Here is a 144179-nt window from a genome sequence, read left to right as displayed (position 1 = left end):
CCTTTTAAGCATTCCAGGCTTTCCTATAAGTATGTGAACAGTGCTTGTGTGTCAAGACAGATGTAGGAAACTAATGTCAACTAATGTTAAGCACTCAGTCTGGTTTGTTAGAGAATACAGTGATTGTCATACGTAAGTAATCCAATTCTGACCTCATACTTGTTTTTGATTTGTCAAATCAGTAATCCAGACAATCAGACAAAATCTCACAAAATATGTATTTTATTTTTGAAATGGCAATACCTTTGCAATAAATTCTCCCTTTTACATATTTTGTTTTAGATGTATTAGTTTTTGACAACATGACTACTGAGTTATTCATCTGTATGTGTGTTATCAACCCTTCATTTGCAAGTATATTTTTCCAAAGAGATACACACACTTAACTTTGTTATTCACACTAGCTTTCATTCATTAAAAGTTATATTAGGGTTCAATCAGTAAAATCACCTGGCCAAATGTAATTTCTATTTTATCAAATGCTACTGGAACAATACAATTGGTACTGGACTAGCCCATCTGTGGCAGCAGGAAATAGAATAGAATAGAAAACCCAGCATAACTCCAGGGTCAGGTAGAGACGAGTGGGCTAATATGAGCCAGTGGGTAAGTTGACCCACCACCTGTATCTTGGCAAACATACTGTGCACAATTTTTGTCATATGACCCTAACTTTGATCCATGTCTATTTCTTTATTGTAGAGATTTGGCAAACCATCCAGATTTCAGAATTGCAGACAAACTAGACCTACCGCATAGCGGTATGTAATATGAACACCACATGAAGGGAGAGAATGAGTAAAACTAGGAAATACAAATAATGTATGTTTAAACATTTAAAATGTAGTACTGTAAAGACTGAAACATCCAATGTGAGCCAGAAAATTCTAGGTTTATTGAACCTATATGACTTTTTTTGTATCATATCTGATACATCAGGTATTTATTGAGCTTTATGATTACAAAAGAAGTATTTTAGAAACAAAAACTAATAATTTAATTTTGCATTTTGAATATTGGAAAATGTATGTGGGATAGATCTTTTTTCCCCAAAAAGGAACCTTTCCACAGCCTTTTCATTTTTCCTTGTCGTAGGCACACACACAAAAAAACACAGGTCGCACTCTCTACATCCCTTTAGGGATCCTTTTCATGTCAGTCACTTATAATGACATTATGAGCCTGTCATAAACAAGAGGTTTACTTTGAGGTGGCTGCTTTCCCCATAGGATTGCCATGTCTTACATTGTTTACTCACACCCACAAGTGCTCTGAAAAAGTTGTCAACATTAAGGATGTGGAGATGCACCATCTGGATTTGTTTCTGTTTTTGACTGTCCAATTCACCCCAAATCAAATAAGATGCACTTTAAGACTAACTTGGCTTGAATAGCCTAGATCGCACAGCCCTTCTCTACAATTGAGTTGACAAAGTATGTTAATAAATAAGTCACATTACCAGAAGGCACTTGATCCGTACCTTAACACTCTAAGGTCCAAGGCCTTTTAGACTTTTCTAAGTTGTCTGACATGCCTTGATGTTTTTGTACATTTTGCTTAACTAAAAACATTGATGCACAAATGGAATATATGATTCTATTCTAGAAGACCTCAGCAATAATATTAGAAAAGGGTTCAATGTTTCCGTGGTTGGTCTTTTTATGTCTCTAAGACGAAAACTCAAAAATAAAAATATCCCGGACGAGGGATATAGACCTTTTAGTGTTAACAGTGTTATATCTCTCCTAAGTTGGCAAACAGGTAGTAGTGTTGGTATGCCAGCACAGAGTTGGGCAACAAAATAAGCCAATAAGTGATAGTGACAGCAGTTAGTGATAGAGCTACTTGTTTTGCAGCATCCAGGTCCAGTAGCTTCTGCCTTTATTCTTTTGCCCCGGGGGGTAGATTTTGGCATGCGGGGCTGACATTCGCACATTTAAAGTACGTAATATGTAGCTCATCTGTAGGTGTTTGATCTCCCCCACGCTGCTTTTCTCTATTTTAGCAGGGAGGTCACTCTCTATTATTTAGCTCGCCATGACATGTTCGCTTATCACCTCCTGTCAGAAGAGCTCCTGAGGTGTCATGTCGCCTGGACAAGTCCGGTGTGCAGCCGCACCATCACCTCGCCCCCCCCCCCAACCCCCACTCAGCACCGCCTGCTGCTCTTGCTCTCACATCTGCCTCCAGGGGGTGGAGGGGTTGGGGACAAGACAGAGCACAGAGATACCATCCTCTCTGTCTCTCCCCTCTCCACCCCCTAGCCCCTTCAGAAGAAACTACCTCACAAAAACGATAGAACAAGCAAGCTGTGATGATGTGAGTGGCGTCCAGCACGCTGAAGCTTTTTTCCTGCCATGGTAACAGCAGTGAGTCAGGGTCCCTCGGGACGGCCATGGATCTAAGTGCGGGTGTGCGTCATGAATAACTGACGAGTCCCACCACCCCCTCCCTCCCTCCATCACCCTCAGCACCACCCCCCCCCCCGACCTCTTTTCACTCCTCCGCTCCGCTCCTCTCTGCCTCAACGCTGATAGCCATCGCGCTCGTGCTGCCTCAGCCCAGGGAGCCCGCCTCTCCTCCCTCTCCTCCCTCTCCTCTCTCTCTCCTCTCTGGCATCTTTTCATCTTTCATATCCTGTTGCTGCGAGGGGGAGAGAGAGAGGAGCCCATAGACGGAGAATCAGAGGCAGGGCAGAGAGCAAACAGAAGGGGGGTGGGGCGGGGGTAGACGGCATGCTGCGTGCTCAGACATCATGATGTGATGATGTGGATCTTTTTTGTATGGAGAAGGAGGTTGTGTGGCTGGGTGTGTGTGTATGAGGGGAGGCTGTGGATCTCTGTTACATGGAGAAGGAGGTTGTGTGGCTGTGTGTGTGTGTGTGTGTGGCTGTGTGTGTGTGTGTGTGTGGCTGGGTGTGTGTGTATGAGGGGAGGCGAGGGGGATACATGTCCCCTTACATGTTGTGAGAGGCTCCACAGAGGTAGTCTGAAAGACTGAAGGTGGACTACATGCTCTTCCTGGCCCTTTAAGTATACTTGGGGCGCTATCACAGTATTACAGTATGCGAGGGTATTTAGAAATACCGAAAGTATGATTTTCATACAGACGCCGGCTTTCTATGAAAACTGAAACAGAGCCAACTTTGCCAACAGAAGAGTTATTTTTACGTAGAAGCGAAATAATTGGATCAGATCTCAGCAAGGTATGCTGAATCTACAGAAGAAGGGCGCTTATTTCCTATCTATGCATTCTTTTATGGGCCATAAGTATTGAAACCCAGCAAGACTTGGCTAAGTGCATATTATACATGCAGTACTGTAGGCTAGAGTGTTATAGGCCTACGTGCTACAATGACTTCTATCAGCAGCAGCTCAGCTTGATGATATGACGAATGAAAAAGTAGATCGAAATTAAGCCCAATGTTGGCAATGGCACAGTTGGGCAGTCTCAGAGTGTTTTATGCCAGGTCCATTCTTGTGGAAAATTAATCCTAACATTATTGAGTTTTACTTCAAGGGCAACAAAAATCAAGACTCGCTTGGGAGGACATGGGGAGGAATAAAAGGATTTTCCCCAGGTGGTCAAGCCTTTGAGCCGTGTATTTGTGAGTGTAAAAATAAACACTTTTCTGTCAAGAGGTTTGTTCTTTCCCCAAATTCAAGCATTTATATTACACTCACACTGTTTAACAGATCATTGCATCAGACACTAATTAGGGCTAATGTGTGTCTGTCCACTAATTGCTCTCTCCCCATGCGCAGTGTACGGTTTGTTATTAAATATATGCTGCATGACTTTCAGTGGACTGTTTGAGAAAATAAGCCCCATTACATGATTTTGAGAAGCAGTTTGAGTTGTTGTTCACCTCATTAGAAAGAAAGCTCTGTGAATTCTAATTAATACCAAAGACGCCATCAGTGGTATGGCTATGGCTGGATGAGCCCCAGGTCTTCTCTCTGTTTGTTGGGGGCAGTGGTGTAGAACGAGGGTCTGTTTATGTGTGTATGTTTGATTCAGTGTAACGTACAACATTTCCACTCGTGGGATCATTCTGAAATGCTAATGCAGTTGCAGAAAAGATGTACGAGAAGAGCACAAGTTCCCTTCACTAGGAGATTTGAGCACGTCACAGGTCAGGTCTTGGTAAATGCCAGTTAATGCAATCAAGGCGTATTTATGATCGGAATAGCACACACTGTGTCACCTGGCTTTTAAGGTGACTCACAAGTTGGGCAAATTAGCCTTTTTGGCAGGGTTGCAGTTCAGTAACTTTTATTTTGTTATGTTTTTGGACAAATGATGAAAATGAATTTTCAGTGCACTATGCATTAAACACATTCCCGCATAGATACAGTATATTTCAGACATATTGTATATTGCAGTAGCAATGTCTGGTGTTAATATTACGACATGAAAACTAATTTCATCTCTGGTCTCCAGTAATAAGTCCGTGTGAATGGTGCTAAAACCTACGGAAAAAAACTCAATATCAGCCACACATTGTCTTTTGTTAGACCATATACATCATAGTTATATTTTTATAATTTTATAAATTATAAATTAAGATGCTGTGGATGACCTAATTACTATAGTAACATTAGGTCATCCACAGCATCTTAATTTATAATTCATAAAAATATAACTATGATATACTGTATATGGCGCTTGGACTATAGTCAAGCGCCCATATAATGACCATCTCCTATTAGCTAGTTTATCTGCATATCGCCGAGCATTGAACTTAACATTAGCGTTATGTCACTGATATATACTTCAAAGCTCAAATTAAACCCATTCACAATAAACTGTTAGCAAATGGGAAAGACACAATCATTTCTAGTTTTTCAGGGGCCAAATAGCTCAATTTCCAGACTATTAACCACAGTTTTATTATTGATTTTGTAGAATTTCTGAAGCCCTGCAGTTAATACTCGGGTGCGCCCTATACATGGGAATGTTTTGTTTTTTTCGCCTGGAAGTGAGTAACGTGCACAGTAACTCTGCCAGGTAAAGCATGAATGGATCTCTCTAGCTTCCTCTTTCACATAAATGTATCAGTGGAAATATTTCTATTATGTAAAAATTATAAACCAGCTCGTATTGATTTTTTATTCTCTGTCAGTGTCAGCTAGATGCATGGCTGGCTATGTACGTTAGTTGTAGTTGGTAGTTCCTTCTTTCTTACCCCCGATAAAGATAACACATTGCTCATTTGAACAGATAATGCATACAACCTTTCACATCTATTTGGGAGTAGTAGCCTACGAAATCTTCCTTGTTGCAGCCTGCTGCAGATCTCCGTTATGAAGTGGCCTCAGCAGTGTCACGTGAAGCCAGTAAGGGCTGGTCAGAGGCAGAGGGCGGAGAGAATGAGCCAGAGAGAGGAGGAGGAAGAGAAGGGAGGACAAGTCCTAGTGGTACAAGAGGCACAGGATCTAGAGGAAGAGAAAGTTAAGATGACAGATTTCAATTACTGATCTCACAGTGAAAGTTCGTGAGCCATCCCCACCCCCCACACATACACACAAAAGACAACGTGTGCATATATATACTGTTACACTTGCGAGACATTTTGTTAACAAGTCTGGTTCACCTCGAGATAAGAATATTCAGTGATGCATAACAGACATAGTGAGCCACACAGTGCAAACATGGCAGTCTCTCACTGCACAGCAGGCTAGTGGACTAGTCATTATTATTCTATTCTATGCTATTGGGAGTGAAAATGTATGAGATTCACTGTCACGTACGACGTAGAAGTCTCACGGATAAAACGAGACATGGCAGGTATCCTGGTCCAAGTACAGAGAAGAAGGTCGAGAGGAGGAATGAGTGGGAGGGGGGAGAGAGTGTCACCACATCCGCAAAATGAAATATACTCTAAACTAAATTAAATAGCTAGTAGGTAGGGATGGGCATTAGCAATGTTGGATCTCAGTGTCATTCAATATTAATCCCATGTTAGCAGCACATAGCAAGACAGCGTTAGAATCAGAATCAGAAAGGTTTTTACTGCCAAGTAGGTTTTCACCTACCAGGATTGTTTTGTGGTACGTTGGTGCAAACAATAAACACACACAATAAACAATACACATATTAAGTTATTTCTCAAACAGCAGGAGTGTGCAAATAAGACTTCGGGATGTTGGGATGGCGGGGGTCCCGGGCCTTGTTGATGAGGCCAACCGCAGACGGGAAGAAGCTGCTCTGGTGGTGTGAGGTTTTTCCCAGCCGCACGTGCCGCCTCCGGTCAGGACAGGAAGTCTGTGATGCACCTGCCGATGGAGTCAGGCACACTCAGCCGGCTCGACTTGGGAGCATTTCACCTGTTGTGTTTCCCGGATACTCGATGCCTTGATAACCTAACAGCACAGTGAAAATGCTGTTCAGGAGAAAATTAGCCAACTTGGCATCTGTCTTAAAATCTTACCTGTCTCCATCTTACAAATTCATCTCCAATATTTACCCACATTGTACGACATCTCTGTTCATGGAGCTTTAAAGAAGGAGACAAAGGCTTTATTTGATCAGGTAAAATCACACTTTATTTCTGTTGGTCCGGTTGGTTTGCTTACTTCCATGGCGGTCACTTGCTGTGTTGCCGTTGTTATCTGGCCACAAGGAGTGGTGAAATGGGCAGTGGGTGGAATCACACAGGCCAAAACACAAATGAGACATCCTACTCCCAGATATTCCTGGCAGCAGTATCACAACTACCAATGACAACTATCGTTGTCGGAGAGGCCAGTATTCCAGTTTAGCATGTTTCCTTAAAAATGACCATACCATGTTTTCCATTCAAAATACAAACCTATGACGCACTTCAACCATTTGAGTGGATGATACCAAACCAACTGTGCCACATAGAGACTAATATTAGTCATGTGCCACAAGACTTGTTTTTGAAATATACCTTATGTACAATAGCAAAGATATATACATATTTTTTGTGAATCAATTATCCTCCTTAACCAATTGACCTCAGGAAGCCAAATCATATAAATTATAATATTCATTGACCCCACGCACCGTGAGGAGGCTGCTTCGACTGGCAAAAGAATCTCCAAGGATCACAGCTGGAGAATTGCAGAGGTTTGATGAGTCTTGGGGTCAGGAAGTCTCCAGATGCTTTTCAGGGGTGCCAGAAAAAAGCCTCTGCTGCCAATCAACAACAAACTAAAGCGCCAACAGTTTGCCAAATGTTACTGGGACTTTCAATGGAAATGGGTTATATGGTCAGATGAGACTACATCAAAAGGCGGTTTGGCGTAGACAGCAAGATAGCCATACAGAAAAGCGCCTCATACCCACTGTAAAGTATGGTGGCAGAGCTTTGATTTTTTGTAGGGCTGTTTTTTTCCCATAGGATACATGGTACCATGGACTCCATCAAATACCAGCAGATATTAAATGAAAACCTAACCACGACCTTAAAATGGGTCGTGGTTGGACCTTCCAGCAGGACAATGATCCAAAGCCCACCTCAGAATCTACACAAAATTGGTTCACCAAAGCGGAATAAAGATTTTGTCATGCCCATCACAGTTCCCCGACCTAAACCTCATTGAAAATCAGTGGGATGAGCTGAAGAGTCCACAAGCATCAACCTCAGAATCTGAAGGATCTGGAGAGATACTGTATGGAGGAATTGTCTCAGATCCCATGCCATGAGTTCACCAACCTCATCACTTATTAAAGGAGAAGACTCAGAGCTTATCTTGGCAAAGGGAGGCTGCACAAAATATTGAGGTGCCAATAATTGTGGCACACATATTTTTGAGAAAAAAATGTGTTTCATAATAATAACTTATTGTTTCTTTCAATTGTGTTACTTCAATTAAAGTTTAGATTTTTGTGAATATTTTGACTGAAAGAACATGGGGATAAACAATAGAGAATTTTTTTCGCATCTCGTTTTGCTCAATTTTACTAAAGGGTGCCAATAATTCTGAAGGGCACTGTACGTATTTCATGTCGGACAAATGCAAACCACTACCTGTTGCCCTCACCTCTATTCAGTCACCTTGCTTCACATTGCACCAGCATTTTACATTGACCACAATCTCTCTTCGGGGGCATTCAGGAGGACAGTAGCTCTGTCACAGTGGTGCTGACAGTAGCTCCAGGGGACAGGCTCCGTTTGGGTGAACAATGTCTTTTTTTTTTTTTTTTTTCGTGCGATAAAGTAACAAAAACACTTGGAATTACATGATCTTTTATGAAATATATTTATTTGAAGGCAAGTAATGCCACTTTTATAGAATCTATAAGAACTGTATCAGATTGCTTCATCACATCCCCATCCACAGCCCCTGAATTATGTCGTAGGCCATATATATTTACGTATATACATATCAGATCAGCTTATGGGGTACAGATGCACACCCCTAATACTTGGTCAATAAAGTGATACAAAATTTTTTGTTTCTTTAAAAGCATAATTCCATTTTTTCCCCTACACTTGTTCCCTGCAGACGTTTCTGTTACTAATACAAGGACTAGAGGTGACAGAGGATAGATGAGCTGACATTCCTCCGATAACATCGCGGTTTTGGAGGGATCAGCAGGTCTGGGCACTCAGAACCCGCTCAGAGGCACTGTGAAATGACAAACATTGACCTTCTCCACAACTTCGATCAGCCTCACTTCATTGTGTTACAACACAAGCTGTGATCCTATGTGAAGGTCAGACACAAAGCACCTTTCTTTTGTGTGTTGTGGAGCTGAGGGGGGGCCTTCTGCCTTCTGTCCCGTCTGTGAGTGTTAATGTAGACTTCTCAGATCTCTGCTGACATAGCACAGATGAATCCTATGGCTGCGTCTCAGTATACCACACAAGAACCTAAAGAAAGTAATCTGCTATGCCAGATTTCTCCGGGATAAGGACAACTCGGCAATTGCCAGCTGCTTTTGGAAATCACACCATAAAACCTGTAACTTATCCTCTGGCATTATTAAAAAGCCATAAATCACGTCAGCTCCTAATAATTATTACTGAGGACATTTTAAAAACCACAAAAGGCAACCATTAAAACAGTGATATACATGAGGAGACTACGGGCTTTATGAAGACCAGATGTATCATTTCAGCAGCAAACAGCAATCCCGCCACTCACAGTCTAAAATTGACAGCCATAGCTGTGAACAGTATTACTGAATAACCTGAAACTCTTTTGAGATGGTAAATGACATGCTGCATTAATCAAGCTGTCAAGGCGAACACAGCAAGAGCGTGTCTGGCACCCTTCCTCATTCGTGAAGCACTGGGGTTCAGCAAAGACCCCCTGCCCATCTCAAAACAGGACATTCTCTCTCATTTGTGTCTACATCCACCTGCTTAAGTAGGACAGGAGGTGACAATGGGGTGACTGAAGCCAACCATCACTAGTGTTGGATATCTGGCAACTGTCCTAGAAAAGAGCCTCCACACAGGGGTTGGGTTTCAGCTCAGCTGTGACGTTCACCGTGTTTGGGGTGAGAGGGAGTGAGTTACGGGCAGTGGACATACTTACCATCAACATGGCTATATTTCTTCATTTGGCATTGGATCCATCTCTGTTGAGTAGAGAGGTAATAGCTCCAGTTGATGAAACCAGTGGGCGCTCTCTCGTGTTCATTTAGTATGTGTGGTCTTCATCACAGGCTTGGTTCTGAGACCCAAACATTTGGTAAGGTTTTTTAAGGTTTGTGATTAGTACAGACATAAGACCACAGAGGAAGATTATATGTCCCTTCTCCCTTGCCATAAAGTAACAAAAATACTTCTGTTTCTTTTCTTTTCTTTCACTTTCTTTTATAAAAAAAAAAAACATTTTAAGGTAAGCAATGGCACTTTTATAGAATTAGCTTCTTTTAATTTGCAATGGAAAAATGAACGTCTTCATCAAACAAATGTTAAGAATTGCATGAGATTGCATAATCGCATCAAATTGCACTGAATCGAATAGCACCAAATCGTTCGAATTAAAACTTATCATCCCTGAATCGTACTGTGCCAAAGCCCATGTATCTACATACATATCAGATTGTCTTATTGACTGAGAAATTCCGTCACCTTGCTTCACATTTCATCAGCATTTTACGATCTCTTCTGGAGCATTCAGGAGGACAGTAGCTCTGCCACAGTGGTGCTGACGGTAGCTCCAGGGGACTGGCTCCGTTTGGACAGCCATGATAGGCACTGAAACATGAGGGATGGCCGGCCCCGTCCACCGCCGCGGTCTGGGTCGAGGAAGAGGCGCATCGCTGTCTCTGTCTGAGGTCATGGCAGCCGCAGGCCAGTCCTTGTGTGCGGGGTGGGGTAGGGTGAAGAGAGAGGGGTTACTGCCCTGTCCTCGGTCCTGCACTGTTACTTTCTTTTTCTTTGTTTGTGTCTGTGTGTGTGTGTGTGTGTGTGTGTGTGTGTGTGTGTGTGTGTGTGTGTGTGTGTGTGTGTGTGTGTGTGTGTGTGTGTGTGTGTGTGTGTGTGTGTGTGTGTGTGTGTGTGTATGTGTGTAAGTGTCACGGGAAAGGGACGGCCTGACAGCAGATGTCACCACAGTGCTGGAGTAATGCCGGGTGTCTTGTGAAGTGATTCTTAAGGGTGCCCTTGGTGTGCGGCTGTAGAGACGCTTTTCAGATTTATTAAGCACTAAGAGGAGAGTGGACACTCCAGGAAGACAAAGGCCTTTCTCACGGTGAATTGGTTAGCATTAGATATTCTGGGGTGAGAAGACAAACTGAGTAAAGCTTGCAGATAGGAGGTGCTTTATCGCCTTTAACTCAGGGAAGTGAAGGCCACAGTGTCCTAGGCTACATGGGACATAAACAGTAATAAGTTTGTGTTGAGGCAGTACATGCCTGCCTGAATATGAAGATGAAGGTTCCGTGGTTTGGAAAATTGTTAAAGCTTTATATTGGGCTAGCCTTTCTAAGGTGAAATGCTCTCTGAAAATGATAACCCAGATTTCCAAAGTCTGACCAAAGGGACAAATGGCAATGTGAAAGAGGACTTCTCTCTGATCTTTTCTGAACAAAAGACTTGTTTCAATCAGTGCAACCCCCATGCATTGGGTGCTATCAGGCACACCTTGGCCTGGTTTATTCAATTCTTATTCATTTGGGTTTGACCTAACATTCAGTTGTAACTGATACTTGTAACATTCAAGCTTACCGTTTATTGTATAAATTGCATATATGATTGGTTAATGAATGTAGTTAATTAACCAATCATAGCACTCCTTGTGCGATGTTACATTCTACCATTATCTTATATACTGCTTGGTAATATTGGTAATAATTTAATGGAGTCAGATTAATTGTATTTCTCCACTCTGCTCTTTACCGCTCTAATGCATTCTACCCTCCCTAAATCATGGTATGCTTTTGTCATTAAAACTTGATTAAGTGTGTCCTTTAAACAAGTACCTCAGATGTTCATCCTAAACATCAGGGCTATTCTGTGGTCTCTTCTATACAGTGAATAACAACAAGATTTTCTAAACCAAGCACACATCAAGAGTTTTGTGGAAAGATAAATAAATGGTAGTCAAAGAAGTATACTACAAGGTAGGTCGACAAACAGGAGAGGGGGCATTTCTAAAGGTGCAGAGACAACGAAATGGTTTAAATGTTTAATTATTCTGAGCGGAGTAATATTAAAGATGTCAAGTACATTAAAGGTTAATGCATTTCTGCCAAAAGGTTTAAGTTTGCATAGGCACCCGAAGAGCGTTTCGCTTTTTAAAGAGCCTTCTGATTGCCCCTGATAATAGTAAATTGCTCCCTTTTGCGCAGAAAATATGTTTGATAAAACTAATGATGCTGAATGCACTTGAAGAAGACTGATTCTCTGTTTGACTGTCTTCTATGATGAGGTGTATTTTGCTAGTGGAATAAAGTGTTACTAAAAGCCCAAAATTGATTCACAAATGTAAATAAATAGTCACTCTTACGTTCTAAAAGCAAAGTTTTTGGTTCACCTGTCTTTTTCTTTAGTCTCCCTGGCGAGGCACGCTGCCTCGTCTCCCTCACACTCTTTCAAGGTTGCACATCTGTGTCATTCAGGAGATCTCAGATGCCATCAATGAAATCTCTGTCAATGAACCTCAGCAGCACGATCAAAGGCACTCCTCAGCGTTTCTAATTCAAGGTTGTTTTGGAGAGAGAGACAGCGAGAGATGTCCTTGTGTAGAAGTGGAGGGTATGTCAGGGAATGCTCACTGTTTGCTGTCAGATCTTTGAAATAATAATGCAACCTAAGCCTTAGGGCTTTATATCATTCAGTGAGGCTAAACATGCTTAATAATGTTTTAATGTACTTTGTGCCCTTGTCTGTCTCTCACTCACTCTCTCTCTCTGTTGTTCTCTCTCAATCTCTCTGTCTCCCTCTACTTCTCTCTGTCTGCCCATTTCTCTCTGATGAGTTTTGAAACACTTTAAATGAGCATGATGTAATGTGCCTACAGGTCATAGCAGTAGTGTGAGATGGTCATCCGAAATGTATGACACTTTAAGAGGTCACAAGACCATGACAACAGCCGTATTTGAACCCCTTTCACGGTGTGACATAGGACCACTGCTTTGGAGTTGCGACCAAAGATATCCCTGTGTTTCTTGGTTGTCTTTCATCCGGGACAACCCAAAATTGCACAGAACGTAGTGCGTACCCGCCATTACCAAGCCTGCAGGGGCCTGCGCGTCACGTAGCCTGTACTCAGAGATGTATTTCAGATGTATTGCAGTATTTCAATTACTTGTATTTGAAATACAAGTTAATTTGCTTTTGAGTATTTTGTAATTTGTATTTGATAGGGCCGATAAAAAATTGAATGTAATTTGTAACAAAATACTTTAGAGTGGAGTAATTTTGTATTTAAAATACTCAAATTACTTTCTCCAGTGTTTAGGCAGAAGGAGATTTTTTTTCTGTCGGATTCTACCACGAGAACATCTGATCTGCCTCTGAATGTCATTGTCGAATCAGTCAATTTGCCAAAGGTGTTGCTTCTTATGGCCCGCCCCTTTTTGGGGCGAAAAGGAAATCACCCCAGACCTCTCTCATTGACTCTCATGTTAAATCAATTTTTTTCACAAAACAGGGTTGTGGTCGAAAACTTAGAAAGCTGTCTTGATCCTTGTCAATTTATCTTCATTAGTACACCGACTTAAAGGAGGTTCTTTCAAAGAGCGAATCGAGTTGTTGCACTGAACGTTAGCCATCTTGACACAATGTGACTTGATGAAAGCCGTGTGATGTCCTTGTATGCAATTAGAGCTAAGGTCCGGGACGCGATCTGGCACTCCTCGCCTGGGCGAGACGCTCCACTTTGTGAATGAGGCGCGCCTCACCTAGGACGCGATCTGGCACTCCGCGCCTGGGCGAAACTCTCCACTTTGTGAATGAGGCGCGCCTCACCTAGGACGCGATCTGGCACTCTGAGCCTGGGCGAAACTCTCCACTTTGTGAATGAGGCGCGCCTCACCTAGGACGCGATCTTGCACTCCGCGCCGCATTGCATAGAGGCAGGGGCCCGGGCGCACATGAGACTCTTATTAAAGATCTTAGCCTACTATAAACGTTGTTGAGACTCGCACTAAAGATCTTACTCATTCTCACAGAGACAAAACAAATAGCTACACGGTCATTTATCTGTGTGATGTCACATGTGTGCGCCAGTGTTGTCAATCACATGTGGGCACCAATGTTGTCAAAGATAATCTGTAACTTGTGGAAGTTGTATTGTTAAACGGTGAGTACTTTGGTTGATTAAAGTATAAACTTTGAATACAAATGCTAGTACAACTTCTATACGTTATCTGTAAGGTTGTGAGTGTGCAGTGGTAATGTAAGTTGGATTCGTAAAACGTATTTTAGGAAATAAATGACATTGCTTGACGTGCAGCTATTTGTCTCTGTTTTGTTACCGACTTTCAACTTAATAAAAATCTCAACAACGTTTATAGTAGGCTACGTGTATTGTTTTGTCTCTGTGAGAATGAGTAAGATCTTTAGTAAGAGTCTCAACAATGTTTTTAGTAGGCTAAGATCTTTAAAAAGAGTCTCATCGGTGCCAGATCGCATCCTAGGTGAGGCGCGCCTCATTCACAAAGTGGAAAGTCTGGCCCAGGCGCGGAGTGCCAGACCCACGTCCTAGGTGAGGCACGCCTCATTCACAAAGTGGAGAGTCTCGCCCAGGCGCGGAGTGCCAGATCGCGTCCTAGTCCTTACCTGGCAATTACGTATGACGAAAGCACGGTGGGGATAGCCCTCCCGGAAGCCATAGAGATTGCAATGAGAGCCCTGTGGCGGCGGTTACAAACATGAAAGAAATGACATGGGCCCATCATAATAGCCTGCACCTGGCCCCGTGGTTACTACGTTACGCCACTGAATAGCCCAAACCTGAATGTTCTGCTATACCAAATTGTGAGAAAACTGAAAATTCAGAAAAAGTATTTCCTGTATTTTAAAAATACAAAATACATGTATTGTATTTTGTTACATTTTCTGGCAACAGTATTTTGTATTTTATTTTGATACATTTATTTGAGGGGTATTTTGTATTTTGTATCAAAATACATTTTGATGTATTTTTGCCCATCTCTGCCTGTACTACAGCAGCAGTCTTAATGAGGTACTATTCAAACACACATAGAGGATTCAAGGGAAGTGGCAATGCTGATGCTTCCCAGCATTCTCATTATGATACTCTCTGCTCTGGGGTGACTGACGTACACAAAGCCAGTGTGTTCAGATGAGACTTCATCAGTTCGCTCTTGAAGCAATGGCATTTCTTTTGTGAAGCCTCATCACGGTAGAAATAAAAAATATTTTTGTGATGTGTCAGTGCGCTGGTCTCTCATATTACATGCACCTAATTAACTGACTCGGTGTTCATGTTGTCCTTGAGATATGGCTTCTGTGTATTGAAGCCCTTTTTCTTGGGTAGTTGGCAGCTCTATGAGTAAAGCTGTGTGCCTTCTCAGTGAGAAGCCTCTACACTAGAGTCCCTGGATGATGGCTTCCCAGACTGTCAATCACAGGTAGGGTGATCGATATATGAACTTCTAATGCACTTGAGTACAAGGAAAACCTCATTTCACTCCTTATGTTCCATTGTTGGTAAGGACAGCCGTAGTCTCTGTGAGTCACTGTGTGTGCGTGTGTGTGTGTGTGTGTGTGTGTGTGTGTGTGTGTGTGTTCTTTGAGCTTCTGTGCGTCAGCTGCAGTGGTTGCGATTGCTTCTGAGCACAGTGCGCTTACGGTAGAGGCGTACGGTTGTGTTTTAGGAGGGAGGGCTCCTAAGGACTCATCAAATACTGCTGCACTAATTTGTGTAAAGGTCTATTACTAACTGCAAGAGACGGAGATGTGAATAATGCACACACTAATCAGACAGAAAAAGTCTGCACGCCTCTAACCTTTTCTTTCTTCAGAGAACAGAGCAAGGAGCAGAAGTGCTTTGAATTATTCATCCCAGCACTATTAGAACAACTACTTCTATTTGTGGTATGCTCTGTGGCACAGGAAGTTGAGCATCTCTCATCTGAAGAGCATCTCTCTCTTTGCCATCAAAACTGTTTGTTGTCACAGAGGAAAGAGTGGCTTTTGAATCAGAGAAAGTGTGTGTCACTGCATAAAGTGGATGAAGTCCCTGGTGGATCTGTGGCTATGAACTTCAGGACGGGATTAATTTGGCTCGCATTCAATTGCCCACAAATCTGAATTTTTCATCAGTCATTTATGATGTCTACTTCAGAAACAATACTGATCAGAGGAGCGTGAAGTGGTATCACAGGGGGTTGGAGTCTCTGTGCACACTGTGATCTTGGCACGGCCTAAGAAGCCCCCGTCAGCATGCTTTCATCTATCAGTGACAGCAGTGATCGCTGTGGCCAACCATACAACTTCTCTGTTAAAAAGCATTCTCTGTCACCGTAACTATGACAACAATTCTTGACTATACCTTTAATTAATTCATTAATTAAATAAGTTTGTATTTGTGGGATCACCTATAGGGCATCTTGAGACTTTAAATTGGCTTTTAATGATGCAGAAAACACATTTGAAAACACATTCACTACCAGAAATTCAGGGTCACTGTAGCTCTTCATCCAGTCTCCGTCATAATAGAGAAAAACAGATTCACCAAGACAGAAAGGGAAATTGCTAAAGAAATCCCCAGAACTTTTACATTTTTACAGAAATGTAAAAGTTACCCGGGGGAACCTAGAAGGGAAAGGCATAGAGGAGTGCAGAGGTCTGTAGGGCTGGTAGTGATGGGCAAGTAGTGTGTCTCAGAGAGGAGTGCAGAGGTCTGTAGGGCTGGTAGTGATGGGCAAGTAGTGTGTCTCAGAGAGGAGTGCAGAGGTCTGTAGGGCTGGTAGTGATGGGCAAGTAGTGTGTCTCAGAGAGGAGTGCAGAGGTCTGTAGGGCTGGTAGTGATGGGCAAGTAGTGTGCCTTCAGAGAGGAGTCGGTCAGTGAGGAGCAGTATCATTTAATGAGGCAGGCTGGAGGGAGGGATAACTGGTCTGAGGTGGACTGGAATCATGTCTACACAGTCAACTCTATTCAACTCAACTCTATTACTCTATTAAAGCTCAACATGCACCTTGAGAGGAGGAAAAGAAGAACTTCTGCAACACAGTTAAAGTTGAAAGTTGCAGTTTTTCAGATGTAAATGATAATGTTAATGAAATGAACACATCAAGGTCTCTGCTCTTTATTTAACAAATCACAATGAAATCCTATTCACATACTGTAGCTCTTCATATATTATTAATATGAAATATCAATGAAAACTGAAACCATATAATAAATCAAATAAAAAGATAAACACATTGATCAGCACTCTTGATTCCTTATTCTATAGGAAACGTAGACAAATTGGCAAGAAGCTCACAGCGATGGTGAAAGGCTGTACTACAGACACTGAGAAATAAGATCCTTATAGCAACTTTATGCCAAGGTCATGAACAAAATGTGCAAGGAGCACAACCCCAGATAAAAATGTAGTGTGTGTGTGTGTCTAAAGGGAAACTGATTAGTGGCACAACCCTGACAGGAGTACGATGCAGTCTTGTGGACGAAGCCTTGTCTTAAAACTGGCAAAGAGGAGCCCCGGCCTCATACAGCACACCAATGGAGATGCCAGGGTGAGCCTTGGCAGGAGAGAAGACAATGGGATGCGTGTCAACGTGTCTGAGCCCAACGCCTGAGCCTATTGATTTTGTCATCTCTCAAAAGCAGCGCTGTCGCCCCCTGGGAATTTCCTCTGCATGCCCAATGCTTCTGTCAAAGTCAGAGCCCAGGCCGGCCTGGTCAGATGTAGGCGCGCTGGTGGGTTGATAATGCTGTTTCAGGGCGAAAAAGCTAGCACTAGCACAAAACTAGCACGCGTTTCATTGGAGGAACACTGCGAACACTTGATGTGCAACAGTCCATTTAATGAGGGATTTTCGATATGTAAAAATACTATCCCGCTGGCTGTTTTGAGGCCCTGTCACCACAGAGAGCACACATTTGATCTGAGACTGTGATGAAGCAAGGACACCAGGGAGAAGCGCTAAAGCTTCTATTCTTCAGAATTCATTTCCACTGGTGGATCAATTCTTGCTTCCAGACACCGTCGGCGCACAGCAGCGGATCTTCAGTGAAAGGGAAACCAGGCAGAATTATATAAATTGTTAATACCACAGTTGATAATGGAACCTCATCAAAATGTGAGTCACTATACATGCACATATAGTATATGTAATCATATTTTGATTTGAAAAAACATTGACTTTTTTTTTACTTTTTTTTTTTACAGCAGCAGACTCCTTTCCTCTCCTGACTGTCGTAATGGTACGGTGAACATGATTTGAGTTGTATGTGACAGTTGTGTCACTTTCCAGGATAGGGGTGTTAAGGAGAACTAATCGTCGTTAAAATGCATTGCATTTGTATTGTGTAGCACTCTGTCAACAGCCAATCTAGCCTCTAATGTGGTAGCAGCCCAGGCCTCATTAGTGTGGATCAATCAAGTCAGACCGACCGAGCACAAAGTGATGCCGGTGTTACTGCTGCAGAGTTGAATGAAAGGAAAAGAAAGTGACGCCTGTGGCGTCTGTGTTTGATGGCGCCACCATCACACAAAAAAAAGCGTTTTGTTCATGTGTTGTTTTTGTGAGGTGACGGTGAAATGAAAACTAGTGGTTATGTAGTGTTACGAGAGCCACTATGGTTAGATTTCACTGGTTTGTCAGATCGAGTTTGCCTGTTCACAGACACACGTGAGTGTATAGCTCTTGAAGGGACTGACATGGCTGTTTTCCTCCCATCAATCACTCTGAGGGTCTATAATGAGATGTGAAGTGAGCATGTTCAAATCCACAGGCCAAGAGGTGGAAGTCATTGTGCTGAAGGAGGTTTCTTTTATCGACTGTCTGTCAAGTATTGGCAGCTTAATCTCCGAGTTGAGTAGGGTAACTCCTGCTCATGCCGGCATTGGTAAGCCAGGGCAGGTGTCAGAACACTGGAGCCATGTCAATGCCATATGGCCGCCTCACATGCCCTTCCTCAAGAACGCCAGAACGGCTCTCTGAGCAGGCAGCTTGAACCATTACACACCATTGGCAAAACTGTTAGTAACTCACTTTTCGCACTGTTTGGAACTCGGAACCTCTGAAGTGCCCATTTATTCAACACAGTGAAGGTTATATGAAGACTAAAATAACGTGATAGTGGTTTAATGGGCAGGGTTTAAATTTAGACAGAACTTAATCTCAATTTTTTTAATCAAGGCCTTTAAGTAGCTACAACTTTGACTTTTAAATGAGCTTGTCCCCTAAATCATTTCAGTCCACTTCCGGGTTTTGAGCCAATCAGCTTCTCCACTCCAGCAAGCGCAAATTAAATGACGCCCTGCTAGGTATACGCCACGCAGCTGTTCTGCGTTATGAATGTTTTAGTGCTTCGACCTCCCCAGTTCCGCCTGTCTAGGAGGAGGGCCTTCACACTCTTGGCTTGTTATGCATGTTTTCTCATTGTGCTCAGCAGCAGGACCCCAAACAGCAGACACTGGGAGCATTACAAAAAAAGCATTCTGGAAAGAAAAAGAAAGAATGACCGATGAAGGGAATAAATGACAGTGGCCAGCCACTCCTGGATGGAGCGAGAGTGAGAGTGCCACTGGTGACCGCTTCAGGTGCAGTTAAGCCGTCTGTGGCTCTATGTGGTCAGCTGCCCCTGCCCACGTCTGGGTCAGTAGCAGACACAATTCTGCAGCCGCCGCCACAAAGTTGGCAGCAGCAGCAGCTTACATAGATCTAGTCCACCAAGACCTAACATAATACCATGTCATTGACATAAATAATTACATTTTCTCGTGATTTCAATGTGTTTAGCCTTGCTCTTATGTTGTTTGAATGCCTGTGTCTGCACACACATAACAGGCACACAAATTACGTAAGTATTTTTTTGCAGTCTTATATAATTTTCTCAGCCAACATTCTGAAAGTTTTATGAAAACGTGACATGACCTCCTTTGGCAGAAGTGAACACACTATTTTCTGTTATGTAGGATTCACACTGTAAATAAGTAAGTGCTTTTACCACGCTTGCTAGTGATAGTTACTTGACTGATTGAAAGAATGATTGAAAGAAAACAGCATTAATATAGTGTATTTGAAAATAAAGTGTATTTGATATTTAAAATTTCATTACTATTCATGGGAGGCAGATTTAATTTAGGATTCATGTTAATATGAGTTGGTATGTATGTGAGTTTTAGTCTTTGACTAGACAATATACCTCTCTGGGAAACTCTTATTCTTCCTCACCCAGAAGTCACTTCTGCTATATAACCTTGAACAATATTTGTTAAGGGCGTTCAAAAACTAAAAAAAATTACAATAGAACTTCAATCACCGGCTTATCAGATTGTTCACCAGTATCGCAGGGCCATTCATAGAAAGGACAAGTGCACTATATTTCTCCGTCAGCTGTCGCCTAAATGTCACACGAGGGCCCATCTCATCTTCTACAATTTGTCCGAGCAATTTATGGAGTAATCGTGCGGAAGTGGATGGTCTGTCTTGCCATGCCATTACAGCATTACAGAGTGATTCCCCCTCCTCAGTGCTGTCTCTTCACCACTTCTTCTCATGCTTGGATGAATGGAGTCACGGGTTCATAAATCAAACACACTGCCACCCCCCCTCCTGCTGGGGCCTGGGCCACATCAGCCATTCAGACGGAGATCTGGAAGTCACTCAAATGTGTGTTCTGACCTTTGATGTATTTCACAATGTCGTAGTGCGTATTTGTTAAATCCAGAGATGTGACACTGATTCTTGGCAGGTCTGGGCGGATCTCCTCAAGCACATAGGTGGCAGCTTTTTGGGAATGTGATGGAGTAGCCGGTTAAGCTCTCCATCACAGCCTCAGCAAGTTGGTGCACCATTGGCACCTTGAGTAGATTGAACACATCCTTAAAATGCATTTATAAATATCTGTCTAAACCCAGTCTGGACATCCAGACTTTTTATGAGTGGTATGTAGTTTGATACTTCAATACTTTGATGCAACCGTCATGGTGAACAGCAATCTGAGGAGATATGGAAGGATCCTTTTGATTGACATGCAGCATGACCAACCAGAAAGGTCTGCTTTAGCATAACACTGATGGGGCAGCCGATTCTACTGTGCCATTTCTCAGAGAGTCACTATATCCTCGACCAGTGTTCTCATTGCTGTTGGTGTAATATGCAATGTTCCCAAACGCTCAGTTAATGCAAGGCTCTACCCAAATAAACATCTTTTCAAATAAAAACGTCTTTGAAAGTGCACAGACGCTTGTGATTCACTTGGCTGGTTCCCGTACAAGACACAACAAATATGAGACAGTTTGAGGCATTTTCTGGGGATTCTTAGGCTGACATCCAACGAATGGGATGATACAATAGATAGCATCAGGGATACAACAGCAACAGCAAACATGGGCTTATCTTCCTAATCACAAAATCATGACAGATTTACGTTTGTGCAGAGACCTAGATTTGAATTACTGAAAAATCTTTTTAGATGTTTAAATACAGTTGTTAATATGAGGAAGAGAAAATATAAAGAATGAAATATGTTCTCCAGCCATAAGATTAAGGTCAAAAAGGATATTAAAAATATGTTACAGGTGTACTGGCAGAAAAAGGCCAACGACTGCTGTGACCCACTCTTTTGTTGCTGTGATTGCACCTGTTTGTCACCTCACGGGCTCAAGGTGTCTTCCCCAATGCAATGACTGTATTCATGAAGATCGAAATACAGCTTGGGGATGTACTGTTAAACAGGCTCGGTGTAATTGAATGCATTTGCATACCATTTGTATGGGATGACAGTTTTTGTGATTACCCTTGGGACACCTGGGGCTACTAACAATGCCCATACATGCAGAAATGCCAAGCCGAAGTAGAAACACTATCTAGTGTCTGTTCGTTCTTCGTAGTGAGCGAGCCTTCATGTCACCTGGTGGGTCTAAAGAGATTTTTGTGACGGACAGTTTCAGCCCTGCACTTATCGTCTTCACTCTGAAGAGCAGAGGTGGCTGATGAGAAGACAGGGGAGAGGGGCACACGACTCCTCTCATGATGGGGTGTGGAGGAGCCTGTATTTCACTCTCCAGGCTGCAGCTCCTTCAGTATAGGTGTATAGGTTTCAGGTCACAGCCATCTAATCCTATAAACCAAGCTAGTCACCACAATTTGAGACCATAAATATCCTGTCCCAGTGTGTCCTCCCTAACATTCTGATCAGTGTTTCGATAGCCCTGCCAACTGTCATTCTCATGACCTTGAGGTCAAGTCATGTATGAATGGACAGCTTTGAGACAGAGACAACTAGGTTACTTTTTCTAAATAACCAACCTTCAATTCATATCATCTTCACTTAAACTCCACCTGGAAGGAAATATGGTGCAGCTTGAGGACCATTAATCACATGCTATAAAATGAAGGCAGCTCACAAGTGATCTAACCCTACTGGGATAAATCGGTTATTCATGCGTTTAAAGCTCTGTCAATGTCAGTCGAGGGCAATTCTGGCTCTCGAGCATCAAATTACGGCTCTTAATTAGGGAAATGAAGGAGTTGGAAGTCTTAATCAAGTGCAGCTGCTAATAAACGCTCACGTTGGATATCTAATGTGTAACAGGCCCACTGTGTCCATCCGGAGAATGTGTGTCCATCAGTGGCGCCTGCTGGTTCAAACAGAGTATGAGGCATGACATCAAAAAGCGAGTGAGGCCTGGGGTCATGGCCCCTTCAGAAGAACATTTTGAAATATAAGTCGTGAAATATAAATGGTGCCTTCTGATCAGGGGCGCAGATAGCACTGGGAGCGTTTATTATTATCGTGAGCGTGAGCGTTTATTATTATCATGACTTCATACATATCACATATGACTGGGGACGGGGGGACATGTCCCCCCCAGATTCATAGTGACCCCGATTCGTCCCCACCACTCTCCCTATACGTAAGGCGACTATAGCATCAGTTTATAACTCTGCACAGCTGATTAGGCGATGTTAGCATCCCCCCCAGTTTAAAAATCCCATCTGCACCGCTGCTTCTGATGGAACTTTCATCCTAACTTTCACTTCTTTCACTTTTTCACTTTGATCCTAACTTTCAACAGATTCAAGTTATCACATATGACTGTATTCAAGCAGTACATGATCATGATCCTACTGGTAATTGTCAGATGGCTGTTGAAAATACTGTTTTCATATCTAGGCTAAAGAATTCCATTCTTTTGCCTCAGCAGGACACAAACCAAAGTAATGTATTACCAACAGACATTATTCAATCCAAAAGAACACATGAACAAGCTTACTCACAGACAAGCTTATTCACAGGCAATTCAGTATTAACAACAATAGCATTTAACAAAAGTGTTAAAACCTGTTCTATTAATAGCTGACACTAGCTAGCTAACTCGTAGTACAGCTTACTTGGTCAATTTGTCTACCGAAATGCAGCAACACACAGTCGTATAATATAACCAAGGGAACCAAGGGAATTTGAATCCATGCGTGTTGTTTTTGCTTTTGTGAATTTGTTATTAAGCATCACTTCATCTGCTTGACTGAACGAGCCACCCCTGGTTGATTGCTTCCAAAGTCAGGCTAACTAATCTATCTGTGTGGGTGTGGAGTGTGTGCTGACTAGTTCCACCATAGTTTTTGGGAGTGATTACCTCCCCTCCACAGGGCTTTGGCTGTGTACAGAAAGCATACTGTGATTGTGATCACATTAATAGCTGTTGTTCCCAGCATGCATATTTAATTGTGTTTATTTGTTATAGCAATGCAACTCTATAGGTCCTATTGTCTTCACAGCTGACTTTTGTTTTTGTTGTTGTTGTTGTTTTGCATATTGGTTGATTTGTTTATGCATCACTGGAATGCCACATTTCGGGATTGGAGGCCCATGTTTGAGCTCCCCTACGCTCGACGTAAGTTCTTTTTTGCTTTATGTAATTCAATCACTGCCATCTAATTAATTATTTGTTTCATGGCCTCCACTTTGCATTTACAAGTGTCTCCACTCCCTTTGTTCTGTTCAGGCCTCTCCACATTCATAAATGAGCCACTCAGATAATCTCCATCTTTTATTTCTGCCCATGATACGCCACGGAGATAAGCATAATAAGAACTCTTACGTCCCTATGTTCCTTTTTTTATTCCCTCATATCCATGGTAACACTGCAATATTTTTAAAACAGCTGCAACAAAAGCTGCTCATTGTCATTGGTTCCCGAGAGCGAGTAGAAATGAGCACACATCACACCCTTCAGGATGTGCGTAGACAAACCAGGACCAGACAAACGAACCATGGTTGTTTCTATGCGGCGTGTTGTTTTGGTGAAGTAGAATTGCTAAGGGCAGCACTAATGTGTTGTTTTGGTAAAGTAGAATTGCTAATATTGATGCAGGGGCAGCACTTCTCCTGTGATTGCCAAGCATTGGAGTTCTGACAGGGAAAAGAGGGTTAGCATGGTTAGAAGATGAAAAAAGCACCTCTGATTGTCGTGCTGTCTGTCTCTCGAGGTCGTTCAGAGCCCTAATCATGTGTGGTGGCATCCGCATGTAGTATTAGGACTTCATCAGAAGCAGATTTGATCAGAAGCAGATTTTTTTGGCCAAGTAAGTTTGAACAAACAAGGAATTTGACCTGGTGAACTGACTCTCAATGTGCTTACACATAATATACATTACAACACAATACAAAACAAACACAATACAATCCAAGAATTAAAAACACAACACAATACAAAAACAAACACAATACAATACACAAAAACTAACAGTGCAATGGTCTATGAAAGTTAGAGAAAGTGTATACAGGAGCTTGGAATTGTTACAATAGTTCATACATTTGTCCCTGTCCCTGGGCCGCCTGTCAGAGCCTCTGGTTGTGTTTGTGAATGTTAAATATCTTTTTATGGATTTGTAGGTGAATATTTGTGTATATTGACAGAGATAACATACAGTGTATCTGCACATTATTTTGCATGTCTGCTTGTGGATGTGTATATGTGTGTATACACATCACGTGCATGTGGTGACTTGTGTGCTATGGGTGTGTAAGTGTGTGTGTTTGTGTTCTTGTGGGTGTCTGTGTGTACGTGTGTCTGTATGTGTGCGTGTGGTTGTCAGTGTGTAAGTGTGTGTGTTTGTGTGAGTGTGGGTGTCCGAGTGTAAGTGTGTGTGTTTGGCTGAGTGTCTGTGTGTAAGTGTGTGTGTTTGTGTGAGTGTGGGTGTTTGTGTGTAATTGTGTATGTCTGTGTGTAAGTGTGTGTGTATGTGTGGGTGTCTGTGTGTAAGTGTGTGTGTGTTTGTGTGAGTGTGGGTGGCTGTGTGTAAGTGTGTGTGTACATGTGCGCACACCTTCACGTTCATTCAGGTCGTTCACTTTTAACCCAAAGATGCGCATTTTACCCACGGATGTGTGTAGTACAGGGAGGTGGTCTAAGTGCCGGAGAGTATCTGCAGTCCTCCACAGACATTAAGGAACCAGTCAAAGGTGGCACCAAACTGGCTGATGAGCTTATCATAGAAGGCCATAGGGATGGTAATGGTGCCACTCTCCTTCCAGTCAGCTGCCCACATCAGTGATTCTCCCTTGAGGAGAATGATAAAAACTGACATCCTTTTAAAGTCACCACAGATTCCCATGTATGTGAAGTACTGGGATACTTCACATATAAGTCCCTCACAAACAAATCACTTATATTGAATGAATTTATATCTGACCATGACATTGACATTTTATGTCTTAGTGAAACCTGGCATCGCAGTGGCGACTATCTCACCTTAAATGAGGCGGCTCCTGCAGGCTATAAATATAAAAACATCGAAAAATCACGCAGCTCTGGTCGTGGTGGGGGGCTGGCAGTGTTTTATCGGGACACTTTCGGCCTTGTTACACTGCAGGTCCCTGTTTCCCCATCTTTTGAATGCTTAGCTGCCAGAAGCCTCACCCCTCAACCTCTGTGGTTGTTTCTATTTATAGACCACCCAGAGCTAAACCTACTTTTATATCAGACTTCCTCAAATCTCCTCACAACCCTGTGCCCCACCTTTTCCAGGATGGTGGTACTTGGTGATTTTCAATATCCATGTAGATGCCCCCAAGTGGCAGCTGGCCGTTGACTTCCTCAACCTCCTTGATTGCCTCCCGCTCACTCAGCATGTACAAGGACCATCCCATAAACACGGCCACACCCTTGATCTTGCCATCACTGCCGATGTCTCAGTTTCCAACACCCATGTCCTGGAGCTAGGCATATCTGACCACAGTGTGGTACTACTGGACACTATGGTTACACCACCTGCCCCCAGCAGCAAGCGCTCCATCACCTTCCGTAAGATCAAGGACATTGACCATGCCCTGCTATCTAACGCTCTCTCCTCTGCTCTGACTGAGCCTGATCCTGCACTCTAACTTGAAGAGAATGTACACCGCTACAACCACACTCTTCAAGATGGCCTAGACAGGTTTGCCCCTGAAACAACGCGGCTGGTGTCCTTCCAGCGCTCAGCCCCCTGGTTCACTGACCATCTCAGAGCCCTTAAGTCGAAGGGTCGAAAAATTAAGCGTAGATTTAGGCGAACTGGCTTAACTGTCCACAAGCTGTACTTCAGAGAACATCAGAAAGTATATTCCTCTGCTCTTAGAGCTACCAGGGCATCATACTACTCTACTCTCATTGACTCTGGCCATAAAAACCCAAGGCATCTGTTCTCCACTGTAAATCAGGTGCTCAAACCTTGCAGCTCCTCCACCAATACTCCCTCCTCTGATGACTGCAACCGCTTCATGGACTTTTTCAAATCAAAGGTCGATAACATCAGGCGCAACATCACCCCTGACCAACCTGACCTTCCCTCGGATCTTGCCCCCGTGATCATTTTGCTGATGTCACCCAAGCTGAGCTCTCCAGCATTGTTTTAAAAATGAACTCCTTCACCAGCTCTTTGGATCCCGTCCCCACATCTCTATTGAAAGTGTGCCTCACAGCCATTGTCCCCACTGCAACCCACATAATAAACAGGTCCCTATCTACTGGTGACGTAGCCCCCCCCCCCCCCTCAAACTGGCAGCCATCAAACCTGTGCTTAAAAAGCACAATCTGGACCCTGAGGACCTCTCGAACTACCGTCCCATCTCAAACCTCCTTCTAGCAAAGGTCCTGGAAAAGGTCGTCACCCTCCAGATGCATAACCATCTCCACTCCCATCAGCTTTATGATTCCTTCCAGTCTGGTTTCAGACCTTCCCATATCACCGAAACTGCTCTGGTGAGGGTGGTAAATGACCTCCTAAGGTCATCAGACTCTGGCTCACCCAGCCTACTAGTCCTGCTGGATCTAAGCGCCGCTTTGGATAAAGTGGACCATAATATCCTGTTTCGGCACCTCCAGGAGGTGGGAATTACAGGCACTGCCCTGGACTTCTTTTATTCCTATTTCACAGGACGGCAGGAATATGTTGCCCTTGGCAATATCACCTCCAGCATTAGGTGCGTTACCTCCGGTGTCCCCCAGAGGTCAGTCCTGGGGCCCCTGCTTTTCTTAATTTACATGCTACCCCGGGATACTTACTTCGAGGTCATAACATCCCATTTCACTCCTATGCAGATGACACACAAATCTACATCCGAACTTGACCCGACAAACACCTGGCACTATAACAAACTACCAAATGCCTGGATGACATCCAGCACCAGATGAGCAACAACTCACTACAGCTAAATGGTGGCAAGTCTGAAGCCATTCTTATTGGCACTCCCCATCAAACAAAAAAGGTATCATCCAAATCACCATAAATGGGCACCCCACCCCTCTCTCCTCACTCGTTACAAACCTTGGTGTCAAGCTGGCCTCTTCATTGTCCTTTGATGCACACATCAAATCCATCTGCCAATCTTCATTCTACCACCTGAGAAACATCTCAAGGCTGAGACCCTCTCTTCCCGAACATGCTGCAGAAAAGCTGGTGAACGCATTTATCAGCTTCCGTCTGGACTACTGCAACTCTCTGCTGGCAGGTCTACCAGCAAAAACCATTCAGAGGCTGCAGTATGTTCAAAACAGTGCTGCTCGGGTTCTCACCCAGACACGGAAATCTGAACACATCACCCCAGTACTCCACTCCCTCCACTGGCTTCCAATCAACCAGAGAATAATCTTCAAAGTCCTCCTAGTTCATAAGGCCATAAACACCACCGGTCCAGCCTATCTCCAGGACCTCCTCACCCCTCATCTCACATCAAGGACTCTTAGGTCCGGACACGCAAACCTGCTTGCAGTTCCCCGGACAAAAATGACCAGAATGGGAGATCGTTCCCTCTCCTCGCTTGGGCCACGACTTTGGAACAAGCTCCCGGAGAACATTAGGGCTTTGGATTCCCTTACTACTTTTAAATCACACCTCAAAACCCATCTATTTATATCTTCCTTCACCTAAAGTCCTGGTTTCTGTTTTTATTTATTTTCTGTATTGTTTTTAGAATGCACTGTTTTAATTGCTATTTGTGCACTCCTATTACCTTGCATTATTGTTGTTGTGACCTTGTTAAGCACCTTGAGACCTCTTTGTATGTTAAAGTGTGCTATAAAAATAAAATCCATTATTATTATTATTATAAGGGAAGTGATAGGAATCGCAATAAGAACTCTCAGCAGCCGTCATACACCTCCTGTAGCAGGCCCTACTGAAAGCCACTTGCTGCCTCCACAGGTTTGGTGTGGATTTCTGGCACCAGTGATTTCAGATATAGGATGCAGGTGCAGGTGGAAGTTGCAGTTAATTGAAATGAAACAAAGCGAAACAAAGACATTTGGGACCTAGAGGAGCAGGAATCAAAATATTCCAGAAATACATCAAATATACCCAAAGAAACAAAGGAAAACCGGGAGTATTTATGCTAAAGTTAACAAGGCTGAACTAAGGACCCAGGAAGGAACAAGTGGGGTGTGAACAGAGGTGAGATAGATAGGGAAAACAAAAGCACATTACTATATAAACAAAAGAGCACATGGCTAATCTAGGAACAGTGAAGAGGTGGTGTGTGTGTGTGTGTGTGTGTGTGTGTGTGTGTGTGTGTGTGTGTGAACTGCACAAACATGAACATGGTCAGCCCAAGGTTCCTGCACCAGTGATACAAGGAGATTAAAGGGGGGGGGGGGTATGTGAGTATTTATACACATATGCAATAAATAAACAAACAAGCAGGCACCAATAAAGGCCCTCAGATGTGTTCCTCTAACGGACTGTAAATACATCTCAGCCAATTCCCGCCTGTTTCTCTCACCCTTTTTCTGTGTGTCCTTTAAATTATTGATTTATGTTGAAGCTGTCAAGCTGACAGGCACTTGCTGTTCTTTAGTTAACAGTGGCGTGAACCTTGGTTGTGTGGTTTTGCAAAATAAGCAGCAAAATCTGCTGAGATCTGAAACAGTAGATATACTAAATACGCCTTTTAAATTCTATTTTAAAATCAAAATGTTGTGCCATCTTCAATGTTTCCTTATTTACCTACCAATATTTTGTTTCTTGACCATATCAGTTTGAATCCCAAACATGTCACACTGTCACAGATGGTCTACTGCAACTTTTTCACTGCTATTTCACGTGTTCAGTCCAAAGACTGGCCAGTTATGATAAACTAAAGTAATCCAGGACAAAGATTGTTTTTAATAATGGAGATGTTGAAAGGGCCAGACGTTCCATCTTCTGCAAGTTAAAGCTATTTCTTGGGATGGGGTCCAAAAGGCTGTATACACAATATTTTCTCGAGCAAACCCTTTGCCAACAAAAAGGATTCTCCTTTTGTGGTCTGGAGTCTTGTATGTGTGGATGCATGTGGTGACGCCACTGAGCACAGTAATGTGGCAATGTCCTCTAAACCTGTGCTGACAGAAGAGGCAATGAAATATTAAAGACCGCAGTTCTCAGTACATGGTTCTTAGGAAGGAGTCCATCAGAACCCAACAGGTTTGCCTTTAGGGTTCTATTCTGTCTGCAGTACTGCTAACAAGGTGCATTTAGCACCAGTTGTCACTGTAACTGCAGTAGAAATGACCGAAAGACCTCAACGTAACACATTATACCTTTTTATGTCACTTTGTACCTCAGGAACTGGACTCATTTGACTTCTCTGCCTTAGGGACTACATTCTTACACTCTTTCGCATGTTGACCTCCTGGTGCCTGCATAGTATTGACAACCTATCCAAAGAGATGCAGAGTTGCTCTTGGCAACCATCTAGGCACCGAACTGGAAAGGGAACGCTTGTGTTGGTTCTAATTGTCTTGAGCGGGGCTGTTTGGGCCTCCAGGGCGTTCGCTGGAGTGGAGTGAGGTGAGGAAGGTGTCTGGACCAGTTTGAGCCGGGGTGCTGATGTCTTTCCTGTCACGTTAAGGGTTGTCATGGCAACGCTGGGTTCGGGGGTTGCATGGCCCCTGCAATGAGAAATGTGCCCTGGGTTTCCAGAGTGGTCAGTGTCCACTTTATAGACAAACTGTTCTCTTTCTTTCTCTCTTTCACTCTCTCTCTTTCTCTCTCTCTCTCTCTCTATCTCTCTCCCTCCCACTCTGTCTCCCCCTCTTTTTTCTCTCTTCCTCTTTGTCCTCTCTTTCTTTCTTCCTCTCTCCCTCTCTCTTCACGACAGTTGTTCATGCTGATAGCATTGGCCCTTCTAATGTACTCATTCAAAAGTCTCATCTTTCTCTCTTAGTGTAAAGAAAGATGAGAGAAATAGAGATTTACTGTAAATGTGAAAAATGAGAAATGCACTCTCAGGTTTAAGGAGTAATTCTACACCGTCAAATTGCAGGAATATTATTGCAAACATTTTTGAAAAGTATGGTAACTATCTAACACACACAAGATGGCAATTTGATGACATGATCTTTGTAGAAAGCAACAGGTTGCAAAGTCACATTCACAGTAATGCTCCTGAAAGGTTATCCTCCTGGTTCATTCGGGCATCTCTCTCTCTCTCTCTCCCTCCCCCCCTCTCTCTCTCTCTCTCTCTCTCTCTCTCTCTCTCTCTCTCTCTCTCTCTCTCTCCCTCTCTCCCTCCCTCTTGGTTTCCTCTCCTTGGACAGTAATGGCCCTTGTCTGCCTCGTAGGCTGATTTTCACCTGTATTACATGACAGCGGTGTAGAAACGTGATGCCCATGTCCCTCGCTCTTGCTTTTTCCATCTGTCTCTTGCTACCTCTTTCCCCCTCCTTTTGTTGACACGCTCCACTGTCCTTCCTCGACCAGGATTGCGGACGTCTGCAGGTATAGATGAAACGGCACACTGTCTGCTCTGGCCCCATGTTCGGTGCTGTCCCTGAAGGGACCGGCAGGAAATGCAGTGTCATGTTGCACAATGGCTTTAACCGACGGTTTAGTGAAGCATGAATCACTTTTACCAAGCAAATGAGAGACAGAGGGGGGATGTGATCACTTCTGGGTGTTTTAGCTGAGACCTGTGCGTGCAGGTCTGTATGTACAGGTCTGTGTGTGCAGGTAGCTGTTTGCGAGTAGAATCATGCATAGCTATACTCTACACAGCCTGCTCTTAGTCTTTTCAAAACCTTACATCAGTTTCTGTTTTTGTCCTCATACCACACCCGTCTGCCTGAGAGGAACCCCTGAACATTGTGCTTCATTGATTCAAATGATTCATTTCTGTTGCATGGAAACCCTGGCAGTCTTTTCACTAGGAAACTAAGGAGGATTTCTATTAATCTTGTGGCAAACCTTGAGGCTGTGCTCCCCAAAACCAAGGTTATTATTCTGAGAATGGAAGGATCTGGTTTAATCCATAATCCACATTTCTTTGAGAAATGATTATTTTAATTGACTCACCCATAGTGAGAAAACAGCATACACACATTCCCATGGCTCTGCAGAGATACGGATGGACTGAGGCATGGAATGGTACAACAAAGCAAATACTGTGAAACTCACACCTACACAAGAAGACAAAATGGTATAACAAAGCTGTTTGCAAATAGAGAGAAAAAGTGCGGTTGAAATTCAGAGAGCACCACCATCCAGTCAACTTGTGCTGACAGCTGATTACACTCATCAAAGAGTCATGGTTCAAGCTGTCTGATTGGGGATGATTCAGATCCATCAACACTTGGTTCAACATTCAGGAGAGATTTTTCCTTGCACTCAACTGTTCAGTACAGTGCTCAACTGTGGCAGTTTTGCCTAAGAGGTTTTCCGACACACAGTCGATGTGCAGTTCTTGCACGCACACAATAGTGAATGAGACTTTGTGAGTGTTGAGCCACATTTGTGTCAACTTGGCAAAGCAAAACAATGACTAAGCAAGTCTGAGATTGACAGCGCTGGATTACTCTTGGGTGTGTGTCCATGGCAGCCTCTGCTGACCCGGTGCGACCCACCTGACCAGGTCGGACCCCTTGATGCTATGTGTTTAATATTCCACACACAGCCTGCACAGAGGGGTAGTTACAAGCCTGCTTGGGCAAGCTTCTCCTCTGCCTCGCTTCTCCATAGTATCTCTGCAGTGTCTGTTTTAAGCCCCGTCAGGAGGGAGGGAGGGAGATAGGGATGCCAGATCATTAGGATGGTTCATTTGATGACTGAGCAGTGTAGGTGTTTTATCTTTGACTGACTCACAAGGAATGTTCATTCTCATTTATACTTGGAGATGTTTCATGCAATGTCATTATTTAGTTGTGATTGACAGTCATTGTCAGTTCTCTCTATTTGTTCTTACATTGTGTAATTACCATTTTTTCATTGTAAGAAAGCACCGTTTTAAACAAGTTCTGTTTTAATGGTTCAGTATTTCCCTTGGACTCAAAGTCAATTTGAGGCTGAAAGTTCTGGAATACAAATTCTGGAATGACTCATCATCATCCTCATCATGAAACTAAAGCCTTATTCTACTCCGTCTTTTGTGTGAGCGGTCTGCAGAAGGATTTAATTATTGAAATCCATTCTAATGTTTCAATAGCTAAGTATCAAAATAGCTGACCCAGGCTAGCATTTGACAGGCTTTTAGAATACAGATAAGCAGGGATCTTTAACATTTCCACAGGAAGTAGCACTGATGTGATTGCGACAATATGGTCTTACATCAAAATGTGCACATCGAAATACTGTTCCCAGTTACTACACACATTCACGTCTGGAAAACACACAAACCATTAATCCACAGAACACATTCGAATTACAAACACATGTATGCACAACACATGGAAATCTCCCATGGTAGCTTCCAGTTGGTAATTGGATTGGCGACCCATGGCGACTATCTCACAGAGCAATGGGGAACTTATTACGCATGGCAGTGGTGAATTATACCGGGCTGAGACCAGCAGCTATCTGTGATGTTCAGGCCTCCTCGGCGGTCACCATGTTTGATAGCCGTGGTCTTTTGAAGACTCTGTCCATCATTCCTGAATCACCACCCACCCCCACCATGCCTGCTCACCCCACTCAACTCGCCTCCACTGCCTCCTGCTCCCCCATCACACACTCACATACACACACACACACACAGCCAGCGCCACACACACATAACGCCTCTAACACACACACACACACTTACCACCTCTAATACATACACACACGCACACAGCCACCGCCACACACACATAACGCCTCTAACACACACTCACACACACACACAGCCACACACACATAACACCTCTAACACACACACACACACACACACACATACCACCCTTTAACAAACCCACACCACCTCCACACACATACATACATAACCACACACAAACACACACACCTCCACCAAGACACACACATACACACCACCTCCACGATGACACACACATACACACACACAAAGCCTCAAAGCCCCCAGCTCTCTCACACACATCCCGCAGGTACGGCGTTCATGTCACCCACGTCAGTGAGGCATCTGGGCTGAGTGGGGCACGGTGCATAATTTAGGTGTGAAAGCCTGTGCGTGTGTGTGTGACTGATGGGTGCCATACATCCACGCCAAGCAATGGCTTATGGGAAAAGGTGAGAGGGCGTGTCTGCTGTCTGTCAATCAAGGGAGTGATCCATTGCTCTCTGGATCTTTTTTTTTTTGTACGATGAATCATTTCCAGTCACAAAGCATATTCTCGCAGAGCATTTTTCATCAGAAGGCATATTCTTTATAGCAGCTGGATTTACTGTAGGTTATGAGCCTGCTTTGATTTACAGCCTGGTCACATGCGGGCCTCTGGTTCCCAGTTCTAATCACGGACCTCAGAGGTCAGTCTGCTCTCCCACCATAACTCCTCCAAACAGCCCCTCTCAAAACTTTTTCATAGCACAAGGTCGCTCGGTGGACATGGGGCTTGACATGAAATGACATTGTTTATGCATCGGCAATCCATTATAGTGAAGTGCACGTTTTTATGTGTGGTTTGGTCATTTGTATTGAATGATTTCGATAATCAACACATCTGTCACCTGCACGGTAAAAGCTGGATTATTCAGGTGAGTTTTCGCGAACCCTTACGTATGTATGATGCAGGAGCCATATTGAACAGTTTATTGGACTTCATCAGGTGGTGCCTGGTGTCAATAAAACCTTGGATGCAGTCTCACTGATTAAAAAGTCATCATCTGCTGGCCCACACACATCAGTGGCATGACAGGGAAATACTTATTTTCTGCCTGGCACCAACACACCTCTCTCCTCCATTCAAACAGTTCTGATTAAAACACACACAGCCCGCACACACACACACACACACACACACGCAAACGCACATACACACACACACACATGCACACGCACCCACATAGGTCCAATTTAGGTCTTCGCACAGGTCCCTGGCCATCAATTATGCTGACTCGGGGGTCAGAGTGAATGCTTCTTGCCAATTTAAGCACTCTGATGTGAATGTGATGTATTCAGACCGAGACTTCCAGGAGTCAGTCTTTTTCGTGGAATAATGAAATGCATAGATCCAAGAAAGAATTCCATTATACTGCCTCGGCGGAAATGAGGGGAGGTGAAATCCGATAGGGTTTCACCAGGAAGAGAAATGAGTTTGCTAACATCTTCCCTCAAATTAACCTTGTTCCGATCAGCCCAGTCATGACTCTGCCGGAGAAGTGAGGAGGACGATTCGACTTAAAAGCTGAGCTGCTAGCCAAACACTGGAACTAAGACAACCAGCTAGAGTGGACTACTATTGAAAACAAGCTGTCATCCCCGTTCACTCCTATTGATAAATGATCCCAGTCTTCACATATTGAAGACTATCTATAGATCTATTGACTATCTTTTGAATCCTGTTATGTCTCACTCCAAAGAGATCTAGACCAAAATACATAAAATATACAAATGATCACACTGCAAACAAATGTATTCTTCTCTGTGGCATAACCCTATGATCCGCATTGGAAAGGCATCAGTATATTGGAAGGAATGGAACCTTAATGGAATATGTCATATTACCAATCTATATGAGGAGGGGGTGTTCATGTCATTCTCTGACTTCAAAAATAAAATACGATCTTAAGGGAAAGGATCATTTTTGGAAATATCTGCAGATCAGGGACTGTCTTAAGTCCAGGATTCAATACAAGGATGGAAACCACATCACAGACTATCTCACGCTACCTGGGGAATGTCACCGAGCCTCTATATTTTATAGAACCACCAACCAATTGTTCAGTGATTGCTGTCAGAACCTGGAAATAGTATGGGAGAAAGACCTGGGATGTCTGATGGATGATGAGGAATGGCTGAGAACTATATCTAACAATGGGAAATACATTCGGGAAGCTTAAGGGAAATTTACACAATACAAGATAACACACAGGTATTATTGGTCACCACAGACTTAACAGAGCAGGTATAATAAACAATAATATGTGCAGGAAATGTCAGAAAGGCATAGGTACTCTGCTACAATGCATCTGGGAGTGCCCTGTTATTCAACAATTGTGGAAAATAGTGGTAGACGATTTGAGTAACTGGCTTGGAAGTGACATACCTCTATCTCCCAGATTATGCCTATTAGGGGACAGAAGACAAATACATAACATATCCAGCACAGCATTTTCTGTAATCATGGCAGGGATCACAACTGTGGAAAACACCCACACCTCCTGAAATAAAAGAGTGGGTAAACATTATGACAAAAACAGCTTCATACGAACTTATGCTCAACAGGGTAGACAATAGAAATAGGAACAGAGCACCAATTTGGGTCTCATTCTGGCCTCACATTACACTACCTAATGAAAATGCAGCTTGAACACCTTCCACTGAGTGTACCCAACATCAAAAAACCTGTCCTTTACACAATTGGTCTTATTTGTAATGTATTTTTGTTTTGCTATGCCACTGATGTTTCATGCAATGTACATAATAAGAAATGTCTCACAATGTACAATGTATAGTGTATAATGTTGTAATGTCAAACACCAACGCCTAAATAAAAACTTGAATTACAAAAAAAAGGCTGAGCTGCTTTTCTCTCTCTCTTTGTCTTTCTATCTCTCTCTCTCTCCTCTGGCTCTTCTCTCTCTCCTCTCTCTTTTCAAAATGACTGTAATCTTGAAAATTATTATGATGTAGGCCTATTACAAATGTATAATTGAGACACATGCTCTACTGTGTGATACAAGGTCAGTGTATTTCCAACTGTCACAAGGTCAAGAAACCCTTCTCAGATTGTCCATAACATGTCCTCCTCTGTGATTTCACTTCAGTTAATGGGCAAATCTGCAGATGTTTTTCTTGCGTTCTTTCTTTGTTTCGTTTTTTAATATCTCTGTGATGACTCATCAACATTGCTGTGGCTTTGTGTTTTCTGCCTTTTGTCTGTAATAGGCGCTCTCTCTCGGCCATGTCTTTCTTCTGTGCCATCTGTGTACACAGAGACCCTCTGAGACTGCCCGTGGCATTAAACCTGGCAGGAGCTGCATGCAGCTGGCAGACAGGCTTGGCAGCCTCTCCCCCTTGTTTGAAGATCACCCGGGATTTCTCCATTGCTTATCTATCTACCTATCTGTCTAACTCTCTCCACCAAGCTACTTCTCACTTTTTTTAATCATTTCATCCCTGTTCCCATCCCCAACCATCTCTGTCTCTCTCTCTCTTTCTCTCTCTCTCTCTGTCTCTCTCTCGCTCTGTGTCTCTGTCAAACACAATCTTTCTCTCTACCTCCCACCCCTGTGGTGTCTCTAGCTCGACCTGTCTGCTATATAGCTTAGGTGTCAGGCTGAGGAGAGGTCTGATAAAGATCTGTACAGGTGTGTGTGTCCTGCAGTACACAGGTGTGATAAGTGGCCAAATCCATCACTAACCAGGTGGCTCTTCACACACATCGGACACACACGAGAAAACAAACAACCCACTAAGAACAAGTTACAGCCATCCAAAACCACTGTACAATGGGAAATGCTTTTTTATTGTGACAGGCCATTAGTGACAATTAGAGCCACTCAGCCAGAGAGTGTATAGGCCACCATAGGCCCTGGTCCAATACTGTTGCACTTATCCAATCAGCTCTTCACAGGACAACCGCTTCATCCTCCTGACCTTTTGGTGGGAGTTCTCAATTATTTCCGGCCCTTCGTTTCATGTCGTCCATAAATTCTATGCCATCCTGTAGATGATCGTAACGTAATTGATGAAGGTAAGTTGACATTTTCACCCCTCAATTCCCACCCAGCCTCCACCCACCCCTGTGCCCTATACCACAGCCCTCTGCCTATGTCCTCTATATGCTTCTCCAATGCTATGGACCCCTAATGACCTTGTCACCATCCTCTCTGTCTGACTAGATCATGCCTGCTCATCTCTCCTCTCATCTGCTCCTTGCATGCATCAAAGATATGGACTGGGATGGGGGTGTTGAGGGGTGGGATGGGTGCGCCAGCTTCTTCTTCTTTTTTTCCCCTCTCCTCCATCGCTCTCCTCTGATTGCCTGCTTTGCGGGGTGCCAGGGGAAGGCGTCTCATGAGTCAGCCGGCGGTGACACCTTCATCTCCGCTCCGGTGGCTGCGTAGGGATCTCATCCACCTTCCTTGGTAGGAAGAAAAATCACTCCGGCTCACTCATTTTGCACCGATGCAGAGACACAAGCAGGCATGTGAAACACAGACACACTAACTACACAAATTCTTTACAGAAACCTACGGTACAATATCAAGCACGCACGACAGGGGCACGTCAAAGTACAGATTTATAAAAAACGTCTTAGACGTGGAAAAGGACGTATCTCTACGTCTGGTTCTAGTTAGCGTAAGTACATTTCCTTGTGGCAATACTGGAGTACTGCAGGAATTCAGAACTCTCCTAGCGCTGACACGCAGTTTCATCATCATCATCATCATCATCATCATCATCATCATCATCATCATCATTGTCAGCACCATTGGTGACCATAGGGGCTAATGGTGAAAGGCCAAATTAATGTTTCGCTCAATAAAATCAATTAAACTATTAAAATAATTCACACATGTATGAAATTCACGTCTAATAGGTATTGGGTTTTAATTTCACAAGTGTAAAACATTTCTCTAAATAAATAGCCTATAAAAAGTCTATTAGTGGCTTAGTTTTCAGTAGGAAATATGGATGCATTGTCGTTGTTAGAGGATATTGCCAACTGCGCAATAAGGAGAGAAAGGGTTTTTTCGTGATGGCGCAGACATTTTGACAGAGGATGATGTATGGCTGATAAGCAGGTATGGCTTGCCGAGAACGGCAGTGTAAGAGCTTTGTCATCATTAAGCAGAATTTTGCCCGATGTTCTTCGCAGTATTATCCCTCTATATGTCCGCACTTTATTAGATTTTCATATAGTGCCCAGGAACAGCAAAATGTGAAAGAGGATTTCCTGCGTAAAAAAGAGTTCCCAATGGCTTCTCATCCCGATTGCGCACACTCAGACAGCCTAGGAAGCCCACTTCAATACAGCACATGCCCATGCGCGGTCGGTAGTGGAGCGCAGCAAAGGCATGCTGAAGGGAAGGTGGCGATGGCCGGCGAGGCCCCGATGCTGGAGTAGCAGGTGCTGCTGCTGCAGATGCGGCTTCTGGTGCTGCTCGTGCAGCAGGTGCGGCCGCTGGTGCTTCGGAGACGTGTCTACTACATGTCACACACTTTGCTTTTGCCATTACGCCACCAGACAGGCTTTCTAACAATGTTTTGGCCCGCATCTGCTCTTCCATCAGGAGAACGTCGATGTCAGCCTCACTATAATTCTTCTGTTTACATGTTTCTTTCTTGCTTGCCTTTGTCACAGAGAGTTTGTGCTTTGAGGATGCGCTCTGTTTGTGCATTGAGAAAATGCTAAGTAGATTAAATAGGGGCGTTTTGAGGGCGGATATTCAATTGCGCATAATTCCACGACAATTTGTGATTTATAACTGAAGGATTGGCGTACACATGTTTTTTTGTGTGTACGTTCGATTTCTGTGGATCTTGCAAGCCATACCGCTCACTTCAGAAAATGTCTTAGACAAAATGTAGGATGGTTTCTACGCAACTTTTTATAAATGAGGCCCAATGTTATATGGAAATGGGCAATTGGTCCCCAGGGGCATTCATACACAAATGACTAGGGCAAACACGTAGACACATCTCACCATGTTAGGAGCTCTGTTTGGTGATAAGGGAGTAATTAGTGTTCATGCAAACACTCACACATAAACCAGTCCAGGGTATCTGACCGTTACAGAGGCTACTGTCTTCCCAATCAGCCGTAATGTGTGTCGACTTTTGAAGGTGCATGTACACACACACACACACACACACACACACACACACACACACACACACACACACACACACACACATACACACACGCTTAATTAGTTTGGGTTGTGGGATTTGTGACTATATACATACATAGAGGCACAATCAAGTAGTCACTCTGTACCTAATGGTATGTGTAATTAAGGTCTGGACAGAGATGACAGGTGATTGTGTGCACATCACTCACACCCCAGCTTATACTCTAAGCACCAATTTCATAGCCAACTCTCTGTATTACTGTTCTAGGTAATTATGTATATTTTGTATGATTGGCATTGGATGTGTCCTCCACACAGATGGATTGTACATTACAAAATGCTCACGGCAAAAGAGCCATTTTTCTCTCTCTCTCTCTACTACAAAAAAACAGCATTTTGACTGTATATACACAGTGTAGACATACATACACATGACTACACACCATACAGGTATGTGTGCAGGTCAAATATGTTATCTGGCACGATGAGGTATGAGGAAGTGCTGGATTTCTGACCAAATTTGCATTTCAATATGCACACCATATAAACCCTGTAGAACAGGGGAGCCATTCTATTTTGTTATCATCTGTTCTGACCTTTAAGAGACAGATAAGAGGAGATTAGTCTGTTTGTACATGGTGTGTTCAAGAAAATGTATTTGTATTCCTCTGGTTCTAGGCAGTTGTTAACCACCCAAACATGCATGCTAGTCTTTGACATATACTGTGTCAGTACCTAAATAAGCTCATCACTATCCCATATGATTCCCTCTGCCCCGCTGAAAACACTGATGAAGTACCGTCTTCTGTCAGAAAAACAACAACCTTGAAAATGGAGCACCAATGGCTGGTGACTTTTGTTAGGTAAGCCAGCATGACACCATTCTACACGATCACTGCATGCATTCAATATGGAGAAAATGCAATAATACCTGCTTGTCTTTTTGAGTGAATTGTTTGCTATAAAAATATCAGTGGATATTGTGGTGAGACCTCATCAGCAAAAATCCCCAAACCCTGCATAAATGGCCATAGAGATGATTGAAAGGTTGTATAGGCAGGGAAAGGAGATGCCATAAAACTTGTTAATAACAGGCAGCTCCATTACACAGTTTGACCCCCCGTGAGTCGCACCCCTTGAAGAAATCTGTCCTAATTGAGGACATTTGTGAGCACCAGGATCTTTTTGGCTGAGGTTTAACCTTCTCCAAACCGATTGAACTTCAGAACTGACCATGTTTACCCCCAGGCTGTTTTGGTCATATCACCTCAACCGGCATAATACTCTGTGCTTGTTTGGTTTAGACTATGTTAGAGCCACTCTAATGACTTTTCTTTCAGATTGGAAAGCCACAGAAACACATGTCCAGTCTGTCTCTGTCTGTCTGTCTGTCTGTCTGTCGAACAGGACCTCACAGGTGTGACTGAAGGCATCAAATGGAACAGCAATGAGTTCATTCAGTGGTCGACATCCGAGAATATTCAGGTAACGTTTTGTGTTTTTCCTGCTGATGTTAAGAGACGTGACGAAGCATCTATGCTTTTTTGACATACTGTGCACGTACACAAACTCACACAACACAAGCTCTCAAACTCAGATTCTCATGGCACACACATTTAAAGCCAGTCTCATGCCATCTTTAACTGTGTGAGAAACCTGGGGGGGGGGGGGCAATTGGTTACCTGATACGGTGTGAGGCAGGCCTCTGAAAGGGTGTATGGGGGATGGCAGGCAGAAAGAAAGATGGGGAAGAAGGAAGAGAAAATGAGGGGGGAGACGTTAAGTATGAACCAGGAGAACATGCCGTCCTCAACACCATTTTATAAAGGCAAAGGTTGAGAGACTAAAAGAGGGGACCTTGCTTGGTGCTGAAAACGGCAAGGACACCTCAGAGGGAATGACATACTATTCAATTCACCCATAGAATGGGTATGCACTCAAGAGTGTATACCTACAGTAGGTGGATCTGGATATAAATGTCAACAACAAATAATCATGCATACATTAGCCATGTTTATGCATTTACTAGCCATGTCTTCAATCTTGCTAAATACATTTGATTAGAAATACCCCCTAATCAACCAAACGTATATCTGTGCCAGTTAAGTCCTCCGGGAGCAGCAGCACTGATCAAATATATACAGCACACTCACAATAACATAAGCAGACCTGAATATATGTGAGGGACAAGACAGGGTGTAGAGTATGTGAAGAGGAGCCTTCTGTGTGTATTTTCTCCACTTCCTCTTGTTTCCTGCCCCCCGGTGCGGTATGAATGTGACACCCTCGGCATACGGACGCCATTCATCATCATCATCATCATCATCGCCAGCGTGTAAGAAGCCTAAGGATGGATGAGCTGACAAGAGCTGAGAGGTGATGAGAGCACGGACGTCTCAACCCACACATGGATCATCACTTCACTCCTCAAAGCAGCTGTCACTGCAAACACAGGCTTGCTCCAATATCATGCTACCTTCATGCTACGCCCCTTTAAACAAGCTCACTTAGCACACTGGCCCTGACCTGAAACCTTTGTGGGTAGCCTACTTGGTAGTGTAAGAATGAAAAAATATTCTAGTCTTACATATGTGCTTGTAGTGGTTGCCTCTTTGTGTAGGGAGAGGGCAGTCTATTCATGAGAGTTTTCTGCCACCTTGTGTTTTTCGAGGGTCCCTACATCTTATATTCTGGTGGCATTATACATCTTATATTCTGGTGGCATCTCGACTCCCCAGGGACGTATGCTAGGATGCTGTTTGTGGACTTCAGCTCGGCTTTCAACACCATCATGCCGGAAGCCCTCCTCACCAAACTCACCCAGCTCACTGTGCCCGCCTCCACCTGTCAGTGGATAACGAACTTCCTGACAGACAGGAAGCAGCAGGTAAGGCTGGGAGAAATAACATCCAGTACCAGGACAGTCAGCACTGGTGCTCCCCAGGGTTGCGTGCTCTCCCCGCTGCTCTTTTCCCTGTACACAAATGACTGCACCTCAGGAGACCCGTCTGTTCAGCTCCTGAAATTTGCAGACGACACTACAATCATCGGCCTCATCCGAGATGGAGATGAGTCTGCATACCGGAGGGAAGTTGAACAGCTCGCCCTGTGGTGCAGTCGCTACAACCTGGAGTTGAACTCGCTCAAAACTGTTGAAATGATAGTGGACTTCAGGAGGAACCCCCCATCACTGCCCCCCCTCACCATACTGAACTGCACTGTGTCTGCCGTGGAATCCTTCAGGTTTCTGGGTTCCACAATCTCCCAGAACCTGAAGTGGGAGCCAAACATTAGATCAGTCACCAAAAAGGCCCAGCAGCGGATGTTCTTCCTGCGCCAGCTCAGGAAGTACAACCTGCCTCAGGAGCTGCTGATCCAGTTTTACACTGCAGTCATTGAGTCTGTTCTCTGCTCATCCATCACTGTCTGGTTTGGATCGGCCACTAAACTGGACAGGAACAGACTACAACGGACAGTCAGATCAGCAGAAATCATCATCGGTGCCGACCTGCCCACCATCCAGGACCTGTACACCACCAGAGCCAGGAAACGGGCAGGGAAAATTATTGCAGACCCCTCACACCCTGGACATAATCTGTTTCAGCTCCTCCCCTCTGGCAGGCGCTACAGATCCCTGCACACCAAAACCACCAGACACAGGAACAGTTTTTTTCCCCTTGTCGTCACCTTAATGAACACTTGAAAATGTATTATATTTATTATTATATTTATATTACATTATATTTATTTATTTGATCCTAAACTGTTGTGATTCATTGCACATTTTCAGTTAAAGTACATTGAGAGCAACTAAACACCACAACAAATTCCTTGTATATGAAAATGTACTTGGCCAATAAACATGATTCTGATTCTGATTCTGATTCTGATTATTGTCACTTCCTGGATTTTATCCAGCCAGTGAGAAAAAGCACTGTGATCGGACCAAATACTACTGAAGAATTGCATAGTTAATGGAATTAAATGAAATTCAATTGTTTCAGGGAACCTATTTTTACCTTAAATATTGTGTTTTTTTTCTTATGTGTAGTACTTTTTCTTATGTGTAGTACTTATTGTGTATTTATGCTTAATGTTTACTGTATATACCTATACACTAGAGCAAATTCTAGGTAGGGGAAAACTGATAGTTACCACTATCAGCTGCGATGTAAGATGTCCATCTACTTTTACGCGATCTGTTTCAGTTTGGACCTAATCTATGCATTGATGCGTACTCTGCAGATGTTGTGCAGATATTTATTTCCTGATACAAAATTGCTTCACTTCCAAAAGGTTGTGTTTTAAAGAAAACAGGCTTCACAAACCACAGTGACGATCATACAGTATAACAGATCTTATTCTTTCTGGTTTTTTTTTTAAAAGCACTTTTGTATTCCTTTCATAATTAGCTTTTAAGACACTTGCAGTATTGTCATGACATTTGTGCAAAATGATTCAGCAGATCAGCAGAGACTGAGCTTCCTTCCTGTGCTAGACTGTGGTATGACCGAGTTGACCATGTATGCATCCAATTGCTTGTGTTAGAAGTCGTTTGTAAATGTGGCCATGACCTTGAGAGGTGAAGTGAGTACCTTCCTCACTCTGTCAAACTATTTGGTCTCTAAAACATACCATATTTCATTATTATTCAAATGAAGCCATTTTGAAAGACATTGGTTAAACATTTGCATATGTGTTAGTGTGTGTATTGTGTTTGAAGTTCTGACAGCTGTAGGTTAAACCCGTGTAAGGTGTCATTAAGAATGCGCTACACTAAATTATGGTTTATTGTCTTTAAATAGTTTAGCTGTGTGTGTGTGTGTGTGTGTGTGTGTGTGTGTGTGTGTGTGTGTGTGTGTGTGTGTGTGTGTGTGTGTGTTTGTGTGTGTGTGTGTGTGTGTGTGTGAGAGAGAGAGAGAGAGAGAGAGAGAGAGAGAGAGAGAGAGAGAGAGAGAAAGAGGCAGTTAACAAGATATTCAGTGCATCCAAGCAGACTCAAAAACAAATATTGTTCATTGCATTTTAAACATTTTAGCATATTTAATGTATGTTGGTTATTTTACCATTTTATTTAGCTTTTTCGTAGGGGAAAACACGTCTTTCTTATTACAGCATCCCCCAGTGGTCAAATGTCAAGTTTGTCAAGTCAAAGAGTTGCTGAGTTATGATCTTTGTGTCAGCATCATTAATTGCACTATAAAGACAATGGAGGGGTTTACTGATAAATTATCTTAAATACTTGCTGTATTTGCCCGATTCACAAATGTATTGCTTGATACAAATATTAATTTGATGCCATTAACAAATGTAAACGCAGTCACATTTATTTACAGACTAACGATCGGCCATTTACAAACCGTTCGCCATTTGTGACCATCCCTGCATGTATGTGTGGATTGTTTATTTTTGGCCAATAACACGAAATATAAAGTTGGGGTTCAGGTCCAAAAGTCTGAGACATTACAGCCGCTGGATGACTTTGCTTCAACTCAATTAGGCTACTATTATTTGAGCCTACTCCACTGCAGAGGGCGCTAGCACGAATGGACACTTTGCGACACTAACATTAGGTCTATAGCCTACTCGTATCAGCCATGTGGGCCTACAATCATGCTGAGTGTCATGTGGATTGGTGGTGGGGGTTGGGGGGGGGAGGGGACATTAAAATAAATGGGAAAATGAAAAACTTTGACACACAATTGTATGACCGCCCTATATGTTTTTATTATTAACACTAACTCAAATGAGTATCCTTTTCATGGATCTCATTACATCCTTATAACGGAGTCGAATGAGCCTGAGCAACTATCTTAACAGCATTTAACAAAAGGATGATCCAGGTTAAATTATTGTTGTTTGTTTTGAGGGAGTTTCGTAACTTTGAAGCTTTGCTTCTCAGCCCAATTGTTTGAAACCAAAGATAATGGAAACACTTACTCATACGTACCCACCCCTCTTCTGGCAGTGGCAGTCACCAAGTAGAACTGAACTAGAAGCTTGCAGAGCGCTCTTCACCTCAGTGCGCTGCTTGAGTGTCTCATCAAGTCGGAAAGAGAGAGAGATGGGGACACCGAGAGATGGGGAAAAGTGGTGGTCTTCAGCACTTGTTTTTACATTCTTCTGTAGCCAAGTTCTCGTCGGAGTGAGAGCATGGGACTTAACGTTGCTTCATACCAACGATGTCCATGCGCGGGTGGAGGAGACAAGCAAAGATTCAGGAAAATGCACGAAAGCTCCATGCTACGGTGGAGTGGCGAGGAGGCTCACAAAAATATCAGAGATTCGCGAAAAAGAGGAGAACGTATTGCTGCTGGATGGCGGTGATCAGTTTCAGGGCACTGTTTGGTTCAACTTTTACAAAGGTGCAGAAGCAGCCTATTTCATGAACAAACTCCGATACGATGCAATGGTAAGAAGCTGTCTTAGTCTATAGCATAGCCTACTCTTTGAACCTTTATTTATTTCACATCCACAGCTCTAAGAGGAATGTAAAAATGTTTTAGCAATGGTTGTAAAAAGTGCTTCTCCAAAGGTGGGATCAATACCGTTTTCAAACTTTTTTAAATAAGCGCTGTTATGTTAGAGTGAGATATTGATGCTGTAGCCTATTAAGATTAAGATAGCCACATTTTCGAGAGCCTACTTCCCATTAGCTTGGATATTGATGCTGTATTAAGATTAAAATAGCCACATTTTCGAGAGCCTACTTCCGATTAGCTTGGTGACCCTCGTGCTGACAAAATACATTATACAATAGAAACCTGTAGGCCAAATGTAAATATTGATAAGTGGACATTAATTAAGTCTACTAACGACCAGAAATGTTAAGTTACATCAAATAAAGGCAGCTTTCCTCTTAGAGATACCTCCTCTATGAAGTCTTTAAATTCAGACGACTCAGAATTAAACAAATCTTAAGGCTAACCATCTCCATTCAATGAATGAATCTAAATGATTGGTTGTTGTTCTTTGTTGCTTCATACATGACCGCATGAATGACTACAGCTATTAGACACCTGTTACAGATGTTAAACACCTGTTACAGATATTAGACAACTGTTCAGTATGGGGAGTTTAAACAGAAACAAAAGTGAATTAATCACGCTGGTCTGCTTCCTTGTAAGTTTGTCACCTGGTCTCACCTGGTCTTTGGACCCTCCCAACAGTTAGATAGTACATTTCACACCTGGCATATCCTTACAGATAAAGGTCCTAAGCAAACTCTATGTCACAAGGCAAGCACATGCTGTTGATTGGGCATGTTCATTTATTAAACTTTTAACACCGTAACCGCTTTACTTTAGACTGTAGTGCAGCATAGCAGGTGGGACAGAGTGTTCCGTAGTCTCTGGACTGAATTTATAGGATGTGGATGTAAAGGTAGACATCCAAAAGAATAAACAAGAAGTTTAATGTTAATCTCAGAAACCTGTGTCATTCGTTCATGTGCGTCTTTGCCTCAGAATCTTGAAGACTGAGTTGAAGGTTTCCATTATTCTGTGTGTGGGGAATGAGTAGATTCCATGGTGTGCTACCCTCAGGTGTACAGAGGCTTGGGATCACGTCAGGAGGGGCTGATGAAAGGGCAGCTGGACATGTCTGGACAAGGGGCTATCCATTTCCCCTCAGAGACAATTAAGATGCACAACAGGGCTTTATATCCAGAGCCTATAGGGACTCAGTGGCAAGATAAACACTACTGCATTCTTCAAGGAGAGATCTCATCAGTCATAGAAGTTATTAGAGATATTTTCTGTTTGTTTTGATGGAACAATAAGCAAGACTTTTATTTACCTCAGCAGTAGGGACTTGAAGAAATAGAAACAGGTGTTAAAGGCACCCAGTGCAACTTTCGAGGCTTAAAAATAAACATTCAATTTCTAGTCTTTTTTACACGTAGTAAGTTTCAATAACTCCATACCATTACAAACCGACATTCAAGCAGCAAAGAGACGTCGTTGTGTGGTGAGAACTGATAGAAAATCGATAACAACAACAATCGCCGCCATTTTCTTTATTTTTTGTAACCTACAATAAATAAAGCAGGCTTCCAGTCAATGGAAAAATGACTTCTCCCCACCGGCGATTGTTGTTGTTTACGATTTTCTATCAGTTCTCACCACACAACGACGTCTCATCTTTGCTCCTTGAATGTCGATATGTAATGGTATGGAGTTATTGAAACTTACTACGTGTAAAAAAGACTAGAAATTGAATGTTTATTTTTCATTGAATGTTTACAAAAAGTTGCACTGGGTGCCTTTAATAGTGGTCTTAGTGCTTGGTTTCTACTCCTTGGGGCTCAGTGATGGTGTGTGCATGTTGATGTGGTGTAAACGTCTCTTTACACAGTGAAAAAAGGAAGCGGCTAGTCCAGATGAATGTGCCAATTTTACCCTTTTAAAAAGTCACCGGCATCTAAACAATCGTAACCTGTTAACATGCCAGGCTTGGGTGACTTGAATGGAAACAGTGGTACCGTCGCAATGAGCCTCTCTAACAAGGCTCTTATTCATCCCCCTCTCTTTCTCTCTAGGCTCTAGGGAACCATGAATTTGACAATGGGTGGGAGGGCCTGGTCAAGCCCTTTCTGATGGATGTGAACTGCTCCGTCCTGAGTGCCAACATTAAACCACATGGCTCCGCTGCACACAAAATAGAGGGGTACTATTTGCCTTACAAGATTTTTGATGTGGGTTCAGAGAGAGTGGCTGTGGTGGGATACACATCCAGAGAAACACCTGCTTTATCGGTTCCAGGTAATAACAACAAAGTGTTCAGAGAACACAACTCATAATGCTACTGACATAACAGTGCAGTCCCTACCAATTAAATGGTTCTTCTTCTTGTTAGTAATTGAGAGGATGTTTTAATTTGCAGCCGTATTAATGAGCAGTTTTCACTTTGAAAGAGGAGAATATATTTAGGTTTCATAGGACAGAATACTATGGTAAACACCCACTAAATGGGGAGTTCCAAATGAGGACATGCTGAATGGCAAAAGTCATGAAGTCATTTAAGCCATTTTCTATAAGGCCCCTGTATAGCTACGCTTTCATTCCCATCAATGCTGGTGCCTTCTCAAAAGCACTTGGAGGTAAATTAACTTCACTAATCTTGGTCCCCTTCACTTCAGGTCCAGACCTGATCTTTGAGGAGGAGATAGCAGCTCTGCAGACACAAGTCAGCAAGCTCACAACTTTGGGTGTTAACAAGATCATTGCCCTTGGCCACTCTGGTTTTACGGTAGACAAAGAAATTGCAGAAAAGGTCAAAGGCGTGGATGTGGTGATTGGGGGACACACCAACACGTTCCTTTACACAGGTAAGCATGTCAGAATGGTCCCTTACAAGGATACGGCCTACACTTGCATCCAAATATTCATATGCACAGTGAAACACACTGTATTCCTATAAACAGGTGTTTCTGGTTTTTCAAAAAGAATTGCATTTTTGAGCCATCTTGGTTAAGGCAAGGGTGTTATGAGTAGCCATTGAATTTCATGCAGAAGTGAGTTTTCAGTGTAATTCACATAGGTGTCAATCACACAAGGATTCCAATTGATGAGAGTAGGAAAGTGATAGGTGAAAATTCACCCTAGTTACCTCAGGACTCCGGAGTATATTTATTAGAGAAACAAAAACAACACTTGCAATCGGGCTCACTCCCAGGACAAGGCTGAAGTGAAGCCCTGATAAACACATCGCACAAGGTTTATATAGACAGAAGTTTAGTTTTCAGCAGGGATAACCAACTGGTGGACCTCGGACGTCCGAGGCAAGGATGGAAGTTTTGCAAGGTCTGACGAAGCTTATCACCTCTGGTCTAAACATGCTCTTATAGATATGCAGACTTAGTGCCACATATTAATCTAAGTTACACACACACGGAAACAGAGAAAAGCCATGTTCCTGCTTACATAAGTACATGATTCATACAAGGTAATTAATAATACAAGGCACTTGATTATTATATTGTTGAGTCCTTAACAGTGTTTAGAAATTATCTCCATCAGAGAGCTTGCCATAAGGCATCATAGTTTGTTTATCGGTTCCTTAATGACCTGGATCCAGAATCCACTCAACACAGTTTGAATTCAGCCTCTTATGCATCGCGTAGTTATCCACAGCCACCCTGGAGAATTACAACAATAGCAACATGCAACATACACTTCACACTCCAGTGTTTTTAAACAGACAGTTGCGGTCCCAAAATGCTTCAGTTGAACACGTTGAATTGAGGTCACAGTGCATGTATCAGCTATGCTGGTTTGTTATTTTTGAAAACCTTTGCAATATTTCTGGTTTTGGTTTAATGGAACTCAAAACAAGAAGTGACTTGTTTGGCTGTAACTTCCTTATATTAAGAAAGAAGAGGGTTTTATTCTGTTTTGAGGCTTTAACTCAACAACAGCTGTGTTATTAAGAGCACTGCCCATGAAAGCTAGTAAATTGTTTTCAGCCTACACAGTATATTCATTTTACAGACTTTTTACAATAGCAATTTGTCTAAAGGAAAAAAGTGTTTTTTCCTTCACCGTGTTAATTTAAGCCTTAAATATTGCCTGCTCATCATCAGAGTGCTACTCACAAGCTCAAAGCAGCCAGTCAGCTGACCAGAACTAAAACCAAGCTCACATGAACCCCACTAACTTTCTTAAACTTCTCCATTTCATATTGCTTCTCTTCTTCCCTGTGCACAGGAGCAGCGCCTTCCAATGAGGTCCCTGCTGGTCCCTATCCCTACATGGTGAAGTCACAAGATGGCCGGGAGGTGCCTGTGGTACAGGCTTATGCCTTTGGGAAATACCTTGGCCATCTTAAAGTGACTTTTGATGACTCTGGAAATGTCCAGAAGGCAACAGGCAATCCAATATTACTGGACAGCTCCATAGACCAAGGTAAAATTCACATATATTTTCTGAAAAGTTATTTTTTTTATGATTTGACGCTGTCGGCCCTTTTAATAATGAAGGCTATTTACTCAGATGGAAAATGTAAATATTTTACAATTACATCCCTTAACAATTTTTCTAAAACTGTCTTATACTTGTTGCATGCTGAGACACTCCACACAACAGGGTTGTGGTTTATGTATGAAACTGAACAACATACACTGTGTGTGTGTGTGTGTGTGTTGGTATGTGTGTGTGAGTGTGTTGGTATGTGTGTGTGAGTGTGAGTGTGAGAGTGAGTGAGAGTATAATGTAATATCTCTCACAATCCACTACCATGTTGTGATTACTGTAGACCCTGGGATACTGGCTGACATTGAGTCCTGGAAGGAAAGTCTGGCTAATTACTCCGCTCAGTATGTGGGAAAGACTCTAGTCTATCTTAATGGGACCTCGCAGGAGTGCCGGTTCCGTGAGTGCAACCTGGGCAACCTCATCTGTGACGCCATGGTGTGTACAAAACAGTGCATTCCCTCAGGTCATTACCAGCACCACTGTCAGGGGTAGAATTCCCAATAAAGAACCCTTGTTGATTTGGCCTATGGTACTGATCAACTGGAAACTGGTATAATGCCATACGTTCTGAATGGATACATTGTAAAACCCTGTAAAAGTACCTGAGGCTAATGGTGATGTGTTGAAAAAGGCCTTCATTAACTCCATGTACTGTGTGAGATAGGCCTTCATCCACTCAATGTACTGTGTGTTGATAGGCCTTCATCCAATCCCTGTACTGTGTGTAGATAGGCCTTCATCCACTCTCTGTACTGTGTGTAGATAGGCCTTCATTAACTCCATGTACTGTGTGAGATAGGCCTTCATCCACTCTCTGTACTGTGTGAGATAGGCCTTCATTTACTCCCTGTACTGTGTGAGATAGGCCTTCATCCACTCTCTGTACTGTGTGTAGATAGGCCTTCATCCACTCCATGTACTGTGTGAGATAGGCCTTCATCCACTCTCTGTACTGTGTGTAGATAGGCCTTCATCCACTCCCTGTACTGTGTGAGATAGGCCTTCATCCACTCTCTGTACTGTGTGTAGATAGGCCTTCATCCACTCTCTGTACTGTGTGTAGATAGGCCTTCATTAACTCCATGCACTGTGTGTAGATAGGCCTTCATTCACTCCATGTACTGTGTGTAGATAGGCCTTCATCCACTCCATGTACTGTGTGAGATAGGCCTTCATTAACTCCATGCACTGTGTGTAGAAAGGCCTTCATTAACTCCATGTACTGTGTGAGATAGGCCTTCATTAACTCCATGCACTGTGTGTAGAAAGGCCTTCATTAACTCCATGTACTGTGTGAGATAGGCCTTCATTAACTCCATGCACTGTGTGTAGATAGGCCTTCATTCACTCCATGTACTGTGTGTCGCAGGTGGACCATAACATCAAGTATGCAGATGAGGTTCAGTGGAATCACGTGAGTGCCTGCTTGCTGAATGGTGGGGCAGTACGGTCACCCATTGATGAGCGTGCTCGAAATGGTGTGTTTGTGTTTACTTCTTGGTTTGATATTTGATTATAAAATCACTGTGGTGAGATGATGGTAGTCCATAGTAATATTTTAAACTAGGGAAGTACAGCAAAATGCTACTAGCTACCTTGCATGGGCATCGGTTATTACACGGCTGTTATGCTTGATACTTTTTTATGAAGTATGAGTATGAATATGGGGGAACATCGAATTGTGAAGACATTTTTGTATACGGTACATAGAACCCGTAGCACCTTTGTAGAACTTTGTCTTGACTAATTGAAATGTTTTTTTTTTTTTGCAGGTTCTATCACAATGGAGGACCTGATTGCAGTCTTGCCCTTCGGGTCTACATTTGACTTGGTTCAGCTGAAAGGCTCCACCATCAGGAAGGCCTTTGAGCACGGAGTGCGACGCTATGGCTCCAGCACAGGGGAGTTTCTCCAAGTGTCAGGTACGGCAGTGTGGAAGGAGTCTGTTGCTTGTCAGTTCGAAACCACACATACTTTGATCTGGCCGACTGCAACACACACAGATCCTTTGTGGTATTAATAATAATAATAATAATTTTTCCTTTTATTTTTAACGCACTTTTCATTCACAGGAATCTCAGAGTGCCTATATTACAGTTGGTGTTTTTCTGTGTCATACCTCTTCAGGCTTTCAGGTTGAATTCGATCTCTCTAAGTCACCCAACAACCGTGTGAAGTCTGTCAACATCCTTTGCACTGAGTGCCGAGTACCACGCTACGAGCCAATGGAAGATGACGCTGTTTACAAAGTAGTCATGCCGTCTTACCTTGTGGATGGGGGTGATGGTTATTCTATGATCAAAGAGGAGAACCTGAAACATGACAGTGGTAAGGCAGAGCTTCTTTTAACATTGACCCTCCTAAATAGACCTAGGCTACTACTTGGAGTCTATCTTTTATTTCAAAATAGTTGGTTGACGCACCTCCTTACAATGTAACAACGTTTATTGTTTGGGGAAAATAGCGTGCAGGACTGAGATTAAGCAATCTCAGTCCTGGTTAGAGCATGAGTCATTCTTCTGAGATAAAACTGAGGATCGGTCAGTTTCCATTCCTCCAAGAAGCCAGATTGTTTTACTTCATCTTTTGCAGGCGATTTGGACATCTCTGTGGTCGAGCGCTACATCAGAGAGTCAAAGAGAGTCCGCGCTGCCGTAGAAGGTCGCATCAAGCTCGTGAGCCCGACAGGTGGAGGACCTTGTCACATGATCTCACTTCTGCTCTTGAGCCTGCTTCTGGTTGTGTCAATGAGCCTTTAGGAGCCGTTGTTTGACTTCAACCCTCTTCCAAAGAATGCAAGTTTTCCATCCCGTGTTCTTTTGGCACTTTCAATAGAACTAGCTGATTCTTCGCCTTTTAACTTCCCCATAACATTATCTGTCCTGTCTTAAGAATACAGAAAGCATGCATCTGTCCCCATATGAAATTCATCAGCCTTGGCATGGTGTGAACTCTGTGTCCTTCAGTGGTGTTGGAACCACATGGTTACCCGTGCGAAGACAACAAAAGCTGTAGTCCCATCAGCTGTTTGTTGGGTATAATTTGGGAGGGCAACTCAAACACTTGTGTTGATATGTACTGTTCGTTTTTCTATTCAGCGATGTTTGAATAGCATTTTTAACAAAGGACACCAGGATACTTTACAGGTGAACCAGACCAATGATTCCTACATCTGAAAACAGATGGGCCCAGAGGGATTAATCCAGTGAGAATGCACCTGTTCACCAAACTCCTCCAACACTGTGACCTACATTGGCGTGAGTCACTTGAAACTAGCATTGAATGCATATTACGAGAACAAAAAGCTTGAATCTCGCCCCGTGTTTGTTGGGGAACTGTTAGTGAGAGTAGCTTAGCAAAGTTTTGTGTGCAGATTTAATTTGGACCATGCATTTCCATTCAATGTTATTTGAATAGCACTTGTAACAAAAGAAACTAGGATACTTTAGGGGAGAATGAAACTGATCTCTATTAAGCAGAAAGAAGCTAGAAGTTTCACAGCTCTAAGAATTCACCTGTGTACCCAGAAAACCTACCCTTCTGGAAAAATAGGTTTTTATATGTTCTTTGAAAAGCCTACTGGCTAACTGAGTTCTACGGGTAGGGTTTTTCTACAACTCACATGGATGACTCAAGGGAGGGTCTGAGAGGGTACCAGGTACAGCTTTTAAAGGTACTTTAAATTAGACCCTTCTAGAAAGTTCTTCAGTCTATTTTGCATTTTTTTTATTAAAAGGGTGTAAAATAATTGAATCCAGACAGAACAGTTTGGGGGATTTGTGAGTATTTGTGCAGTTGCAGATTTTGTACATGGCACTTATATTTCTTCCTAGCTTTCTAACTGAGCCACCTTAGTAGTACAAACCCCTTTAATGTGCAGAATCCCTACAGTGTACATCTCAGGCAGGAATGCCCATCTCACCAGCTGTTTTCTAATTCCATTATATAGTTATTTTTTACATAAATCTTGAAACAGCCAAAGAGAGTCCAAGGAACAGTCATTTTTCTCAGAGCCCCTATTGTTATGATATCTGTCAGAATGTAAATAGTCTAATATTCTTATTCCATTCTGAGTGTCGTTTTTAGAAGTTTTGGGGGAAGGGTGGGCAGAGAGCCTGATATTGCACTGAAGCATCTACATACTAAGCGGTTACTATCTCTGGACAACGCACATACTATTTACAGTTCTGTCTCTCAATAGCAGCTTAAATGCGTGAATTTTTTTATTTAATTGTGAATAAAATGGGCATTCATTAGATTGAGACATTATGACTATCAATTTAAAAAAGGAATTATCTAGTATAAGATTCTAGTGGAGTTAGAAGGTTAAATAGGGAACAAGTCATTATATATGCATTTCAATAGCGCTATTTAATAGCAGAAGGTGTGTTCCAAACACAGGAGTAATAAAGTTAGTTTGCATTGTTTTATGAATTTTAAGTTATTGTACATTGTATAGTTGTAAAAGGTGGATACATGTCTAAATATACAAATATATGTGCAAAAGATATGTTAATTAATATAACTGATATGTAATTGTGATTGTTTTCTAGTATCAAATCTGCATTAAATATACAGAAATGATGTCCCTGTGTCAAAAATAGATTCAATAAAATGGCTATGCTTTACAGTTTTGTTTGTCATCTGATAAAAACTAAAGAGGTCTTTGCAAAAGAGAGAACTGCAGGCAGAATCCTTGCAGTGAAGGATAAGCTCAGGGACCATTGCCTTTATTTAGAACCATGCCGTTCTAGTGGAAAATATGCTAATAACTATGGTACACTGAAATCCATAAAAACAAGGAGGTTAGTGAGAAAAAGGTCAAATGGGAAAAGAAGTATGAATGCCACCAATTCAGGTCAACAGTTCATTTGAAGGCAGCCATGGATGCATTTTTTTACCAGTTAAACATAGCGATTTCCAAGTGACCTAATTGTAGAGATGTCTTTTTGAGTACTGTCTTCTAACCACAGAGACACTCGGCAGCTCTGGATTGCAGCAGTTTGAAACAGGAGTCAGACAACTCTTAAACCCTAACCCTAGACATAGAGATGTGTATACGATAAGCTTAAGCTTTTTCAGGTTCTGCAACCGAAATTAAAAATGTTTTGTAGATGCTCCACCATGGATGAGACATTGTGTACTGACCAGAAACGTTTCTCTGGGCCTAAATAAACGAAAGCAGTAGTGCGGGATAGCTCCACCAGCTAACATAACATTTAGATTTGGGGAAGTTGGGAAGATAACAGATTGCTATTAAACACTGCCATTAGACCTGGATGGTGTACTTTGTTCCATATTATATACAACAGTTAATTTTTTTTAACTTGACGATTACATTTGAATCATTTAAATGACTGAATCTTCTTAATTGACAATGTCATAAGGCCATGGTATGAAGTAACAATGGTTCCAGTATCGAAGTAGTCTAACATTTCTTACTAGAACGCTGTTTCACAGTAGCTAGTTTGGCCAGACTACTGATCACCCTCTCATCACCCTCATCCTCTCATGCCACCCTTTCCTGTCTGCATGGCTTCCTCTAAAAGGCCGCCCTTTCTAGCACAGCCAGGATTCAGAGACAATAGAGCTCACGTTTCACTGGTCAACACTGGACGTGCTACTGGGAGGCAGTTCTCTTTACCACACCATTCAAGCGGCATCAAACTAACTGCATCTCAACTCAGATTCAACCACTGATTTGGTGTGTCCGGTTTCCTGCTCTGCTTGAAAGTGAAAACTGTACAGTTTACATTCATTTATTAGGTGCTAGTTTTTTTAAAACTGCCATTTAAACTCTGTTAACCGTTTCTTTCCCCTCACATAGAATCTGATGAACAGACTCAACTCCAACTACAAACAGGCCATCAGCACCTCTGATTGGTGCTGTTCTCAAATCAGTGACGGCACATACAATCAACAATGTGGACAGTACACGTCAGTTTAATAAATATATTCTCTTTATTCGTATTGATATTATTTTTGTACACTGGAATGCTTTGAAGCTTGCATGGTCCTTTTTTTTATTGTGTGTCTTTCTCTACGGCTCCCTAATGAGCTGTCGCTCCCTTCTTTGGACTGGTGTTTGGGGTCTCCTTTTGTGCCTGTGGGGGAGATGGCACTTGTGATTAATGATGTAAATACAACCCTCAAGGGTCACTAGGAAACCCCAATAAATTCTGCTTTGTTAACCTTTGCCTCTCTCTTACTTGACAGATGTTAAGCATGCATTAAATCACGTTTGCTGTTGTTGGTATCACTAAATAGTGTGTGTGCTTTTGCCTAGAAGTGATGTTTAGAAACATCCTGTTTGTGCAAGCAAAATCTACTAAGTCACAGTTTAGTCATAGTTCCAGTGTTCCTGCCCAAGACAATTTCAACGGCTTCCAGTAATCAGGATTTCCGACCTGAGTTGCATAACAAGACAGGGTGCTTTTCGCTCTTCTCATAGAATAGGCCAGGACTGACCTTGAATGCCAGCCTCATGAATGAAACCCACTGTTCACCACTTGCTTACTGATACCCATCTCTCCATCCCTCCCACAATGACGCCAAGTTAAATGGCCGTGCTTGTCAGGGGCCCCACAGTCGTGGCATCCTTGCAGCTTGGTTTGGATTTATGTTTGTTTGGGAACTGGAATTTACCTTCCTCAGCTCCGGGAACATCTCTTGCACGGCGATATCCAGCAGGGCGTAGGTCATCTGGGAAAGTTACACACAGGAGACAGGTGGAAAGACAAATGAGATGGGGAAACGTGCTGTTTTTCCGCTAGCTCAAGGGCAACAAAATAAATGGATAACCAGAAATAAAGAACCAAGTCATTCCCAGTGCCCTCACCTGCTTGTTGAGGAGGGGCTGCTGCAGCATCTCGAACAGGAGACAGATGCCGTCATACCGGGCATCCTCACCCATGACTTTGACCACTGCATCTAGGAGCACACAGCGAAGAACCAATCATCCCACTGTCATAACATAGCTTTGGGGATTCCATTTCAAAGCAATAATGGCAGTTAAGAAAATACTTTTTGAGTGGTAGAAAGAACTGGAATGTGCATGTTAATATATACAGTGGGGAAAATAAGTATTTGAACCCCTGCCGATTTCGCAAGTTTGGCCAAGAAATGTGCGATCTATAATTGTAATGGTAGGTGTATTTTAACAGTGAGAAACAGAATATCAACAAAAAAAGAAAACTGCATTTTATAACATTTATGACTTTATTTGCATTTGATTCAGAAAATTGCTAGTTCAATGCAGACAGAACTATCTGGCTTGTATATGTTTGTATTTAACTGAAAGTGATAGTGTAGTCTCAAATGGAACTTATAACTCCGTGTTTACTGAAACATCATTCTCCCACTAAAGTGTAGAATAGCTAGCTATGTATGGTGAAAATAAAACTACCATAGACCTACAGTCACTATAATGAATGTATGATAATTATGACTGGAGTTGCAGTGTTTTTGAGGTAGTTAAGTAACTATGGGTTATAGTCTTGAAATTAACCTAGCATTGCAATAGTACATGGTAACATTTCTAATGGTCAAACTGCAGTAGAAGCTAACCACAACTGTGGGTGTGATTGTGAAAAAGTGTTGTGAAAACAAGCTTAAGCCAAAAATGCTTAAGGCAGACAATATTGTAAGACTGTGTTTGTGTATGCGTGTGTGCCATCACGTGCGCCCAAAAGAGAGAAATGGAGAGCGAGTTCTTTTATCACACTTTGGCACTGACCTGGGATGTAATTCATCATCTCCTCAAACGCCTGTTTGGCTCTCTTCTGCTTGTCCTCTGTGGAGCGGACTTCATTGCTCTCACAGAACACAGCATCTGTTTGGACATCAGAGGATTGTGGTTAGTCACTGAGACAAGCCACCACCCTTTTTTCCCGACACTAATCCTCAGCGCCACAGTGGGGGGAGTTCAGCTCCAGACCCCAGGCCTCTAATATAGTCCAAACCACACACTGCAGCGCACAGGGATGGGCCAGAAACATCTGTCATTTAATAAACAGCGCTTTTATAAACTCTTCTATCCTTATGGGAGTGGTGTCTTACAGGATGACAAAGCCACAGACACACACACACACGCACACACACACACTCACACACACACCCACACACACGTCAACATACTTTGAACATTATGTTAGATAGCCCAGAGCATAGTATCACTAATACAAATACGTTGTGTGTCTCAGGCAGCACAATGACACCATTTATTACATTTATTATGGCTATCTTCTAACTAAGATAGCCATACTATTGACAGGAGTGTCACAGAGTTCCCACTCTTTATTTTTCTTGAAAGTACACTGTGGCTGATCTGCCCTTGTGCTCTGCATGTCCACCCTGCCTTGTGAGAAGCAGTGCCTCACTAGACTCGCACTTTCAGACACGGGAGGTGGAAGTGCTAACAGGGTGACACATAGCCGTGAGTGCTAGCGTCTGCCGCTAGCGCATCTCTTGAGGAACTGGGTAGAGAGGTTTACGCGCTGCACAGCAGTTATGCACCCTTAATGCGTCAACTTGGCCAGAGCACTATCACTGTTATTTAACAGGACGCAGACATCAGGACACTGGACACTGCAGACGTTGAAAGTAGCAGTATACACCCTGACATCAAGAGTATGCACAAACTGGATTGAATGCTATAAAATTGTAGTGCGTCACTGGCACAATAAAGATCACTGGAAATGAATCATTACATTTTATGGATATGCTTTTGCTGGGCACACTACATAACATACTAAATGTGAATACATACAAAACTGATGGGCAAAACTTTGACACAAACTGAAGATCAACCATTTTTGTTGAGCTACAGATTATTTGAATGCAATTCACTGATCATTCCAGCTACCAAGACAAGTTTACTCAGAGCCAAAGCTAAAAAAATAAATAAAAATCCTTCACTGTTTTAAACCTTGAACAACTACCAAGTTTTATTCCAACCTCATACCACTTTGGTGCTGAAAAAGTAACCAACCACTTTTTTAAGCACATCCAGCCCCTCCCACTGTAGGCACTGAGCCCTGTGGTCACCAAGAGAGAATCAACATTGCCATAGTTTCCATAGCAGCATGTAGCCACAAACGAGACAACTTTATTGGGTTTAATCCTCAACCCCACTTTTAAGAATCAGATGCAATCAGTTTGTTCTTATCTGCTTCCTGGTACCTACATTACACCCACAATATCTGGCACTGGCTCACTTCTAGTTCTTGAGAATATAAAAACCACTATTAAACACAGCTTCTGTCAACAAGACGTGCCTTGCCTAAATGAATGGTAAGCCTAAATTACTATGTTTTCCTTCCTCTTTTTTCTGTTGCTATTCCAGAAGGGCAAGCTAGTGGGAGGCCTGAGTAGGCCAGATTGGGACACTTAAACGTTTGAAAACACACTCTCAGACTTAAAAACAACAGCAGACAGAGACAAATGTCATGACTGGACTTTCCACACACACACTCAGACACACTCAGAACAGCTGCAGGCATTGACTGAAAACAGTACACACATCCACACACATGCATGCAGCAGCATGATGACAAACACACACACACACACACACACACACACACACACACACACACACACACACACACACACACACACACACACACACACACACACACACACACACACACACACACACACACACACACACACACACACACACACACACACACACACACACACACACACACACACACACACACACACCTCTGAGCAGTGTGATGAGCGAGACTAGACGCTGCTCCTGCAGTATGTGGTCCAGTCTGAACTGCAGGTAGTGGTCCATGTACGCCTCCAGGGTCCTCTTAAACAAGATGCGTCCGCCAGACAGCACATGGTGCAGCCAGTCCGGCATGTGGAAAACAACTCTGCCTGCGAGGGAGTGGGGATGTGGAAAAACACTTGAGAGGCCCTACGCCAGTGTTGAACCTGGATAATATACACAGACCGGTCTGAAACTCGGGCTGGAGCAGCCAAGTCTCATTCCTCAGATACTATGCTCAAGCGGAGGGGGAACACACTTTCAGTGTATTAGAGTGTGTAATTAGAACAAAAATACGTCTAGCTTGCCTTACGAGTGATAGTGTACATTTAGCCAGTTTTCAGCTAACCTTTCAGGGTCTGCTTGATCTTTTACTGAATGAAGTACTGCTACAATTCAACTTGACATTGGTTGGTGGGTAATACTAAACTTCACACAAAGTTAAAAAAGAAAAAGCCTAATTTTTCATCTGACTTACCCATAAACATCATGTAGTCGTACGCGCCGTCCACTGACATTACTTCCATGAAGTAGTTCTGGTTGTGTTTCTTTTCTGCAGTTTCTGAGAGGTTCGCATTGTTCTTGAACACACCGTTAGAAAGCTAAAACAGACAAAAATATTGTTTGTTTTTTAGTGGCAGTATATAAGGGGAGGCCATACTCTCCGTAAACCAGCCACCAACATACAGGCTCACTCTATTCACAGGATATCTGTTGGAATGAAACAACTACAGCTGCACTGTACACAGCAGAAAAGCACTGCAACGCATAATGAACACAGCTGCTAAGATCATTGTGGCCCCACTCCCTTCTCTGCAGGACACATACACCACCCGGCTCACACGAAAAGCCACCTCAATTGCGAGTGATAACAGCCACCCCGCACACAGCCTGTTTAGCCTACTACCCTCTGGAAGAAGGTACAGGACCCTCCATTGCCGCAGAACCAGACTCAGCAACAGCTTCATTCACCAAGCTGTCAGGACACTAAACTCTCTCCCCTCACTCCTCCCAGCCATATCCAAACTCCCCCACCCCCCCTAAAATCACTCAGGACTCTGTAACAATCTGCTTCTGCACTTTTATCACTTTTATCACTTATGGTAACACCACTCACTGTTCAACTTGCACTGCTAATCAAACAAATACATCTTACAGGATGTTTTTGCTGCCAGTACCAAATTGCCCTTTTTTTGCACTACATAACCTCACTTTATGTAACTTATGCTGCTATATGTTTATCTGTATGTTCTACTTGTATTATGTAATGTCTTGTCTGTATGTTTGTATGTCCTCTCTGTTGTGCCTGTGCACTCATATGTTTCACCGTAGGAGAGTGGGAAACGTTTTTTCAAATACTTTGTATGTCTTGACATTTAAAGTAATTGACAAATAAAGCTACTTTGACTATCATGTGGAAGTAAGATGGCTTCTCTACCTCTCCTTATCCTTCCTCTAATGCCATGTCCTCTTACTAGTACTTAACCCGCATTTACAGTAGTTTCATTCCTGCACTTTATTTCTCACGTAAAATAGTATTTATTGTTACACTAGGTCTCTATTGCTTATATCTTGATTGTTCTCTCCTTTGTACGTCGCTTTGGATAAAAGCATCTGCTAAATGACCCAATGTAATATAATGGCTTTCTGAACATCTGGAACCTCTTCAGCAGACTTTGGTTTCTACATGATAGAGGTGTGGCCAGACACATCTACATACCATTACAATGGCGGACTGGTGGTTAGACTGTTAGCTTAGAATAGCTGCCCATAGTTACGGTGTCTGAGATTACAGACTACAGTTACAGGCACAGACCTGTAAACAACGGTGTCAAGCGCATACACACAGGCACCTTGTCGTCTACACTTACACAATCTGCTCAGATGTAGTTCTTCATCACTGACGGAATAGAGACTGCATCTGGTCTTGCACCATGACTGTGACTACTCTTCCCAGAACCCCCGCAAGCCATAAATCCCAGGCCCAACACAGACCACAGTCTGAGGGGGAGTAAGGGTGTGCGAGTGGTGTGTATGATGATGTGTGTGTATGATGATGTGTGTGTGTGTGATGACGTGTGTGTTCACCTTCTTGTTGTTTTCTTCAGTGGGGCTCAGGATGGTGAGCTCCGGCTTGCTAGGTTTGGGTTTGGGAGACTCGCACGAGTTGAAGAAGGACTGGATGAAGGGCTCCAGGTTCTGACCTTTCTGTTGAGGACAACACGGGCCACAAACAAACAAACAAACAAACAAACAAACAAAGAGTTACTAGCGTTGCAGTGTCTAAAGGCTGTGACTTTTTGGATGCCTCAGAACAGGCTGCTTCGTATAATATTATGGCATGCGCCTATAACCCTTTTCCAATTGTAATCTCTACCCCACGCATAGTAAAAATGAAAAGCCAAAGATACAATAGACACCGTAGAAACCAAGCGAATCTTCTATCTTTACCTCGGCACATTACTCTGTCGTGTCAGCCACTCGATCCAGAAAATATTTCAATGGCAATGCTAAATTTTAGGTCCCTATCAGGCAAAATGAACGATCTTATATGTGAACATAAATTAGACTGTATGTTTTTAACTGAAACCTGGCTGAAAATAAATGGGTCTGCAGCTCTTATTGAAGCATCCCCTCCGAATTATAGCTCTTTTCATTCCTTCAGATCTGGCAAAAAAGGGCCACCATAACCACGGATGCCCTGTGCTGCAGGAGCATGTCCTTCGAAGATTTTGCCACGTTTGAAAATCATGCCATAGTTCTAAAGTGCCAGCCTCCTGTTCTGACAGTAACTGTGTACAGGCTACCCAAGCAATTTCCCACTTTTCTAACAGACTTTTCAGAACTACTATCCATTATCCACACAAACTACGATTATTGTCAGTGGTGATTTTAAAATACATGTGGATAATGAGAATGACTCAAAAGCCATGGTTTTAACGTGGTTAGTACGTCAATTCCTGTTTATTTATCTCTGGAAAATCTGTGTGTCTTTACAAGTGTTTTTTTTCCTTCCGTTATGTGTATTGTGTTAACTCCTGGTATGAAATGGGCCGCACAAATAAAGTTTGATTTGATTTGATCAAGGGTTCTCTTTGGAGGAGGGTTCACTGTACTGCAAATGAGTATGAAATGGAAAAGAATCACTTAAAATGGCAGAGTACAAATCAACAACTTTAGAAATTGATAGAGAAGTTTTAAAGTTTTTAAGACATTGTTATTGTATTTTAATCTGCTTGCTTTTCCTGTGTGCTGACAGGCTGAGGCCTTGACTGTCTTGCTGAGGCAAACCACCTGTTTTTGTACTGATAATCATGCACACTGCTCAACTCTCAAGGACATATTCTGAGATCACTGCAGCAACTTCTATAGCGATGGGATGGGAGAAAACCGCCCTTTGTGTGATGAAACCTGTTTTTTCTACTCACATAAGGCTGGCTGCGTCCAGCTCTTCTTTGGAGTTTGTTCATGATATTTGGTTGTGACACATCTCCCTCTTTTGCAAAAGATATAAAAGTACTATTCTAAATTTTGATTGCTGGTCTCTGTCTCATCAATATAAACGTCTTAATATAATTTATCTAACAGAAATGCTCACACAGGACAAAAGAAACTAGACTGACTGCCACAGTTAAAATGTGTTTCGCGTACATTAGATCCCACTCTGCAGGTCAGTGTTGATTCTTTTAGGAATTCACAATGTGAATACTGTGTGCTGCCTGTCTAGTGATGAACCACTTAGACTCAACAAAGCTGACTGACTCCAGCTGAGAACCACTTCAGTTTGTGAGTGTGCTTTAAGTACTCACTGAAGTCAGACCTGCGAAAAGTAACTTACCTCTTTAATAAGTTTTCCTGGAACAGACTTGAAGATTTTCCCTGAAAAGAATAGTTGAACATGAATTCAATTCAAGTCAATTCACTTTTTATTCATATAGCACCAAAAAAAAATCAATAATCTCAAGGCGCTTTACAGAGCCCAGGGCCTGACCCTCCTAAGAGCAAGCACAATGGCGAAAGAGGCAAGAAAAAATGTTAGTCGGGAAGAAACCTCAAGCAGAGCCGTGGCAAATAAGGGGGGGGGGTCTAAGAAGATACAAGATAGAAAATGAGGGGGTGGGGGAAGGGAATGGAAATTATTTACGTGTATCAAGATTAGCATGCTAACATGCATGTGGTAAATGAGGTTTTCTGTTTTTTATGGTCTACATCAACTGTACTGCAGTATATTGTGGATCTACTATAGAAAAGTCTATCTAAGAGCTGAAAAGGAGAAGTTGTGCAATGTCGAGTCCAAAGATAAAAAATAAAGACAACATCATACTACATGTGGCAATAACCTCATTGCACAAAGGTCTGTTTCAATGTGCCCCTGTTGAAAAGTACTCAATGTAACTCTGGGTAATACAGTCGTACCTCAGAATTACAGAAAAAAAAAAACATTTAGCAAAACTCTCTTTTTTTCTCCATTACACGACAGTCTGTCAAAAATGTGTGTACACAAAAAGACACAGTGATGAAACCCAGCCAATAAATGAAAAGTGTTTTGCTACATGAGCCTGTGATTCATACCAAGGTTGACATCCGGGAGCATCTTGTCCAGAAACTGTGACTCCACACTATATGGTGACAGGAAGTCTGCGATCAGCTGACTGTTACTCAGCTCTGGATGCTGAAGAATTTTCTGTGAACACAAACGGAGATACAAATGTTTCAGAATCCCAATATAGGACAAAAAATACATTCAACCAAATAAAAGGTCTATACTGTACATTGGTAACTTACTGTCCTTTCTGCTTTGAGTAAAACTTTGCTAAAATAGCTAAATTAGCATGTCCCATACACAGAGTTCAGACATCCAAAATCATTCAATACAAAACCTTTTTAAACTAAACCATGATGGCTGTTTAGGTTTTTTTTTTTAAGTCTCAATGGTCTGAAAGTGTGACCGACCAAAATGATGTCATCTCCTATGTATTGGACAGACACTTCTTTTGTTTTCCTGATTACTACTTTTGCTTTGGGAAGGATCACGCACCTGGAGATACTCCTCAAATTCTCCCCTCTTAGATACTAAGAGCTCAAAGTTCTTTGGTCCGATAATCCTTTTAGAAGGGAGCTGAGTATCTGGAAAGGATCCTGGAAAAGAAATGATACAAATGAAGGCTAGAAATTCCAGCTCTTAATCTCTTAACTCACTGTAACAAAAGCAAACTGCTTAGACAAGATAAACTTGGTGAAATAGTAAAGTTGGATAGAAATACATACCATGGAACTCTGTGAGTTTGGACTCAAGGACATAGAATTCAAGATATCTTCTGTAAACCATCCAGGTTTCTTTCTCATGTCCCACTGAAATGAATCATGGTGGAAAACAGACACATTTTAACATTTGTTCTCAATGCAATGAAAGCCTAGTCTGGGAAGTCCCGCCCCACTTCTTCCGGCCAAATTGATTTTGCCTCAGAACTGGGTCTGGCCAAGTATGGATACCCGTTCATTTCAAGATTTCCACAATCCTTGGAGCCAATCACAAACTGGCTTTTGGCTACCTGGCGCGCCATTGGCGGATTTAAACTTACCACGGCTACTTTACAAAATCTACTGCACGGAGAGTTTTTAAACATTGGACATGGTGGCCGCCGAAGCACCGCAAAACTTCGATAAGGCAAGTTTTCTTTGAAAACAGAACAGAAACTTGCCCTGGAACAATTCATACAGAAAAAATATGTGTTTGCTTTATTACCGATCGTTGTATCGTTGTATAGTATCGTTGGTCTGATTGGTTAAAGGCGTGTCCAATTACGTGAGTGAAGTGGATCGCTGATGAGTAGTTGGCCAGACTAACTGAGCAAATGCAATGCAGTGAAGGGGCAGGGAATTCCCAGACAAATGAAAGCCAGCAACAGATACATTTCACAAGTCACCTAAAAGTTCACAATGGCTCATGCACCCTGTCCCTCAGGACATCAATCCAGACGCTTACCTTCCTTTCGGTCATTGCGTACCACGTCGATGCAGAAAACCGGGACCTTCTCCCTCTTGGCCTCATCCTCGAAGAAGTCGACATAGGGGATGGTGATTGCCCAGGCGGAGAGGTTGCGCTGGGTCCCGGGTGTACTCACCAACTCTGGTGGGGAGTCATCCTCCATCACCACCGTGGCTTCCTCCACCTGAAAGATGAACACATATACGCCATGTGACAATCAAATATACTGCTTACGAAGTTAATATTTATTATTCAATATATAAGGTGTTGCGAAATATGCTGAAATGAGCTGAAAAGAGTGAGTGAGAAGATGGGAACAGTTTGGCTGGGAGTATTACAGACATCATCTTACTATTCAAACTAGTGTCAGCGTTCAAGGTTAGCGTATTAGCTCACTGAATATAAGCTGACTGAATATACGCATGACCACTGCTGAACTGGTGGCTAAGGTTGGGCAGAACAGCTAACTACGAGCCATTGAGTTAGTGGAGCTGCTCTCTGGCGCACTCCTGAGTTAACTGCAGGATCATGAATCTGAACCCTTTGCCCCTGTGCACTTCAGTCAACCCTAAACAGATGAACACACACACCCAAAACCTAGGAAACAGTCTGGCGTACCTGGTGCAGCACAGTACCGAGGTGTGTGACTAGGAAACACCCACTCATTGGTGAGTAATCCTTCAATCTTTTAAATTTCAAGCAGAACAGATTAAAGGTCGACAGAAACCATAGGTGTTTTTACAACACACTGAAGTGACAGTTGTCTGTTGACAGTTTGCAAACAGGTTTGCGAGTCAAGTTCTAACTTGAACTGATTTGTTATAGCCTTTTGTAATGTGTTTATTAAGACAGCTCCACAGAATGAACAGGAATTGTTCGATAAGGAGAATTCATTCTGACACCATTTGTGATATTCTTCGGTGCATTTCTACGCCAGCATTGGAACCATTTCCACTTGCAGCCTTTAATGTTTTACACTCCTTCAAATTACTACTGCGCCTTCCAACTGAACCATTCAGTCTTGGTCACTGACAGCCAATTTAACTAAGGCTATGTGCACACGAAGTCTAGTTTGTCTTCGTCCGCAACGTGCAGAATACCGATAGCCCTATCATAAATACGAACACTCTCTATCCGCACACGGTTTCCGCAACGATCGAAGTCTGGGGTAGAAAGTGAGTAGATTTGAATCGGTACGGGGGCTGGTGTTCGTCTGCACGGTTTCACGCAACCTGATGACGTCATTGCCCCACGTGATCGTTTTGCGATCTCCAACCACACTATATATAGCTTGTTCTCCCTCAAAATCTCACTCATTAACCCAGCCTTCTGATTTTTAATTAGCCTCCTATCTTGATACAATTCTTCTTATTCAGGTGTAACATAACTTTCATGACCACAAATATAAATTGGCCAGCGATTTAATTTGCTTTTTTATTCATAAATGTATGTAAAATGGTCGCAGCAAAGGCTCATGGGAAATGGGATGACAGACATGTCATGTTGTACTGTTCCAAACTCTTTATTATCAATAGAAAAAAATATTATTTTTCTCATATCCTTTAGTCTGACCACTGATTTTATTAACCATCATAATGTAATGTTGTTAATTGGAGCTTGAATGTTTTGTGTAATGTGTTTATCCTCGTGCTGTATAGTCTCTAGGTTTTTCACGGTTTTTCAGTTGTGTAAATAAAGCGCTAAAGCGCCACCCACAGGTGTGAGGTATGTACTACAGCCCTTTAAACACAATCTGGTGGCTCCGTTTTTACGCAAATCTCTCGTTGCCAGCCTCCGTATTTACGAAATTAAAAGATTCGATTGGTGTGAAAAGTAAATCCGATTCGGAGGCCCTAGACTTCGTGTGCATATGACCTAAGAAAAAGTCAGTAGGACTAATAATGTTGGGATTAAGCATCTAGTGCATCCATCAGCCTATAGAGAGCAGTTGGGTTCTTTGTCACCAGGTAAGTGAGTGAGTCAGACTGCTGAACAGATATTCACACTGTCCATCATTCAGCCGGACCGTTACAATGAGCTAAGGGAGGAGCAGGGATTGAAGACTACAGTAAGTTTAGTAATGAACTAAGAGAGGAGCAGGCATTGAAGACTACAGTAAGTTTAATGATGAACTAAGAGAGGAGCAGGCATTGAAGACTATTGTAAGTTTAATAATGTAAGTTGGGTCGCACCTGGTCATCGCCACCTTCGATCATGGCATAGTTAGGAGGCAGGGCCCCCTCTAAGGTGGTGCTTCGGAAGACTCCTTTGATTTTGCTGCCGATGCGGCTGATCCCGAATGACTCCCCGCGTTTGGACGTGTTCCTGAACAGACACAGACACGTGGACACAGACGAGATACAGACACGTGCACACAGACGAGACACAGACACGAGCACACAAACGAGACACATGCACACAGACGAGACACAGACACGTGCACACAGACGAGACGCAGACACATGCACACAGACGAGACACACACGGGAGAAAGTGCACATTTATCATGACAGACTCGACACCTTATCTCTTCCCAGTCCCACAGTGCACACTGCAAAACAGAGGGGGTCTGTCCAGGAGATCACTCTTTAACAGCAGTGCTCACTAAGGGAGGGAATGTGTATAAATTCCTGGCTGAGAAAAATCACAGCCAACACCCCCCAACACACACACACACACACACACGCTCACACACACGAAAGCATACACACAGATGTACTGTACACAGAGGAGGTTGTATACACTCCGCTGATAGTGAAGTGAAGATGTATACAACAGAAAAGGGTGTTTTTGTATATGCCCACACAGGACCATGCTCTGTGAACACACACACACACACACACACACACACACACACACACACACACACACACTTACACTAACACACAACCGCATCACTCGACTTACTGCAGCAGGGGGCTAAGGGAAGACAGGATGCCGGGGGGGGGGCATGGGGGAGGGCTGAGAGCAGACCTGAGAGGGTGCAGGTCGTCGAATGCTTGCCTCCAGCCCACCCCTGCACCCTCTCAGGTCTGCTCTTTTGGGTGGGGAAGTGTGCTTGAGATGCAAGGGGGGGGGGGCAAATCCAGGCGTAAAGCAGCAGTGGATTATGGGAGACACACATGGGAGAGAGGTCTGGCGGAGGTTGAATGAAGGTGCAGTGATGCACTGACGCCATTGACACAGCCCCTGTCATTTTCTCTGTCAGTGCACAATACCAATAAGGTGCAATTATTCTGTCTGGTAGAGCCGTCGAGATTACACTGAGCCTTTGCTGACCAAGTTTGTCTTTAAATGATTCCTAACAGGATACTGCACCTTTGCATGCAAAGCCTCCTTATATCTTTCACACTTGAGGTGTCATCTAGCCTCATGCTGTGCTCAATCAGCACGCTGAGAGGGTGAAAGAATACTGCTGAAATATTACTCTTTTAGAAAGAAAGTAAACGCCTACAAATTTACTAGCCAGAGCGGTTAACTCAGTTCAAAGAAGAAAGGTGGCTTCAAGGCAAAGGGCTAGACACAAACTTGATCTAATGAAAGCAAGCTTACGAAGCCTCAAGCCTTCGTTTTGTAAGCCTATTTATGAAACATTTTCTTTTTCTTTCTTTTAGGCTACAGCAGTGGTTCTTAACCTTTTTGGAGGTACTGAACCCTGCAAGCTTCATCAGTGCATTCGCTGAACCCTTCGTAATTTGAGAAATAAAATATGATTTCTTCAAATCGACATTGCTAGTGTGAACCGGGTTATACTGTGTGTGTCTTGACCCCTGCCGAACCCCTGGGGTTCGTTCGAACCCAGGTTAAGAACCACTGGTCTACAGCATTCAAGCATCCTCTATGTGGGCATGCAGTGGGAAACAGGCAGCTGTCCCGTCAGCAGACTTGCACCATGCTTTAACTTACCTGAAGTCATCAAAACTCAAGCTATTCCTGAAATCACAGGCACATCAAACAGTTACAGTCTCTCCACAGAAAACTTGGATGTCCTTACTGGTGATAAAAGAGTTCTTTTTGGGCTATTTCCTGGATTTAGGGACACTGGGCAATCATGGGAGTAAAGCTGTGTAGTCTGCTAGGCACCCTTTACAGGGCAAAGGATAATCACTGGAAAGGCTCGAGGAAGGAGAGCAGGGCGTGTAAACAGTGATATGGAACAGAAAGGGAAACAAATTGACTGAATTTTGGCATACAGGGAAAATGGAAGGGTGTTAATGCTGACAGAGGACCTGTGTGTGTGTGTGTGTGTGTGTGTGTGTGTGTGTGTGTGTGTGTGTGTGTGTGTGTGTACACATGTATGTGTATGTTGGGTCTGTGGTTTCTCTGGCTCTGGGGAGCATCGAGGATGGATGTTGATACGGAGGAGAGGACAGCGTGTACATGAGGCAGGAGAGGAGAGAGTGGCATGAGGGAGAAGAGGACAGCGTGTACATGAGGGAGAAGAGGAGAGAGTGTACATGACGGAGGAGAGGACAGCGTGTACATGAGTGACGAGAGGGATAGTGTTTCACACAGAGGTGTGGAGGACACACACCTGCTGAGCTTGCTGCTTCTAGCCGGAGATTCGGCCCCACACAGCAGATGTCTGAAGTACTGCAGAGAGAGAGAGAGAGAGAGAGAGAGAGAGAGAGAGAGAGAGAAGGAGAGTCAGAGAGAGAGAGAGAGAGGGAAACAGAGAGAGAGAGCGTCAACACGAATCATCTCATGATCACAGTGTCTCAAGATAACAAAAGGGTCTTCTCTTAAATGTCAAGGCCTAGTGATATCAGATTGTTATGACTTGTTTACCATTTCATTTTTTTCCCTGTTTCAAATAACAGGACAATGTTGGGAGGTCTGCAAGTACTGGTTCATGGATGATAAGATTGTGCTATGAGGATGGCATCTACAAACTCAGTTCATGTACATTTGATTCCCATACTTCCCTTAAAGCTTATGATGACATTATTTGCCACAACAGCATTACTTATTCTTTTCCTTGAAAACACTGCATTTCTACAGGATGTTCTTGTTCCAGCAAACAGATTGTATGCCTTACATAAACCTTGAAGAAATGTGAGAGATACTTTTGTCTTTAATAAACTCTGAATTCTAATAACCAATTGAACCCCACATTTAAAATCAGACACCTATCCATGTCTTCTTCCTCCATATTTATTGTAGTGTGTGTACTATGTGCCATTTCATCTGAAAGCATTTTTGTGAACGGCCTAGTAACTCATCGTCACCTCATCACTGTGACAGAACAGGGGGGTGAAGACATTCTCCAGGAGTGACAGGACGTGTTCGTACGCTTCAAACAGACAACGCATGGTCTGCAGTTTCACGACCCCTGGATATGGACCCTCTGCAACTGGAGAGGAGTAGGAGGGAGGGGGGGGGGGGGGAAGACACAAACAGGTAGAAAGAGAGACAGAGAATTACATTGACACTTGCTTGCATTAGAGTATTTATTACACAATTCAATCTAAATCACAATTCAATCTAAATCACAATTCAATCTAAATCACAATTCCCATTGACCCAACAGGTACAGGATCAAATGCCACTGTACTGTACTGTACTAATACGGGCAGGGGCAGGGGCAGCTGCCACCCCTACCACAGAGCTTGCCACCCCAGCCCGCCACCCCAATCGTGAATCCTCCAAACACCTAGATCAATCAATCTAAATGATTCTTAAAATAACTGTAGTGAATTAACTGCAACCAACTTAAGAACAGACGAGAATGACACGTCTATGTTCTTGTTCTGTGGATACAAGGAAGTGGCCAATAGTGTGCGTGCACCCTACACCACTATGTGCAAACACTGTTACGTCCTAAGCACTGCTTGCAGACTGCAGATGCCACTTGTTGTGCATATTGACTGAACTCCACTTAAGACTAGGAGGGGAAAGAGAGACAATCTGCACTGAGAGATGCTGCTGTGGTCTCTCAACCTGACCTACTTGCACAAACCCTCAGCCTACAACTACCCCCACCAGACTGTCATGCACTTATGCGGCCCCATACTCTGTGCTAGCATTTACCTGCAATGTAAATAATTGCCACCATCGACATTGTTTTCTATTACTCTACTTACCCTTGTAATAGTAACCTTACCAGCACACTGTAGACCCACTTAGCTTCTCTACAATACTTGGATGCTCTCTCCCCACTGTACACACTATCAATCGTGTCTACACACCATGTTATAATTGTATGTATTGTGTACATTTACCACATGTATGCTAGCATGCTCATCCTGATATGTGTGATTCATCCCTCCAAAGATTGTGCAGGTGTTCACTAACCCAAAGTACAGTGACTAAGAGCTTTAATACACCATTCAACAGGATGCCTGAACCTGGGGCGGAGGATATTTCGCTTGCTTGGGACTGCTCAGCCAATTGAAACACGTTATGAAACTCTCAACAACCACTTCTTGTGTTCTAATGTTAATCTCAGTTCCTGAATTCTGCAGTTTTACACGATGAATGCAATTACTCCATTCACTAAGCCTGTGTGACCAGCGGCCCTATGGCTCTTCAAAGCTGACCTACTGAAATGTTTCTCCACGGAGAGAGCAAAACATCCCTTCTCTGGAAGCCATCCCCCAAACAGCTGTACACTATCCATCTTACAGCTCCACTTATTTTCACTCATATTCTCAAGTTAAATAGTTTTTATGCACTTTAGTTTGAATTCACTACCACACAATCTCAGATACACCATATCTGTGAAGGCATTTCAAAATGAAGTTCTCACTACGACAGTCTCCATCAGCAGCTGCAGTATTTGTACTCACCATTGCGGATTTCCTCGACGATGAAGGGGTCAAAGCGGATCTTGTCAATGCTCTCATCCAGGCAGTAGGTCTCGTAGATCTTCTGCACTTCCCCATGCAAACGCTGCATCTCCGAGTCACTCAGATCAGGAGACAGGATTTTATCGTTGAACTCCTCTGGACAATGAGAGATGTCAGAATTGATTGAAAGCTACTCCTGTAGGTTTTAGAAAAACTGGCTACCAGAACTGAGTAGGATGTGTGCAGTAATCATGTTAAGTTAACCATGCGGTAGTGGGTCAAGGTCATAAAGCAAAAACGTACAGCTTGTATTCCACTAACTTGATTTCGAGTCGAGTAATAGTGACGCATGAAAGCGTCATGCCATCATGACAAAATAATCAACACATCAGATACATGCATGCATGAATGCAAGGTGACCCAGTTTGGGCAGACTTTAGGCTGATCTGACAAGAGTAAAATAACTCAGTGATTGAGTAGTGTGTAGTAGTCCACATAGTTTAAAAATGCTTGCTGTTGTAAAGTTAAAACAGGCTTCAAACCCACAAAAGGAGCCCACTCATACAAGGAATAGGATGATGGATAATGCTCAATTTTTGACAGACACTTAATCAACCAAAATCTGTCTCATTTGACATCCTATAGTTTGTATCCCCACATCAACGGCATATACAGTATCTTGTATCTGCAGCATATGTGCTACCTAACATGATTAAATAGTTTCTGAAACTAATCAGGATATCTGTCCATTAGAACATAAACAACTTTTTCCCATGATGTAAAAGTAATTCCAGATATTGAGATGTAATAGCCCCACAAAAACAAAATGAAATGTTTTTTTTTTTTAAATACCATCATTGACAAATGGATTCAAAACTGCTCAAAACTTTGTTTCTCTTTGGATAACATACCAGTTGTTTCCTGGAGTGAAACTACTGCTGATGTGATATAATGATATCAGAGAGGAAACAGGTTATGGCAGTTGGCCTGTGTGAGGGCCGTAACCCAGTCGAAAGCCTTACGGAGTGTGGCTGAAGACTCACCAGCTTGCGTAAAATGGCGCAAGTCTAGAAAAAGGGGTCGACGCACACAAGACGTGAAAAGACGCCGGGGGGCGCGCAAGGGGCTTGCGCGGCCTCTTGCGCTTGCGCTTACGTAACTGAGCATAAATTGGCCTTTAGGGACTGTGGCTGAAGACTCACCAGCTGTAAGGCAGAACTGCAGGACGTGAACAGCGCCCTCTGCCTTCAAGAAGCTCATGAAGCGGAACAGCAGGTCCTGCTGCTCGCGGATCCCCTTGAGCTCCAGCTTCAACACCTGTCCACAGGAAGAGAGCTCACCGAGGTCAGAGGACACGGCATGATCAGTGACTTTGCATAGAAACACCTCCTAAAATGACTGTTTGTTAACATAGATGAAATCTTCACAGTATGTAAAAACAAATATAAGGAGTTTTATAATGACACTCTTGATGATTTCCACAATATATTATAGTCTGCACTATAAAAGTAAAAGTCGTTGACGGTCACATGTGAACAAAGGCATTTTTTTCAAATAGATACATGAGTGAATCTGACATTGTATGCAAGAGCCCGGTGATCAGTTGCAACTTTACAATATCTGAAAAATGGGCACTAAAGTGATACTAAGGCCTTACAGATGGCTTCTTGTTCCGGGGATGAGCATACTTCTGCAGAAATGGCACCAAGGCAGAGGGAGGCTCTAATGCTGGTTCAGGCTATGAGTATGACAAAAGTAAAGTCTGTGAGATAATCAATCATGCTCATCGTAGGAGTAAATCAATTACATAAAAAAACGTTACGTCACTTACAGGAGAGTCATCAATAAAGATGAGCACCATATGATTCAATGTATCCTGCATGAAGGAAAAGGTGAAAGGGTTATCAAAACCAAGGATCAATTCATCCCACAGTTCCAAATTTGACTTTGAACATGAATTTAAGCCTGAAGCATCTGGGACAGTTCTAGTTCTGATCACTTACAGGGTCAGCCATGAAATCCATTGTTGGGAGGACAACTGATCCTGTCATTACTTCTCGAAGCAAGAAGGCAAGAGATCTGTGTGATAAATAAAGAAAAGGATAGTCAGGTTAAAGTGTTCCAAAAATGTTGCAGGAATTTTTATTTGAACAAAAATATCAGAAGAAACCACAAGCTTGCACTGAGAAAGTACATATAAGTACTATGAAATGTACCATGGGTTTACTATGCATTGTATAACTCTGGAGAACCTTTTTAAAATAAATAAATAAATGCAATAAAGATCAACACTAAAGGGAGAAGAGAGCCAGGTGAATGGACCAGTACCTGCACTCTGGGGCTTTTGGGGGGATGACATATGGGAACAGCATCTCTGTAAGTTTGCGGAGGTAGAGCAGCTCTTCCCTGCGGCTGCGCAACGCCACGTGCAAATCTGGGCCATACTCATCCAAGGCAGCCTGCTGCAAATGCTCAGGACTCCGGGATACTGTTCCAAACACACACACAAACACAAACACACACACACACACACACACACACACACACACTTAAAGCTGGTGAAAAGTAAATTTTCTGCAATAGTTCCATCCTCAGAATCTATGAAGAATGCATTGAATGGAGCAAATTATACCTTTATTCCAGGCTTTAGCCACAATCTCAACATGCTTCATTGCTACGGTCAGCATTTTGCCAGTAAAAAGTGAGGGAAAGTCCACCTACATGAAATCAACAAACTTATTAACATGAGGGCAGGTGATTGCACAAGTTCTTGCATCAGAACTAATAAAGTATAAGAAAGCTGGACTGATCATTGCCATCCATATACCGAAATCTCCCAAATTAAAATAAGATATTCTGTTTATTTGAGGCCAATAGTAAAGTTATAGTTTCTTTTTATTAAAAGTTAGTGTAGCAAAAAGTGTAGTTTGTAAAATCTCACCTTCTGAGCTCTTCTCACCATCACAGCACCAAAGAAGCGAAACATCATTCTTAACTCGTCGACACAAGCCTCATCATCTGTAATATCCCTGAGACAGACACACAACACATGAAGTGCACTGACAAAGCTTCCTCTCTCTCTCTCATCCTCCTCTCCCTTTCTCTCTCTTTCTCTCACTCATCCCCCTCTCCCTTTCTCTCACTCTAAAACAAGATTGTATGTGAATATTACCTGTACCAGGGATACACAAAGTTCTCCAAAATCAACTCCAAAACCTGGAATACATAAGACATGCGTACACTTAATATGGTTCCTTGATTTATAACATTTATGCATAGACTACTAACAAGCTTGCTAGCTACCTCTGATATGGAAGCATCCACCTTTGAGGATACCTTCAAGTCCAACCATGGCTGATAGTTTTCCAGGAGAAGAGTTGGCCTTCAAGTCAAAAATCAATGTATTTATTACATATGCATATGACCACACACTAGCAAACAAACTGATTTTTTTTTTTTTTTTAATCACGCAGTGGGAAAATACCAAATGCATGGTGGTCTAGCAAATGATGTCACTTGAGCATATCTGTAGGCATACCTGTGGCGATTACATTTCCTTTTTCCACAAACGGCACAGCTATGACCAGACGGGAACAATTCCTGCTGCTCATTTTGCTGGAAAAGTGTCGTTCACAATCATCACACATTAAAAATGCATACAAAGCGTATTGCTGTATATTAACGCTGTTGAAATGGCGTAAATAATGGTGCTTACTTTGCTCTTCGGTTTGAAATGGAAGAAAATGTTTGGCAAGAGGTATTCTGGATTAATGGAGCAATAGAATGTGATCACCCCAGCCAAGAAGGACCAGAATACCATAAGGATATGCAAATACCTTTTAAGAGAAAAGGGGAGAAGGCAATGGATAAATTGCATGACATCAATCCTATCAGCATTAGCATCATAATAATGCATAGAATTAACACAAAGTAACTAAAAAATAATTCAGACAGTAGAACCTTACCTATTTAAAATGATGGTTGACAGGAGCATGAACATGAGAAGGAAACATATGACTGGATACTGGCGAACCACCTCCCTCAAAACTTCCATCCTCATCCATTGTCTGAAACTTTGTACATATTCCTTCACACCAGCCATCTCGGTCTGTAGCCTGAGGACGGTGGAAACACCAAGCTGAAGTTGTACGCATGTCAGCAATTCTATACCTTACTCGCGTATGATAAGTGTGTTGTGGGTGCGAGGTCAATTTCATCACAAATTCAAAATAATTTATATATCTATCTGTCTAAAATCATCCATTTGGTCAAAGTAACCAACATTGAGCTGATTAATACGAAGACGCAGCCCAAATCCTTGCTTGTACAGGGAGCTAAGTTAGCTAGTAACGATAAGCCACTTACATCCTAGGCTACTCTGGATGTGGAGGGCAAACATTAATCAAACAAGTGTTACTAGGGCTAACTGGGTCAACCGCCACCATTTCAGCGTAACGTGCTTAAATGCGTCTTGTTTACTTTCCAGAGGGGGACAAAAAATCTGTTTACTTGTTCACTAATGGTAGTTATCTGCGCAAACTAATATCCTACTTACCTTTACAAAAGTTGTGCAGCTACTACAACCTTAAGCAAAGATGATGGGTTTCGAGAAACACGTCATACTAAAGGGAAAGACTTTGATGGAAAGAAAATACCAATAGCGTAGACATTGCAAAATAGTGTCTAAATGATCGATGGATCAGTCGTGAGAATAACCGAGGTAATTTTGCATTTTCATAGTTTAACACAGTGCCAAACTGACTTCGGTTGACTTCCTTTCATTTGACAGACCAGCGAATGGTTTGTTTACGACACCAACATTCCTAATGGGGATAGGCTGAAAAGTGGACTGCATGAATCCTGTCACATGATAAGCTAATTGTCACTTCCTGTTCCCTGAAGTGAAACAGGGAATTACTAAACAAGTTTCTGACTATATTAATTCCAAGACAATACGTCTATAACTAAACGCGAAATTAAGAGACAGTGAAACTATTCGTCTACTCTGAGCAGCTTTCGAATAATTTTTCATCCTTGAGTCCTACAAGGAAAAACGGTATGCCTTGCGTTGGGAGTAGGCCTATTTTCTGGATGCTTTTTAGAAATTGATTCAAAATTCCTAGGTATTTCGGGTATTTCAAAACCGTCATGTGGCTGAAAGTGGGAAAGAAAGTGTCGGAAATCACACAGTTCAATTTGAAATGTTTACTTATCAGTTGCTTCAAACACGGAGTTAAGAAGTTCTGGACCCCAGCCGGCTGCCAATAGAACTAAAGTAAAGCCTTTCGGTAAAGGTGGAAAGACATTCACAGATTCGAAGATCCCGGGTCAATAAGTTATATGCAAAACTTGCAAAATCACAAATTCCTGTTTACAATCGTAAGGTAGACAACGAGCCCCCTAATTTGAATCAATACGAGCCTCTGAGCTGGCATAATAACGTTGGATTTGAGTTACATTTCCAAACTGTTTTGACTACACTAGACCATTATGTGTAGTGATTTTGGGGACACACAGCTCTGTATCAGAGTAAAGTTATTGAATATTCTTCCCAATAAAAATCACTCTAAAAATATGCAAAAGCACATATGTTCAAACCAATAGCAGTTAAGTATAACCAACAGGAAACAATTGATGTGTGCAGCAATTTTGGTACATTTTGGCGTAAGTATCAATACTGAAAATAAAAAACCGCTTGCCCACCTTTTCCCCCTTGCCCTACTTTTTTTACAGGATTTCTGATAGTTTAGCTCAGGGGTTTTCAACCGGGGGTCCGTGACGGCATTGCAGTATAGAAAATTGTATAAATTTGCTTTGATATTTTAAAACATTTTCCAAATGACTCTTGAGTATCGTAAAAAAATATCTAAAATAAGAGAAACATGTCAATCTAAATTCAGCGAAGACATTACACTGACAAGTGCTACAGGCGGAATATCTGTGCAGGGGGAGTGGCGGCGGCGGTTAGTGATCTACCCTGATAATTTCACATATTTAAGAGTTAAAGGCAGAATACGGGGAGTAGATAAGAGGGAGGAATGCTAGATAAGCAGTTTTCAGTTCCAGAGTTTAATAATGCACTAAGAATGTTAGGCAAATCTGCGCCAGGTTGGGATAGTATCTGCTATGGGATGTTTGAAAAACCTATAGGAAAGAGGAAAAGAAGTCCTAGTCAAATTATTTTACAAGGTGTGGCAGGAGGGCATTATTCCAAGTTGCTGGAAAGAGACAGTAGTCATGAATTAGAGAGAGTGAAGTGTTTTAGGTACTTGGGGCTGTGGTTTGATCAAAAGCTTCTGTGGGCAGAGCATATTGAAAAGGTAGTGAGTAAAATGGGGTTGGCTTTTGTGTTCCCAAAGCTAAATGTAAAAGTGGTGAAAAGAATGACTGATGATGGATATGTTAACAGCTGAATTAGCAGCAATACGACTGGCTTTAATGTGAGTGGAAGAGTATAGGCCCAAATGTGTGTCAATATGGTATGACTCCAGGTCAGCTCTGGTCTCGTTAAAAAAGATGCACTCTATATCAAGACCAGATATTATGTATGAGGTGTTGCAGTTAGCAAATCGAATGCAGAAGTCAGGAATCAGAATTTCCTTTGGGTGGGTTCCAGCGCACATGGGAGTAAAAGGAAATTAACTGGCTGATAGCTATGCAAAACAAGCAATACTGAAAAAAGAAATAGACGTCAATGAATATCACAGTAAAGCAGAAGTTAGAAGCATCATAAAGATCAAGGTTTGAGATATATGGCAATATATGTGGGACCATGAAAACACAGGAAGAAATTTGTACTAAATTCAAAGAAGTTGTTGGGGGTAGCAAGACTACTGTAAGGAACAATCAGGAAGAAAACATCATATCAAAAATTAGATTTGAACATGTGTGACTCAATAACACCCTAAAAATGAATAAACATGCTGATGGACTCTGTTGCGGATGTAGTCAAAAGACCATGCATGTAGTACTGTAGAGCAGAGTCCAATGTATCATTGGCAGAGAAAGAAACTCTCCTGAATCAAGAAAAAGTTGTTCTGAAGGTATCCAACAAACGAAGAAAATCTGGAGAAAAAAAACAGGTTTATTTTATAGGATTTAGTCAGGGTGTTCAGATCCACACTCCAGTACAGAAGGTGGCGGTAATGTACACTAAAAGTTGCTTGCCAACCTCTAAAAAAAGAAAAAAAGAAAGACGAAACAAAAAGGGGTCTAAGGCCGAGCGAGCAACGGTGCACTTTGAAGACGGTTCCTACAGTGCGGGGTCGTCTCAAAGTCGGGGGCACATGTTTCCAGTTCGGAGGAGAGCTCGTTTTGATGCAAATTAGGTTGTAGCTCGTTGTCTACTTTACTATGGTTGGAAAGAGGCGCAGTTCGTGTTCAAACAACGTTTCGCTTCTGTGAAATTGATCTGGGAACTTCTAATCTGTGAATTATCGTTCCGACACCAGGCGGTTCACTCTCCTCGAAGACACATCCCAGACACGTGGTCAACCTGCTGCAGAAGCGTTTATTGTTAAACATAATGTAGACCTTGATCGTGTACACTGTTCTACAAGATGAATTGGAGATCTGCATATCTTGGAAGAGCCTATAATACAGACGGAGCGAAGAAGAGCCTCCTGTCTTCAAAGTTGAGTGGTTGCTCTCGACCAACATGAAGCCTATAACCACGTGTCAAAAGCATTTGAGGTAATGTTCATTTTAATTTAGTTTTAAATCCTAGTTGGTTTAGCATATTGACATGAACTTCCTTTCATGGGAATTGTTTTAATCTTTTTGTGTTGATCGTCAATACATCCATTAACTATGAAAACTCCCTGTTTGTTTGTCGAGCTGCTAACATTAAATTAAGTCAATGGCTCCTCGGAGGCCGGCCAGCGGTATGCTAAAATGACCACTATGATTAACAACGCAGATAGTCTTGATTTATGTTTTGTTGGAGATGCCTTGAGGATGAATCTATCCCGAACCTGATTTCATGTGAATGAAATTCTATCGGATCTGACTTCTGAAGCGCAACCTATGGTTCTTAGCAAAGTTGCTTTACAAGTTTTAGTCTGTAGTCCTGTGCTAACTTCATAGCTAACATATCCATTTTTAAATTCTGCAAGAGTTTAACTTATCCTTTTTTCCCCCTCAGGAAGAAACGTCCAGAGAGACTCGTCCATGGACGTGACAATTCTGGTTCTGGTACTGATCCATAATAAGTAAGTGTAAGTAAGTGCTGGGGTTGTTTTGGGCTCTCTTGCACCAGGTTCATGTTGTAGCCATCGATGATGGAAAAACCCTTGTATTGGTGTGGGGGAGAGGCTGGTGTTGCTAAAGGGTTTTCATATTAAGACTTAGTTCTTTGTTTGCGGTTGCCTTGAGGATGAATCTATCCCGAACCTGATTTCATGTGAATGAAATTCTATCGGATCTGACTTCTGAAACGCAACCTATGGTTCTTAGCATATCTCAACATGCTTTTTAAGTCTAGTTTTAATCTGTAGTCCTTTGCTAACTTTATAATTAACTCTACAATATTTTAACTTCTCCATTTTTGTCCCTCATAGACTCGTCCATGGATGCCACAATGCTGGTTCTGGTACTGATCCATAATGAGTAAGTCCTGGGGTTGTTTTGGGCTCTCTTGCACCAGGTTCATGTTGTAGCCGTCGATGATGGCAAACCCACTGTATTGGTGTGGGGCAGAGGCTGTGTAAGATTTCGCCTTAATGCTTTGTTTGGGGTTGCCTTGAGGATGAATTTATCCCGAACCTGATTTCATGTGAATGAAATTCTATCGGATCTGACTTCTGAAACACAACCTATGGTTCTTAGCATATCTCAACATGCTTTACAAGTCTAGTTTAAGTCTGTAGTCCTGTGCTAACTTTATAGCTAACATTATCCATTTTTAAATTCTGCAAGAGTTTAACTTAAATATTTTTTTTCCCCTCAGGAAGAAACGTCCATGGACGCGACAATGCTGGTTCTGGTACTGATCCATAATGAGTAAGTCCTGGGGTTGTTTTGGGCTCTCTTGCACCAGACTCATGTTGTAGCCATCAATGATGGAAAAAAAACCTTGTATTGGTGTGGGGGAGAGGCTGGTTTTGTGTCAGGGAAAAACCCTAAACATTTACTTTGTTTTCTCAGAATAAAGACACCACAACCCAGAGTAAAGTTTTTGACTGTTTACGCCCGGGCCCGGCGGAGAAGGCAATTGTTTCAAATTACCTCTGCCGTGCCCCTGCTCACACAGTTGATTTGATTTGAATTAGTGGTTACAAAATACATTGATCATTAACAGTGGTTTCACAATATAGCAGTAAGAAAACGCAGGTGCAGATGGCTAACTTTAACTTCTGCCTAGCAACAAGTTTGTTTCAGGTAATGGTGCAACCTGCTTCCTTATGTCATAAAAACATTCCTTCAGGTATTTGTTTTTACAGCCTTAATCTATTGAGTGGTTTTCCAACAAAAGCAGAACACTTACACACAGCAGTTTTGAGCATTCCCTTTTAGTCAAAACATTCATGATAAAATATACGAATACTTTCTTTCACATTTTGCTAAAGGGTTTTCAAATTAAGACTTAATGCTTTGTTTGGGGTTGCCTTGAGGATGAATCTATCCCGAACCTGATTTCATGTGAATGAAATTCTATCGGATCTGACTTCTGAAACGCAACCTATGGTTCTTAGCATATCTCCGTTTTAGTCTGTAGTCATTTGCTAACTTCATTATTAACAATGTACATTTAAAATCCACACTATTTTAACTTATCCATTTTTTTTTTGTCCATCAGAGAGACTCGTCCATGGATGCGACAATGCTGGTACTGATCCATAATGAGTAAGTCCTGGGGTTGTTTTAGGCTCTCTTGCACCAGGTTCATATTGTAGCTGTCGATGGAAAACTCCTTGTATTGGTGTGGGGGAGAGGCTGATTTTGCAAAAGGGTTTTCAAAATAACACTAAATGTTTTGTTTGGAGATGCCTTGAGGATGAATCTATCCCGAAACTGATTTCATGTGAATGAAATTCTATCAGATCTGACTTCTGAAACGCAACCTATGGTTCTTAGCATATCTCAACATGCTTTACAAGTCTACATTATGTCTGTAGTCCTTAGCTATCTTCATAATTAACAATGTACATCTTAAAATCCACAATAGTTTAACTTATCCATTTTTGTCCCTCAGAGAGACTCGTCCAGAGAGACTCGCCCATGGATGCGACAATGCTGGTTCTGGTACTGATCCATAATGAGTAAGTGCTGGGGTTGTGTTGGGCTCTCTTGCACCAGGTTCATGTTGTAGCCATCAATGATGGCAAAACCCTTGTATTGGTGTGGGGGAGAGGCTGGTGTTGCTAAAATGTTTTCATATTAAGACTTCGCCTTAATGCTTTGTTTGGAGTTGCCTTGAGGATGAATCTATCCCGAACCTGATTTCATGTGAATGAAATTCTATCGGATCTGACTTCTGAAACGCAACCTTTGGTTCTTAGCATATCTCAACATGCTTTACAAGTCTAGTTTAAGTTTGTAGTCCTGTGCTAACTTTATAGCTAACATTATCCATGTTTTAAATCTGCAAGAGTTTAATTTAAATATTTTTTTCCTCTCAGGAAGAAACGTCCAGAGAGACTCGCCCATGGACGTGACGATGCTGGTTCTGGTACTGATCCATAATGAGTAAGTCCTGGGGTTGTGTTGGGCTCTCTTGCACCAGACTCATGTTGTAGCCATCGATGAAGGAACCCCCCTTGTATTGGTGTGGGGGAGAGGCTGGTTTTGCAAAAGGGTTTTCAAAATAAGACTAAATGCTTTGTTTGGAGATGCCTTGAGGATGAATCTATCCCGAACCTGATTTCATGTGAATGAAATTCTATCGGATCTGACTTCTGAAACGCAACCTATAGTTCTTAGCATATCTCAGTTTTAGTCTGTAGTCCTTTGCTAACTTCATTATTAACAATGTACATTTAAAATCCACACTATTTTAACTTATCCATTTTTTGTCCATCAGAGAGACTCGTCCATGGATGCGACAATGCCGGTTCTGGTACTGATCCATAATGAGTAAGTCCTGGGGTTGTTTTAGGCTCTCTTACACCAGGTTCATATTGTAGCTGTCAATGATGGAAAACTCCTTGTATTGGTGTGGGGGAGAGGCTGGTTTTGCAAAAGGGTTTTCAAAATAAGACTAAATGCTTTGTTTGGAGATGCCTTAAGGATGAATCTATCCCGAAACTGATTTCATGTGAATGAAATTCTATCGGATCTGACTTCTGAAATGCAACCTATGGTTCTTAGCATATCTCAACATGCTTTACAAGTCTAGTTTTAGTCTGTAGTCCTTAGCTAGCTTCATAATTAAAAATGTGCATTTTAAAATCCGCAATCCGTTTAACTTATCCATTTTTGTCCCTCAGAGAGACTCGTCCAGAGAGACTCGCCCATGGATGCGACAATGCTGGTTCTGGTACTGATCCATAATGAGTAAGTGCTGGGGTTATTTTGGGCTCTCTTGCACCAGACTCATGTTGTAGCCGTCGATGATAGCAAACCCATTGTACTGGTGTGGGGCAGAGGCTGTATGCTAAAATGTTTTCATATTAAGACTTCCCCTTAATGCTTTGTTCGGGGTTGCCTTGAGGATGAATCTATCCCGAACCTGATTTCATGTGAATGAAATTCTATCGGATCTGACTTCTGAAACGCAACCTTTGGTTCTTAGCATATCTCAACATGCTTTACAAGTCTAGTTTAAGTCTGTAGTCCTGTGCTAACTTTATAGCTAACATTATCCATGTTTTAAATCTGCAAGAGTTTAATTTAAATATTTTTTTCCTCTCAGGAAGAAACGTCCAGAGGGACTCGCCCATGGACGTGACGATGCTGGTTCTGGTACTGATCCATAATGAGTAAGTCCTGGGGTTGTGTTGGGCTCTCTTGCACCAGACTCATGTTGTAGCCATCGATGAAGGAACCCCCCTTGTATTGGTGTGGGGGAGAGGCTGGTTTTGCAAAAGGGTTTTCAAAATAAGACTAAATGCTTTGTTTGGAGATGCCTTGAGGATGAATCTATCCCGAACCTGATTTCATGTGAATGAAATTCTATCGGATCTGACTTCTGAAACGCAACCTATGGTTCTTAGCATATCTCAGTTTTAGTCTGTAGTCCTTTGCTAACTTCATTATTAACAATGTACATTTAAAATCCACACTATTTTAACTTATCCATTTTTTGTCCATCAGAGAGACTCGTCCATGGATGCGACAATGCCGGTTCTGGTACTGATCCATAATGAGTAAGTCCTGGGGTTGTTTTAGGCTCTCTTGCACCAGGTTCATGTTGTAGCTGTCAATGATGGAAAACTCCTTGTATTGGTGTGGGGGTGAGGCTGGTTTTGCAAAAGGGTTTTCAAAATAAGACTAAATGCTTTGTTTGGAGATGCCTTGAGGATGAATCTATCCCGAAACTGATTTCATGTGAATGAAACTCTATCGGATCTGACTTCTGAAATGCAACCTATGGTTCTTAGCATATCTCAACATGCTTTACAAGTCTAGTTTTAGTCTGTAGTCCTTAGCTATCTTCATAATTAAAGATGTGCATTTTAAAATCCGCAATAGTTTAACTTATCCATTTTTGTCCCTCAGAGAGACTCGTCCAGAGAGACTTGTCCATGGATGCGACAATGCCGGTTCTGGTACTGATCCATAATGAGTAAGTCCTGGGGTTGTTTTAGGCTCTCTTGCACCAGGTTCATGTTGTAGCTGTCAATGATAGCAAACCCATTGTACTGGTGTGGGGCAGAGGCTGTATGCTAAAATGTTTTCATATTAAGACTTCCCCTTAATGCTTTGTTTGGGGTTGCCTTGAGGATGAATCTATCCCGAACCTGATTTCATGTGAATGAAACTCTATCGGATCTGACTTCTGAAATGCAACCTATGGTTCTTAGCATATCTCAACATGCTTTACAATTCTAGTTTTAGTCTGTAGTCCTTAGCTATCTTCATAATTAAACATGTGCATTTTAAAATCCGCAATAGTTTAACTTATCCATTTTTGTCCCTTAGAGAGACTCGTCCAGAGAGACTCGCCCATGGACGTGACGATGCTGGTTCTGGTACTGATCCATAATGAGTAAGTGCTGGGGTTGTTTTGGGCTCTCTTGCACCAGACTCATGTTGTAGCCGTCGATGATAGCAAGCCCATTGTACTGGTGTGGGGCAGAGGCTGTATGCTAAAATGTTTTCATATTAAGACTTCCCCTTAATGCTTTGTTTGGGGTTGCCTTGAGGATGAATCTATCCCGAACCTGATTTCATGTGAATGAAATTCTATCGGATCTGACTTCTGAAACGCAACCTATGGTTCTTAGCATATGTCGGTATGCTTTACAAGTCTAGTTTAAGTCTATAGTCCTGTGCTAACTTCATAGCAAACATTATCCATTTTTAAATTCTGCAAGAGTTTAACTTATTCATTTTCCCCCTCAGGAAGAAACGTCCAGAGAGACTCGTCCATGGACGTGACGATGCTGGTTCTGGTACTGATCCAAAATGAGTAAGTGCTGGGGTTGTTTTGGGCTCTCTTGCACCAGACTCATGTTGTAGCCATTGATGATGGAAAAACCCACTGTATTGGTGTGGGGGAGAGGCTGGTGTTGCTAAAGGGTTTTAATATTAAGACTTAGTTCTTGGTTTGTGGTTGCCTTGAGGATGAATCTATCCCGAACCTGATTTCATGTGAATGAAATTCTATCGGATCTGACTTCTGAAACTCAACCTATGGTTCTTAGCAAAGTTGCTTTACAAGTTGAGTTTTAGTCTGTAGTCCTGTGCTAACTTTATAACTAGTTTTATCCAATATAAAAATCCATGGACGCGACATTACTGTTTGGTACGGAGCCGTAATGAGTAAGTGCTTGGCTTCTTGTTGCGCTTGATGTTTAGGGCACTACAGTACCAGGATATCCTGGCCCTGATTTTCATTAAAATGAGATCCCCTCCACAGATGCACCTTCTGAAATAAAATCTAGGTTTTGTATGTTAGGAGAGACTATGAGATTCTCGCATAGATGCAACTTCTGAAATACAACTGCGTTCATTAATATATATACATAGGTCCATATTGATTCCTATACAGACAGGAAGACTAGTACAATGACTGTTCAATTTGTTCAATTGCAGGTTAAGCCGGCATTCTGAGGTGCAAACTAAAGTCTGGTCCCACAGTGGTGGAAGGAACTGCAAAGGAGCTGTGGCACGGTGGCTCAGGTGCTTGCACTGCCGCCTCACAGCAAGAAGGTCATGGGGCGCTGTTGGCTCTGGGGGGCAGGTCCTCCCCTGACATTCAGTGCTCAGGCTGGCTGTCTCTCGGGCCGTTCTGTGTGGAGTTTACATGTTCTCCTCATGTTCACAAGGGGTTTCCTCCACTTAGAACCCCAACAGAAAAAACATGCAACAGAACACTCCGTCAGTCCCTGACCAAGACAGACCTTCACCTCACCTGGTCCCTGGGCGCCTAAAGACTGCTCCCGGAGGAAGGACAGTAAGTGATGGGATAAATGCACAAGATAAATTCACAAACGACCTCACGTGTGTCCTGTGTCGCCTCCATGTATTCACATGTGCAATGTGTCGCTTGTGCGACCAAAGTCTGACAATTACAATGACATTAAAGCCCCACACTTTCGGTTTTATTAATATCTCCAAACGTTTCAGTTCTGATGTACTAGGTTTAAATGAATTATTTTTTTTTTTTTCCTGAAACTGTGCTATTCCGAACACTAAGTGTTTTGGGCGTAGTCTATGTAATTCAAATTGTTTGTTCAATTAAATAAACGTTTGAAATGTACTGGTATTTTTTTACTTCAATTATATCAGAGTTGTAGTTTGGTCAATGATATTTATGGTTTAGAATATATAAAATATTATAAAACAATTGGGTTCTAGAGCGTAATTTAGCTTTTTCTGATTGGACGAGAGACGTTCCATGCGATAGGTTATTTGTCAACATACCTACAGTTACGGGACATTTCACAGCTAAAAATAAATCACTCCGCGATGAAACATTCTCATTGATGATAACCGTTAATTCAAAGTTTTTAAAATTCCAAACCAAGACGTTGACAATGGAACTATTTTTTTTGTTGCGGAGAAACAATGGCGAAATAAACCATTTTTAATCAATAACTTCGTGTTGAAATGTTAATTTGTTGACCGTAGAATTGTTTTATAAAAGCAATATAGCACTCGTGGGAGTGGGGTAGGTAAGGGATAATCCCACGGGTGTTGTTGCCTACGCCACTTGGCCTTCGGCCTCGATGGCTACAGCCGAACACCACCCGTGGGATTATCCCTTACCTACCCCACTCCCACTCGTGCTATATTGCTTAAATAGTTCTATAAACATTTATTCTGAGGTACTTTCAATCAGGGGATTGTGATGTCATTAGAAAGGCTCTAGCTAATAAAGGAATGTTCTAGATTTCTTCAATGGAATGGTTGAATGCTAATGAAGTATTTGGGCTGCACAAGCAATAATCCAAGTACTTTGTCATGTAAATCTGATGGAATTGATTCATCAGTAATTGAAACCCTTGCAGTGTTGTCCCAAAATGGATACCTCAAAACGTCTAAAGGTAATGGAAGAAAACCTGAACAAACACATTACCATTTCAAAGCCAGCTTTATTATAATTAGTCCATAACTGATCTTTTATACACCTGAAGCCATCTGCAGAATCTTCTAGAGCGACAACATCTGAGGAATGTAAAATGGATGCCAGACTGTTTGACAACCTGAGGGGGACTCCAAATTTTGCCAGCAAACCTAAGCAGAGTATTTGGGATAGGAAGGAGGTTCCTCGAAAGGTTATTCTCTCTGAAATGCTTTTAGATTCAAGTACAAGGGTGTTGCCCAATTTGCTGATGAGCTAGTATAGTAGACTTAAATCCTAAAGAGCCTGTTGAAGTACTGTAACAAGAACTAAGGAAATGATGTATAAATGCTACTGACATTTTACAACACCCAATGTTTTTTTGTGGAACTTTGTTTCAACATAATGCAGTCGTATACACCTAGACTTTATCAGTAGAAACCATATGAAGGGGGTTCATGAAATAACAATGCTATGCTCAATTATGAAATTAGATGCATGGACTTGGGGTGAATGCATGAATGCCACCCCACCCCCAGTGCTGTTACCAGGTGAGCAACGTTGTCTTATTTGTGCCTAAAACCTTATGTATGCACACAGGTTGCAATTGTTCGTCCCAGATGTAAATCAGAGAGAGATGTAAATCCACCAGTCAGACAAACAGACCAGCAGGCACTCGATGATCAAGTCCGGGTAAATGTTGCCTATACCGAACACATACATAAGGCACATGTCCACATTGGAGAGGCAGATACACAACAAGCAAAGTAACCTGATTTATGGTTCCTTATATCACAGACCTATCCAATTTTCTCAGAGCTTCATATCCAGCATATTGTAGTTCGTCATGAACAGTGAAAAACCATGGTGGGGATATATCTGATGTTTCTGGTTTCCCTTTATATGTGCAGGCAAGAACCATCCGGCTTGAAGAAGGTTCCACAGTTAGGAATGTCTTTGAGTCCAATCCTTCTGATAGACAGAATCTGAGGTTGACCATCATGCCACAGCAACCAAGCATCCCAAGGGAAGGCTCCATTTCTGAGGCGAGGGCCCCATCTGATTCAGTCACTTTGAGTGACTCTGATTCTGATACTGAATTAGACCTATTGTGGGAGATATTTGAGTTTGTTGCAGAAAGATATCTCGAAAGCGACTCAGAGTTAGACTCTGACTTGGAAACAGACTCCACATCTAGTTCCTCTAGTTCCAGCTCTAGTTCTAGTTCCAGTTCTAGTTCCAGTTCCAGTTCTAGTTCCAGTTCCAGTTCTAGTTCCAGCTCTACCTCTAACTCAATTTTTAGTCTAACTTCTAGTTCATCTAGCTCCAGTTCCTCCAGCTCAGACTCCTAGAATGAATCCAAGTTGTAATTCTAAATCACTTTCCTCAAATCATAAATTAGATCAGCCTACTTTTAAGCTGTTAAATTACACACAAAGTACACCTTTTCTCTGAATAAACTATTTTACCAAATGTTGTTCACTGTTTAACAATGTACTTATTTGTTTTTATAGTCCCTCCCTCAGCTTTTAGTTAAACTGATGAACTTTTTGGTAGCTAATGTCTTTAGTACCAAAATGCTTGTCTGCATTTTACTTTAGTGGCAATACAAACTTTGGTGAGTTGTTAACAAGTTTTAGTGTTTTTCACATTGTATGGATATATACATTGAAATATCATACTTTTACATTATTTCCTGAAACATTCAAAGTTCTAAGTGAATATGTCAGAAATAAACCATTATTTCAATTATGTCTGTGACAGGAATGAAAAGTCATCTTGTTAGTGATATAAGTGTATGCCTTATTTCCACATTTAAATTGCGCTGGTCTCTTCATTGGCACTGCTAGATTTTCTCCACCTAACCGAACACTATTGTACCAAGTTGAATGCCATTCATGTTTCTGAGTGGTTGTAGAAAAGCACCTGCAAGAGGGGACATAAAAAAAACAGCCTTTTTGCATGCCAAAACATTCCCTTCAAGCTTCAGAAAAACACCCTGGTTGTAATGCAGTGGTGTAAACATGGAGCAGTTTTGCAAAAACAAGTGAAGTGTACAGTCAAGCAGAGAGGCCTGTTCTAAAATCATGACAGTGCAGTTTCTACATGTGCAGGCTTTCAGGGTTTCTACATCAGGGATGCAGATTAGTCAAGTAGGCTACAGGCAAAATTTCCCAAAACAGTCAAAACCAGAGTTTTGACATCTATTTAGGCAGTCATGGCCAGATTATATTCGGATTGGCTCAACTTTGAACTTTGATACGTTTTTAGTTTTCGATTGGAAAATCATAGTGACCGAAAATGTAATATAAAAAGTAAGAGGACTGATTTTTGACAGAGATGCTCCATGGACCACCGCTCAAATTGGATTGAAGTCTGCCAGATTGAATAAACCATTTCATCGCATTAGATCGTCTGCCTCTCATTGTAATAGTAACTTTAAAATGTGTCAATTCGCTACGACACTTCTTTAGTTAATCCAGCAATGCCATCCAATTATTTGACTGATGATCCTAGACTTCACCTTCATGCAAAATATATATATATTTTGGGGAGGAAATATGACCATCTCAAAGATCTGCTCCAGGGTACGAGCAATACCAATGATAGCCTACATTGCAGGGTGAAACTGACATGACAATACTAGTTCTCCAATATTCCAGACACAATCTCACACTGAACTGGAATGTATAATGAATTACTGACAGTGGTGGAAAGGCTCTTAACTACCTTGATTATTTGCAGCATTTTAAGGTGTGAATGGAAACGTTTCGTCTACGATGTAAACAAATTCTACTGCTGTTCTTCGCCCTACATTTGGACTGTCCGGTTCGGTTGAAGGTTCCAGTGAATGGACGACAGACAACTGTGAGCCCGTGTACGATTGTCTCAGAAACCCCATAGATGCGTGAGAAATCCTGGCGTGAACGTATCCGCCATTTTACATCACCCGAAGTGAAAGAACCCAACCGGACTTACGGCGGGGAGTCGTAGATCTGTTTCTTTTCATAAAACACCCCCAAAATTGAGCTGATCCTTACCGTGCACCTTATTGAGCCATCTTAAGGTAATTATATATTGACCTGACAATTGCTCACCCAATAAATTGCTATCTATTTTCCATGGCTGTAGTGTTTCTAAACAATGTGAGAAGTGGTTTGTCTTGTGTGTAGTACTTACCCACCCGGCTTTTTGAAAATGGACTCCAGTTATGTGGTGGCACGTTGGTCATTTGGGTTGATTGCAAGGTTCTCTCGTGCTCTGTGAACTTCAAAATCACTCTTTGTAAGGGCTATAACAACTGACATCTTTGTGTTGTATGACGATTGCATTGCAATAACTGACATGAAAGCGAGCGTACCACTCACTTGTTAATTGGCGAAGTCCTGTAATGATGATAGCTAGATAACCTAGCTAGCCGGCTAGTAATATAATTCTGATTTCAGCTGGATCAATGAAGAGCCAACGTTGCGTTATATCTTCAGTAACGTTACTCTCTACTGTTACATTAAGAGAGCAGTAAAATTATTCACGAAACTGGTTGTTGATGCAGGTAGCTAGCTAGCTTCGTTCGTCTCCAGTGGTTGACGTTAGTTGACAGGGTATGGTGAGCTAACTAGGTTGTCTCGGACCTGCATGGATTGAGATTTTTTTTGTCAGATGTGTTAGCTTCTGAGCTAGCTCGTTACGGTGTCATTCCAAGTCATCCGTGTTGTCTAATGTCTATTTATTTACCTGGGGGAAGTGAGCTTGACAGGACAGCCTGGCCAACTGATCATTGCATTTGCTAAGCTCAGTGGCATGGTTGATGCCTCCTAACGTTAGCCTATAACGTTAACTTGTATACAACAGTCATGTAATTAAAGATGGCTTGCTAACGTTAGCTAGCTAGCTGAGGAACTTATAAGCAATGGTCGATGTAGACATGCTTTAGTTAACAATTGAATTTCGGGGTTCTGTCTGTGTTTACAGTTATGAGTATGATGTGTGTGCTGAATGTATTTACGTACAATGTTTTAAGTACAACAGTTAGCTGTGATGTGGGTTGATATGCTTACAGGCTTACATCTGTACAGCTAGTTTGCATTCATATTAAGCTAGCTTTGTCCGTGGCTGCAATTGTTGAAATTAAATTGATGTGAGTAACATGTAAGTAGTTATTTATGCTGTTACTAACACAAACTTGGGAATTCTGTACATGCTTACGAATGTTACATGGCCAACGTTAGCCATCTGATGTGGCCGAAATGCTTGCTGCTAACGTACTGTTTTGGCCAATTGGCTTGCCAACTTTGTATCTGTGTGTCTGTGTAACGCTAGGTATTTGATGTGATTTTAAATCGTATGAAGGTACAATTGGCAACATTGTTTGTATTCATTCTGCAATTAACGTCAGTTAGTAAGCAGGTTGTTGACGAAGCTTGAAGATAGGACATGATAAAGTGCCCAGCTGGTTAGATGGACCTTTTCCTACAGCAAAACTGGTCGGATGCTTAAGAGTAACCTCAATGTTTGGGTATTCTGAATAACATGGCTTTCTTGTTAGGTTCTGGTATCTGATATTCAATTTATACAAATTAACTCACATGATATTATGATAACCCTGATTGATATAAAGTCTTTGATCCTCCCAACCTCAATTAATTTGGCCCATTGCATTTGAACAGATTGCTGGAGACATGGCAACAGAACATGTTAATGGAAATGGTACAGAAGAACCAATGGACACGACTGCTGCAGTTACCCATTCTGACCATTTCCAAACTTTGTTAGAAGCTGGTTTACCACAGAAAGTTGCTGAAAAACTAGATGAAATTTACGTAGCAGGTAAGCCCATGCTAAGTAACCAAAACCCATTCTCTCTTCACTCCCAGATTTTACCTGATGTGCATGTATTTTGTAGGCTACAATAACTATTTGCTCTGCGGAGTGGGAATCAGGAAATCTATAGTAGCCTAGCAACTTTGTGTGGTTGCCTAACAAAATGGGTACTGCAGTTGCAATTGACAAAATTCTCTCAACGCCTTCGGTATAGACAGAATAAACTCTGAGTGCATTGTGTATCGAAGAAAGCCCACAGAGAGGATTAGTACACTGTTGGTGGGGGTGGGGGTTCTTTTAGAGGTACATCTTGGTATGGTCCCATGGGAGGGAAGGCCAGCTGGACTCAGGAACAATAGTAGCAGCTGTCTGATGCGGGGACAGGTGATGTGTTCCTCAAAAGCCCACTACGAACAGGCACGTTAATGAGCAAAAGAGGGGGGTGTGTGTGTGCATGTGTTAGCGGGGAAGGGGTTGGGGTACACAGAGGTAGGCCCTGCCCTGCAACAGCTTTTCAACTTGCTCTCTCTCTCTCTACAGTATTGAGAAACGATAAATATTTTTCCTACCTGGATTAAGGATTTATTTTTTCTTTGAATGTAAAATCTTTTATATATTCCACTGGTCTACATTTGTAATGGGAATAATTCATGAGTACCCAAATAAACAAGCACAATGTTGAATTAATTCATATTCCTCTGACAGTCACTTTGCTGATGTAATGTCCCTGTGACGCAATTGATCTTCTTTCGGGGAGTAATTTATGGTTGGCTTTGATGGTTCTGGCCAAGATCTCACTGGACATAAAAAAGTGATTCTTGGATTTGTTGCTCTTGCTGAACAAAATGTCCCTTCTACCCTAGGCCTTGTAGCACACAGCGACTTAGATGAAAGGGCAATAGAGGCCTTGAAAGAATTCAATGAAGAAGCTGCACTACAAGTTCTCGTTCAGTTTAAAGAAAGCGATCTTTCACATGTGCAAGTAAGTTTGTGCTCATGTTTCTATAAGTAAAGTAATATTGGTGTTATGAGAAATGAGGAGATAAAACGGCAAACCATCCTCTCCACAGAACAAAAGTGCCTATTTGTGTGGAGTCATGAAGACATACAGACAGCGGGAGAAGCAGGGGACCAAAGTTTCAGATTCTAGTAAAGGACCGGATGAAACAAAAATAAAAGTAGGCTTTTTTCTTCTGTGTGGTAATTAAAGTCAGCCTATACAACATCTGTAGACACAGCATTTATTTGCATTTAGTAACTGTAATCATAGTGTATTTTGGTTTGTTTGTTTGTTTGTTTAGCTTCTGATAGTTTAAAGTTGTTATTTTGCTCAGTTGTTTGAACGAGCACTTCAGAGTAGCGCTCAGCTTTCTTATGGCAGTCTTATCACTTTGGCAGGCACTGCTTGAGAAAACCAACTACACGCTCGACGTAACAACAGGCCAACGAAAGTATGGCGGACCCCCGCCAGAGTCGGTGTACTCAGGGCTTCAGCCCCATGTGGGCACTGAGGTGAGAACACTGACAGCACAGCTCTACACCCTCCTGCCCTGTGGTACCGCTAAGCCCATAAGACTGTCAACTATGGGCCAGCCATACCATAGCAAAGAAACACGCCATACCATAGCAAAGAAACACGCCATACCATAGCAAAGAAACACAACAAAAATGATTTAGGTTGTCTTCATTTGACTACATGTTCCATACACAGGGGAACGTAACAGCATTGATCAAATTTGCTTCTAGCTGAAATATCCACTTTCAGTGCTTAACATCTTTACCATGGAGCAATAACAATGTCTGTATGATGAATTATGTACTCTGGAGTAACCTTGGTTACGATGACAGTTTACCGCTAAGATCTGATGCCGCGTCAAATTTCTGTTTTCTTGTCAACCCTGTGGTTTTTGTGACCTTAACTTTTTCTGGCTGTAATCTGTATGCCCCTTTTCCTTCAGATTTTTGTTGGGAAGATTCCAAGGGATTTGTTTGAAGATGAACTGGTGCCTCTGTTTGAGAAGGCCGGCATGATATGGGACCTACGGCTCATGATGGACCCTCTCACCGGCCTGAACAGGGGCTACGCCTTCATCACTTTCTGCACTAAGGACGCTGCACAGGAGGCAGTTAAGCTGGTGAGTGGGTCACATGGATGCTATCTTCTCTTCTGCTGAAATCAGTGTTCAGATGCGCTTCCAGTGGTTAGGTGTGTACACACGTTGCACATCCGATATTAAGTTTCCAGGTTGACCTTGTTAAAGCTGTAGAAGCTGTGAAAAGTTTTTATGTGAGCAGTTTGACTTACAGTTTGTTGAGCAAAGAGTACAACTGCTGGGTGACGTTAGTTTTTAGTGACATTGTAGGATACATCTTCGGAACCTTTCAATTTCCACCTTGAGTTTTGCCAAGTTTTGGTGTGCGTTCATTTAGACAATTTTGAAAGCAGACTTAAAGTTACGTGTAAATAATGCAGAATGTGTGAATAATACTTGCTGTGAACTCTACCATATGAAATAAACATGTTTCTGTTTCTCATCTTGTTTTCCACAGTTTAACAATCATGAAATTCGCCCGGGCAAACACATTGGAGTGTGTATATCGGTTGCGAATAATAGGCTGTTCGTTGGGTCAATCCCCAAAAGTAAAACGAAAGAACAGATAGTGGAGGAGTTTTCTAAAGTCACAGGTGAGACATGGTCATTTGTGTGAAAGCCTTATGTATATTTTAAGTGAAGTGAATAATTGATGCTGCGACCGATTGATCCATTGCGGGTCATCAGTCATCCTCTCTGTAACACTCAGAGAGTGTGAGGCACGGCTATACGGTGCTGTCCCAACCAAGATATGAACAGAAAGACCTCGTAAATGATAAATTGGAGGACTGCTGCCAAATTGATAAAGATTGACATGGTAATTTCCTTTATTTAGTAACGCATTATAAACTCCCACGTGACCCTTTCTTCTCTCCTCTTTTGCTCCCACAACAGAGGGTCTTAATGACATCATCCTGTACCACCAGCCTGATGACAAGAAGAAGAATCGAGGGTTCTGCTTCCTAGAATATGAGGACCACAAGGCAGCCGCCCAGGCCCGACGACGCCTCATGAGTGGCAAGGTCAAGGTGTGGGGCAACGTGGTCACAGTGGAGTGGGCCGACCCCATCGAGGACCCAGACCCTGATGTCATGGCCAAGGTAACGCAGACACTTTTATTTCTTTGGCTTCAGTCTTGCAGGAGGAGAATTTGTCAGTAGCTGCTTAATTAATTAATTAAACCTTAATTGTCAAGCAAGGAAATGCAGAAAATGATTTAAATCAGTTGGTATAGTGAATGGTTCTTAACTAGCACTTACAGTAGTTGCATTCCTGCACTTTTTTATTTCTTATGTAAAATCGTATTTATTGTTACACAAGGTCTCTATTGCTCGTAGTTGTTCTCAGCTTTGTTCGTCGCTTTGGATAAAAGCGTCTGCTAAATGACGAAATGTAAATTTGTAACAGAATTGTGGCAGGTTATTTTCCTATCTGAGAGTACTGCAGGTGTTATTATAGGTGATATTGTTTGGCCAAAAGGAGCTTTGGTGTTGGGTCTGGAAGAGGTGGTATTGTTTATAGAGGATACGAAAGCCCCCACTCTTAGCTGGATACGAAGCTGCGACTGTTACTGGAATGTGAAGATTGGTTCAGAAGCTGAGACTGTGTTTGTGTGCGTGCTGAGGATGGCTTTTTGTGGGTGCTTATAGAATGTTTATTGAATCATGCATAATTGTCTTTTGCTCCTAGGTGAAAGTTCTGTTTGTACGAAACCTTGCAAATAGCGTAACAGAAGAAATACTTGAAAAAGCCTTCGGTCAGTTTGGTAAGCTGGAACGTGTAAAGAAACTGAAAGATTATGCCTTCATTCACTTTGAGGAGCGGGACGGAGCCGTCAAGGTAAGAGACCCGAGCTCGCACGACCGCTCTCCTAATGTTCAGGAAGGACTATGGCGTTCCTCTCGTTTTTTCTAAAAGTAGTTTTGTGCTGGGAATCTGTGCAGGCTCTGGCTGAAATGAATGGGAAACCACTGGAGGGTGAACCGATTGACATAGTTTTTGCGAAGCCCCCCGACCAGAAGAGAAAAGAGCGCAAGGCCCAGCGGCAGGCAGCTAAAACAACAATGTAAGGCACCAGAGTACCTAACGAACATCCGTACGAAATAATTCTCCTTAACTTAAAAGTACTTCTAACACTTTGAATAGTTATCGCTAATTGTCTCTACTGTTAATTGTTCTCACCAAGGCCACAGAAAGTCCTTGCTTTTTCCAAAACTTGTTTCCCTCTACCTCCGTTCCCCAGGTATGATGATTATTATTACTACGGCCCCCCTCATATGCCCCCTCCCACTAGAGGTCGGGGGAGAGGTGGTGGTCGGGGGGGTTATTCCTACCCCTCCGACTACTATGGCTACGAGGACTACTATGACTACTACGGCTATGACTACCACAACTACCGTGGTGGCTATGACGATCCTTACTACGGTTATGACGACTATCAGGGCCCACCAGCCAGGGGCAGAAGCATCCGAGGAGGGGCACGAGGTGGCGCGCCCCCAGCCAGAGGGAGAGGAGGGACGGGGACGCCAAGGGGCCGAGGAGGGTCCGGCAGTTACTCCCAGCGAGGCGGCGGGGGTCCTGGAGCGAGCCGAGGGTCACGGGGGTCCAGAGGAGGTGCGCAACAAAGAGGCCGCGGGGTACGTGGTGCGAGGGGTGGCCGCGGTGGAAGTGTAGGAGGAAAGCGCAAAGCTGATGGGTACAGCCAGCCAGATTCCAAGCGCCGCCAAACCAATAATCAGAACTGGGGCTCTCAACCCATTGCTCAGCAACCACTACAAGGTGGTGATCATTCTGGTAACTATGGTTACAAATCTGACAACCGGGAGTTTTATCAGGATTCTTTTGGGCAACAGTGGAACTAGAACTGTAGGGCTGATTTTAAATTTTAAATTTTTTTATTTATTTATTTTTTATTTTTTTTTTATCTTATTTTTTTCCGACAAATCCTCTCCTTTTTATCACAAGAAAGAAACCGAAAAAGACTCAATCTGACAATTGTTTGGTCAATCCATATGGTGGCCTAGCGTTTACAAATTGGTGATATCTGGCACGGTCTTTTATGTATATATTTTTAATAACCCGCTTGGACTTGAAAAGTAGTCACTCTATGCTTCTGGCAAACTGGTTTTATTGTCTTGAAATTTTTTGTTTAATAAGTCAACTATAGTCTTGGATTTGAAAAAAAAAAAAAAAAAAATCAATTTCACTTATGTGCTCAACCTGTCTATTTGGCTTTATAGCATCATGTTTGTTCATAGCAGTTTTGGTCTTCGTGTCTTAAGTAGGTAACGGTTACAAAGCATATATCTCCATGTTGTATTTACCATAAAATAAATGACCATAAAGATCATTTGTATGTTACAAAAGATGATGCTAGTACAATAGCATGTCTTGTTTTGGGGGGGGGGAAAAGACTTTTTTGGCATTACATTTTGGCTTGTACTTTGCTGTTTTGTCTGCTTTAATAAACATTACACGCATCAGTGTACAAAAAAAACAAACTCAAATTGTGTTTCAAATTCATGTTTCGGCAAATTTTCTCCTTAAATTGCCTTCAAATTTAAAGCTCCTTGTGGAAGAGAAGGACACAAAGGTTTGCTTATGTTAGCCACATGCTGCAACCTCACTTTTGCATGCCATCAAATTTGTAATCACCAAGTCGGCATCCTCTTTCCACCAACTTTTTCTATGTATGTGTAGTGACATACTTCACCATTTCAGTAACTGTAATCTCAACAGCATATGTTGATCAAAATATAAGTTCTTCCATTGGGGAATAAATACTTTGAGGGATTTTGTTAAAAGAATCCCATCAAAAGAAAGTTGTTTCTAGATGTTCGGGATAAACTTGTGATGCTGAATCCATCATTTTAGGAATCGCAGATCACAGGAAGCACAATTTTTGATTCTTTTTCGAACAAGAATTTAGCCAAATCTCTTGACGGAACACCTGTCTATAAAAGCTATTAACACTGATCTGGCACTGCATGTCTTTTTGCATCTTTTTTTCTTTCCAAGACTAAAAATCACCAGGAAATAATTGGCATGCTTGTACTCACCTGCCTCTATAATAAGACTTCATTTAAAATACCCGGCCACCCCTTTTCCCCCCACTTTAACTACTACTGTTGTCACCAGTGAGACATCAATGCTTGTTTTGCTTAAGCCATATTCTTGTGCATGTGAAATGGAACGATGTGGGTAGTAGTGATAGTGTCTGCCTTCGGACATTTTTTCCTCTTTTTTTTACCCCCTTTGTTTAGTTATGTCGTCCCAAGATCATCAGTGATGTTCTCAATCTAATTACGTCTGTCACGCACTTATCTGTAGTTTTGTTTTTTGTCTGTTTATGTCTTGTTTGATGCTCAGATGATATGAATTATCTTCTAACTGTTTCCTTTTGTTACCCGACTAGCAGGGAAAAGGGGTCGAGGATGGTGCTGACCAGTCACTATGAAGACTAACCTTGGAATATGGGGTTGCACCAGAAGCTTCCAGTGGATTTGATGGTAAGGTCAATTCAGCGGTCCAGTGAAACCCCAGCCTTACTGAAGCATATCTCCCAGACTGCCAAAATAGGAGCAAACTCACCATGTTTTTGGACTATTTGCAGTTTTTATATATCAACTCAACGCAATCTGTACCCACACCCCAGCACCCCATCTATCCCCAAAGAGTTTGCCATTTGTAGTTGAACATAATTTGTTTGAGTTTTCCAGAAGAATTCTCAAGAATTTTTTTTTTTTTAAATTGTAATTGAGATCTTATTTTGCACTTTGTCAGACCAGAGTTCAAACAGAGGATTGACATAAATGTCAAAAGCCTGTCCTAGCTAACTACAAATGCACTTAAGAAATCAGAGACTTCTGCGAGGTCTTACCACTTACCTGTATATTAGGATTCATAGCTTTTCTTTAGTTTTATTTTATTTTGAGTTAGCTGGGACTGGTAACTTCTGTACAGAGATAATCCTCTGTTAGAATTCTGGAGTCAAGTTTGATGTGGCTCTGAGGAGCATGATGCTATGTATATTTTTGTGCTAATTTTAGCTTTATCATGGAATATGTCTCCTTTTTTATTATTGGTCGAATGGATGATGTTTGCCATTTTTTAAGGTGTAACCACCTGGCATGAACAGTCAGGCATTCCAGGCATGTGGTTCTTTTCAGAACTAGTCTATTTTTGTTTTATTTCTTTTTTCTCTTTTTATAAAGGGTTGGTTAACTACCTCAATATGGAGGATTTAAACTGCCCTATCTTTACTGTACATAGGGAACCTTATGCTGAAAGCAGGGCTTGACCCCTCTACCCCAAATAAGGCACAAGGGCAACATCAGAACTCTTCATGTAAAGTTAGTATGTTTTTTGTGTAATTTTTTTTTTTGCTATTTGCCGGAAATTTCAAATGGTGTAACTGGGCAAGTCCAAACTCACATGAGTCTGAACAAGCCTTGCCTTCATTATCTTTCAACAGGATAGTTACTGGTTGTATCATAGTTTTAGGAAAACTGTTACCTTTTTTTTTTTTTTTTTTTAAAGAAAAAGCTTGAACATTAAAACAAGAACAGCGCCAACTACTTTTTAAAGAGGTTCTGCAGTATCCCTTTTCCCTTCAGTGGAATAACAGGTCCTAACCTTTTTTATACAACAGCATCCTTTTTTGAGGGTGTGCTTCTACACAATGATGTCCGAAAGCCATCATCCATACTATTCACGTAGACACAACTGACCCCTAAACATATGAGGAGCTGCCTTTGGTCACAATTGAAAATGTGAAGTGTTACCATTCTAGATTACACCTAGTACGTGAAAGAACAGCAATAGCTGTTGTAGAGACTTTCCCAGTTCTAAAGGGATACTGCAGCTTTGAGCTTCTTTTTCTTTACTTCATGGATTGTCATATGCAGGGTTTTTCTAAACACTAGACTTTCCCCAGGGAGTCTGCAACATCTTCAACCCTTAGCCAGGTTTATGAACCAGTTTGTTGGTGGCTAAGAAGTGTTTTTTTGCATTCCTGCAAATAAATTGTTTTATATTGTAAATTAAGTGGTGTAACTTATTTTTAATAAAGTTAATGATTTTCTTTAAGTATTAACAGTGTATTGATTTTCTGTAACAAATGATTAAGTCCCCAACTCTTTCTGTAGCTAAATCAATTAAATAAGAGCATACTTGCATCTGACTGCAATATTCTATTAATGACCAAGCTAGGTTATTTGGTGGTGGTTCAGGTAACATATCAAATCTGTAAGTTACAGAATTAGGATGTGATTTTCTTACATTTTCAAGAAAGCACTATCCAAACCAAGGGATTGGGGGAGAAGACTAGGTACCACTAAACATCAGCATCTTTCAATCAGAAGCCATGACACATTAAACCTCCACACGAGAAAATATAAAACAGAAACATTTATTTTCCAGACTTAACACTCATTAGCTGAATGTCCAATACATGTTATGTTCTGCATTGAGGAAAAAAACCTAAAACTTCAGTGAATGACTAACAGAACAGGGTGCGTGTCCTTACACAAAACCTTCTATATACACACAGACCTTAATGGCACTACACTACACCGATGTAGACCGAGCATGTTACCTTAAGACCATACCCAAATAAACAGGGGCTGCATTTGTAAGACCTATGCTAAACCACTTTTACTCTTGACTGGATATTGAGCACCATAGTAATACAAGCTTTTAAGGCCACTAATTGGTCCAACTCAAGCGGATGACAGCCTTTCAAATCCAAACCAGAACCTGGCCGTGAACAGGCCTGAATACCCCTTCCACAAAGGGTAACCCATCATAAAGAGCAGGTAAAACCTGTCACAGGATTCCTTGCTTTTCTGAGAGCCACACAAGTGAGTTTCACCAATACCAAACACTCATTTGTTCAGTAACTTATCTAGAACAGAAAGTAGCCGGTCTTCTCTTTCTCTACATACCTTCTCCATCCTCTCTTGTCTCTCTCTAAATTCACATTCCCTCCTCTCCTCTCTGTCTCTGAACTCTTGTTCTCTTTTGTCCTCCCTCTCCCTGGCTTCCTTGTCTCTCCGAGCTTCTCTTTCAATTGCCTCCCTCTCTCTCCGAGCCTCTCGCTCTATGGCCTCCCGCTCACGTCTAGCCTCTCTGGCTATGGCCTCTCTTTCCCTCCGCTCCTCTCTCTCCACAGCTTCGCTCTCCCGCTGTTCCTCCCTCTCCAGAGCTTCCCTCTCCCTCAGTTCCTCTCTCTGCATCCACTCAATGTCCCGCTGCTGGTCCCGCTCCTCTTGCTTTGTCAGGAACTCCAGCATGACATCAGTTGCTTCAGTCCTCTGCCTCTTGACCGGAGGGGGACGAGGCAATGGAGGAGGGGACTGTGGCTCTACTGTCAGTTCCAGGGAGTGGACCATCTCATCCTGGTTGGTTGAGATAAAAACTGCAGGCCTTTTCATATTACAGGACTGCTTAATGTCTGGGATCCTGCCCCCAAGAGCTTCCTCCATCTTGACCCGAGGGGGAGGAGGGAATGGAGGAGGGGACTGTGGCTCTACTGTCACTTCCAGGGAGTGGACCATCTCATCCTGGTTGGTTGAGATAAAAACTGCAGGCATTTTCATATTACAGGACGGCTTAATGTCTGGGATCCTGCCCCCAAGAGCTTCATCCATCTGGCTGAACCACCTCCAATTCTCAGCTGCTCCGCTTAAGCAATTTTCCAGTGAGTCTCTTTTCAGGGTCTACAAAATGATACAATATTAGAGCATGCCAACGACAAGGTTGTTACAAATAACAATTATTTCAGCCTCTCAAGAACGACCTACACACATATGAGGCTTACCACATATTTCTGTTTAAGATTTTCCCATTTCTTCTTGACAAATCCTGGTGACACCACACCTTCTAACCCGATCTCATTGACAAACAACCTGTCAGGAAGGATGGGGGATGTTTAAGTTTTAAAATAACACTATCAACAGAAAGATACATATTCCAACTCTGATAGTGCTCATGGAGAAAAACAATTACAGGGCAAGTTAATAACTTACTCATAACCTTTGATGGCACTTAATCTCCTGCCTGAGAAGATTCCCGCATTGCGTGTACGCCAGTATATCAATCTGGTAGTATCATCGTGTGTCCCTGCAATAAACAACAAACATCCCTTGTCTAAAAACTACAAGAATGTTGCTTTCATTAGAATAACGGAGTCAATGGACACCATGACTTGGGGCTAACTGATGGCAATCAACATTAGTCTACGGTGGGTAGTGGAAATAATTAGATCTCTTGGCTGCAACTCTCGACAGTTAAACAGCTCAGGGGCGCAGATAGCACTGGGGACGGGGGGGACATGTCCACCCCAGATTCATAGTGACCCAGATCCGTCCACACCATTCTCCCTACGTATGGCGACTAGCATCAGTTAATAACTCTGCACAGCTGATTAGGCAATGTTAGCGTACCCCCCAGTTTAAAAATCCCATCTGCACCACTGAAACAGCTCGCTTTACAACTGATGTGGGTGCTCACTTCGGCAGTATATCACAGGAAAGCAACCGAAGTCAAGTGGTTACAATGCAAGGTTAGCAGGTTAGCGCATCGCTCATCCGACAAGACTAGCCAACGTTACCAACAAGAATAGTACTAAAATATGGGTATGCACTTGTAAACGTGAAGAAACCGAGAATCCAAATACGCAGCGTAGTCATTATATGCAGAGAAAGACAATGTATATGGTGTATCTGACGAGCATACTCACACTTATAAACGGTGGACGCCATGTTTTTCAAAACAGTGCTTTAAACCCACCCCTAACATTTTTTTTGATGACTTGTGTTTTTACTGCCATCAACCGGTTTGGAGGTTACAACTTATTTTGTTAGCCTCATATGTTGTTTTTTTATCTGTGCATGTTAACATGTACACATTTGCGTGTAGCTGCTATGGGCACACTACGGCGTGTTGGGCTTTTTAGAATGGGCTCCTCGAATATTGGTCCAAATTATAGTATACCTTATTCATTTAACCTTTCCCCTGCAATACCCGGCGTTTCAGTAGATGGCGCACTCCAGACAAAATTCACCTGGCTGGAGTCTGGTCTATTCTCTCTCTACTTTTGCCACTGCATTGAGCCCTGCTGTAAAAATGAGCGGACCAAAGAAAAGAAAAGTCGACAGTGAACGCCGAGTGTTTAAAAAGCAGTGGACAGATAAATATTTTTTTGCCGAAGTCCGATCAAAGGCTGTATGTCTTATTTGCCAAGAAACCGTTGCGGTTTTCAAAGAATACAATATCAGCCGCCACTTTTCCACCAAGCATGCTAACTATGCTACCAAACAGTCAACGCAGGAACGGACGGCTACTGCTCAGAGGTTGGCAGCCAATTTAAAGACTGAGCCAACTACTATTCAAGACCCAAGCGCTAAGTTATCACTCAAGGCAAGTTATTTGCTAGCATTCAAATTAGCAAAGGCCAGCAAGCCTTTCTCCGAAGGGGAGTTTTTGAAAGAATGCATGGTAGAGACAGCTGGACTCTTGTGTCCAGAGCGCCAAAACAAATTTGAAAACATGAGTGTATCACGCAGGACAGTGACTCGTCGTGTAGAACTAATTGACGAAGACTTAGCCAGCGAGTTATACAGTAAAGCTGAGTCTTTTAAGTTATATTCGTTAGCGCTGGACGAAAGTAACGGCGTCAAAGACACTGCTCAGCTCTTAATTTGTATCAGAGGAATTAATGACAATTTTGAGATAACGGAGGAATTTTTGACCATGGAATCTCTAGAGGGGACCACAGGAGGAGAGGACTTGTATGAAATGCTGTCTGGTGTCATCGAGAGGCTGAAGCTACCTTGGTGTAAACTTGCCAATGTCACCACAGATGGATCGCCAAACTTAACAGGAGAAAATGTCGGGCTGCTGAAAAGAATCCAGGATAAGGTGCAAGAGGAAAACTCTGAGCTGGATGTAATTTTCCTTCACTCCATAATCCATCAGGAAGCCCTGTGTAAATCTGTATTGCAGCTTGATCATGTAGTTAAACCAGTCGTGAATCTCGTTAAATTTATATCACTACGAGCTAGGGGGCTTCATCAATTTATTAAGTTACTTGAGGAAACTGATGCTGATCACCAGGACTTGCTTGATCATGTCCGCTGGTTACATTTAGGGAAAGTATGTCGACGGGTGTGGGAGCTCATAGGGGAGATTGGCTCATTTTTGGAGTTAAACAGGAAAGCTGACGATTTTCCCGAGCTGAGCGACGCAGATTGGCTTTGTGATTTTGCTTTTGCTGTGGATGTATTGACACACATGGATGAGCTGAACATGAAGCTACAAGGAAAAGATCAATTTGTGCACCAAATGTACACAAACGTGAGAGCCTTCAAAGCCAAGTTGGCTTTATTTTCGATACAAATTTCAAACAAATCATTCGCCCATTTCCCCACACTAGCGACACTGAAAGAGGCTCCTCGACATGTGGAGAAATACAGCAAATCGCTTGACAACCTGCACGTAGAATTCTGCCTTCGGTTCGCTGATTTAGAAAAAATTGACTCGTCACTTCAGCTGGTGTCATGTCCCCTGTCGCAAGACTATGAAACAGCGCCACAGGAGTTACAATTGGAACTGATTGATCTTCAATGTGACTCTTCCTCAAAGGTGAAGTTCAACTCCCTTACACTGGATGAGTTTTATGCTTCACTAAGTGAAGCCAATTTTCCAAACATGAGGAAGATGGCACAGAGGATGCTGGTGTTGTTTGGCTCTACCTACGTGTGTGAGCAGGCGTTCACCGTGATGCACATCAACCAATCATGCCACAGATCACAGTTAACTGATGAACACCTCAGATCTGTCCTAAGAATTGCCACAACCAATCTGACACCAAACTTTGATGCACTGGCAGAAAAGGGTGACTGTGAAAGGGTGAAGTCCCTCCCCACTGTGGTCCACGAAAGGAGAAGGGCTGGACTCCGGGATCCCACGCAACGGTGGATGGGTCCAATTGGGACTGATTGGGCCAAATAAGACCCATTGACAACCTTGTTAAAATGTGCACCTCATTGTTGAGGGATGAACCGACTGGAAGAAAGCTGGGGCAGGTACATAACAAAGCCTGTTGTGAGTACCAAGGTGTACCTTGCCTGTTTGCGAACTTTGATCAGTGTGTGTTTTAGGGTTGTGATTACCCTGGGTTTGTTTTATGTTTTGGGGGTTCCAGTCCCTGTTTTTGTAAATAAACATAGCTGTTATTATAAAACACCTCCTGCGCTGTGTGTGCTCCTGCCTACCTGCAACCAGATTCCAGCAGCCTACATCCCACACCGTGAACAACAACACTGTTCCCTCTGAAATTAAATATCAGTCTTTACATGTAATTAGTTCCCACAAGCACAACCAAGAGGGTTCTATCCCTATTACTTCTTGAAATTGGAGGAGACTTCATCAGGTGGGAAAGGCCATCAGGAATTACTTTAATCACAAAATAAAATTCTTTGCTTGTTACAGGAAAGGACTTCCCTCATTTGATGTCTCATTTGATTGGTTTGCTTAATTGACTGAATAAGCGCCCAAATGTAATTCACAGAATCTGTTACCTACTTCACTTCACCAGTGCAGCTGGGGGTTCACTTACTTTTGCAAATACCATAATTCAATGTTTCATGTCGTTTTTTCACTCTAAACAATTACATGCAATTGATAAACATAAACCTGCCATTTAATTTATGAAAAATTGAAAAATCATGGTAAAACAACAGAAAACTTTGAACTGCTCAAGGGGTTCACATACTTTAAAGCGGCACTGTAGATCGCCTTCAAAAGGTCATCTCACCCAAAACAGTTAACTCAAGCTTCAAAACCAAATAATTTTCTCATATAAATAGTGCCCCCAAAATGAAAAGTCCCTTTAGCGTTGTGTTAACACTGCAGGTCAAAATGTTTAGATGTTTTGTCAGTATGGCAGTGGACCATAGAAATATCCCTCAGGTGCACATTTCAGTCTTGGCTGGATTGGTTCATGTAGTAAATGCTTCCAGAATACTATGTGTATCAAACAGAAAAAAGATTAATTCAAAAGTAGCCTATAAGGTTTCACACACTCATACTGCCATGGAAATTGTTACAGTAATTGCCATACATCGTGGTTACAGTAACAGAAAATGTGTACAGCACAATATATACTGTCAAACAATAAGCACATCAAAACTAAAATGATGTATAGCCTATACACTTACAACACATACAGTAAGGAAGTAAAGCATAGCTGGAGTTTCAATAGTTGTCGTCCTCACTCTCCTGCTCATCCTTGGGCTCCTGTCTGTCTGGCCACAGATCTTCATCGACATCACATCTGATGGTCTCCCTTGCTATGCAATGGGGGAAGAATTGTTGTGTATGCCGCAACCATCCCCTTCACTGATCTGCTGTGACATCATCACAAACAGCATCCATTGCAGGAGCAGGGACCTCTGGTTTTGAGCCCGATGCTCATAGACCCTCCACCTCCATGCAGAAAAAAACTCCTCGATAGGATTGATGAATGGGGAGTAAGGTGATAAAAGCACCATCAGCATTCTTGGATGGGCAGTGAATCACGCCCTGATGAGCGGGCCACGGTGGAAGCTTACGGTGTCCCTCACAATGACAAATGTAGGCAAGTGAGGCCCTACCAAACCCCTCTCATGTAGAGGGGTAAGATCGGAAACCATGTGAGGCCATGGTTGACCACATGGTCCACAAGTGTAGCTTAAATTACATCTGGCACAGCTTGTTGTCTTCGTCCTCCTCGGCCTCTTCCCACTACTCCACCACCACGCACCCTCGGTTCCTCTTCTTCTTCCTCGAGTATGCAGTTACCCTTGGTTGTTTCCCTGGCCAGATGCTTCCATGTTCATTAATTGTACTGAACTTGGTCAAGCTCTAGATATTTGATGGAAGCATTTATACTCCTGGATAGCACCTGGCAGCTAACTAAACTTACTGTGTGAATGGTGATTGGATGTGTGAAACTCCCCCTTGATTAGTTAAGTTCTATTGCACCTGAAAATTAAGCAGATGATCCAAGAGATTCATATTACAGTATATACCATGATGATTTTTATACTATTATGTGCCTGAAAGATTTTGACAGTGGAGTGAACTATTGTGCAGGTGATGGATGTACACAAGGAAACTATGCCAACATGTCTTGCAGAGAACAACCACTTGACTAAAAAGCAACACTCAGTTTAGAGCTATAGACCAACATATATTCAATTGGTAATTGGGCTTACTGAAGGCAATTGTACATAACCATTTGCAAAGATGTGCTAAATAATTTGAAATGTGTGCAAACTGTAGGCAATTGTACTTGTCATTTGCAATACAATTGCAATTTGATTAAAGGAATGATAAATTCCAATCTGTTGTGAACAAGTGCCCAGTGGTTTGGCGGTTTGCACGAGTTGTTTTGACAATGTCATTTCTGTTTCGTGAAATGAGCCAAAGCAATGGAGACAAACTGTAACAGGAAATCTTTTAGAGGGATTGGGATAGATTATTACATTCCAATTGATATCCTTGTATAACATTTTAACTACTGAAATAAAAGATTTCCCCAGAAACCAAATAAATCCAAAGCTTTATATATAAATGTTCGACTGTATAGCAAACTCTTTATAAAAGGTGAGAAATACAATGATTGCCTTGGACTCCACATACTTTGAATAATCTACTAGATCTAAAACCAATCTTATTTTGTTGCTAATATGGCGATACGCCATGAAGCCAGTTTTTTTTCATTTATTATTTCTATCAGATTTCTGTTAAAATTTCTGTTTCAGAGTTCTAGCAAAAAAAAAGTGCTAATTTTTTATAATCTACATTTAGAAGGGCAGTCGGTCTTCAGTTTTCTATATAATAAAGGATCTTTGTTTGGTTCAAGTTAATTATTGCTTCATTGTTGTTAATATTTTCTCCTTCTGTATACAGTTCGATAAGTGGGATAATACTCAAGTAAAATAAAGTAGTCAAACTGTAAATCAGGAGGCTTTCCAGTTTTCATTTGTTTCAAGGGCTGCAATTTCTCAATTTAATATAGGTTCAAAGATGGATATGTATAATTCTTTGTTTTAAAAGACCCAATATGTTCTGCTATATCTTGGGGATTAGTGTTTACATACTGTATTGTTAATTTTCAGTGTGGAAATATTGTTTCTTTTACTATTTCGTTTTCCAATGAAACATTTTTTGGGGTGTTTTTTGTCTGACCCTGGTAGTATAAATGCTCCTTTATGCTCCTTTAGCAGCATCTGTATATAGTTTGTCTATTTTTTTATTAAATAAAACATTAATTGTTTTCCATTATTTCTTTAAAAACTGTGATAATCCCAACCTCCCAACCTTTCACGTACACCTAAACTGTCCAATGACTGCTTCGGAATCGCCCACAAAGATCCGCACTAAACTCGGATTGGCCTGTTTAGTTAGTGTGACGTTTCATTGGCCGCACCGGGATATTTGAAATCCGGGTGTAGACGTCAGTTGTGGTGCGAAAATCAATAACGTAGCACGTTTCAGTGCAGCGGTAGTATTATAAGTCAAATCAACAATATTTTAAATAAAAATCGTATCCTAAATGGGAGTCTATTAAAGAACGCAACAATGGACGTCGGTTCATATTTACAGTAAGTTTAAGAGTCAAGTTTCAAAATGTTCCATCGTCTGAGCTATAGCTAGCTAGTTATCTTAGGATAGCAGAATTACAACAAACACCGATTATTTTTCTGATACTCTCCACATAATAGTTTCGGTAATAATTTTGCACTGGAACTAACATTACTCCTCTAAGTCTGGTATCTAGTGTCAGTGGGATGGACTTTTGACTTACCGAACATCATCATGTTGTTAGCGCATATGTAGGAACCAGATGGCTAGTATCAAGCGGAGCGAGCTAGCTACTGTTATTTGTCGTGTGACAGTTTCATTATAATATGTAAGAACATCATCTTTTGCAGAGCGTTTGAAGGGAACTTGAACACATACTCCGGAGACGATCCGCTTGATCCATGGGATAGGTAACGTATAGCTAGCTGGCTATTGCAAGTGTCATTATGGATGTTTGTTTGACAACAGTCTCAGTTTATTAGCTAGCTACAGTTAGGTGCGAAATTATTTGGACAGTGACATAATTTTGACCCTGAAATCTACCACAATTGATTTGAAATGGAAGTATCGAGATTCAATTGAAATGCAGACCTTCAGCTTTAATTTGAGGGTATTTATATCAAAATTGGAGGAAGGGTTTAGGATTTGAAACAGTTTTCATATATAGTCCCTTCATTCCAGGGGACCAAATATTTCCGGAACTTACTGTATGTGTTGACGTTACTCGTCTACAAAACTTTCGATATGTGATGGCAAAGTTAATATTAACATATATATTTTGACTGTGTATACATAGATTTGTGCATTTTCTAGAGGGGAAGCTCCCTCTCGAAGAAAGGAAAGGCATGTCTGTTGTACTAGATCGTCTTGTTGAAAGGTTTCTGAAAGATGAACGCTACCATAACGACCCCCGCTACGTCGATCATTGCATCAAATGTGTAAGTTGTCACCACAGCCAGTCGAGTTTTCATTTCAAGAGTATTAGGCTATTGTGGATACAAATTTGACTATTTCTGGTCTCATACTTAGTTATCAAACTGCAGATTGGTGTCAATTCTATTTAAACATAGCACAAGAAGTAAGGACATTTCTGTTTGGTAGATTATTTATTTGTCGTAACAATGCTTCTCGGCAATACATCTTATACCGTTGGAATGCCTGTTTGGTTCCCTTTAAAATGGTGCCACATTTGTAAGGAACATGCATTTGTGGGATGAGCAGCAGAGCTGAGTATGTGGGTTGTGCCCATGAAAAATGTGCCAACATTCTCCTAGTCTCCTGTTGGTATTCACTCTTGCTTTGAGTTGTTTGTTGGATTGGATGATTGAACTCTCGAGTCCAGACCTCAACCCAATTGAACACTTTTGGTATCAGCTTGGGTACGTGTTAGTGACCAACACAATCACAATGGCTGATCTACAACAACTCTTGGTTGAGGAATGGAATGCCATCCCACAGCAATGTATGACCAGGTTTGTGACCAGCATCATGAGGAGGTGGTGCCAGGTTGTTGTGGCTGCGTATGGATCTTCCTTGAGGGTGTATTAAATTCATAAACTGTAAAATTGCCAATATGTCTTGTTTGTTCCTTGTTACTGATTCACCAAACAACTCAAAACAAGAGTGAATACCAACATAAATTATAATAATATAATAAAATGTTAAGCATTTAGCAATTTTGGCAAATTTTTCATGAGCGCGCAACCCACATACTCAGCTCTGCTGCTTATCCCCCAAATGCATGTTGCTTACCAAAGTGGCACCATTTAAAAGGGAAATAAATAGGCTTTTCAACGGTATATAATATTCTTTTTCTCATTATTATTTACTACAAGTACTTGCATTCCTGTTCTAAGTTTTGTCCTATTTCAGGCCAGCTTTTATGATGATCCCATCAAAGTGTACAGTTATGTGCACGGCCAGGGCATTGGAACCAGGGTGGCGACTTTGTACATTGCTTGGGCTCAGCAATTTGAGAAAATTGGTCAGTTGTCGCAAGCTGAAGCAGTCTATCAGAGAGCTGTGGAGAACCAGGCCAAACCTGTGGACACAGTGCTTCAGCACTACCGGTAATATTTATTTAAAAAATGAAATAAATTAATTTATGACTTTCTAAAAGCCATCTACTTGATTAAAACTGAAATTGCTCCTTTACAGGAAGTTCCAGAGCGAGGTGTTAAGGCCTCAGGCGAGCTCAACTGGTATGAATGCTGTTTACCTTACTTCATCATTGTGCTTTATTGGTGGTAATAGTATCATCATGTTCATGTTTGTCGCGTTCCTGTCGTTAACATAGATGTGCCTCGGAATCCTCTACAAAATTCACAATTAGCCAATCAACAATCTCGTCCAAGAGAAAATGTTCAGCCGCAGTGCAAGGTTGGTTTAAAAACAATTTTGTACTTATTTCTGCTGAGCCTTATTTTGGTCTACAGTGCTGTGATCAAGTTAATGTGTGAAAGCAAATTAAAATGCTCTTTGTGTCAAGGACCCGGATCCACCCCAGTTCCCAGATGACAGAACAGTTCGTATGTAAGTGCAATTATATTTCTTTGGGACTTGGCATTTTCAGTTGTGTTGCCCTCTGTAGACACGTTGCATTTTGTCCTCTGCAGAATCTCCAAGTCTGAAAACAACCCATCCAACCAACCCAAGGCCCAGAGCGGATCTGTGCAGCAGATATCCATGTACTGTGTGAGTGAGTTAGTCTGCGAGGACTCGGAGTACAGCTTTGAAGAACTGAGAGCTCTTCGCTACTGGGGAAAGTGTAAGCAGCAAGCCAAGTTGCGAGAACTAGGTAAATATTAACCTTGACAACCTTTACTGATTTCATCAATAAAAGAAAAGTGGCATAACACAGTTCCTAGATTCAGATACTTCTTTTGATAATATAATATAATTTGATGATGACATTTTTAGTCATTATGATCAGGTATATGAGTCTGCTAATTAGCCCAGTTCTCAAACCAGTGGTTAAAGCAGTGGATTTAAGTGAGCACATCCAGTGTAGTATTATAGATAAAAGCATGTTACACTTGGTAACATTCTCGCTCTCACTCCGGCTGTATGATCTTCATATCACATTCTGTACCTGTGTCTAAGCTGAGTGTGTTAATGAGAGCAGGAAAGGATGGGATCTTTTTTTTCTGATGGCAATCTCCTGTTTGCAGAGGAATGCCAGAGGAAGGATCGAGAGTGTGAGGAGGAGGTGAGACGAATGCAAGAACTCCTGAACCAACTGGAGAGCAAATCCCCTATTCAACCAGCAGAGTCCCAGGCACCCAACAGGCCTCATGGCATGCAGCAGGTAACAACACACTGCTCTTGTCAAAGGGGCATAATTCACGAATGATATACAGAGGAATGGCTTTCATTTGCTGCTGAAGTCTGTTAAACCAGATGGAAAGTACTGCAAAGCTTTTGATAACTGATGGGACCGTAACCATTGACAGTGCATCCTTTTCAAAAACAACATTATTTTTCTGTTCATAATGTTAATAATCAGTGTGATGAAGTTTTGTGGGCTCATATTTTCATGTAGCTTGGAAAGAGTAATAAGCCCTGGTCATTTGCAATGAGAGATTCAGGACAGTGTCATGGCTCCAAGCAGTCTGTCGGTGGTGGTGGTCCTCGCACCTCCACTGAATGCATCCAATAGATGTGGACTAAAATGTTGACCATTACTTAACATGCCATTTACGTTGTAGGATGATCGGGCTCTGGCATCAGCAGCATTGCGGCCAGAGCAAACGCCACTGATGGCCAGGCCTGCAGCAGCATTGCGGCCAGAGCAAACGCCACTGATGGCCAGACCTGCAGCAGCACTGCGGCCAGAGCAAACGCCACTGATGGCCAGACCTGCAGCAGCACTTGGCAGTCGGCCAGAGCAAACGCCACTGATGGCCAGACCTGCAGCAGCACTTGGCAGTCGGCTTTCTCTTAGCCACAGACCAGCTCCAACCTTCAGGCCCAGTTTGGCCCTGCAGCCCCGTCTGGACCTGGGTGCTCGTCGAAAGTCCGAGCCGCCCACCTCTGCCTTGGGGGGCTCGGCCAGTTCAGTCCGGTCCCTCCCACCAACTGGTCGCCTGTGTCCCCTGGAGGAAGCCGAGGCGTCGCGCTGTGAGGTCGACTCCCTCCATCAGATTTCAGCGTCGGCACCTCGCTCGGCCCAGCCAGAGGGCCCATCCTCCTCACTATCGCCAGCTGTAGCTCCGGTCACCTCCACGTCCTGCCTTCAGCCCTGGCAGACTTCCCTTCAACAGCACCAGACGAGTAATAGACAAGAGAGCACAGGTACTCTCCCCATCCAACGCCAGTCAAGCTCAGCTGAGGTCCCCTGCGGAGCCTTAGGTCAGAGCAGCCACCCTGTGCTGAGCAGTGCTGAGCCCCTCCACATCTACAGCAGCAGTTTCCAGCAGCCCCTTGAGGAAGAAGATCAGTAAGTGTGCTATAGTCCAGGGCACTCACCTAGTCAAACAAACCCGAAAAACTCCCTTGTGGTAAACCTTGCTGATTCAATGTCTTCTAACTTCTCAGATTGTAGGTTTGGACCTGAATTTGTGTTTCATTTGCCTTTTGTCTTCTGTTTTGGGCCCTCTACAATAATCGATTATAACCGCTAGCTAATTTACAAAGATCAAGTTTGCTTTCAGTCCGTTTAGTTTGTCAAGTGCTGTTGTCACTCACATAGGATGCTTGAAAACCAGCTGCCATTTATCTTAAGTTGGGCTTTCTTTTTTGAGTAATTGAAAAAAAAAAAAAAAAAAAAGTCTGATGCTGTAGCTGTGTTTGCGGTTGCTGGGACATGAGGATAAGTTGTGGTTAGTTGTGTTAAGATAAGTGTTTTTCACACGTCATTTGTTTTTTTTTCCTCCAGTGATGTCTCAAAACATGTGGAGGACGAGGAGAGTTGCAGAGAAGGCGCTAACAACGGTTGGTACCTCATGTAAATCTTGTGTCAACAAAGCATGTCCTGGAATAGTTTGGTTTAATGTATGTACTTTACAGTTTTTATGAATTATTTTGATAAGCAAAATATAATTTTTTTTCAAATTTGTTAAATAAATGTCAGCTGTTTCATTTATGTACCTTTGAAATATATTAGTATTAGAGGACAATAAAGCTACATTTTGAATTGAAATAAATGTGAAGTTGATTATGAAGCTGGAATAGAGTATCATGGTGCCAGAGGGGTCTACTGTCTCTGGCACTTCCACTTGCCTACTGACACACTGCTGTTTGTCATCCTGTCAGTGTCACTGGTGGGGCAGGGGAACCACTCCCACGTCACTCCTAACAACTCCTTGGGATACGTCCAGGCGACTCCATCTCGAGTTCTCCCCTCCCCCACGGTCCACACGCGGGAGGCACTCGGTGAGCATCGGGCATCTGAGTTTGTGCTGTCAGATCTGTGTTCTGCTTGACTAGCTTTTGGGTTCAACAACTGAGAGGAGCTCGAAGCAGATAGATTCCTCATCGCAAATATGTTTCTGATAAATTTCTTTCAGTTGAACACAGTACCAAAAAGCTGTGAGGAAACCTAAAACCCTTTCGCTGACTTTATCTAATGATGTTTGAGCGAATCGCTACATTAACCACATCTTGAGTGGCCAGTCTTTGATTCTCACAGAACTTCACAGACGTATCCCCAATCTTAGACATTACTCCACTAGGGGGCATCATAGCTAAAATAATTAACTCAACTGTTTGTTGAAAAAAATGGTTGAAATAGTAATTCACCTGATGTATTTTTTTTCTCCCTTACCAAGATCTGATCATGGACATGTTCCAAGCCCCAACCTTTGCGCCAGATGGCCTTTCTCTGATTGCTGAGGAGGGGGTCAACTTAGGCCATTCAAGAACCGGTAAGTCATGAAGGTTTCTGGCACCCATTGTATGTGTTGAGGTCAGAATGACGTTTTCTCTGTGTTGCGTGAATGTGGGTGTGTATGCTAATTGGGGCGCACAGGTGTTGGTGATGGTGAGAATTGTGCCGTGGTGTGTGTGCACCTATGCGGGTGCCTACGGTAATCGGGTCACCTGGTGTGTGGGTAGCGCCAGAGCGCGTTATATCAATTGCTCATTCAGTGTTGTAGTAATGAACGGAAAGAGGGTGATGGGGGAAGCCCTACTTTTGCTGACCGCACTCAAACTGCTGCTTGAACAATAGAAAGTTAATGGATATATGGACTTATGAATGTTCTGACTCTGACGAATTACCAAAAGAACAATAAAAGGGATTTACAATAAAAGGGATTTACACACTGGGTTTCCGGACTAATGAGTCACTGGAGTTATTCACATGCCTAAACAGCAAGCGCGTCTGGCAGGTTAAAGCATTCCCCAATACAGCCTCTCGACGACAATCAAAAGAACGTCTACAGAAGTAGTCGTCTACAGTATGCATCGTCTGAATGAGTTAGGAAGGTCTACCCCACAACATTGTCTAGTGACACAGGTGAATGATGCGTTAGTGTATTCCACCCTGGTCCTTTTTCTTTCCTTCAGATAAACCAGCCATGCCGCTGCCTAGCGCTGCTGCTGCTTTTTTCACCATCTTCCAGGATGAAGATGACAAGGAGAACGGAGGGTAAACTATTTCACTTGCAGTATCCTCCTCAAAATAGCCTGAGCATCGTTGCTTTACCATTTGTGGGTGCTAATTTCTTTCTGTTTTGAATTTTCCCATTCATTTACAGACTCGTTATGGGAGACAAACCAAAACAATTGCAGACCAGGGCAGAAATCCCAGTACCTGAACGATCACAACAGAACGTATGTTTGACTGTCAATTGGTTGATTATCATCAGATTTCCGAACGAATTGTCTGTTTTGCCTTGTCATCACAGTGCTGTTGATATGCTCTCTGGTAGTGGCTTCTTCAAGGGTGTGTAGCTGTATATGAATAGGCACAGCCCCCCCCTGTATTCTGTCTAAATGTTTCAATTGGCTATCACATCAGGAACCTCCTGTTGTCGTGGACTTTATGACTGACGAGACGATGTGGGGATCGCGGCACCACTCTCTGGCCGCCTGTCCTAACAGCACCCGAGACTTCGCCCTGTCGGCCCACCTGGTATCCACTCCATTCCACCTCAGCGGCCCGCACCCCTTGGAGCTAGAGTCCGATCAAGGTGCCAGGGTCTCTCAATGCCAAACACAGTGATCAGTCATCTTAAGAGAACAGATGTGAACAGCTGTGGGTAGAAGCTTTGCGTAGATGTCTCAGACTTAACTGACCTGACAAAGATGGCTGAACATTGCTACTTGTTCGATATCTATTTATTGTCTACAAGCTTAAAACATATGTGTTTTCCCTATCAAGTGTAGGCCCTGATGTGAAGACAAATAAGTGTTGTCAGATTGTCATTTAGGCTGTAATGCGTTTTTCAAATACAAGTGTCACAAAGGTGGATGTTATTTTCTACGATGTTGAGCGGTTCTTTTACTGTTGTTTTGTTCTATTGTAGAAAATGATGCAGCTACGGTCTTTGGATCTGATGAAAACCACCCCTTCACACGCCAGCTCAACAAACTCAGGTAGTCGACTCTTCACGTAGGTGGGAAAGTTGAGAACTATACAAGTGGATTAAGTGCACTACATAAAATTGTTAACACTCAAAGGCTTTTACGGCCCAATGTTTTAACACATTCACCATAATGAGTCATCATTAGTGTCTCTCCCCTGTGAGAGATGGACCCAGTGCCAACTGCCTAAAGCCTTGTCTGTCCTGATCTTTTGTTTCATCTCAGCCCCATCATAGAGCAGAGCCCAGTCGATGACAAGCTGACTTCAGCGCAGTGCACAGCTGCAGCCCAGGGTACCATCGTGGGTGAGGCGTTGGCACCCGCCGAGCAGCAGCTCCATCAGAGTCAGAGCCAGACCACCTACACCAGCTCCCTCAGCGCCCACCCCCTGGCCGCCCTCTCGTTCCCAGACCACACAATTGCACCCACCGAAGACGAAAGAGCTTCTAAGATGGCTTCCACAACCCCTAAATCTAGCTGGACCATCTACCAAAGCCCAGAGAAGCCACTCCAGGACCCCTCAAAGGGCCAGTCCATTCTCCAAGAAATGGAAGCGGATGTGCCCATGGCCCAAGAGCAAGTCCCAGCCGCCTACTCGTTTCTCTCCAGGACCTCTTTTCACGCTCCGCAGATGGAGAACCTCTTTGCTGAAAGCCAGGAATTATTCCACAGGTCACACCAGGATGTTCCAATGAGCCCCGAGCCGGCCCCACGGCCAGCTCTAGATGTTTCCATGAGTCCAGCGCCCGCTTACAAACCGATCCAGGATATCCCCATGAGTCCTGCTCCAGCAGCAACGTTTGACTGGTTCAAACTCGGCAGCCCTGTGGCTGACCCTGAGCCATATATGGATCACGTATTCATGAAGAGTTCTCCCAGAGCGCATCCAAGTCTCTCTGCCAGTTTGGCTGGCTCTCGGCAGGAGGTGCCCATGCCACTGAGTCCAGCCAAGAGGCCTGAGATGTGCCTGGATGTACCCATGAGTCCTGAGCAAACACCTGCTCCTCACGCCCTCCCTGCAGGTACACCTGCTCTGCCCCTGGGCCAATGTGGGCTGTAAAGCACGGCCTAGAGTGTCTTTAAAAGCCTGAGTGGCTTAATGCCAGAGCCTCAGTAGACATGTGCTTTACCAAACATTGAAACATACTATACATCTAATAAATTGAAGTTCTTGGTTCACCAGAAGGTTTTTAAAGGTTTTTAGAAAATAACAACCCAGCTGTCTTTCTTTGTTTCTTCCTATCCAGCCCCTATCCATCTGGTCTCAGACCCTTGGGATGACGAGCTCATCAACTCCCTCCTCTCCAGACTTGCCACACCCCTCACCTCGTACCCAAATGTCACCACATGGCAATGCAACCTCCCCACGGTCTCCCCAAAGATGACCACCACCATGGGTGAGCATTAGGTTTTCACTGTGCCTTCAGGTGTGGTTCAACTTGTTATTGTGTACGTGTACATTAAGGCTGGATATTTAAACAGTGTGCAACAATGTGCCACTTTTTGAAGTTTGCTTTTATAGGCAACTATTCATTTTCATGGAATATGGTCATGTGAAGGATAGATAAACACCTCTCATTTCAGCCAGCTGCCAAGACTTTGTACTATGCAGTTCTGTGGTCCGAGGAAGACCACTTCGTGAAAAATGCATATTAAATTGGCAAAACATATGTGTCCGCACATAAGCAAGGCTTTTATCAGTGCCAGCTGTACTTTGGTTGGTGTCTTTGCATGCCTTTTCAGTAGTTGGATTGCTAGATTTCGACCACAACCCCTAATTGCTGGTTTGTTTGTTTGTTTGGGCAGCCAAAGAGCAGAAATGTTCTTGACTGCTGGTGTCAGGCAGACCCAGCTGAAAACCCAAATGAAGCACTCAAAAGAACCATTTTCCATGCGCTGCCATTCATTATTTGCTTTGGCCGAAGAGCATCACTGCGTGTTCCCATTATGGCATCTCACTCGTATCATTTTATTCATTCGAATGTTCCTTCCCCCAGCTGGCCAATCATTCCGAGTGGACTGTGTCCTTGGCCAGGGTGCTTTTGCAACCGTCTATCAGGCCACAAACCTCACCACATCAGAGAAGCTTTTCTTGAAGGTGAGAAACACTCCACTCACCCCGTTACAAAATTTGCGTGCGGTCTGTTGCGAATGGTCTGAAAATGGGCTTCCCTGTCGCTCCACCCCTGTAGGTGCAGAAACCAGCCAACCCGTGGGAGTACTACATCAACGTGCAGCTGAACCTGCGGCTCAAGCCCAGCGTGCGGCACCTCTTCAACAACATCCACTCGGCACACCTCTTCAAGAACGGCAGCATTTTAATCGGGGACCTCCACAACTGTGGCACCCTTCTGGTAGGACGCACTATGATGTCCTTTTTTTTTTATTTTTTATTGCAAGACATCAATAACCTCAAGTAGTTAGGGCCATTCACAGGTGCCCATGTTGGCCCAAAGTGAGAGCCCTTGTTGCAAACTGGCACTGACTGACTGTGAATAGAGGTTCATTCAAAAGCAGAATCCACAATCCTCTTCCTGTCTTCACATGTTTTATTGTTAGACACCACTTATTGATCATTTTCAAACGTAGGAATGAATTACACATTGTCCAACACAATCATACAAATGGCCGCCTCTTTAGTCACTGTGGACACTGTGTGTGTGTGTGTGTGTGTGTGTGTGTGTGTGTATGTGTGTGTGTGTGTGTGTGTGTGTCTACAGAATGCCGTAAACCTGTACAAGAGCCGCAGTGAGAAGGTGATGCCCCAGGCGCTCGTGCTGTACTTCACTTCCTGCATCCTGCACATGGTGGACCAGCTGCACAGCGCACGCATCGTCCACGCCGACATCAAGCCTGACAACTTCCTGCTCGGGGAGATGTAAGCAGCCGTCACGCTCTGAATCTCATAGAGACTGTAGTATAGAGCTCTTTAATCTGTTCTTCGGGTTATCGGGGATACATCTTGAGTGGGTGAGAAAAGGAATTAAAGATGTAAAAGGTTTAGAAGCTCCCATCAGTTAAGTATCAAGAGGATTCTAATGATGAACTGGCATTACGGGTCCGTGTATAGATTAGTGGGATTGATTTTTTTTTGTCTAGCTAAATGTCAGTCAGAAATTAGCTCTCTGCTGAATAATTAGTGCTATGTTTACTGCACATATTGAATTTGCATAAGTCATCCAGCCTTGAAATTGATTCCAATTTAATTGAATTGCGCTCTCTCAGGTTTCTGGAGAACGAGTGCTTCGATCCGGAGAACGTTGAGCACGGCCTGGCCCTGATTGACCTGGGCCAGAGCATCGACATGAGCCTCTTCCCAGAGGGCACTGCCTTCACGGCCAAGTGCAACACCTCAGCCTTCCAGTGCACCGAGATGCTGAGTGGCAGGCCCTGGAACTACCAGGTACCCAGTGCCGGGCTTTTGTGGCAAATGAGACACACCCGGGGTTAGGTTTCAGCACAGAGGGTTAATTTCCACTGCATCGCTGAAAGGTTATGGCTCTGGAAAGCAACCGCTCAAGTGCTGTTTCCCTGTCAGGAGAGTTTCCTCCATGTCCTGATTTAGCATTATAACACATTCAGAGGAAGGAAAATAATAGAAATGAATGCTCTGCACTGATACAGGAAGGCACAATGTAGCCATGGTAACCGTTCAGCCCTGTACTGTCTTCCTGAATTAGTGTAACAGAAGGAACACAACAATCTATTTATTTACTGTGCCTTAGCTAAGTATAGATATGTAATCCTCGTATGGATTCTCTCTTGTTTAAATGTATATAGGGCAATATGTGGATCCATACATTGTATTTTATATATATATATATATATATATATATATATATATATATATAAAATACAATGTATATATATATACAGCCGCGGAAAAAATTAAGAGACCACTTCAAAATTATCAGTTTCTCTGGTTTTACTATTTGTTGGTATGTGTTAAAGTAAAATGTACATTTTAGTTTTATTTTATAACCTACTGGCAACATTCCTACCAAATTTCAAATAAAAATATTGTCATTTAGATCATTTATTTGCAGAAAAATGACAATTGGTCAAAATAGCAAAAAAGATGCAGTGTCTTCAGATCTCGAATAATGCAAAGAAAACAAGCTCATATTCATTTTTAAACTACACAATACTAATGCTTTAACTTAGGAAGAGTTCAGAAATCAATATTTGGTGGAATAACCTTGATTTAAAATCACAACTTTCATGTGTCTTGGCATGCTCTCCACCAGTCTTTCACATTGCCGTTGGGTGACTTTATGCTACTCCTGGCGCAATAATTCAAGCAGCTCGGCTTCTTTTCATGGCTTGTGACCATCCATCTTCCTCTTGATCACATTTCAGAGTTTTTTTTATGGGATTCAGGTCTCGAAATTGGGCTGGCCATGACAGGGTCCTGATCTGGTGATACTCCATCCACACCTTTACTGGCCTGGCTGTGTGGCATGGAGCATTGCCCTGCTGGAAAAAACACTTCTCAGAGTTGGGGAACATTGTCAGAGCAAAAGGAAGCAAGTTTTTCTTCCGGGACAACGTTGTACTTTGCCTGGCTGAGGTTTGTAAAAGACCATAAGGATTGAACCAAAGCGGACTGGAGGGTCTCCTAGTTCGTCTTCTCTGATGAGTCCAATTTTCAGCTTTGCCCAACACATGGTCGTCTGATGGTTAGACGGAGACCTGGAGAGGCCTACAAGCCACAGAGTCTTGCACCTACTGTGAAATTGGACTCATGAAGACACTGCATCTTTTTTGCTATTTTGATCAATTGTCATTTTTCTGCAAATAAATGATCTAAATGACAATATTTTTATTTGAAATTTGGTAGGAATGTTGCCAGTAGGTTATAGAATAAAACAAAAATGTACATTTTACTTTAACACATACCAATAAATAGTAAAACCAGAGAAACTGATAATTTTGAAGTGGTCTCTTAATTTTTTCCGCGGCTGTATATATATATATATATATATATTAGTTTTTAATGAAGTGTGTATCTATGATGTCTGAAATGTTGTGTTTTATTATACTGATACCCTTTGTCGTTTTGTCCTCAGACAGACTACTTCGGCATTGCAGGCACTGTGTACTGCATGATCTTCGGCTCATACATGCAAGTGAAAAACGAGAATGGTGAATGGAAGCACAATGGCACATTCAAGCGGTGAGCTTCACTTCTCATTCACTACTCACACCTTCGAAGGTCCCCCCGCATCCTGCATCTACACTCCTACCTCTCTAGCTGCGAATGAAAAATCTAAAATGATGTTTGTGCCTTTTTTGGGGATTTTGCAGGAACCCACACAGTGAGTTGTGGCAGGAGTTCTTCCACACGCTCCTGAACGTGCCCGACTGCAGCTCCCTGCTGTGTCTGCGGCGTCTGCACAGCCGCGTGCACACAGAGCTGCAGGAGCACTACGGGACCAAACTCCGGGGCTTGAAGAACAGACTGGTGGTGCAGCTGCTGGAGGCCCGGTCCTCGCGCAGATAACACCAGCCATGCTGTTTACACACACACACACATACACACACACACACATACAACAACCGCAGACACACAGCTGACCATGGAATATCTTCAGACACACATGTGCACACACACACACACACACATACAACAACCGCAGACACACAGCTGACCATGGAATATCTTCAGACACACATGTGCACACACACACACACACAGACTTCAGGGATGTACTGAGACTTGCTGTAGCAGCACTCCTTGTTTTTGTTGTTTCGGCTGATTTTATTTTGTGTCTTTTTAATTTTTTAAGTCATTTTTTATTTATGTGTTCGAGTTGACATACTGGCATAAGCCAAACCTGAAAAGGCTCTCGTAATATGCGTTCCTAGATGTTTTGAAATGCTCATTAAAAAAAAAAAAAAAAAAGAGAGAACTGTTTTGGAAAAAAAAGCAAAAACTATGAACATTAGAAGATGTCAAATTGCAAACAGAAATGTGTAAATGTGCTTTAACTATGTCCTCAGTATTTGTCCAAAATCCATTTATTTGCCCCAAAGTGAGAATGATCCATTGCTCTCATTTTAGTCCTTTTTTTACACCGATTTATTTTTCTTTTAAGAAACAAATAAATCGCTCAGAAGTCATTATTTTTTGTCCTTAGCACAAAGATGAGTATGCACTTGAAGTGTGTGTGCTTCCTGAGAGGGGCACTGTTCGCCATGAATTTAATTAATACCTATTTAAAGCTCAGACTACCATATACAGTCAAATCTTGGGCTTAGATTAGCTCCTATCTGATGGGTAGTCATGTCCTTCCTCACGAAAGCTATGACATTGCTAAATATGTAGTTGAGTTACTTATGAAGCCTGGGAATCCACTGACCATCACAGGTGATTGCGCAGGGACCTGGTGGTTGGTTATATTGTATCTTATGTCAGCAGTTGAAAATAGTTAGTCTATTTTTAATTGACCTTGGGAATGAATACTTGAAGACTTGTGTTTGTGTGTGATTAGGTGAAGGAACTATGTTATTATGGTGGACAGAACTGTGATCCGGTGTGTTAGGCACATATCCATCTGCTTGCTGCCTCTCCCAAGCTAAGCTGCCACGTTTTATAGTCGGTAGCGTGGCTTTAGGAGGAGGGCATCCGAAGCTCCCTAACACCTGCATCGTGATTTTCCCCATCACCTTGTTTGTTCTCAGGTTCACTCACTTATAGGGATCGTTTCTCTGTGTGCAGAGTTCATCTCCCCATGGAGTGTAAGTGAGTAGCATTCAGAGAGCAACACTGTTGTGTCTCATCCAATCTACTCTGACGGCTTCACTCATTCCTGTAAGCAGTTTGTAAAGAGGAGTGGAGGGGGGTGGGGAGTGACTCAGGTACACAGTGACCTTTGAGTGCACCTAGGTGTTGTAACAACTCTGTTGTTCAAGCACTCTCACGCCAGTCAGTCAGTGTGCTTTTGTTATTTTCTTTTTTGGCAGACTGCCCTAAAACCTTGTTTGGTTGTCCCAGGTGTTCCTACTGAGCAATGAGCATACCAACATTTCAGTGTTGCTGCAGCAGTTCACATAAATGATTAAGTACAAATAACTTACTAAAACACACAGCAAGGTAGATAAAAAGACACTACACAGAAAAACTAATGCACACACAAATTTACTGAAAATGTTTAACTCTCCCTCACCTCAAAAGACGTTATAGTGGTGTGAATCAAGGTTAAAAATGTGACAAAGACTCATAAGATTTTTAATCAGATATAAATCGGGGACTGAGCAGGCCACTCCAGAACATTCCAGGATTCATTTCTCAACCAAGCTGTAGTTGACTAGGTGGTGTGCTTGGGATCATTGTCTTGTTGCAGAGTCCAATGATCAATTGATCAATGACACAAGGTTCAATTTCCCAACAGAAGGCAAGGCAAGGCAAGGCAAATTTATTTATAGAGCACATTTCGTACATTATGCAATTCAATGTGCTTTACATAAACAAACAGTAATAACATTTAAATTGAAACACAGTAAAAGAAACTTAAATAAAAATAAAATAAAAATAATTATGAAAATAAATAAATAAAACATTAAAATCAATAAATTGCAGGTAAGAGACATTATGATTAGCAGCACTAAGAAGCAGCATACCGTAATAAATAGAGAATTTCACATATAGGCTAAAGAGAATAGGTTTGTTTTTAGTCTTGTCTTGAAACTGTCTATGGTGGGGGCAGTTTTGATGTGGTCTGGTAGTAGATTCCAAAGTTTTACTGCATAATAACTGAAGGCTGCTTGACCTTGTTTAGTTTTAACAGTAGGGGCCACCAACAAGATTCTATCCTGGGATCGGAGGGGTCTGGGAGGTACATACGGCTGGAGCATGTCCTTAAAATATAAAGGTCCAAACCCATGCATGGACTTAAAAACAAGTAGCATCACTTTAAAATCAATTCTGTGGCTAACTGGAAGCCAGTGAAGAGATTTCAGTATTGGAGTTATATGTTCTGTTCTCCTGGTTTTGGTAAGAACTCTAGCAGCCGCATTTTGTATTAGCTGGAGCTTTTTAATCATCATCAAACAGAAGGCATCACGTTCCTCTTTAAAATGTCCTGGTATTTCTGAGAATCCATGATGCCAGGTAGGGATGGTATTCTTCTGGTCATAAGCCTGGCCTTTCTCACGCCAGACCTACCGCTGGTCCATGTGTCCAAACAGTTCCAGTTTAGTTTCATCAGTCCATAGAACTATCTCCCAAAACTCTGCCGTCCTGACCAAATTCCTCCTGGCATATTCCAGTCGCCCTTTGATGTTCCTCGTGGGTTAAGAGTGGAGTGTGTCTTGGTGTCCGGCCATAGAGTCCTTGTTTATTCAGTGCTCGTCTTATAATTGCCACTGAAGCACTTGTCCAGGCCTTCATCAGTTCCTCCATCCCGTTTTGCTGTAGCTTGGGGGGTTTCCTAAGTTGTCCTGATTAAGTTGCTAAGGATTCTTGATGAAATGTTGGGATTTTTCCCACGGCAAGGCAGGTTTTCAGCTGTGCCATACGTTTTAAACTTATAATGCTCCCAATGGTGTCTTTTGGAATATTAAACCTTTGGGAAATCTTCTTATACTCAATTCCCTTCAGGTGCAATGAAATAATTTCCTCTCTCAGCTTTTGTGGAAGCTCCTTAGTCTTACCCATGATTGCAACTCACCTTGAACACCTTCCCTGAAGTAATGGGAAAGGTTACTCAAAGCTGCTCTCCATAAATTATAATAACAGCTTCTTAACGAGAATAGATATTGCATACCACAATCAGGGAATATTTCATAGTACTATGCCCTACCTGTGTTTTACAGGCCTATCTATCTTCTGGCAGTGTCATGGTGACAGTCTTTTGCAATTGGCTTTTCCCTGACGATGTCTAAGGACCTTACCGGGGTGTGAACCTGAAGACTGGGACCTGCATTGTGACCTTTCCTGGAAACTAGTGTTGGAATGGAGCCAGCAATTTGCAATAAGTTGTGATGAAATTTCTTAATTAAACCCTAATACATATTCTCACAGAAGTGACGCTAATTTTGGCTTAATAGCGTGTATCATCCGTGGAAGCCTTAATCCCCCTGCTGGGAATTAGCCTACCACCAGGGAAGTTTGTGGAATCAGGGCATGCTCATGCTGCGGCTGTCAATGCCCCTGAAGGCCTGGCCATGCATCAAACATTCCTCCAGGCTTGATGATTAGATCACAGCTAGAGCACACCCCCCATCTTCCAGCACACTCTCATCACCCTCTCCAACCAAAAAGCACTTCTATTAATGAACCGTGGCCTTGCAGGGTAAGAGCCCACAGAGAGGTCTCGTGATGGTGTCCATCTGTCTGTCTGCAGATCGCTTCAGTGTGCCGCAGATCATTAAGAGTTGAAAACATCTTAATTGTTGGCATTTGTTTGAATAAATGATGGTCAATGACAGGGACAGTTGAATTTATTTTGTGCGAGAGGAGCAGACACCAGGTACTGGCAAATGGGGGAAAGTGTGAGATTGGAGATTGCTGGCTGATGCCGGGAGGCAACTTCAAGTTCCCCAGTGTATTATTAGTGTGCTTGCCCGAAGGGAAGCACAGAATTGTTCTTCATGAGTTTTCTTTATTTATTTATTCTCCCCGTTTTTCTTGCATTGAATCAGGCCTCACCCGTTCGAGGTACAGACGCCGTTCAAACACCGAAACGTCCGGGCCGATCCGGTGCAACCTTCTATATCTTTTCGTGGCGGTACTCCTTGCCACTCCTTTTTTATTCCTCTTTTTCATCACCTTTTTTCCCCATAGACTTGCATTGCAGAACTCTGTGGATTATGACATCAAAATGGGGTCATTAAAACTAGCTTGCACCTGTGCTTCACTGACACCTGTGCCAAGGTTCCAAGGCTCCTCTTGTCTCTGCCCCTCTCCATTCAACTGTATAACTAGGAATATTAAGGGCTCTACAGTGGGCTCTACAGTGCAAGTATTTCACTCGCATATGCGCCTAAAAATAGGTACGTGCAAACTTGAAAAATAATTAATGAGCACAGTGTGCGAGTGACAGACAGTTGTCAATACAGCGCCAAAAAGTGAAGCATTCCATTGATTTCACATGGAAACAAGTGACAGGGTCGCGACTGATGTGAACATATCATGATGACGCGCTGAACTTCCTGCAAATGAGAGCGACGATTCGCAAACAATGGGCCAGAGCCATGTAAAAAGACAGTTACTACACTCTATGATCTCGCCAACATGCGATCTCTTGGTATAAGTAGCTCTCAAAAACCCCACTGCTCGTAACCTGTTTGAATGGTTTTCGACGGGACCAACAGCAGCATCATCTCGATTTACCGACATTTTCGGTATATAAACACATAATATCAATTGGTAACTGGTGTGTTGTATCCTGTTTATGTCTGATACTTTATAAACATTTATGTTTTACGTTAACTTATTACACTAGGCAGCAATATTGTGAAGTAGAGCTAGAAATGGCTTTGCTAGCTCCCATACTGTAGCTCACACCAGCAACTGCTCAATTTAAGACAAGAAAGGAGTTTGGTAAATTAGCTAGTAACTAACTAACTGCTTGATGGCCGCAACAGAGCAAGCACACTCTCGCAGTTCGTTCACGAAACGCATTCTAGTTGTCACTGCTGGTCACACCATGGTGTTGAATTCTGAGTGCACTTTATTGAGTTAACAATTATTTTTGAAGAGGCAATTGAGAAAGCTTTTAAAAGGAGGTAGCTAAAGTATGCAGAACTGTTTGCGGAAGCAATGGAACGAGTGGACTAGTGGAGATTGGTGCGAGAGTCAAAATGACTACTCCATAATGATAAGCCTTTAGCCAAAATGACCAATCAAATCAAACTTTATTTTACAACCCATTTCATAACAAGAGATAACTTGTATTTGCCACAGAATTTTTTCAGAGGGATGAAATATTAATATACAGAGATTGATAGGCGAGATTAAAGAGGTATGTCTTAAGTTCACGTTTAAAGGTTTCCACTGTTTCCTAAGGCTGGGAGCATAGAAACTAAAAGCTGCCTCTCCATGTACTGGCCTTTTGACCTGTTCAGTGCCAGAAGAGCTCAGGGCCAGAATGTTTGGCCTTGTGTTGAACTCTATGTTTTTTCCATCAGATACTTTTATTATTGGTTCTATTGTGGTTCTACAGGCTAGCTCTATCCTGTGCTCCTCAGACTCACAGACATACTGTAGGGTTTGGGTGTCAAGGTCACCCCAAAAACAGGAGTGTAGTCTGGATCCCCGGCATCCTCAGGCCAGCCAAACTTGAAGTGCCGCAACAGGGTGACCATGACCAAAAAGAGCTCCATACGGGCCAAGCCTTCACCAAGACACACACGGGACCCTGCCAAATGTCAGAATACATACACGTGGTGAAATATCTCATATAGACAAAACACATGTTCTGGGGTTAAGAGAATACATTGTCAAACCGCTACAAATGATTTAAAAAAAAAAAACTTGTTTGGAGATGTTTGTCAACACACTGTCTCTTAGTCTTCTCCTTTCACATTCCAACAACTCTTACTGTAGTATATTATCAGCACAAGCTCTTAGGAAGCAAATTGCAAATGTGACAGCCCTAGGCTTTTTAAATAGTCATAAAACTAATGTTTTGGATTACTGGCATCCACTCAATCAGGGCAAGTGTCCCCAGATGCCTATTAATCATATTCCCTGATCTAGTCAACGGCTTGCGGATTTATCAGATGCCTGAAAGTCACATACCAGAAGTGACGTAGTGTTTCTAAGGGGCCCTTTACATGAAGCCTATAGCTTCACTGAATCTGGTTCATTTTTCACACCTATCGAATCTTTTAATTGTTTAAGTGTCAGAATCAACTTTTTCTTAAGATTTTTAAGGGTTAGGGTTAGAGTATAAGGCTAAAAACTAGGTCTCGGTACCCCTACCAATGCCTGAAAGTACGTTACACTTCCTGAACCCCCTGTGTATGACGTCATATGACGCCGATATGTGACTTTCAGGCATCTGATAAATCCGCAACCCTAGTCAGCACACATGCATGTGTTAAGGGGAGGGGCTCTACAGAGAAAACGGAACCGAGAGGGCGTATTTCATTGGCTGATCAAATTCAAAACAGCATTTGGTGGCCTATACAGCTGATTATCATGAGAAGAAGGGCATTAAATAATATATATATTATATGGTACACTAAACTGAAAACACCTCTGCCATCTGCCCACAATTTTTTCTCAAATGTATTTCTGGAGTCAGTTGTTATTTAATTCAATGTAGCAGTAATGATCCTTGTAGTAGAAGTAGAAGAGGAAGCAGCGTGACAAATCGAAGTAGTAGTTTAGTAGCAGTAGTGGTGGGCAAAACCCATGTTGACATTTGGGGGCATGTTGATAGAAAACCACAAGAGGCCTTATGTGTACAGCATACATTAATATAGTGTCAGTCTTACCAACAGAGAAGGGCATAAAGGCCTCAGGCTTCTCAAACTCTCCCTGCTCATTTAGGAAGTTGGAAGGGTTGAACTCATGAGGATACTTCCACTGGCCTTCCTCAGACAGCACCGAGGTCAGATTTGGAATGATCATAGTGCCCTGTGAGAGAGAAAATGTTATGCCCTTTAATCATTTATCATTACGTTGTATATTGGGGTTCAAGTGTAAGGAAATGTTTCAGCCAATCTAACATGTGTGTGTAGTTGTGTGTGTAGTTGATTCTCTTGCCTTTGGGATGTGATAACCCTGCAGCTCTGTATCTTTAGTGGTGCTGTGGAACACACTGAGGGGGACGGTGTTGGCGACACGCTGAGATTCGTGGATAACAGCTTGAGTGTAGGGCATTCGGTGTCTGTCTTCAAAGCAAGCCTCGTCTTTCCCCTCGAGGACCTCGACAATCTCTTGATAAAACCTCTCTAAAAGTATCACAGAGACAAATCCCAGAGTGTGGTTATCAAACACAATAATTCCTTTGTCTCATCTACAGCGGCTGTGATGTAGTGGAATACGTTTAAAGCACAAACCCTGAATATCTGGATTAGTAGAGAGATGAAGGAAAGCGGTGAGAAGAGTGTTGGATGTGGTGTCTGTCCCAGCAAAGTGAAGATCCAGAGCATACATCACTAGTCTTGACTCATCAAACGAGGACCCGTCGCCACCTCTCTAGACAGGCGATCAAACAGACCAGAAAGGTATGATGAGAACCATGTTGACACGACAAAGCTGGATATATTACTGTTCCTGTGAGGGACCCTGTGGTGCCACAGACCTTGTCCAGTTCATCCAGGTAGCAGTCAATAAAATCATTCGGCTGCCCTGGGACCCGGGTCTTCTTGTGCTCATTGACCAAATTTGCACCCATTTTCATCGCTGTGTCAGTGTTCTCAAAAGCCCTTTGAAAAGGCAGGGGCAAGCTTCTTATCAGAGGAAAAGTGTCATATATCTGCAGGAGACAAGAATCTTAAAGCTAGAGTCAATCCTAACACCTAAAGTCATATTACCTCTCACAATTAATAGCCTACTGTTTAGCCATAAACTTTACATTAATAACAGACAGCATACAAATAATACTGTCATCTTACCATGGACCAAGGCCCGTTTGCAATCTTTGCATTCTCAGTGTAGAGCTTGACAAAAAGCTTTAGGACCTCATCATCGTACTCATAGCGTGCTCCAAAGAGAACAGCGAAAATAATGTTTGATGCAGCATTGTGGAACAAAGTCTGAGGACTCATGGATTTTCCTGTAGAAACATTTGAGCTGTATCACTTATCTGATTTAGCTAATTGTCTTAATGATTGTGTGATGATGTTTCCAAGATGAACATAGTGAAATATACTGAATATACCTACAAAAATATTATTTTAATTTCATTTTAATTTTAAGTATAAATTTCAGCACAATTCTGAAACCAAATATATTTCACACCGACAAAGGGCTCCAGGACTGCTATAATGTAAGAAATCTCTCTCAGGATTTTTTTTTCCATGGATTGCTTCCCCAAACCAAAGTTCTTTAGGGTCATCAGTGCAAAGCGCCTGTGTTCTTTCCAGCCAGGACCATAGTCAGCCAGAATGATACCTGAAGAGCATAGATTTACAACAGATTCATTAGCAATATTGATATTATATAACGATAATGATATACACTTATACCACTTATACACTCTCCAGGTCATACCCTCCCAATGGCATCAAATACACGCACACACTTAATTTAGCAGACACTTTTAGCCAAAGTTTGTCTTCCATCAGCATGTTCTTGGGTATTGAACTGATGGCTTTTGTGTAGCTTGCCCCAGCTACAGGGATATTAAAGACATCATGAACCATGTTCTGACATTCTGTAAGAGGTGTGATAGATAGTGAACAAATCATTCCTACACTCCTTGTTTTAAGAAAACTGGAAAATGAATGGAAAATAGCTCCTGCCAACTAACAGGCTGCTTTACCAGTCACAGACCTATTTGAGATTGACTGATTTGTAACATTAATTCCTTATAGGAGTAACACAGATCCTGTTTGAAAGCTAATTATAATACTATATAATATACTGACAAAATGGTGTCACGAAAACAACCTGACCCTGAATGTCAGAAAGACAAAAGAAATCATAGTCGACTTCAGACGGCAAAAGGCGAACCCTCAACCCCTCACCATCAATGGTGAGGAAGTAGAGAGGACCTCCTGCTTTAAGTTCCTGGGGGTTATGCTCTCAGAGGACCTGAAATGGGTGATGCACACAACTGCCACAGTTAAGAAAGCACAACAGCGGCTCTACTTCTTGTGGATATTGAAGAAAAACAACCTGTCTCCCGAGCTGCTTAAGTCTTTTTTACCACTGTTGCATTGAAAGTGTGATCACATACTGTATCAGTGCATGGTATGTCAACTGCACAGACAAGGACAGGAAATCCCTCAGTCGGGTCATAAGATCTGCTGAGAGAGTAGTTGGACTTCCACTGCCTCCCCTGGACGACATCTTTAGGACACGCTGCCTCCGCAGAGCATGTGGAATTTTGAAGGATGAGACTCACCCCGCAAACCATCTCTTCACCCTGCTACCCTCTGGCAGGCGCTACCGGGCCACTACAGCCCGCACTTCCAGACTGCAGAACAGTTTCATCCCCAGGGCCATCACAGAACTTAATAATCACACTACCCTCCTACCCTCCATCCAGCACAACTGCACTTTTTAGTGGTTGCACAAACTAATTTCGTTGTGTATCTAATGCACAATGACAAATAAAGTCTATTCTATAAAGTTACTGTGGATAAACAATGCATATACACAGCAACATCACAGTTGTTTCCCTCACTCAGATCTGAGGAGAGGATCTGTTTCAGTGAGTGGAAAACATGCAGCACAAACATAGTAATGAATGTTAAAGGGCAGAGTTATCTTACATAATTGGACAGCTATGTGCTTAACATGATTTATGAAGTTTACCTTTGTTTTCTGTAGCATGGTTGACCATAAGGTCCTGCGGTCGGCCAGCAAAATCTACAGCTTTATTAATTAGAGCCTCCTTAATCGCCTCCATTCCAGTCAGGACAACTGCTGGCCGTGACCCAATGTACACACTGAAAACTTTGCCATACTGGTCGGACAGCTACTGGCACAAAAACACAATACAATGTCAGGTCTCATAAAGCTGGTTCATTTTATTTGTATACTTATATTAGCAAAATGTTTGAATATACCGCACACAGACAGTTATGTTTATATTCTATGTTTTCTTGTTTAAATAATAGAAACATATTATCTTATATATACCCATATGCATACTTATGATAATCATGTTTCAGATTCATGAAAATCACATTTCACTAATATCAAACTGTAATTTAAGGAAAAAGACAAAATACTATATGCATCCACCTTTACATCTATCATATTAGGATCAAACTCCCCTCAAGTAGACCTATTGTCCACATTCTTTTCCCCCATTGAAAGAACGACATATTGATGAACAGTGCCCTCCACAATTTTTGGCACCCTTAGTGAATGTGACCAAAACAGGCTATGAAAAAATATGTCTTAGCAGTTAATCCTCTTGGTCTTTCAAAGTAAAATTATTGAAAGAAAAAAAAATGTTGACATTAAATAAATATTATTTTCCAAAACAGGTGTGCCACAATTAATGGCACCCCTTAATTTAATGTTTTGAGCAGCCTCCCTTTGCCAAGATAACAGCTCTGAGTCTTCTCCTATAATGCGTGATGAGGATGGTAAACAAATGGCACGGGATCCGAGACCATTCCTACATACAGTAGCTCTCCAAATTTTGAGATCAACGTTTGAAGACTCGGCTTCAGCTCCTCCCACATATTTTCTATAGCAGGGGTACTCAAGTAGAAATGATGAGGGGCCACAAAAAAAAAATTCAGTGACTCAAGGGGCCATTTATTGGGACCGTGTACGTCCGATAACGTATCATAACATAACGTATGTATAACATTTACAACATTTTATAACATAACATTTCCTTTTTATTAAAAACAAAAATATTTCCTAAAATAAAAATATAATTTTAATTTGGGCATATATTAAAATAAATAACTAAATAAAACCAAACATAACCCTGTTATTAACCATGTTATTAAACAAATAGCCTTCAGACAGCTAATTTTTGTGCTTTGTTTACCAAACTATTTCACATTTCTCACACGTCACCTTTAATGGGAGAATTGGCCTCTGCTTTCTTTGGCCAATGCTTCAAACCTGGGCTGATATGGTGTGATTGCTATCTGTTTAATTGCAACCCCCAGCCTCGTATTGAGATCGCGGCGCGCGGTTTCAAAATAAGAGCGCCCAACGCGATTTTTTTTTTTTTTTTTTTTTTTTTTTAATAATTAAAAAAACTTTTCAAAACAGCTCGAGGGCCATTAATAGACACCCCGCGGGCCGCTACTTGAGTATGACTGTTCTATAGGGTTTAGGTCTGGGGACTGTGATGTCCATGGCAAAACCTTTGCTGCTGTTGGTGAACCATTTTTGTGTTGATTTTGAGGTATGTTTCGGATCATTGTCCTGCTGGAAGGTCCAACCACGGTCCATTTTAAGCTTACTGGAGGGGGCTGTTAGGTTTTCATTTAATATCTGCTGGTCTTAATTTAATGTTAAAAAAAGAAATTCTTTCAATAATTTTACTTCAATGAAAAGGTAAGAATTTTGTGAGTATTTAGAGTGAAAGACCAAGAGGATGAACAGCAACGACGCATTTTTTTCATAGCCTGTTTTGCCCGTAGGGTGTCAATAATTGTGGAGGGCACTGTACATCAAGTACAAACAAACATCAGAGACCTACACACATTTAATTTAACCACTACAAAGTCACCCCCTCACCTAAATGATTCCTTCCTGCCAAAAGGTCAAGAGCAAGCCACACCATATTGTATTGTATTTATGGTTGAAGATTTGGGGAGAACGGTTGATTTTCAGTTGCAAGAAAACGAGGGTACGGGGTGGCTGTGGCCGACAACAGCGATAACTACATTGTAAGTTCCGTGGTAACAGTTGTGCATCATTCCATAAGTGGAGAACGCTACAGTATGTTACTATTCGAAGACGTCGGTGAAAGATGGTGGAAGACAAGTATGAACAGTAGGCTATTCTCAGTAACCTGTAACTGTATGATAAGATTACTGCACTGTGCGTTAGAAATTCCGAGGCTATACTTTGTCAGTTGGAATAAACGGATTTTTCTTTACTCCGTCCATCTACGATCAGCTTCGCCAGAGATTCGCCAGAAACAACAGACTCTTTCACAAGTTTCACTATTATCTGTAGAGGTTTGAAAATGTGTTTTCTACTAAATCTGAAATGTCAAATATAAATGTAAGTTGATGCAACTGTTTTCCTGTTTCAATACTATGTTCCAAATCTACAGTAGTGATGTGTCGTTCGTGAACGATTCGTTCATTTTGAACGAATCCTTACAACGTCTCGAGAGTAACGAGTCCTCTCAAAAAAAGATTTGTTCTTTTTCTCGTTCATGACCGCGCATCGGGACAACTGGGACTGTTGCATTGGCTAAGCCAAGGAAACAGAAATGATTTGTTGAATGCAGGTCACGTAAAAATGATCCAAAGACCCGTATCCGAGAGACCCAGTCGGAAAAAGAACGAATCATTTCTGTTTCCTCTAGCCGACTGTACTGAGCCTATGCAGGTCACGTGGAAAAGGATCCAACGACCCATATCCGGCATATGAACGAATCATAGATCCAAAGACACGGTTGTCAAAAGAACGAATCATTGAACAAAAGACACGTTTGGCAAAAGAACGAAACATTGAACGAAAGACCGATATCCGGCAAAAGAACGAATCATTGAACGAAATACCCATATCCGGCAGATGAACGAATCATAGATCCAAAGACACGTTTGGTGAAAGAACGAATCATTGACCCAAAGACACGTTTGGCAAAAAAACGAAACATTGAACGAAAGACTGATATCCGGCAAAAGAACGAATCATTGAACGAAAGGCCGATATCCGGCAGATGAACGAAACGTTGATCCAAAGCCGGTCGGGAGGTGAACGATTAGGTCATCTGCCGGATACAAGTATTTGGATCATTTTTCACGTGATCTGCATAGGCTCAGCATGGGAAGCTAGAGAAAACCGAAATGTTTCGTTCATTTTGACTGGGCTCTGGATATTTTTTTCACGTAACCTGCATAGGCTCAGAAGAGGAAACAGAAAGGACTTATTAACCTCATTCACTTTCGAGTGTCTATGTTTAGTAAGACGTGAATGATATTCGTTCACAAGAAATAATTACAGGTTAAGTTATTTTAAAACTTTACTTACAGTTCAGTGCAGCGTAATTGTTTGCCGTGATCATTAAATGCTTATGTGATAATAAATGACCATTTCATCCAAACTTTCATAATATATTATTTGAATGCAGGAATTAGTATCTGCTGGTTTACATGTAGTAACCCCCATGAAAAATGATACGTGTTTGTAGTGGACGTATTTACGCCAGTGAATTGGCTATAAAATAAAAAAATGTTGAGTAGCACCCCCCCCCCCCCCCCCGTTGACTCCCACGAATGACTCGAAAAAAGATTCGTTCATTTTAGTGAACAAGATTCAAAGATTAGAGTCGGTAAAATTATCCGAACTTCCCATCACTAATCGACAGCGCTACGGAGATGCATAGTATTTTACCCGCTTTATATCATTAGAGTGTTGAGGAGTTTGTGCTGCAGCAGATTCCCAAAGATGTGATTCCATTGGCTGGCGCGCATGTTGCCACTCAAAAAGTTCAACTTTCCTCCACATTCACCTCAGTCGACCCCAGAATAGCGATGTTTCAAATTCATGACGATGAAGTTTTACTAATACAAAACTGCGATTTAACTCATCTTTGTTAGAAAAGAGACAAATAACTATTATCTGTCTGTAGATATTTAAAAATCTCTATGTTTTCTACTAAATCTGGTACTAAATCTAAAGCGCCCAATACTGACCAACCTCTCTAAATACATTGAGCAAAGTTCATGGCAAGAGACTGAAGATGAATAACATTTTACCCGCTGTAGATCATTTAGAGGGTTGTTGAGGTTGAGCTCCAGCAGATTCCCAAAGAGTGGTATTGGCCGGGGTCCAGGTGGAAACTTGTTTGGCCTTTGAATCTTGAGCAGGAGGAAGAAAAGCCAGCTGATGATCCCCACCAGAATGACAGCACCCCACATGATGACTACTGCTCCTTAGCTTTTACTGCGGCTCATTTATCTTGTTTTTAAGTCAGAGACAAACAGAAGCCCGCCCACTTTCTTTTCTTTGTGTGTTTATTTGTGTACGAGCCAAACTCGAGTTTCATGATCCAGGAAGCGAGTGCCTTGCTCCTTTGTTGATATTTCCCGAATGTCAGGTGAAAACTTCTGAGTGAAACTGTACACAACAGAAAAGACATAGAAGGTCTCTTAACTGACACAGCAAAGTTATTACAGCACAGCGGTAGAATGACTGTTGAACACCGCTGATAAGCTCCAAGCAACGTTTATCAACCTTTGCTGACCTAAACAAATCAGAGGGCAGAACAGTGTGTGTGTGGGAGAGAGAGTTTATCTGTGTGTGTGTGTGTGTGTGTGTGTGTGTGTGTGTGTGTGTGTGTGTGTGTGTGTGTGTGTGTGTGTGTGTGTGTGTGTGTGTGTGTGTGTGTGTGTGTGTGTGTGTGCGCAGTGGTGTAGTGGTCCTTGGAGAAGTGGGTATACTCACTTAGCCCATACTGCATAGGATAAACGCCCTGTTTTGAGAAGTGGGTATACTCAATGCTGACTGAAAAATAAGTGGGTATACTCCGTATACCTGCGTATACCCTGGACTACACCACTGTGTGTGTGTGTGTGTGTGTGTGTGTGTGTGTGAGAGGGTGTGTGCTTTATTTGATTAGTCACCCTTGTACAAAAAACACATGTGAACCCAGTATAATACATTGTCACTCTGTAATGCATCACATTTTGTTTAGATCTTTATTAGATTGTTATAAAGCCTTATGGGTCCAAATATCAGATATTGCAACAAACTTGTGTTTTGTTGTTTGTAAGCCATCAAAAAATACATTATACTTCATTACTAAAACGTACTTAATACAAATTGTCTAAATTCTGAGCATTTATTAGCACAACTGTCCTAATACAAATTAAGATTGAAATACATTTTGGTTGATTTTATGGCTGTAAAGTCAACTGAGGTAAAGTAGAAAAAGGTTTCAGCACTGCTCTAGATCAACAGTATTCTGTGTGGGTGGGAGCCATGACCCAGAGGGGGAGTAAGTCTTCCCAGAGCACACAGTGGTCCTCAATAACAGTGAATACACAGTCATATTTATTTAGTTTGAGTGGAGGTGGCAGAATAGCTGAAGGTGGCACAATAGTGCTGGAAAATGAACTGAACCGCCTGCCACTTGGGTTTGTATCACGGCAGCTTCCTGACAGGAGTGGAGGAGAGACAGCTTGGAGGGCTCTTAGCCCACTGAAGAGAGCGCCTCGTGCCAGGTCTGAGAGAAGACACTCCACTCTGCTATGCTCCTCTCTCCTCTCCTCTCCTCTCCTCTCCTCTCCGCTTGGAGGGCTCTTAGCCCACTGCAGAGAGCGCCTCGTGCCAGGCCTGAGAGGAGACGCTTGCAGAGGTGTCACAGAACCACTGGTGTTGTCCATGTCATCCTTAAAGCCAATGGCCTGTCAGGAGCTGGAGGGCTGGAACAGGAGCAGTCTGGCTCCAGGGCAATGACCCGAGGCAGTGCAACCAAAACACTGCAGGCACGCTGTGTGTGATGGTAGTCCAAACACATGAGAGGGTTCAAAGGCATTCACTTCATGGGGGAGATTGGGAGGCAGACTGCTGTAAGGCGGGTAGAAAAATGAATGAAAGTTATTTATTCTGTGGTCAGGCGTTCCCTTATGGTAGAGGCCTGCACTCCCACGGGTGCGCGCACACACACACACACACACACACACACACACACACACACACAGATAAACTCTCTCTCCCACACACACACGGGTCCCAGTGCAACAGAGTGAAGAGAATATTTTGACTGGGGGTGCAGGTGGGAGGAAACTGATAAAACTGGAGAAAGACATTACTCGTGGGACTCCAGCAAAATATGAATATATGTATTAAATGAAATAAAAGAAGCTTTTTTTGTCTTAAACCACTTATTCATCTTTTGCACGAGAGCAGCATAAACAAAAGCAAGATGTCGTTTTTTGCACAGGACACATTTCGTGTCCACCTGCAGGATTTTTGGCTGGTAGGGGTAGGACAAAACGTGGAAGATGCGGGAGGGACCAGACAAAATATGCAGGAGCGGGACAATGGGCCTCATTTATAAAACGTACTTATGCACAGAACTGATCTTAGACTGTGCGTGCGATCAAATCCACGTCTTAAGTACAGATTTATAAAAACCGTCTTAGACGTAGAAAATGACGTATCTCTTCGTCTGGTTTCAGTTCGTGTAAGTACATTTTCTTGCGGCAATACTGGAGTACTGCAGGAATTCAGGACTCTCCGAGCGCCGACAGCCGACACGCAGTTTCATCTTCATCATCCTCAGCACCACCGTCACCATTTGGGCTAATGGTGAAAGGCCAAATTAATGTTTCGCTCAATTATTAGAATAATTTACACATGAATGAGATTCACATCTTATATGTATTCCGTTTTAATTTCACAAGTGTAAAACATTTCGCTCAGACTTATAGCCTATAAAAAGACTAATAGTGGCTTAGTTTTCAGTAGGAGATATGGCTGCATTGGCGATGTTAGAGGATATTGCCAACTGCGCAATAAGGAGAGAGAGGTTTTTTTTTGTGATCGCGCAGACTTTTTGACACAGAATGATGTATGTCTGATAAGCAGGTACCACTTGCCGAGAGCGTTGTGCCCAAATGGCCTCTCGTCTAGAGAGGCGCACCAGAGGCAACCAGGCCATACACGTTCAGGTATTGTCCGTTCTTGGATTCCTGGGAACGTTCCGATGAGAAATTGGAGACCAGTCGAGCAATCCCCGTCATCATTAAGCAGAATTTTTCCCGATGTTCTCCGCAGTACTATCCCATATGCCCGCAATTTATTAGATTTCCATACAGTGCCCAGCAAAATGTGAAAGAGGATTTCCTGCGTAAAACAGGGTTCCCAATGTATTCTCATCCAGATTTCGCACACTCAGAAAGCCTAGGAAGCCCACTTCAATACAGCACAGGTTGGTAGTGGAGCGCACCAAAGCCTTGGTGCTGCTGCCGCAGATGCGGCTTCTGGGGCTACTCGTGCCGCAGGTGCTGGTGCTTCGGAGACGTGTCTACTACATGTCAAATACTTTTCTTTTGCCATTACGCCACCAGACAGGCTTTCTAACGATGTTTTGGCCCGCATCTGCTGTTCCATGAGCAGAACGTCGATGTCAGCCTCACTTTAATTCTTCTGTTTACATGTTTCTTTTTTGCGTGCCACTGTCACAGAGCGTTTGTGCATTGAGGATGCGCTCCGTTTGTGCATTGATAATATGCTGATTAGATTAAATAGGGGCGTTTTGAGGGCGGAGATTCGGTTGCGCACAATTTCACGACCATTTGTGATTTATAACCGAAGTCTTGGCGTACACGTGTTTTTTTTGTGTGTACGTCTGTTTTCTGTGGATCTGACTTACGCTCATTTCAGGAAATGTCTTAGACAAAATGTAGGATGGTTTCTACGCAACGTTTTATAAATGAGGCCCAATAACTTGCAGGAAAAATCCATCCCATGTAGACCTCCACCTCTTGGCTTCTCTGTTCCTTGAGAGGAAGGAGGCCTCACTATAAGATATTCTATGTGTGAAAAGATGATATTCCACAAAAAAATAATCTTTTCAATTGGTTTTGTCTTCTGAAGTGTAAAGTCAAAGTATAAGGGATCAGAAAGATGTGTTGGTGTTTATAGCTGTGATGTCACTGATGTCTTATTATTTATTTATTTGTATGTTTGGTTATAAATGAGCTAAAACATGGAACAATTTGACAAATGACCTCTAGCATGAGAGGCAAATGTAAACGTTTGAAATCTTCCTTGGTGAGTTTTTTATTTTATCATGTATGCATAGTGATTTCCATAGGTCAGGTCACCGCCTATGTTTCCACCAAAGCATTCATTATTTATACACATGTTCTGTCTTCCTCTGTAAGACGCTTTAATCTATTGAGGTCACTGAGCTAGCTCTGTGCTGCTGGAGTATAGCGTTTCCTTACTTTAGGGACCGAATGGGCTATTAGCATTCATTCAGTGTGCTTCTCTCCTCACAACGCACACAGGTTTATTTATTTATTTAGTTATGTATTTATTTGGGATCTGCAGGGACAGAGATGAAGTGCAAATGGATTCATTTTGGGGCGATTTCGGCTGATTTCCATTGACTCCTCCCTGCAAAATAAATAAATAAATATGTACACAAAGAAATAAAAAAAACGTTAACCCACGCATCTATTCTCTGTCTTTCTTGCTTGCTTTCAAACTCACAGCCCACCCTCACACACATTAACTCAACAGCTATTCTCTACAGTATAAATGCATGGCTAAGACTGTGTTGCCCCCTATTTATAATACATTGTGTTCACACTCCTGCTGAAATGCAGAAGAGGCAAAACTGATCCTTGCAGTTCCCATAAAACCCTTGGTAAGTTTGGAAAGAAGTCATTCCATAATTGAGAGTAGATTTATGAGACCCTTTGAGGTTCATGATTCAGTGCTGAGATGCCAATAAAGAGCGACCAAGCGCTGCCCATCCTTATTGAAACGGCTGCTAGTGTACACCAGGGTATGCCATGTCTTAAGAATAGATTTTTGTCTGTTGAAATTAGGCACTGTGTCACTGAAATGTCATTCTTGATAGGATTTCTTGCAGTTGTTTGGTTCCACTGATATTAAATGACAAACAAGAGTTGTCGTTAACAGGCAGCCTTTACTAATTCTGCATTAGTCTAGCTAATGGAGGTGTAGCAGGAGCAGTGACTTAAGCTGTACTTGTTTTGAGGTAACTGGATGCATTGAGTGATTCAATCCACCTGTACATTACAGATTTTCTTGACATCATGTGACATTTGAAAACATTCAAACAGTCATTCTTTCCCAAAACTCTAAACACAAATGCATAACTGCACACCTATCTACACAAAACTTGAAACTTCCACAAACTCTTCACTCAAAACCATGCAATCTCACATCTTAACCAAAATATGCCTTCAGACATCGAACAAAAGCCATCAAATACACATACACAACAAAATAGCCATTCCACAACGGTGAGATCAAGTCCAAACTTGTAAAACTGTAAAAACCTCTAACTGAGTAAAGGTGCTCAGCCCCCCTCTCACACACACATAGAATATCTTTACCTAATGAACACAATATAAAGACTACACATCTATACATTTCAAAAAAATGTATTCCTCAATGTATTGAGGTAAAACAAGCTGGAATTCAGTGGAAAAAGTAAATGTACTTTAAATATATGCAACTGTTACATAGATAATGTGGAATACAGTAAAACATTCCATGCATTGAGGGGGGAAAAGCAGTTGTACACAAAGAAAAGTCTTTGTGGATCCATAGTTCCAAAACTGACCCATTGACCTTTTACCTATCTATCCTGAGCTTCTGATTGGTGTGTGACCAAGGGCCAGTGCTTAGTAAATGACCACGTGGTACAGCCAGTGATATATGAAGGGACTTATGTGCATAGTTTAGCGCAAAGGTTCACCCAATTGGAATCATGCGAAAACAGGGGGATAGTGTTTAAAGTTTTGGGAAATGGGTCTGTCTTTTGGTAGATGGTGTAATGGTTTGGGATGTTTAGTTAATAGGCCTGATTATAGTATGTAAGTGCACTACATGCTACTTCTATCACTTTGGACTTTGGACATTCGTTCCTAACTCTGGTTACCTAATACAGTTTTTGTTCAACTGCTTACACACGTTTTCTGAAATAGATCTACTTTTTCCAAAACTCTACACACAATTCATAAAACTGCACTCACTGCAAAACACCACAGATCTCTTGCAAAATGAAACACTGCAGTTGAAAAACTACACACTAGTGTGATTAACCTAAAACACTGCAGTATTTGTTTGTTTGTTTAAAGCCTTTTGCAGTTACAGAGCACTTCATGAAACACTTTATCTATCAAAACCAGTTACAAAAGACCACATATAAAACCCACACAAATGGAGCAATTTCACAATTTAGTCAGTTTTCCACAACCCTGTATACCAAAGAGTAGCACTCATACAGAGCACTTTAACATCTTTTAGTTTCTAGAAAGTACTGTTCTTTAAAAAAAAAAAAAAAATACAGTATATATATAAATATAAAGCATTGGTCCTCCCAGCAAGTGGGTAGTTGGAGAGAGCTCTTGGTTTACAGTCAGCTAGCTGTAGCCAACTCTTGTAGCCTTGGCTTTTCTAGCCTGCTAGTGTGAACCCAACAGTGTCAAGACTACTTGAGTCTGAAGCACTTGAAGAAGGTGCTAGTGATTCCTGCCTGACCTGTGAATGAATGCTAAAGTAATTCTTACAGATTCCTCTCAAGGTTCAGCATCTTGAAACTAAGAAGCGCGGGACATATGTGCACATGTTCATAATTTGTTCTTAAAAATGAGAGAAAAGCATTGATCATTCTGTCTTTCAATTCTTTCAAGTATGTCTGGTGTTCATGAGATGAATGACATTTCGATTTTTCATGTGGAAACATAGAAGCTCTATAAAAAAAAAAACTACCAGCCATTTTTCTTCTTCCTCTGACTAGAACACAAGGCAGCACACCCTCAGCATTTTAGTTTGGTTTGACTTATGGCTTTGGAAGGCCTGCTGCTTTGTAAGGTGTCCATCACATGCCTCCTTTCATAGACTGTAGCCGCCGGTCACCTCAGGCAAAATCATTTTTTTTTTACTAAGCTGACATAAACAGTTCTATTTTGTGTCACCACATCATACAGTGATGTACGAGACAAATGTGAGATCAAAGGCATCACCCCTGACAAAATATATAAATAAACTAGAATGCGTTTCGTGAACGAACTGCGAGAGTGTGCTTGCTCTGTTTTTCTCTCATGTTTGCTTGTTTATTGTGAAAGGGTTTAGTGT

The 144179-nt window shown here is 42.2% G+C and overlaps 6 protein-coding genes and 1 long non-coding RNA gene across 11 annotated transcripts; 4 read left to right on the top strand and 3 right to left on the bottom strand.

Moving 5' to 3' along the window:
- The first annotated feature begins 45301 nt into the window (after positions 1-45301).
- Positions 45302-56447, top strand: nt5e (5'-nucleotidase, ecto (CD73)). 2 transcript variants are annotated; one of them, XM_080832357.1, is made up of 10 exons: positions 45302-45695; positions 47823-48045; positions 48423-48611; positions 49990-50187; positions 50537-50691; positions 51626-51734; positions 52029-52178; positions 52384-52584; positions 52849-52944; positions 56084-56447. In XM_080832357.1, exons 1-10 carry the CDS (start codon positions 45348-45350, stop codon positions 56134-56136), a joined length of 1722 nt encoding a protein of 573 aa, XP_080688483.1. In that variant the 5' UTR covers positions 45302-45347; the 3' UTR covers positions 56137-56447. The 2 variants fall into 2 exon arrangements, with proteins under 2 accessions (XP_080688483.1, XP_080688482.1); XM_080832356.1 differs by lacking the exon at positions 56084-56447 and having other exon boundaries at positions 52849-54586.
- A 284-nt stretch (positions 56448-56731) lies between these two features.
- LOC308360435 (sorting nexin-14-like) lies at positions 56732-77581 on the bottom strand. The gene is made up of 28 exons (XM_080832358.1): positions 77370-77581; positions 76780-76929; positions 76530-76650; positions 76353-76429; positions 76118-76196; positions 75987-76030; positions 75756-75843; positions 75447-75531; positions 75143-75302; positions 74818-74893; positions 74646-74690; positions 74472-74552; positions 74017-74131; positions 72815-72970; positions 71255-71379; positions 70561-70619; positions 68219-68351; positions 66024-66210; positions 65306-65389; positions 65076-65176; positions 64610-64721; positions 63876-63916; positions 62126-62245; positions 60516-60639; positions 59983-60147; positions 57992-58087; positions 57095-57186; positions 56732-56958 (listed from the first exon to the last, which is right to left on the bottom strand). The coding sequence occupies exons 2-28, from the start codon at positions 76914-76916 to the stop codon at positions 56830-56832; spliced, it is 2832 nt and encodes a 943-aa protein (XP_080688484.1). The 5' UTR covers positions 76917-76929; positions 77370-77581; the 3' UTR covers positions 56732-56829.
- Positions 77582-80073: 2492 nt separating this feature from the next.
- LOC308361165 lies at positions 80074-87664 on the top strand. The gene is made up of 8 exons (XR_013968542.1): positions 80074-80506; positions 80958-81024; positions 81373-81421; positions 81762-81814; positions 82611-82657; positions 84241-84307; positions 86318-86384; positions 87011-87664. It is a non-coding gene; the product is annotated as an uncharacterized lncRNA (long non-coding RNA).
- A 3756-nt stretch (positions 87665-91420) lies between these two features.
- Positions 91421-101440, top strand: LOC308360433 (heterogeneous nuclear ribonucleoprotein Q-like). Of its 4 annotated transcripts, none has more exons than XM_080832355.1 (12): positions 91421-91548; positions 93149-93308; positions 94166-94284; positions 94373-94480; positions 94701-94814; positions 95261-95437; positions 95853-95988; positions 96290-96495; positions 97085-97234; positions 97339-97460; positions 97638-98008; positions 99810-101440. In XM_080832355.1, the coding sequence occupies exons 2-12, from the start codon at positions 93161-93163 to the stop codon at positions 99836-99838; spliced, it is 1680 nt and encodes a 559-aa protein (XP_080688481.1). In that variant the 5' UTR covers positions 91421-91548; positions 93149-93160; the 3' UTR covers positions 99839-101440. The 4 variants fall into 4 exon arrangements, with proteins under 4 accessions (XP_080688481.1, XP_080688480.1, XP_080688479.1 ...); XM_080832354.1 differs by having other exon boundaries at positions 97638-98031; positions 99813-101440; XM_080832353.1 differs by having other exon boundaries at positions 97638-98031.
- Positions 101441-101917: 477 nt separating this feature from the next.
- On the bottom strand, positions 101918-104156 carry LOC308360930 (uncharacterized protein). The gene is made up of 4 exons (XM_080833110.1): positions 104136-104156; positions 103423-103516; positions 103215-103302; positions 101918-103113 (listed from the first exon to the last, which is right to left on the bottom strand). The coding sequence occupies exon 4, from the start codon at positions 103042-103044 to the stop codon at positions 102280-102282; it is 765 nt and encodes a 254-aa protein (XP_080689236.1). The 5' UTR covers positions 103045-103113; positions 103215-103302; positions 103423-103516; positions 104136-104156; the 3' UTR covers positions 101918-102279.
- A 5867-nt stretch (positions 104157-110023) lies between these two features.
- On the top strand, positions 110024-123056 carry bub1 (BUB1 mitotic checkpoint serine/threonine kinase; the record flags this gene model as incomplete). The annotated part of the gene is made up of 26 exons (XM_080832397.1): positions 110024-110046; positions 110377-110436; positions 110823-110964; positions 111899-112095; positions 112184-112227; positions 112323-112405; positions 112515-112558; positions 112642-112823; positions 113197-113333; positions 113734-113792; positions 113934-114464; positions 114903-114958; positions 115280-115399; positions 115795-115890; positions 116534-116615; positions 116725-116800; positions 116988-117159; positions 117496-117565; positions 117779-118602; positions 118801-118950; positions 119551-119651; positions 119746-119907; positions 120274-120431; positions 120779-120956; positions 122623-122729; positions 122861-123056. The coding sequence occupies 26 exons, from the start codon at positions 110024-110026 to the stop codon at positions 123054-123056; spliced, it is 4050 nt and encodes a 1349-aa protein (XP_080688523.1).
- A 5672-nt stretch (positions 123057-128728) lies between these two features.
- Positions 128729-137251, bottom strand: LOC308383035 (cytochrome P450 2F2-like; the record flags this gene model as incomplete). The annotated part of the gene is made up of 9 exons (XM_080860620.1): positions 128729-128916; positions 130001-130142; positions 130272-130459; positions 130568-130706; positions 130813-130986; positions 131126-131286; positions 131472-131624; positions 132993-133155; positions 137090-137251. The coding sequence occupies 9 exons, from the start codon at positions 137249-137251 to the stop codon at positions 128729-128731; spliced, it is 1470 nt and encodes a 489-aa protein (XP_080716746.1).
- Between the last annotated feature and the right edge of the window lie 6928 nt (positions 137252-144179).

Source organism: Sprattus sprattus (assembly GCF_963457725.1).
Source record: "Sprattus sprattus genome assembly, chromosome: 2".
In the NCBI taxonomy this organism is placed as follows: Eukaryota; Metazoa; Chordata; class Actinopteri; order Clupeiformes; family Clupeidae; genus Sprattus; species Sprattus sprattus.
This window is presented reverse-complemented; position numbering and strand designations above follow the sequence as displayed.

Coding starts and splice junctions, on each gene's coding strand:
- nt5e (XM_080832356.1), top strand. CDS start 45,348: ATGGGGACACCGAGAGATGGGGAAAAGTGGTGGTCTTCAGCACTTGTT. Junction 51,735..52,028: donor TGATGAGCGTGCTCGAAATG/GTGTGTTTGTGT, acceptor TTTTTTTTGCAG/GTTCTATCACAATGGAGGAC. Junction 52,179..52,383: donor GGAGTTTCTCCAAGTGTCAG/GTACGGCAGTGT, acceptor ATACCTCTTCAG/GCTTTCAGGTTGAATTCGAT.
- LOC308360435 (XM_080832358.1), bottom strand. CDS start 76,916: ATGGCTGGTGTGAAGGAATATGTACAAAGTTTCAGACAATGGATGAGG. Junction 75,303..75,446: donor GGCTAAAGCCTGGAATAAAG/GTATAATTTGCT, acceptor TGTTTGGAACAG/TATCCCGGAGTCCTGAGCAT. Junction 71,380..72,814: donor CGTCGAGGAAATCCGCAATG/GTGAGTACAAAT, acceptor ACTCCTCTCCAG/TTGCAGAGGGTCCATATCCA.
- LOC308360433 (XM_080832352.1), top strand. CDS start 93,161: ATGGCAACAGAACATGTTAATGGAAATGGTACAGAAGAACCAATGGAC. Junction 95,438..95,852: donor CACAGGAGGCAGTTAAGCTG/GTGAGTGGGTCA, acceptor TGTTTTCCACAG/TTTAACAATCATGAAATTCG. Junction 97,235..97,338: donor AGCGGGACGGAGCCGTCAAG/GTAAGAGACCCG, acceptor GAATCTGTGCAG/GCTCTGGCTGAAATGAATGG.
- LOC308360930 (XM_080833110.1), bottom strand. CDS start 103,044: ATGGATGAAGCTCTTGGGGGCAGGATCCCAGACATTAAGCCGTCCTGT.